We start from the raw sequence: 120,549 nt of genomic DNA, 5'->3' as shown, positions 1-120,549 counted from the left end.
AAAATAAAATAACAAAACACAGGGCATCCCTGGGTGGCTCAGTGGTTTAGCACCACCTTTGGCCCAGGGCTGATCCTGGAGTCCTGGGATCGAGTCCCACGTCGGGCTCCCTGCATGGAGCCTGCTTCTCCCTCTGCCTGTGTCTCTGCCTCTCTCTGTGTCTCTCATGAATAAATAAATAAAATCTTTAAAAAAATAAAATAAAATACAAAACAGAGCTGCTCTCCCACCAGGGAAGACAGGGCCCTACAAAGCTGGGGCTTAGAGCTCAGGAGGGTGGGGTGGGGTCACTCTCTCCTTCTCCCGGTGCCCAGAGCTGCGCTGTCGTGGGACCCAGAGGACGAAGAGGTGCTGATGCCGGCGGCGGAAGCAGGACTGGACCGAGCCAACAAGCTTCCAGAGCTGTCTCGGGGGCCGAATGCATTGGACTTCACTTGGGACTTTCCATCTGGCTGCTGCTGCTAACTGTCCCTAAAGATAGAGGAACAAAACCACCCATCCTGTTGTTGATAAAAATAAAAGTTACTTACAAAGAGAAAAAAATAAAAATAAACACCGAGCCCCTCACAGTCGCTGCCTTTCCTCTTTTGGGCGAGCTCTAGGATGAACTTCCTGGATCTTGGGAGGGCCGCACCTTCTGCACCATCTTGTGGGACACCGCTCAGTGCTTTGAGTTGTTACTGAGATGAATATAAGATCTTATTCATCAATGGCCAGAGGATCAATGGGTCCTCTGAATTGGCTGTATTTGAAAGAAATTTTTATTTTTTTTTAGAGAGCTCTCATCCTAAACAATCATCTTATTGGTACCTTTGGAAAGACCAAATTAAAAATTAGACACAAAGAAATCTAACAACTAGCCTTAGGGACTCCCTTTCAACAAGATGAAAGAACAGAAATGAGAATGAAAATTGAAGTCCCCATCCGACATAACTTCCCCGTCTTAGAATTCGGTCCTGTTTTCTCAGCATATTCCTCTAGCCTCCAGACTCCTCCACGTTCCCCAGGAAATCCCTTAAATATCAGCTGCTTATTTCAGCTTCCTTTTTCCTACAAGATTTACAGAGAACAACCCAGCCTAATCTCTAGGCCCAGGATACACTCATGCAAATGCGAAAACCCAGGAAATAAATTTAACAGAAGCATCCGGGATGGACAATAAGGCTTGTTTTGCTGGACTTTATAATCAGGCTTTGCCAGATTCAGGCCTTCCTAGGCAGGGTCCTTCGTGGGTATATTCTAAACCCCCACCCAAAGAATTCACGTCCGCTGGACAGCAAGACATAGAAATCTGTCGGTTTCCGTCTTAGTTGGAAATTTTGTCCCTCATATAAAAAGGTCAATTCAAAATAGTGTGGCTCAGAGGACACATCTATGCCTAAGCCTAATGATGGAAAAGGTACCCAGTTCTTTGAAGACGTCTTGCAGGAATGAAGACCAAAAAAAAAAAAAAAAAAAAAAAGAGTGAGGATCAACATTTTTTTTTTAAGATTTTATTTATTTATTCATGAAAGACAGAGAGAGGCAGAGGCAGAAGCAGGCTCCGTGCAGGGAGCCCGACGTGGGACTCAATCCTGGGTCTCCAGGATCACGCCCTGGACTGAAGGCGGCTCTAAACCCCTGAGCCCCCCGGGCTGCCCCAACATTTCTTTGTTTTTCCTTTTTTTTTCAATAATAAATTTATTTTTTATTGGTGTTCAATTTACCAACATACAGAATAACACCCAGTGCTCATCCCGTCAAGTGCTCCCCTCAGTGCCCGTCACCCATTCACCCCCACCCCTTGCCCTCCTCCCCTTCCATCACCCCAACATTTCTTTTTTTTTTTTTCCCCAACATTTCTTAATTTACAACTTGACTCTTCAGAAAAACAAAGGCGAAACTCTGAAGAGCAACTCGAAATCCATTCAGAGCCTTTCCTATTTGCCTCCGGACATTTGCACATATTATCAGAACTCAGGACATTGGAAGTCCTTGTCCCGCACTTTAGAAAAAGGTAAGGGGACACCCGGGCAGCCCAGTCGGTTAAGCGTCTGCCTTCGGCTCCCGTCATGATCTCAGGGTCCTGGGATCGAGCCTGCGTCTCCCTCTCCCTCTGCCTGCCCTCCCCCTGCTTGTGCTCCTGCGCGCCCACTCTGTCAAATAAATAAAATCTTTAAAAGAAGAGAAAAGAAAAAGGTAAAAACATTTTAAATAGGAATTACCCTGAAAGTCTGATAATAGAGAAATAGATGCAAAAGTCCCAGGGAAAACTTGGATACTCTTTCTGTCCCTTGAAGATGCAAATCTTACCGGGTCTTTGGAATGTAAACACCCCAGGAGGTCATTAAAACTCTGTCCAGATGGGAGAAAAAAGAAGAAAGAGAGAGAAAGAGGCCTATTAAAAATCCAAACTTTTAAAAATCCAAACCCCGGTGGCAGTGGCGGTGGCGGTGGCGCAGCGGTTTAGTGCCGCCTGCAGCTTGGGGTGTGATCCTGGAGCCCTGGCGTGGGGCTCCCTGCGTAGAGCCTGCTTCTCCCTCTGCCTGTGTCTCTGCCTCTCTCTCTCTCTTTGAATAAATAAATAAATCTTAAAAAAAAAAAATATCCGAACTCCTAGAAGGGCTCTCTTGCCCAAACTCTAGGCCTCCTTAAAATTACTGGTCAAGAAGAAATACAGATCTTAAGACTTCTCCACAAATATTAGCAAGAAAGACTTTTTAAGCAATTTATCTTCACCTATTTACCGGCCAGAGACACAATTACTTGTAAACGCGTGAGTTTCGAGTCGTCCTAGCACATTTTGTATCGTATCCGACAAACGCTCGGGGCTTGATTCGTGGCTAAAGTTATGACATCTCGGTGTCTGTCTGCTCATTATGCCCATGGGTGTACATCAGAAACCTGAGATTTTCCTCCTTCCAGATGGTGCTGCTAGAATTAATGTATAGAGCTCTGTGTAACCGGCTTAAAAATAAGTGCTTATATTAAGTATTTTGAAATCTCAGAAATGTAATAGAAACCAACCCAACTGTTTGCAGGTTGGCATGATCCAGGATAATTTTTGGTAAATAGAAACTAGTTTAAGTTTGTTGGTTCGAGGGACCCCTGGGCGGCTCAGCAGTTGAGCACCTGCCTTTGGCTCAGGGCGTGACCCCGGGGCCCCGGGATCGAGTTCCGCATCGGGCTCCCTGCATGGAGCCTACTTCTCCCTCTGCCTGTGTCTCTGCCTCTCTCTCTGGGTCTCTCATGAATAAATAAATAAAATCTTAAAAAAAAAAGTTTGTTGGTTCAATTAATGCAGACGTGTCTTTAGAGTTGTTGGCATTAAGAATCATACTTTTATCTAGATTTACTGAAAGTCAAATAAGCTCATATCGTCTCTGTTATAAAATTTGTCGCCAAGAGAAATAACTTAAGACGATGGCTCACGGTTTAACATCTCATGAAATCACTGTGGGCGATCGAGGTCCGATCGTGAAGAACAAATGAACCAAAGAGGAGAATGTAAGAGTTTTCCAGTGAATGTTCCAGCGATGACCGTTTTATGGTGCGTCTCCTTAGTTTCTCGAATCTCTTTGATGACTTTTATGAGGCATGGGGATGCATTTTCATGGAAGGAAAGAAAATAATTTTGTCCTAAAGTAAAACTGGTTATTTCTGAATGGGAGAGGGATTGAGCCAAAATAGAAAGTTGGGGAAGGTTGTGAAAAAGGAATGCTTGTGAAGGAATTTTGCGTGTGATCAAGCAGGATGAAATTGAATGAATTTGTTGTAAGGGTTTTAAAAATAAGCTTTAATAGCCATGGTGTACTAATGTAGAACTGGAACCTAATTTTCTTTCATCTGCTCGAGGGAAAAATTTGCTTGGACTATTGGTCTGCTCCTGATAAGAGATTATAAAAGACTTCCTCGGTTTTAAAGTAATCTGTCTAGAAAGTGAAGAATTTGTGTTTTATCAAAATAATTTCTTGTGTTGCTTTTATCAGATCTTCTTTTTTATTTAAAAATTTTATTTATTTATTTGAGAGAGAGAGACAGAGTGTGCACACATGCACGTGCATGCGCTCATGGTAGGGAAGGGGTAGAGGGAGAGGAGGAGCAGGTTCCCTGATGAGCAGGGAGCCCGAAGCCCGGCTCCATCCCAAGACCTGAAGGCAGCGGAGCCACCCGGGAGCCCCGAGATCTTTGATCAATTAAAAAGAAAATTGAGTCTTCTTTATTAAAAGAGCTAAGTTTTACTTACAATTATTTAACTTTCTGTGTTCACCTGCAAGGTCTTTAAATGTCACCATGATTAAATGGATAACGAAGTTGTTTCAATGACCTCTGATCCTGTTTGACCAAGTGTTTAAAAACCTCCCAATGTTTTGATCAACTTTCCAAAAAATTAAATTTGAAGTAAAGTCTTTTGACCTGGGGTCCCCTGGGTGGCTCCATCACTTAAGTGTCTGACTCTTGGGTTCGGCTCAGGTCATGATCTCGGGGTCGTGAGGTCAAGCCCAGGGTGGGCTCCATGCTCAGCACGGAGTCTGCCCGAGATTCTCATTCTCTCTCTCTCCCTCTGTGCATTATGCCCACTCTCTGTCTCTTAAATAAATACAATCTTAAAAAAAAAAAAAAAAAAAAAAAAGTCTTTTGACCTGGAAGTTACTTGGGATTTTCCAGAGGGCCTCCGGAACGTCTCAAAAGATTTGTTCTCTTCCCTTACACGAGGAATCACACTAATTAGGCTTATTTGGTAATTACACGGGGAGCATCGTCAGATGAGTGAGGGGAAGGCTTCGTAGATGATAGACTGTGGGTGAATGTCATTCCTCGGTGTTGTAGAAATTGTATGAAATTCCCCAAACTCGGATAGGCCCTGGTGTAATGTCACCAGTCACGATTCTAGTTTTTATCTTGAAACACTGCGCGTCGCAGAAATAGCCATACCTCCTTGTCCATCGCCCTGTAACGAACTCTAATCGGACCTGTAGCCACGGGCCCGTGGAGGTCTTTCGTCATTCACAGGCAGTTCCTGTTTTACTCTGGGGCTTTCGCAGGCTCGACCCTACAGAAGTATTCACGGGGAGGACTCCGCCAAGGTCTCTAGAACAGGTGTCTGAGAACCCCCGGATCACACCGCTGGCCTGGGCAAGGATTTAGAGACTCCTAACGGAGAAACTAATGTCTTCATGGCTTTTAACAAAAGATCAACAAGAGTCAATTACACCAGATTGAATTAACTGATGAGGATGATTATAATGTTTTATTGCTGTTTTGTTTGGAACAGTGCTGATTTAAAAAAATTTTTTTTTCCCATATTTAAGGAAAGCGTGTTCTCTCGCAAGCTGTCTATGACTCACAGCAACTCGGTAAAACCTGACTTTCAGAACAAAGATGAAACATTTATCTTTTTCTCCCTCCCTGGCCCCTCTAGAATTCAGAAGCTGTTCAAGCGAGTATTTTTATTTTTATGGCAATGTGGCGATTTGCGTAAGTTCACTAAGAATCTGTTCTCCTCGTAACAGGACACAACTGGGAATATCGGTCACGTTACCAAGCCTTTGACTGGAAGGTCATAGTCAAGACAGATGCTCAAAGGCTCAGATATGACCAGACAGCTTGAAGGAACTAAGGCCGACTTTACGGAGCCGATAAAACCCTTTGGAAAAAATCAGCCCGGCACTTCGCTCACAGGGCTTCCCGCAGCCTCACCAGGTCACTTCGAGGCAGGTGCAAGAACCTCGGGATATTTGGGGCCCTTGAGAAGAGGAATTCACCAAAATCCACAGGTATAGGCTTGACCTCTGAGCTTTGAGAGGCTTTTAAAGGCCCGATCCTTACAGCAAGATAAAAAGAGATTCCTTACACAAAGTTGTAGCAAAGCGGTTTAAAACATTCTGTGTGGTCAGTATATATATATTCTCGCCGCGTTCATGTACGTAATCAAGCTGAGGTTATTAAGACTGGACCTATTTTGTAAACAAATTCGTCTTTTGTTATCTCCGAGGAGAATAGAGAGAAATCGCTTGTCTTAGCCACAATCTCTACGGCGCCCTGTGGGTATCTGGCTCCAGGCTGCTCATTGTCCTTGAGGTTTTGTTCTCTGCCTGTAAACTGGACTAGATCCTAAATCTTTTCGTTTCCTCCAGTGTCTGGCTACAACTCTCTAGGCCAATATTTTCAGCTTTTCTCCCATTCTTCTGACCTGGATCATCTAACACTAATGCAGCCTTTTCCCCCGAAGCCACACAAGCTAACCTGACAACTGGATGTGGGCTTCAGAGAAACTGCGACAGCCGCTCGCGTGGGGAAGGTCTTTGCACCTGTTGCTGTGTTTGCCACTCAAAAGAGCCCCAAATACATTCAAACCAGGAAAATCTGTTAGACGGCCATCGCCCGCCCTCACCCTATCTGAAAATCCTTCAAGCCCGAGGTCTAGAAATCTTCTCAACGGGCTACCCTCAAAAACCCAGAAACTGGTTTATAATTTGCCCCAATCTCTAAGCATCGTCCTTCTTTTGTTTCCATAGAGTGGCCTCTTACTAAATAATCGATTACTTGTGCAGTCGGGGCCTCTCGTGGGGAGCCCACCCGCATCACCGCCTCTGGAAGGGACTCACAACTGTTCTCGGGACTAGGGACCGGTTCAGTGCGACACGCAGCAATCGGCTGCTCGGCCACCAACCTGGTTCCTCCCTCCACAGTCATCTACTCAGCTTTTCTTTTCTTTATTTTTTTTTTAAAGATTTAATTTATTTATTCATGAGACACACAGAGAGAGGCAGAGACACAGGCAGACGGAGAAGCAGGCTCCATGCAGGGAGCCCGATGTGGGACTCGATCCCAGGACCCTGGGGTCACACCCTGGGCTGAAGGCAGGCGCTAAACCACTGAGTCGCCCAGGGGTCCCCATCTACTCAGCTTTTAATGAGTAAAAGAAATTTCCAGAGTGGCTTCAGAGGAGGGAACTGGTGGGGCCCAGGGCAGGCCGCCCAAGATACGCCACTTTGGTATAGCAATTATTTCAAATTAAAGTTGTGTAAGAAATAGCCAGTATAGGCAGGACACTCAGACCCTCCTCTGGGCCCTGAAAGCAGGAAATAATCTCCCATGTAAGAGGCACCGTCCCTGCAGCGGGAGAAAGAGAGGCGTCTTTATCCCCAGAGACGGGGATTCTGGGCTGCGAGCACCGCGGAGGCCGACCTGGTTTCTTCCCCTCCAGCATCTACCCCGAGCCCAAACCCCTTGTCTTGTCAGCTCTTCACCGGGTGTTGCTTCCCTGCATCAAAGGGATAAAACCTGGCTCCTTTGGTTCCTTCTCTGAGTCTCCTATTTTTATGAGCTCTCATAGGTACAAAATTTCTTTCCTTCCGGTTCATCTTTTATGTCAATTTGATGGTCAGAGCGGCCTAAGGGTCTGCAAGGGAGGCCTCCTCCGCCCTAGTTGAGGTGACAACTGCTCACCCCACCCTCACCCCCCAAGCCTAATCTGCTGTTTCCTGCCTTTCGCCCACAGGCCCTGCACCTGTTCTGGCTCGCCGCCCGGTTCCCACACTTACTGTGTCCTACTTAGCTCTGGTCTGCCCTGCTTGCCCCCCCCCACCCCCCCGCCACTGGAATATATCGTCTGTTGTGTTCGCGGGTGTAGCACGGGTGCCCACGGCGGCCAGCACCTAGACGCCCCCGGGAAGCGAGTGGTAATTGGATGCGTGGGTACATGTCCTTGAAGCTGAGGACTCGCTAGGCCGCCCTGCGGAGGGGCAACTCCGGGTCTGCAGTTCTGGAAGCTTCCATCCAGGTACATTTCTTTAGCCCGGTCCATCTCTGCAGGGGCGCATGGTGGAGGGGCTGTCGGCAGCAGCAGGGCCAGCGGCAGAGGCTGTGGTTGATGGGGGCAGGGGCCAGCGCTCCGTCTTCCCGGCATTGACCCCCTCCCCATTCCTCTGCCACTGCTACCTGCAGTGCTGCGTCCAAGCAGACGCAGGCTGGTCCCCTCGCCTCCAGCTCCCCCGGGACCGAGCAAGCAGCCTGTCGGGGTCCTTCCTCTCGGCCGTCATCGGGTGCGTTCCAGCTCGGGCGGCCGGGGGGTCAGCCTCCGGCTCGGGGCTGGCTGCCCAGAGGCCCTTGTCCCCGCTGCCTGCCGGGGACGCCGAGGAAGCTTCTCCGCAGAGGCTCAGCGGCCCTGCTGGAGGCACCGAGGCCTCGGTCCGTGCTCCTGCTGGAGGCCAGACCTCCCCCACCTCACCCCCGGGCAGGCAGGACAGGCCCAGCCCACTAGTGATGCCCCTTCTTCACCTTCAGGGACGACGGGCTCAGGCCCCACCTCCCAGGTCCGGGGAGTGCGGGTCGGGGACCCTGGAGCCTTCCTACTCCTGCGCATCCTGGGGGTTCCCGATGGGCTTCAGGCCCACAGACCCAAGGTGAGCCCCGTGGCTCGCAGCCCACTCTCCCCGCTGTCCTGAAGGCCCGGCTGCCCCGGTGCCCAGCCCTGGGCCCCTGAGCCGCCCCGGGGGCGCCGCGATCGCCCCCCGACAGCTTCTCGCTGGTCCTGCCCGGCCCGGTCCGTGGCTCCCTCGGTGGTTTCCCTCGTACCCGTGTCCCCTTGGGGCTCCTGTTCGCCCGGCAGCTTGGTTGCCCAGCTGCAGCGCCTGAGCACGTTGGGCCCCTTCCCGTGGCCCCGGCCCCGCCACCGGCTGCCCCCTGCTCCCGAACTCACCCCCGCCCTCCAGCCGCACTGGCCTTGGCTCTTCCTTGAGTTGGACACGCAAGTTCGTGCATCGGGGCCTCCGCTCCTTGCTCGCCCTCAGCCAGAAATGCCCTGCTCGGGGTCGCCTCCCCAGGGGGCTCTCCTGGGCCACCCCGTGTGGCCAGTCCCCACCCTGTCCTTTCCGCCCATCGCCTCCACCGGGGTTTCTTCCAGGCTTACGCGTCAGGAATACCTGCTGCGCATCAGGCTGTCCGCTCCACGAGGCCGGGGGGGCCGCTCTGCGCTGCGTCCTTTCCAGCACTTGGGGTATCTCCTAACCCAGCGAGGCAGCCATTGGCCACGGGGGGCTTTTTGAATGTAAATCAATGGAAAGAAAAGAGGGAAGCCCGGGGGCTCGGTCACGGTCACAGGGGCCGCACCTCAAGGGCTCAGAAGTGGCCCCAACCTGGTGCCGCAGAGCTAGACCCTCCGTGGGCCCAAGAACACGCGGTGGGGCAGGGCGGCCTCCGACACCACGGGCTCCGCGCCCCACGCAGCTCACCTGCCGAACAAACTCACGCCTGAGCCGTGCTCCTGATGATGCCGTCCTGGCCGTGGGAGGCTCCCCCGTGTGCGGGACGCGGCGGGGCGGCGCCGGGAGGTTTCCACGTACTGACCCGGCCTGGTGACGGCGCAGACGGGGCTCTCGCAATCCCTAACTTACAGGCGAGGAAATGGGCTGAGGGTCTAACGTTTTTTTTTTTTTTTTTTTTATGATAGGCACACAGTGAGAGAGAGAGAGGCAGAGACACAGGCAGAGGGAGAAGCAGGCTCCATGTACCGGGAGCCCGATGTGGGACTCGATCCCGGGTCTCCAGGATCGCACCCTGGGCCAAAGGCAGGAGCCAAACCGCTGCGCCACCCAGGGATCCCTAACGGGTTTTTTTAACGGCTTTTGAGGGCTCTTAATATAGTCCACGACCCCCTCGAATCAGTTGTTTAGTGTATCCGCGGAGTCGTGCGACCCGAACCGCGACCAATTTCGGAGCATCTCCGTCACTCCAGCACGGCTCCCCACGCTGCCAGGATCCCGCTTTCTCTCTCCGGAGTTGCCCACGCCGGACATTCCACATCAGCGGCGTCATGCAGCCCGTGGCCTGGGGGGGCTGGTCTATGCTGTGGGGTAGATTCCGGGTTATTAACTAAGCAAGGGCTGCACGAGGCATTTCCGTGTCTTAGAAAAGATCACTGATAAATCGTCGAAGGCAGTCAGGGAGGCAGGGTCCTGGGTAAGAAGAGAGGCGGGTCCTGAAGAGACGTTTGTAGTCGCGTTCACGGCAGCGCGATCAGCAGGAGCTAAAATGAGGAAGCCCCCCGAAGTCCACGGGTGGGTGAACGGATAGGCAAGCGGTGTCTCGAGATACGCTGGAGGATCTCCCAGCCGAAGGAGGAAGGGCGTCCCGACAGGTGCGGCAGGGTGCATGGACCCCGAGGACATCGTACTGCGACTTGGCAGGGAGCCCGTCTCCAAAGGACCACCGCTGGGTGCTCTGCCTACCCGAGGCACCCGGGGAGTCAAGCTCAGAGACAGGGAGCACAGGGGTGGTGGCCAAGGCCGAGGGAGGATGACAAGGGGAGTCACTTCTTCACCGGGGGCCGAGTTTGAGTCTCGAAGATGGAAAGGGTCTGGAGCTGGATGGCGGCGGAGGTTCCGCGACATTGTGAATGTGTCTCATGCCTCTGTACGCTTGGAAATGGTTAAGATGATGAATTCTACGTCACGTGTGTTGCCACAACAAAAAGAAATTGGGGGAGAAAGAAGAAAGACCCTGGGCCGGGAGTCACGGGTCTTGAGCTCCAGTCCTGATTCCATGTTGCAGTGCGTGACCCTGCACAGGACGGCAGCCTCTCTGGGGAGGCTGACGGGTCTGTCCGAGCCACACGACGACCGAGGGGACGTGCACGCGGTGGCCACTCTCCCCGTAGGCCACGCAGGGGAGCTCCCCGGTGAGCCCCCAGCCTAGGAGGCCGCGGTGAAGGCTGTCGCAGCAGCGGCCGATCGACTCTTGCTGCCATCTGCCCACGGCTGCCCTGGTGCCCCGGGCCGGCTCCTAGGGGACCGTGGAGAAGCCGCCATCAGGAGCGTCGCGAGTGGGTTCCCCCGAGACCCCTATTCAAACTCCAGCTTGCTCCTTACCAGCTGCGGGCCTGACCGCCACGAACCTCAGTCCCCTCGTCTGTACAATGGGACAACACACGCCTGCAAGCACGGGGGCTGCTGAAGGCACGGGGTTAAGACACGCGGCCTGCGCCCAGTAAGTGTGTGATGCGCCTCCTACGTGCTCTCTCGCTAGAAGCTTCTTCCGAATGAAGGGGGCGAGGCTGGAGGACAGACAGGCTCCGATGTCCAGGCTTTTTCCCTCACCGGCTGGCTGTCCTTGGGCTCTGGAGCACCCCCACCCCACCCCATGCTCAGCTCCAAGCTGCCAGGTGGCGTTGGGGACGGGGCACGGGGCTGGGGGGGCAAAGCAGGTGCAAATGCTTGTTTCCTCCCCGCCTGCCAGCAGCACAGTGGTCCCCTCGCTGGACCATCTATCTCAGAGGAAACCTTTGCTGAGATTTATCGTCCTGTTCCTGCTGGGTACGGACTGCGGGGAGGTAAAAAATGTCCTTTTTGAGGCAATAAAACATGAAATGGAACCCAATTTCTCTCCAGGGTAAGAATCATTATGTTTGACAATGGCCGTAAAGTGTGCAGCACTGAGCAAAGGGGGTGGCTGGGGGCCTTGGCGGACGAGGGGGCGGAAGGCACCCCTGCAAGACGGAGCCTGCGCGCAGGCGCCAAAGGGGCCTGGATGGAGCCAGGGACCAGGATGCCACCCCCAGCGCATCCGAGGTCCCCGCCCTGGAGGCTCCCATGTGGATTCTTTTTTTTTTTTTTTAAGATTTTATTTATTCATTCATGAGAGACAGAGAGAGGGAGAGGCAGAGACACAGGCAGAGGGAGAAGCAGGCTCCATGCACTGGGAGCCTGATGTGGGATTCGATCCTGGGTCTCCAGGATCACGCCCTGGGCCAAAGGCAGGTGCTAAACCGCTGAGCCCCCCAGGGATCCCCGCCCCACGTGGATTCTATGCATAGTTTTCGAGGAGCTCTACGGGGCAGGGCGCTGAGAAGTCCACCCAGCTGCTGTGCCGCCACGTTAGGGGGAGAACGAAACTGCGCTCGGTTGAATTGAACTGAGCGTTAAGGAGTCCGGGTCTTGTTCAGGAGGAACCAGGAATCAGCATTGGGTGCGCGTGTGTCCCTACAGTTTTTGAGATACGACCTAAAGCTCTCAGGCCTTGGGCGCCTGGTGGCTCAGCTGATGGGGCGTCTGACTCTCGGTGTCAGCTCCGGCCGTGACCTCAGGTCGTGGGATCGAGCCCCGAGTCGGGCTCCGTGCTCAGTGCAGAGTCTGCTCGAGGTTCTCCGCCTCCCTCTGCCCTGCCTCGGCTTGTGCGTACTCTCTCTCTTTCTCAAATAAATAATCTCAAAAAAAAAAAAAATAAAGCCCTCAAGTCTGAAGTGTCCAACTTCACACATTTTTCCACACGAACATGTCCACGTAGCCACCCTCGGCCCCCTACCGAGACGCGGGACATTGACGGTGCTCCAGGAAGTCGCCTCAGGCCCCTTCCCAACGAAGGCTCCGCTGTCGATGATTTCTCTCCTGGACGTCCCGGAGCCAGAAACACACGGCGTGCGGGTTTCCCCCGGTGGGACTCCCCACGCCCTTGTGTGCTCTGGTGCCGTCTCCCTCGCCACCATTTATCACTCCGTGTTGGATTCCACGTTAGGGACACGTTTACTTCTCCGTGATGATGTTGAAGGACGTCAGGGTGGTCTCCAGTCTGCGGTTTGAGCTGCGGAGCTGCAGTGGACGCCCTTGTACACTCGCGCCTCGCCGTGGACACAGGGAACGGTCGGCGCAGAGGAGTCACAGGGTCAGACTGACTTGTTTTTCCTTCGTCTCTGCTGATGGTTAATGTCGTGGGTCCGGTCGCCTGGGTCATGGGGTGCCCAATATGGGGTCAGATGTTGTGGGCGTGACTGTGAGGGTGTCTCTGATGAGAGCGACACTCAACTGAGTACAGCAAAGTGCCCCCCGCCCCGGATGGTGGGACTGACCTTATCAGGTCAAGGCCTGAATAGAACAAAACCCACTGACTCTCCTGTGATTAAGGCGGCGCCTCCTGCCCGACGCCCCGGAGCTGGAACATCGCTTCTCGCCTTCTGACTTGACCTGAAACGTCCGCTCTCCTGGGCCGTTGAGCCCGCCAGGGTTCACACCGGAGCTACCCTCCGCCCTCGGGGTTGCCAGCTTACTGGCTGCGGATCTGGGGACCTCTCAAGCCTCTAGAATCACGTGAGCCAGTTCCTTACAATAAATCCCTTTTATATTTAATCCCATTCTCCTGGTCCTGTTTCTCTAGAGCATTCTAATACACCCCTCTTAGCTTTTTACTTGGTGGGATGAGCACTGGGTGTGATACCACATATCGGCAAGTCCAACTTAGAGTCAAATGAAAAAAATGTTTAAAAAAGAAAGATTTCGGGATCCCTGGGTGGCGCAGTGGTTTAGCGCCTGCCTTTGGCCCAGGGCGCAGTCCTGGAGCCCCGGGATCGAATCCCACATCAGGCTCCCGGTGCATGGAGCCTGCTTCTCCCTCTGCCTGTGTCTCTGCCTCTCTCTCTCTCTGTGTGACTATCATAAATAAATAAAAATTAATAAAAATAAAAATAAAAATAAAAAAGATTTCAAATGTATCGAAAAGTTAAGATAGTAATACAACTGTGGCAAGTGCACTGCATCAACGACGCTTGCCCCCCGGGTCACCGTCTTTGGACGTGTCTTCCTGGGCTGGCTCTGGGCTTGGCCAACGGGGCAGCAGGACAGTGACGTGAGCAGCAGCTTAGACGCATGCGTTCCTGCTCCTCTTCCTCTCTTGGACTCTTGCCGCTGCCAGGAAGACGGTCCCAGGCCAACCCGGCTGCAGAAAGTGAGGAGCTGGTGGACGAGAGCTGAGCCGCGCAAGCCACGGTCACCTTCGCCCAGCCGGGCCACGGCCCACCCACTAGGTGCTGACAGGTGCCGAAGGAAGGCCAGCCCGCCTCGGTGGAATCGCCGATCGGTGACCCAGGGGCTTGCTAAATAAATAAATAAATAAATAAATAAATAAATAAATAAATTTTTAAAAATGCAGAAGTAGCTGCTGTTTTAAGCTTGGGGATGGCTTCTAAATGCAAACAACAATAAACATTTATCCTTTACCTCGATTTACCTATTATCGACATTTTGCCACGTTTGCTTTATTCTCTGCGTACTTCCGTAACATTGGAACGTTGTCGACACCACGGCACTTCTCCTCCACCTGCCGTGGCTCTGTCTCCACCACGAGGCCGTCCCTGCATGAGCTACCACGGTGGTCACACCGAGTCGCTTGATCCCGCGTAGTGGCAGGTAACAGAGAGCCCCGTTCAAGTTTGCCCCATCAGGGGCGCCGGGGGAGGGGGGGCAGCGGTGGAGCATCTACCTTCAGCCCAGGGTGCAATCTTGGGGTCCCGGGATCGAGTCCCGCATTGGGGTCCACACAGGGAGCCTGCTTCTCCCTCTGCCTGTGTCTCTGCCTCTCTCTGTGTCTCTCATGAAAAAGTAGATAAAACCTTAAAAAAAAATTTTCCCCCAATTACCCAAAAATGCCCTTTGTAGCTGTTCTTTTTTTTTTTTTAATTATTATTTTAGATCCAGGATCTAATTCGGATCAGCCCAGTACACTGCTCACCTCTACTATCCTGTCCCCGTACGCAGAGGTTCACAGGCGCAGCCCAGCCTCCGAGCACGCAAACCGAGGCAGGGCGGGGGCCGCGTCCGGGGTCAGGCCCCAGCGGCGTGACCCTGGATGGTGACCTCACCTTCCTCATCCTTGGGTGGCGCACACACGAGTGTGTTAGTAGCATCCCCTTCACGGGGTGGTTGTGAGCATCTAGTGAGTCACACACAGAGGGGCCTGCACTGGAAGCCGCCGGGCTCTCGGCAATGACGTCGTCGCAGACCCCGAGGCCCCGTGTTTGCCGACCAAACGTGTATTAGTCACGCCTCCCACGAGCTGCCCGAGGGGTGCGCGTGGTTCCACCGCAGCTGGGAAGGCGGGGCTGAGAGTCCGGCTCTGACCATCCCCGCGGAGACCAAGGGGGCTGCACCGTTCTGGGGCACGAGCCCCTCACCCTTGCACTCTCACCTGCTGCGTGGCCTTGGGCGAGTCGCTTGCTCTCTGGTCCCTCCACCTCCCTCCCTCCCTCCCTCCCTCCTTCTCCTTTTTTCTTGCCTCTTTCCAATTGTATTCATGGAAGGTTCTCCCCGTTTCATGTTTTCCTCTACTAACTTGGAAGCTAGAACACCTGCTATTTTTATTCCCTCATGATTACCCTGGAAATGCGTCGCACGTCTCCGGGCTCTAATTGCCAGCCACGAGCTCCGTCTTCGCCTTCCTCCTCCACGAGTCCAGGCATCTCACATGTTTTAACCCTGCTTCCCTGTATTTTGATTCTCTCTTATTTGTTTGTCCTAACCCCACAAATTAAACATTTCCAATTATCAGCGTTTATTTAAATTTACCCTCCGTGTGCCATGTCTTCTGCTCACTGCTCTTTCTCGCCACCTCGGCCGTCCTGCTGGGCTCATTTTCCTTCCTGCCTGAAATCAATGCTTTCAGGACTTTCTGCAGCGAGGCCGCTCCTCGTAAACTCCGACAGTTTTTGTTTGTCTGAAAAATGTCTTTATTTTGGGGATCCCTGGGTGGCCCAGCGGTTTAGCCCTTGCCTTTGGCCCAGGGCGCGATCCTGGAGTCCCGGGATCAAGTCCCACGTTGGGCTCCCGGCATGGAGCCTGCTTCTCCCTCCTCCTGTCTCTCTCTCTCTCTCTCTATCATAAATAAATAAATCTTTTTAAAAAATGTCTTTATTTTGCTCCCGTTCTTAAAAACGAGTTTCAGAGGTTACAGAATCCTTGGGACACATCTTCTCTCGGCTTTTTGAAGGTGTTCCTCGACCGTCTCCTGAACTTCCAGTTTCTCGGAGAGCCCTGACATCAATCTATTTGGTGTTCCTTTTTAGGTAATCTCTCTTTTATCTCTGGCTGCTTTTAAGATTTTCTCTTTGTCTACGATGCTCTGTGGTTTCCCTGTGGTGCGTGGAGGCCGAGATCTCTTTCTATTCATCCTGCTTGGGATTCATCAAGCTTTCTGAATCGGAGGGTTCAGTCTTTCACGGTTCTGCAAGATTCTTAGCTGTTTTCTCCTTAAATTTGGATTTCCATTATTCTAGTATCTCCTGGAACTCTGTTAGATCTTTTCATTTTTATCTCTCATATTTCTTGATGTCTCTTCCCTATTTCTGCTCTCTTTGTCTCTCTCTGCCTCCTGCCTTCCCGGAAAGCTTTTCTTACCTTTTTCCCAGCTTACCTTCATCTTGGCTTCTGTTGCACCCATTCCACGACTTTACTTAATTCTAGATATTTTGTTTGATTCTTTTTCAAATCAGCCTGGTGTTTTCTTGTAATCTCAACCCCCTTTGTCATACCTTTGGTGTCCACGTCAATGGTTTAAATGCATATTTGTTTTATATTCGAGATCTGACAATTCCAACACTTTTGGTCTTTTCAGGTCTCATGTGTGGCTGTTTCTGCTGACTGTTGCTCATAGTTGCTTGTTTCCTTGTGTGTTTTGGCTTTTTTTTTTTTTTTTTTTTAGCACCCATGTTTCTTGGAACTTGTTTTCTGTAGGAATTCTTTTTTTTTTTTAATTTTTATTTATTTATGATAGTCACAGAGAGAGAGAGAGAGAGAGGCAGAGACACAGGCAGAGGGAGAAGCAGGCTCCATGCACCGGGAGCCCGATGTGGGACTCGATCCCGGGTCTCCAGGATCACGCCCTGGGCCAAAGGCAGGCGCCAAACCGCTGCGCCACCCAGGGATCCCTGTAGGAATTCTTTCAGGACTGGGTTCAAGAGGGAATTTCTTTGGAGAAGATCTGTTTACGCTCTTGTCAGGTGCCATTAGGAACTGGTGGGCCAGTTCTCTGTTTGTGGATTTTTAGGCCACGTGAATACGATTTCCGGCCCCAAGCCCAAGTGAGGGTGAGCTTATGGGTGAGAATCTCAACAGAGGGAGATTTTTTTCTCTCTCCATTTCCCCCTCCCCACCAGAGTCACAGCAGGCTTTTCTTAGTTCATGACGGCAGGACCCTACTTTATGCAAGGGCAGCTGATTTGCCTTTGCCCAGGCTTTGGATTGACTAAGTGCCTGCAGGGAGATGCTCACTTCATTCTCTGGAACTGCATTTCTTGTCCTTTCTGACCTCTGAAGATTTGCTTTACTTTCCTGCCAGCCTATCCATGTGCAAGAAAAAAAAAATCTTTTAATTTCTTCATTCAACCATTCCAAGTGTCCTGTGTTGGGAAGATATCTTGAGATTAGAAATCAGTCCTATGGCCCAGTTTTATTTGTTCTTTGTTCATCCCCTTGTTTATGTGACACCTATTTCCTGGAGCACCTGCTAGGGGCCACGTCCTGGGTGAGGCAGAGGGGGCACGGAGATCCGTAAGACACGAAGCCTGTTCTTGGGCGTACACCATGAGGTAAAGAGCCATGAAACACGACTGATGGTATTTGGGGAAATCATTCAAATCCTCCAAATGAACACCCGCTGCCATTTACCGAGCACCTCCGTTATGCCAGGCACCGTGCCAAGGACTCCACACGCATCATTTTATCAGCTTCTCTTGACAGCCCAGAAGGGAGCTGCTGATGGGGATACTGAGGTACAGAGAACTAAAATAGCTTGTCCAAGGTCCCATAGTTGCAAGGTAGTCGAGCCACAATTGGAAACCAGGCTGTGTGGCTTAGGAACGAAGATCTTGACCTCTGTGCTAAGAGATGGTTCCCCACCTTTCTGCCCTCCTGCCTCGAAGGCCTTCCCATCCCCCAATCCTTGCCTCCCCCCTCAACCACCTAGCCCTGCCACGGAACCTGGGCCAGATCCCTGCTGGGCATGACTCCCTCCGAGCCTGTCCTTAGAAAGTCCTCCTCTCTGCCAAGAAGCAGCTCTATGAAAAGGATATGGTGAGGGCAGCCTCATTAATATTCTCTCCTTCTGTCATGTTGGCAGGGAACTGTGAGCCACTGGGGGAGGAGGGCTGTGTACCTGGCAGGAGGAAGGGTCTCAGGGCATCATTGCGAGGGGTTAGCCTAGCAGAAGGTCCTCAGGAAGAGGTGTCCAAAGGATGCAGAGGGACGGCTTGGAATAGATGAAGGGTGGGGGGACCGGGTACCCACCCGCAGGAGGTCAGGAGCAGGGCCACCTCCCGGCTGGGGCTGACTCCTCCGGGCTCCCCCGGGGTGGGGTAGGAGATATTCTTCACAACCAGCCCACCGTGCTCACACCCACAATGGCGTACTTACTCCCCAAGGAAGGGCCTGGACCGTCTCAATTATCTCTCTGTCCACAGCACCCTGAGCCAGAAGCCTGGCTCTGAACTATAAATACCTGGTGAACAGCTCTGCTCCACGCTTACGATCTTTTTAATTACATGTGCTATATCCAAGTAGATGTTCATTATGTAATGCAAGCCCTGAAGAAGCATATGATGGAGAAAAAGTGAGATTCCTTTCTTTATGCCACCCCCTTCCCGTCCCCTCGCAGAGGTAACTAACCGTTGACGGCAGTTTGGTTAGTCTCCTGCCAGATGGCTTTCCAGAACGCACGAATCTACTGTGACAGAGCAGACCCCACACACCCCTGCATGCGTGTGCGTAAGCACGTGCACACACACATCCACTCGCCCCCCTTGCTTTGGCACCCATGGGTCCAGAAGAACCCCCATCCTCCCCCACCTCCCGCTGCGCCCCGACTGCTGCTCTGCTGGGAGGCCCTGGGCTCTCAGGGACTCTGAACACGAAGGTGCACCCCCGTCCCCAGCATCTTGCCAAGAGGAAGGGAATGGGGGGGCACAGGAGGCTGGAGCTGGGGGGTGAGAGAGAAATCCAGAGGCCCAAGAGTGTCTGCGTATCAGCAGAACCTCCCTGAGCTGCCCCCCACCCGGTCCTCCCCACCAGCCCCCCCACCCGACAGGGTCCCGGCCTCGCTTCGCCCGCTCTGATCTGGAACCCTGCACGGAGGTCTCGGCGCGCTCTGAAGGCTTGTCATGTCTGCGTTTAATGAAGTTTAATTATCTTCCAAGATTCAATGAATAATTATAAATCTTTTCAAGATGCAATCACACGGGTTCATGCTTCATTAACGGTGGAAAATCAATTGTAATTCGCGTAATTCCTCTCTTCTGGAGATCAGGTTGTTTGTACACGCTCTCCCCCTTCGCATCCCGCTTTGTCTCCCCCAAGAAGTGCATCGGATGCCTGGAGGTTTCCCCCGGAATTGATGAGCCTTGCTTGGGGCGGGGGTGGCAGGTGGAGGAGGGGAGGGGAGGAGAGAGAGGGACATCCCGGCGGCGGCGGTGGGGTGGGGTGGGGTGGGGTGGGGGGCGCAGACCTGGGTAGTATTTGTAGGAGGCAAGGAGAGCTGAGGAGGGGTGGGGCGAGGACAGGGAGGGCTTCTCGAGGCCACAAGAAAGCAGTGTTTCTGAACATTTTTAGGGGATGGGGTCAGACCCCTTCAAAATCTGATGAATGTGATTGACTGATACGCCTTGAAAATGCATCCAGAGCATCTTGCTGGCAGTTTGGGGTGCTGGGTCCCAGGACGCTTCCCCTCAGGAGGACGCGGCCTCCTCAGTGTCCAGATAACTCAGGAAAGACAGGACGAGGCTGCTTCTTGGTAACTGGGGGTCTTCCTCCGTGTCTGAGATTGAGGGGCCTGCTGGGAGCTGGGGGCCTTCCGAAGCTCATCTCCAACAGGAACTATAACCCGGATTTTTCCAGACCTCAGGGAGCCCCGATTGAGGCCACCGTTGCTGGAGACTCATCTTGGGGCACCTGTGGCCCCAGCTCCTCCGAGCGGCACAGCCTCTCTGCAGCCAACGTCGGCTGTCCGCGGAGCTCTCCGTGGGGTTGCGAGCGTCCCGTGTCACAGCGTCCACCGCGGCAGCCGCACGTGCCCATCTGACCTACGGTCACGGGGACCCGGGTGAGCTCCCCAGTCGTCTCCTCGGCCGCCCCAGCCACAGTTCCGGGCCCGCAGCCTCGCACCCCGACCCGCTCCATCCCCACGGGTGGCTTGAGCGCCTCGCCCGCGCCCTGGGTCCCGGTCGAATCACCGCAGATCTCTTCTCGGGGTTCCTGGGGTCGGAAGCCGCATGGGTCCCACGGGCGGAAATCAAGGTGTGGGCCTGGCCGCGTGCTCACGGCTTTGTCGCCTCTTTCGTGGTCCAGGGGCCACCCACGGTCTCTGGCTCTGGCCGCGGCTGCTGCTCTCTCAGCTCAGCGAGGGCAGGGTCTTCCCTCCTGACTCCCCCTCCCCCCCTTCTAAAGATTTATTCATTCCATTTCGAAAGAGCCAGAGCGAGCGGGAGGGGCAGAGGGAGAGGAGGGAGCATCCCAAGCAGCCCTCACGCGCAGCTGGAGCCCGACTGGGGGCCGATCCCACGACCCCGAGATCACGGCCTGAGCTGACACCAAGAGCCAGGCGCCCCACCGCCCCACCAGCCCGGCCACCGCGTGCCCCGGCTCTTCCCCTTTAAGGATCTCGTGACTAGGATCATCTCCGCAGCCCCAGGCCCTCAACTGTATCACACCTGCCAAGACGCTTTCCCCAGGGAGCATGGACGTCCCCGGGGGGCGGGGTGGGGGGGGCATCGTTCTTTCTCAAGCCCCAAACTGTGGGTTTTCAGGTGGGGACCCCGAGACCCAGAAAGGAGGCTCCTCCGATGAGGCGACACAAGCCTGCGCCTCTGCCTTCATTTGGGACGTTCTCATTTCCCGCCCAGGGTGATGCTCCGCGACTGTTTGTTGACTGAGCGTTTGTGGCCTCGGCCGCCCCGCGAGGCGCCCTGACACCCCCTGTTCAGAGGAGGCCAGTGGGGCTGAGGAGGGAGAGAGGCTCAGGACGCGTCCCCATCCGGACACTCAGTTTCCTGAGAAAAGGCCTCCTGGCAGCGGCGGTGGGGGGGTGGGGGGTGGGGGCGGGGGGGGGCTGAGTCGGGGAGCGGAGCTGGGGGTCCCGCCCGCTGGCCACCTCCCGCTCCGTGTCCCTGTGGACCAGCCCCCGGCAGCAGCTGCCTCAACTTCCAACGATGCAAATGTGATCGTTTCCGGTGCCCACCCCCCCCCCCCCCGCCCCAGGCTCCCGCCCCAGGAATGACCAGCACCTGGCCCTCCCCAGATGCAGGTCCCCAAGACGGGAGGGCCTGCCCGTGCCTGGGGTAGGGCCCTGACCCCACGCTGGGACTCTGCGGGCCGGGGGTGGGTAATGAAGACCAGGATCCCCACCTGCTGGCCTGGGTCCCCTGACGCCCCGGAGCCCTCCCACGGGGACCCCAAGTCCTCCCTGAGAGGCCCCGGGAGACCAGGGGTCGGGGCTCATCTCCCAGCACGCTGCCTACTGGCTGCACCCCTCGGACCCTGGCCCTTCGCCGCGAAGGGGCGCCACCTGCCCGGCAGGGAGGCTGCGAGGCCGACGCAGGACGGGCCCAGGACGCCCTGCTCAGGGCTGCAGCGCAACCGGCAGAGGGATGAGAGCGCCTCCCGTCTGTTCTTCGCTCACGCGTGCCAGGCCCCGTCCTGTGTCGCGTCCGTGACGTCCTCCATCCTTGCATCGGTGCCCTACGCCGGGCGCTGCCCCAGTTTACAGATGGGAAGGCTGAGGCACAGCGAGCAAGTAATTTGTCTAAGGTCACATGGCTGCGGGGCAGCGGAGCCGGGCTGAGAGCCCAATGGTCTGTCTCCAGGGTCTGTGCTCGGAACCGTCGCTGGGCTACACTGACTCTGACCCGGCCTCCCCCCCTTACGTGGGCCTCCCAATGCCCGGCTCCCCCACCCCGCCGCAGGCCCCAGCTGCCCGAGGTCTGTTACCTGCACCCCGGAGACCAGGACCCTCGTTTCTGGGGCCGGGTCGGCTGGTCCCCCAATGGGCTGCCAGGGGGTCACCGGGCCCGAGCACGGCCAGGTCATTGGAGAGCCGCTCCCGCCTAGAGCCGCTGCAAGGGAGTCTGGGAGGTCTGGTTCGGGTCTGGGGCCTGCACCCCACGGAGGCGGAGCCCTGTCCTTGGTTCCACAAAGGACAAAGGATCTCTGCTCCCCACAGGCCCTGGTCCCGCCTGGCGTCCCGCCGCCCCGGCCGCCCCGTCCTCTCCACTCTGTGACGCCCGACGGTCAGCCAACCCCCCGGCCCCGCTGGTCCCATCTGCGAAATGGCAGCGCAGCGCCTTCCTGCAGTTGTGGGGAGACCCGCCCACCCCGGCAGGGCCGGCCCGGGGCCCACGTGTGGGACTCCCCAAGTGTCACCATAGCTGCTGCCCCCCGGCCTAGGCCTCTCCGTCCCCTGCTGGGCACCCCGGGTCCACCGGGCTCGTCCCTGGAACTGGATTAGGTCAAGCGCCTGCCCCAAGCACCTTCCCCTGCGCGGCTTCCTAGCGCCGTGGACGCTGATGGCGTCTGGTGCTTAAGCGGAGGTCAGAACCGCCCGGAACGCGACAACGTGGGGCCGTGACCGAGTCCTGGGGAGGAGGCAAGTGGCCCTGGCTGCGGCACGGGGTCAAACAGGACAAACCCGGTCAAACCCTTTGGCTCCGTTGTTTGCTAAGAAAACACACACAAGACAGAACCACATGAGCCTTCCCGTCTTTTATAAATTTTTTTATTTCTATTCATTTATTCACAAGAGACAGAAAGAGAGAGAGAGAGAGCAGCAGAGACACAGGCAGAGGGAGAAGCAGGCTCCACGCAGAGAGCCCGACGCAGGACTCGATCCCAGGACCCCAGGGTCGCGCCCGGAGCCCAAGGCAGACGCCCCACCGCTGAGTCCCCGGGCGCCCCTATCCTTTCCTCTTAAAGACTCACTTCCTACAGGAAGCCCTCCTCGACCTTCCAAGCTCGTCTCAGGCTTCCGTTTGTTGGTTTTCCGCAGCCGGCAGCACAGCCGCCGCCCTGGAGTGGCTTCAGCTGCGAAGCCGTCACTCACAGCCATTGAAGGGCCAACTCCTGTGAGTAATTTGCCTTTTTAAAAAAAGATCAAGCGGAGCGGATTGAATGTTCCCTCTCTAATAAGGTCGCCGTCACTCGTCCACGCGCTTCCTTGCGGGGAAGAGGCCGGGGCGTCATCCCAGGGAACAGCTGGGCCCTCAGAGCCGACTCGTCACGAGGGTCACAATCGGCCGGGACAGCTGTGGGCGGTCGTGGGGTGTGCGCGCTGCGGTTTTACAGCTGCGTCCGCGGCCTTCTACGCGCTGGATTTCATCAAACTCTGGATGAGCTCGGGGAGGGGGGGAGGGGGGGGCGGGGGGGCTGCTTATGATAAGGGCACGTCGCCGTCTGCAGCACTTTGCACACCGCAGTGCCACGTGCAGAAGTCTCCAGGGACCCGGGCTCCATCCTCCGCCAGCCGGGCAGCAGGTGCCCCGAGTCCCTGTTTGTAGAGGAAACCTGAGGCTCAGAGCCGAAACGGCCCTAAGTCCGCGCAGAAACGTGGCTCGAGGCGGCAGGGCCAGGGTTGGAGCCGAGGTCCGTCGGGCCGGAGCTTGCTCCCCAGAATCCTTGCCCGCCGGGCGCCCGGGGCGCGGGGCTCAGGCGGGGCTGTCCCGGCTCGGGCCGCGGTGTTGGTGTCGGCGTCAGGGGCCCCGGAGGCTCTGCCCCGCGCTCCCTCGCTCGCTCTCAGAACAAATAATGAGGTTCTTGTGGGACCTGCACTCAGCACCCTCGTCCGCCCGCGCTCACCCGCCGGGCGGGCAGCTGCGTCCTTGGTCCCTCGCCCCCTGGCCCCCCTCTGCCCCACTTCCCTCGTCCCCATCCCCGCCCCTTGGTCTCTCTCCCTTTACAGCAAACTCCCTGACATGCCGTCCCCCGAACCCACCCCTTGGGCTCTGGCTCCTCTGCCCCGTCTGGTCCGTCCACCCCGAGGTCACGGTCGTCACCAAGTTCAGTGGTCAGTTCCTCGTCCCTGCGTGCAGCCCCCTTCCCCCGGCCTCCAGGACCCGTCTCCCTCAGAAGAAAAGTCAAGGTTTTGCTGTGACCTGCGACCTCCCCTCTTCCTCTCTGACCACGTCTCCTCCCCCTTGGCCCTCACCTCACCTCTGCCTCCTGGCTGTTTCAAGGCCCCCCATTCCTGCCCCAGGACCTTTGCATTGGCCGCTCCTGCTCCAGGGCCTGTCCTGCTTTCCCAGAAGTCCACACGGCGTATTTCATCCCTTTCAGGTTTTACTAAATGACCCTCTTTTTTTTTTTTTTTTATTTTACTAAATGACCCTCTTGGGTGAAGCCTGCCCCGGCCTCCTCCTGCCGTGTCAACCTCCGCCGTCCGTCCCGTCCGTCTTCCACGCTCTGTGTTTTCTCCGCAGCTCGTGCTGCCGACACCACATACATTTTCTTTACTTGTGACGTGTCGCCCGCTGGCACGACCGCTCCAGGGGAGCAGGGACTGCTGTGCTTTTCTTTTCCAGCTGCCACCCGCCGAGTCTCCGGCACACGGTGCTCAATAAATACTCGTTTGCGCGGAGGAGCGAGCGGGTCCCCAGTCCCGCCCGGTGTGAACGGATCGGGTTCCCCACAGCGACCCCGTCACCCCGGGGTGGATGGTGCGGGGCGCACCGCAGAGACCCCAGCCAGCAGATGGGCTCCGAGTGCGAGGAGGTGCTCCAGGTCCTCAAGGAGAACGTGAAAGAAAGTTGTTGGGCCAACGCGAATTTGTGTTTCCATAAGCCGCCGGAAAAGGTGGTTAAATCTCTGATAACATTTAACTTATCAGTTAAATCACGTGCGTCTATTGAAAGCTCGTATGTGAAGTCGGATGCGCTGGTTTGGGATGTGATTTTCCACCCGGTGCATCTCATGACGTTATTTCCCCCCATCGGGGCAGCAGCAGAGCCTCGGGTGTCGTCGGACGCGGACGATCGTCCCTCCTGGGGCGTCTGGGCTTCGCCACCGTTCGAGTCTCCGTGCGTTGCTGTCCAGCCGCAGACGCTCCGCTCAGCACGAAGCCGTGTCGTGTGTCCCGGCCGGTGGTCTGTCCAGGGAGGACCGTCGGGGCTTGCGGGGGACCCCCCCGTCCCGGGAACAGCAGCCCGGTTGGTCCCCTCCCCATGAAGGGCTCGCGCACAGCCGTGTCCCCACAGCCCCGAGGCCTCGTGCCCAGAACAGTGAGGACGTCAGGTCGGTCTGCGTCCTGCTCTCCAGAACCTGCCCCCACCAGGAGACGGGTCCCAGGGAGGAGATGGGAACCAGGTGCTTTATCTGAACAGGTGCATGTGGCCCAAGGTCAACAGGTGAGAGTTGAGTCCAAAGAGAGGCTTCGCGGGCACCCTGGTGCGCCCAGAGCCAGGCCTGTCCGCACCCTGCCACCCCCCTCAGCACCCTCCCGCCCCACGGGGTCCCAGTAAACACAGGCTCCACGTCCCCAACTCCCCCCGGGGGCCACCGAGCCCCACGCTCTGAACACCACCTCAGGGCTTCAGACGACTCAGCCCCATTTTGGAGTCGGGGAAACTGAGGCTCCCGAGCCTGCTGGCCCCAGCCCTCAGGGGTGACCCGGCCTGCCCACGCTGACCCCCCATTCTGTGACCCCGGCCCACGTCCCTGCCCTCCTGGAGCCCTTGCCTTTGGGACCCAGCTCAAGCCGCAGCCTGCAGAGGCCCACGCTGGGGTCAGGGCGGGGGACACCCTCCCATGCACCCGCCCCCGGGTCCCAGCACGACCTGCACCTTCACGCCGCGAGTGACCAGAGCAGCGGGACGGCGGGCCCGGTGGCCGTGGCTGCTCGTAGGTCGTGACGCTGCCTCACCCGCACCCAAGCTGCCCTGTGCCTGCCCGTGTGCGAGCACTTCCTGGGCGCCCGCCAAGTGCACGGGGCCTTGGGAGCTGACGGGCACCGACTGCCCTCGGCTGTGCCCGCCCCACGGTCGGTCCCTCCGCGCCTCCCGTCAGACCCAGAACCTTCCTGCTCCCCGACGCCCCCTCCTTGGACGGCCCTCCCCGATGGGCCCGGCCTGCGCCTCTGCCTCCTGGGTCTCCACCTGAGGCTTGAGCAGCGGCCAGAGATAGTGGGGTCTGGGGGAGGCGGCCTCTTGGGCTCCTTATCCCGGGATGGCCCCGTGGGGAAGGCGCCGCAGGTGGGAGGCGCAGTGGCTCGCCTGGGATCGCTCGGCAGGTCGGCGGTGGCACCAGGGGACGTGGGGACCTGCCCGCGACCCAGCTCAGCGGAACGGCCCTCAGATCCACGCTCTGGCCGCACTCAGGCCACTGGCGCAGGCTCACGGGGATCCAGGTTGGCTTCAGGGCCCGCGACCCCGCCCTCGGGATTGCATATGTGCACATTTTTCAGGGGGGAGAATTCACAGTTTTTATTGATTCTCAGAGGCCCCCCCACTGCCCGCCCTCCGCCCGCTGCAAACTAAGGCTCGCGGTGCCAGGAGGCCTTAGCTGGACGGCCACCGACGCGGGCGGGCTGGGGTGACCCGGGGCCGCCGCAGTGGGGTGCGTGGGGAAGGCGCCCTCGGGTGACGGCAGCCCCTGGATGGCGCGGCGCCTGCGCACACGTGCCCGCTCCCACCCGCGCCGCCCGGACGCGCCGGCCGCTTCCACGCCGTGTTCCATTTCTCTCCTGCCCGTCAGCCGGGCCTCCCCGGGGCCCGATCTCCGCGGCGGCTTTATGGAAGGTGTCAGCTCCGCGCTCCGCGCTCTGGCCTGATGTAGTTATTAGAGCAGCTACAAGAGGAGACAAAACACTGGGCGGGAGGCGGGGGCTCGGGGTCCCCGAGGCGGCTGCGGGGACGGGAGCGTGTGATCCTCACTCCTCGTGTCCCCGAAGCCGCCGTGCGGCTCCTGCCATCACCTCCGATTTAGACCCGCGTCGTAATTAGGATGCGTATTTGGAAGCAATTAAAAATAAGCTGCCGGCGTGTGGCTGATTTCGCTCGGGATGAGAGGATAACATTCACGTGGGAGCAGGTGGGGAGGCGGCGCCCATGCGAGTCGTCAAGGCCCAGGAGGCTCCCAGCGCCGCCACCGCTCTCTCCCCGAGGGCCGCGGGCCCCTGTGGTCGGCTGGCAGGGTGGGCGGGCTCCGCTGCACGACTCAGCTCTTGGACTGGGGTCCGCACGCCCATGGCCCCCCTATCCTCCTGCCCCCCAAGGGTGGGGTCCCCTGTGCCTGGAGGAGACGCCCCCGGCCGCCCCGGCGGGCACCTGTGGCTCCTGCACCTGCACACGCGGGGACTGGGCCCGTGAGCCCTGGGGTCCCGCGGCCGCTCTCCCTCTGCTGCGGCCGACGCGGAGGACCTCGGCAGCCGACGGAGCTGGTTCGCGCCCCCGCTGCCCTGGCAGCTCCGTGAGCCCAGGCGAGCCTCAGTTTCTCTCTCTGCAATACGGGGACAGCATCCCGCGGTCTTACGGGGCCGAGGTGAGAGTAGGTGGCGAGGAACCAGCTGGTGGCAGGCGTCGGGGGCTGCGGGCACCATCGTGGCACTGTCCCCCCGCCCCGTGGGCTCGTCCACACAGGCCACGCGGCCGCAGCTCCCTGTGTCCGGGCGGCGAGCTCAGAGGGGGCGGGGCTCTGTCCTGGGGCAGTGCACCCCCCCCGTCCCACCCTCACGCAGGTGTCGTGCCCGTCCCGCTACAGCCATGGCCCCTCCCTGCCCCCACCGGCACCCGGGGACCTCGACCCCAGCCCCACGTCCCAGAGCCCTCCCCTGGGTCCTGCTTCCCAGTGGCACCGGGGCGTCTCTACGGCCTCCTCGTTACATCGTTGGGGCCGCGGTGACGGATTACCGTGTCCTCTCTGGGCTCTGCAGGCCACACGCCCAGCCGTCGGGTGAGACCTCGCCGGCCCTTCAGCTCCGCGGCTCATGGCCTCGTGTCTCCATCCTCACAAGGCTGCGCCCCTCCCGTCTCTTATAAGGACACTCGTCATTGGCCTTGGGCCCCCGGCCCCGGATGATCCACACGATCTCCTATCAATACCACTGATTAGCCACACGCAGGCTCCTTTCCCAAGTGAGGTCACCGTCACAGGCCCCGGCGGTGGGAATGTGGACAGGTGGACGCATCCCGGGGGCCCCGCTGGTCCTGCCAGGGCCTCCTGGGGGCTCGGCCCCCTCCCCTCGCCACACCGGCCTGTGCGCTGCCCTCGCCCTTGCCCCGCCCCAGGCCGCAGCCTTCAGTCACCCCCAGGCCCACGGCCTCGCAATGGCCCCGCCCCCCTGTGGAAGGCCCCTCGGGCCGCTGCTCCCTGCCTTGCTTCCTTCACAGCCCTCGTGCTTTCCTCCCGTGTCCCGTCCCTGACTTGTTCGCGTGTGCTCCTCCCCCCGCAGGAGAACGGGCCTCCGCGGCCTGGATGCCTTGGTCTCCCGCAACCGCCAGCACCCCGTGCGTGCTCAGAAGCCGTCCGTGGAATAAGCATGGGCCGGGCTGGGCCGGGAAAGCGAGGCAGCCTCTGGGACGAGGGGGGCCCGGGAGCGGCCTTGCTCTGCTCTCCCGCGGGCGAGCCTCCACGGAGCCCCCGGCACCCTGGCGCTTCTGGGGACCAGCACGGAGTCCCTCCCGTTGGCGGCCCTGGGGCTGCGGGAGGGTCTTCAAGACTGAAGGGGAGTGCGGTGGGGTGGGGGGGCCGCCTTGGTCCTCCCTGCTCGTCCCCAGGTGAGTGACTGCCTCACCCAGGTGAGTTATGGCTCAAAGGTATAATTGTTGAGAGAAATTTGCCCCAAGACAGCGCAGCAGGAGGGCTGGCCGGGGGTCAGGGTCCCCCGCAAGCCTCTGCCCTAGGTGTGAGCTGGGGGGGATGCAGGGCTCAGTCCTGGCATCTCAGCAGCGAGTCCCCGCAAAAACCAGCTGATGTCCTGGGGGCAGAGCCGGCCGCTGACCCCTGGGCCACTCGCCCACTGTGGGGTGGCCGTCGTGTTACGCTGGCCGGCTGTGCGCCCGCTCCGGCAGGAGGTCTGCCGTGGCCTTGAAGCGGGTCCGTGCAGCGGAGGGGCCCCGTGAGCGACCACCCGGCGGCTGAGCCAGGAGAGCAGCCCGAGGGGCGTGTCACCCACTGAGGACCAGCCTGTCACCCAGGAGCGGCCCCTGTCACTGCCTCCTGGCCGGGCTGCCGGCTGCACGGAGCCCCAGGGACCTTTCCCTGCAGCTCGGGATGGGGCGGGGGGGGGCGGGGGGCGGGTGCTGGGGCCTGTTTCAGCCCCGGGGAGCAGGGAGCAGATGGGGGGCAGAGCCGCGGAGCTCCCACAGGCCGCCCTGGACGGCACCCCTCTGCTCCCCGGGCCCACCTCCAGCGTGATGCCGGGGAGACGGGGGCAGCCCCACCCCGTGAAGCCCTGGGCCCCCGGGCCGGAGCCAGAGCATGTGCCCGCCCTGGGGAGCCGCGGGCCCCTCCTTCCTCCTGGGCACCCCCGGGCTCACCGAGGCCCAGACCCATCTGGCTCCTTAGCAGCTGGTGGTCTTCCTCTTGGCAGGTGGGGGCCTGGGCGCTGCGCTTCCCGCCACCCTCGCCCGTCCTGTCCTGCCTTTGAAAGGGGGCCGGGCTCCGTGTCTCCCACTGGCAGGATGTGAGGACCAGCTGCCCGCCCGCCTGCTGCAGCCTGGCAGGCTCCTCAAAGGCATAATTGTCGGGAGAAATTTGCCAGCGGAGTGAAATAAAGGGCCTTGAAGGTATAAAGAGTCAGAGCTGCCGAGGAGAAGCCGTTTTATATAGACTTTCATTCCCTAGATTGGAATGACAACACAGGGTTTTAGCTTTTTTTTTTTCTTTTTCTTTTTTTTTTTTAAGGCGAGCCAAGGCCCTTTTGCCCCTGAGAAGTCCAGTTTGGGTGGAAGAGAGACCAATGGCGGGGTGGAGGGGGCTGGGGAGGCTGTGGCTCCGTCTGCCCGGCGGCCTGAGAGCCCCTCACAGGGACCTGGCCCAGCCCCCCGTCCTGCCGCGGCTGGCCTGTCCCCTCCATCCCTCCCACCCCCAGGCCCAGGCCGGGCCCCCAGCAGGACCCAGGGCCGCATGAGCGGGATCCTCTGCCGTGTGTCCTGCACGTCTTCCCCGTGCACCTCGAGGCCTCTCTCCTTTTGTATAATCTGGTTTCGGGGACACACTCTCGGGAGACTGAGACGGGAGTCCTCCCACGGGGAAGACTGAACGCAGAGCACGACCCAAACAGCCCATAAACCCTCCGCTCCTCGCCGCGGGCCGCGGTTTGCGGTCCCTTCTGTCCCTGTCTTTAGGACCTCGGGCCCGGACGCTCCAGCTCCCGGCGCTGCCCGATGCCACAGCCAACACGGCCCCGACGCCTCGGGAGTCAGGGTGCAGCGGCCCCGGGGCCTCGCCGACTGGGTACGCTCCCCCCCACCCCCCGCATCGCCCGGGAGCCCTGCCCACGCACAGATCTGTCCTCCACCACCCGCACGGCGTCCTCCTGTCCCAGACCCCGGCCTTGTGTAGACGCCCGCGACGCAGGATCCGTTTAATCTGCAGGCCGTCGGTGAGCGTGTCTGCGCGGGGACCGCTTGTCACCGGCGTGTGGCCTCTTAGGACGACCGGCGGCTGGCCGGGGCCGGGCCCAGGCGTGTGAGCTGCCGCCCTCTGTCCCGGCCGTACCCTCGGTCTGGGGTGCGCACCCCCACTTCCTTCCCGGCTTGCGGATCTCGCCCTATGTGTCACCGCCCTGCCGGCCCCTTTGCCTCGTTACCGCCCTACGTTCAATGGCCGGGACGACCTTCACCACCCGAGACACCCCACCCTTCCCACTTGCCTCTATCTCCCTCCGTCTGTCCGGCTGCTGTGTGCCCAGACCTCGCCCGGCAGAGGGCAGGTGCTCAGCAAACACCTATTGACTGAAGGAGCAAACAGGGGTGGGACTCTCACCCCCCAGGAGGCAGCCCATCGCATTGGGGGAAAAACTGCTGTTTGTTAGAACCAAGCAGACGGGGCAGGTAAAGGCTCCGTTTCCTGGGCCGGGGCCAGCTGATAGGCCGCAGCTGCCTGGAGCCCCGGGTTGAGGAAGGGTTGGAGGTCACGTTTGCCCCCCGCGGGAGGAGGGTCATGACCGGCCAGTGATAATCCGCCACGGGCAGAATGGCAGGGACCATGGCCCGTGTGCCCGCATCTGCCTGGAGACCCCTGGACGGAAGGCGGGGCCTCGGTATCCCCTTTGCAGCCCCCCGGCCCCGGCTCGTTCCCGGTGTTGGCCCGACGTCTGTTGGCAGGAACCGCTCAGCGCTGAGGCCCGGCTCCTGAAGAGAGAGGAGGGACATCTAAGCCAAAGGTTTTCCTTTTTTTAAATTTTTTAAAGCCTACTGTGTTCTTTCTTCAAAAGAACATCTTACACGAAGCCCACGATGTATTAGCAGACAAAAGCAGAGCTGCTCCGGCTGAAGCCGGGTTGGAGGCCCAGAGCGTCCCCCCTCCCCGGCCTGCCCGAGCCCCCACCATCAGAGGCAGCCCCGAGAAGGACCCCGAGGGCCCGCAGAACCCAGTCCGAGAAGCCCGGACGAGGAAACCACGATCCAGAGACTGGCCCAGGGTCACCCGGCAACTTTGAAACCTGAGGCCTGGCTATGGGACTCCCGGTTAAATGCTCTTCCTGCCACCTCTCCGGGGTCTCCCGCAGGCCGAGTGCCCTCAGTCCTGGGCTGGGCTTGAGGCCGGCAGCGGGCATTCCCCTCGCCCCTGGGTGACACCCGAGCCGCTCAGTGCAGACCCCACGTGGGAGCCTCCACGTGGGAGCCTCCACCCTCCCTGCACGGCGCCCGCGGCGGCATCTGCTTTGTTTATCTTGCTCCCGGAGCCCCGGGGTGCGGTGTCGGAAAACAGCTCCCTCTCCCCGACTGTGCTTTATTAATTAAAGCATTTCCCCGCTTTGGTAGCAGCTGCTCCGAAAGAGCTCGGCAAATGTTTAATTCATCGTTTCAGAGCTGCCCCCCAGCCGCCGGCACCTCCTTCCTTCAAAGTGCGTTCCCGGGAAACCCTCGGGTGGAGCGTGTCCCCCTGCGTCCCGCCGAGCCACCACCGCGTTGGCTGGGCTGCTCCCCGGCCATGCGGCCCCAGAAACCCGGGAGGACTGAGCAGGGCTGGGTGCGAGCCCAGGTTCTCCTCCTCGGGATGGTTTAAAAGGCCACAATTACAGGAGTATTTAATGATCATCTTCCTTGGCTGTTTAGAGGCAAAAAAAATGAGAGCATTGATTACCCGGGGATGCTGATGGGGGCTGGGGTTCCCCGTGTGTGCGTGGGGGCTGCTGCTGGCGGGGCTGTCTCCAGGAGGGGACCTGGGGAAGCGGCCCCCGATGGGGGCTCCTGCCCCCTTCGCAGCTGTCATCAGTGGAGTACAGGGGCCCGTTCCCCACGGGGGCTCGTCTCCAGTGATGGGGCTACGTGGGGCCAGCGAGGGGCCGGCTGTCTGGCCGGGAGCCCCCAGTCCACCTGTGCTCCCCCGTCCCCAGGAAGGGCTCGTCCTCTCGCCGGAGCCCCAGCCCACCCTGATCTGGAAAAGCGCGGCTTGAGCTTCGTGGTCGGCCGTCTATGGGCGTCTCGGGACCGGGAGACCGGAGCTCCTGCTCCTCCGGCCTGAGCCCCGCGGACCGGGACAGGTCTCCTCGCCGGTTCAGCCCTCCTCCTCCGCCCCCCTTGAGCCGCCGGAGTCCCTGTGGCTCCCCGCACCCCCCTTCCTGTGTGTCCTAGCGCTGTGGCCGGTTCCACCTTCTCTCCAACTAGGTGGTGACGTCATAACGCCAACCAGACTTACCACGGGAGGCGGATGCTGCGCAAACTCGGCAAGTTCAGGGTATCAGGAGCAGACTCCTGGGGCAGGTGTGCCCGGGACCCCGGGGAGGCCCCACCGAGTCGCTGGCCCGGCCCACGGCCCTGCGCTCTGCACCAGGGCTCCCCACCAGCAGGCTGCATCCACACCCCTGCGGGGAGCCCCGGGGTCGCCCAGCCTTCCTCCAAACCCTGGGAAATACTTCCTATACCTCCCAGAAGTGGCCGCAAGGGCAGCCGGGCATCCCTGAGCCCGTGGCTACGGGGCCGCTGCTTAGTCTAGGAGCGCCAGCCCCCGGAGTCCTCACCCGCTCTGGGAGGCGCACACTGACCGGGCTGATGGCACGTGACTGCACTAGGTAGTGAGTCGGGGTTTGCACCCGAGTGCACACCAGCGCACGCCAGCGATGGGGATTGCCCCATTGGGCCTGGCAGGGTGGTGTCACGTCCTCTCCAGGCAAACGGGGGGCAGGGGGCCCAGGGCAGCATTCCCGGGACAGCTCTGGGGGCGGGAACACTGGGTGCAGGTCCCGGGCCTGCCGTCCAACCCCCCGGGCGGCCCTGGGCAAGATACCGAACCTCCCTCTGCCTCAGTTTCCTTGTCTGTAGAGTGAAGGCAATGACTTCCCTCCTATGGTTATCGTGAAGATTCCTCTACTCAAGCGGTAGGTCTTCATCGAGTGTCTAACAGGGTCCCAGCCGCGGTCTGGGGGTGGGACGGAGACGACACACCGAGCGGTCAACAGCACGGCGGGCGCGAGGGGCCAGGGAACCATCAGGACGAGAAGGCTCCGGGGTGGGCGGCAGGGGTGGGGTTGTGTGTGCACGTGCATGTGCGCTCCGTTGAGGGATTTAAGGGGGGTCAGCACAGGCTGCATGGAAGGGGGCTGAGCCCAGGGGCCGAGCAGACGTCCGGGGAAGGAGCGTCTGGGCCTCAGGAGCAGCCAGCGCGAGCCTGAAGGAGCACACCTGCTGCTGGAGGCCGGGGTGGCCGGGGTGGCCGGGGCAGAGGCCAGGGCGTGGGAGACAAGGGCAGGTGGGGAGGGGCCACAGGGTCCCCGTGAGGACCCCGGCTCTACTGCCAGTGGAGGGGGGACAGTGAGGAATCCCGGAGAACGGCTGGGCCCAGCGCCCGGCACACGCGGTGCCCTCTAGACATCAGTGCTGCATATTCCTGTGAACCACTTACTGCTCGTGTAAGGGGGCCTAGGGGGGCCCCGGGGTGACCTTGGAGAAGAGCCCCTCTTGCTCCTGGAAGCAAGCAGCCTAATGGGAGCCGGGCCACTTAGGGGAGATTCTTTCCCTGTCCTTGCAATGGAGACCCGCTCCCCGTCCCGTCTCCCGCAGAGGATAAATGGACTTAGCAAAGTGAGGTCCCTGTACCTTGGACGGAGGGGGATGGAGGGGGATGGAGAGGGATGGAGGGGGATGGAGGGGGATGGAGAGGGATGGAGGGGGATGGAGGGGGATGGAGAGGCAGAGGAGGAGAAGGGGGAAGAGAGGAGGGGGAGGGAGAGGAAGGAGGACGGGTGGAGGAGGAGGGAGGGAGGCAAGGCCGGGAGGGGTCAGAAGGGGAGAGGCGGCAGGGAGAGGGGGGAGGAGGGGGGAGGAGGGGGGGCACCTTCACGGGCTCAGAATGTCATGCAGCCCCCTTGGCGGTGGGATCCCACGTGGCTCCCTCCCTCCGTGGGACTCCGCCAGAGTCTCGAAGATGTGGTTATTTCGGGTGGCAGCGTGATTGGGAGCTCAGAAAGCAGGAAATTGAGTGGTGATTAAGGTTGTAATAAGTTGACAACATCAAATATCATTACCCTTAGAACATGGAAATGATCCGTCTTTACCCGAGATTTGCCATGCAAATACCAATTAGCAGAAAAAGGATTTGCCTTGATAGGGGGTGACTGGTTCTCCTTCCAGGCCCCCCCCACAGCCCCTGAAAGTGGGTGAACAAGCAGGAGGGGCTGTGCTTGAATGTCACCCGCCGAGGAGCTGAGGACCCGCAGCAGCGACGCCTGGTCTCGTGAAGCGGCGTCAGAGACTGGCCTGGACCTCCTCTGCCACGGGCTTCGCCTTTCACGCTGGCCAGAGGCTGCTAGAAGCTTCTCGGACCAGCTCCTGGGGCAGCGGGTCCCCGGGCCGATCCGTGCAGCCTCTGAGGCCTGGGCAAGCCGCACCGTCAGGACCCGCAGGACCCGGTGCCACGGGCTGCCCAGGGGACAGTGCCCAGCAGAGCAGGGAGCGCCCGGGGCTACACCGGGCAGCTTGCGGCCGTGACCCCACGTGACCCCACGTGACCCCAGAGCACCAGCACCGCCACGCCCAGGGCTTGGCTTCGGAGGCTCCGGGGCAGACGCTGTCAGGCCCTGGGCAGGAGCCCCTGCGTGTCCTTCCCTCCAGGTGCTTACCCGCAGCCGGGTGTCCTGGGCTCTGTGGGGGCACCGTCGCTCATGCCGAGATGAACGCGGCGCCTGCCCCGGACCAGCTTCTGGGCTCATCCTCTGGTGGAAGGAACCGGGACACAGACAGCAGAGGAGCCGCAGGGTGAAGCTTCGTAGTCTGTTTGCAGAGACAAACTTGCTTTCTGCTGTGAGAACCAGCCCAGAATCCGGGCGGAGCCTGGAAAGAGGAGTGGGGGAGGGGGGGGAAGAAGAGGAGGGGAGGGGTCCCTGGGGGAGGACCCGCAAAGCTGAGATTCCGAGGTTGGAAAGCGCACGATGTGTTTTAGGGTCAGTGAATCCACCGTCCATCTTGTCCAGCCCTAATCCAGTCGTTCAACCCTCCAAACCGACACCCGACACCCGGCCCATCACCAACCACCTTTCCACACACCACACAATCCACCACACCAGCCCACTCACCCAAGCCACCAACCTACCCAACCCCAAATCCATCAACTCATCACCCAACCTCCCAACCCGTTGTTCAAACCATCCGTCTCAGGTCACCCACCCACCACCCAACCCACCAGCCCCGGTGAAGATCATAAACCCCAGAGCCGATGGCCAGGGCTCTTTAAACCGGGGTGATGTGAGCAGCTATGGGACGTTGTTGGCCCCGTGGGCTGATGCACGTCACAGGCGTGGCCTGGTGTTTGGGATATAATAAGGCGACGGCAGCATTTGCTATTTGGGTTGATGTGATTTATTCCAAAGCCAAAAGGGTCCACTACGCAGGGAGGACGTGGGGTTGAGCTGAGCTGGACAAAGATTAACCTGCAGGGAGATGTAAGTGGCATCAGGAGAGGCATTCCTTCGAGCGGGGTGCCCAGTAGGCCCTGAATCTGGGAGGGGACGCTTGGGGCTCCTCCCGCCACACCGCCCTCCGTACTCCCTCGGAGGAAAACCCACTCAGGAAGCTGGGCACCCGAGTTTGTCGTCGGAGAATTTGTTCTTATTCTGAATCCTCACCTCTGGACTTTGGCTGGTGGGCACAGCCCCAGCAAGCTGGCCCAGACGGGGCTTCAGGGAACAGGCTGCACTGCCGGGGCCCTAGTAGCTCTCTGGAGCCTCCACGGGCCCAATCCCCTCCACCCGCCACCTCAAACCAGCGCCCTGCGGACGGGAGGAAGGCTCCCGAGCTCACTCCAGCCGGGGGTTTCCAGCGGCCTCCGTCCGGCCACCTCTCCAGAAATGCTTTGGATCATCTAAATCCAGGTTGTATTAATTCACCAGATCCCTTCAACTCAAAGGGATTTTTCTCTGCTCTCCCTTCCCTGGCTCCTTGCAGCATCCTGTTGCACCTGAGGGCGGACGGAGGGTGAGCCAGCTTGAGAGCCGCGTCCCTGGGCTGCTGCACGGGGTGGGGTGCCCACCGCTCAGCTCCTGGGCGGGTCAAGGCTGCCCCGGTGGGTTATTAGCCCCTGGCCTCCGGCTGGCGGACCTATTCCAAGGCGCAGTGCAATTTCATGCCCTGTTTCCTCCTTCCTTGGGCCGCAGTTTCTGCTCTATTTGTCCAAAATGAACAGAGATGAAGTGAAATGAGTTGCAGTCCGTCCTCCCCCCTCCCCTCTCTGCTCCCCGGTATAGTCCCCAGCCAGCCCCCGGCCTCCCCCACCGTCTCCTCTGCCCGGGTTTTCCCTCCCGCTCTGCTCCCCGCTCTGTGCCTCACTGCTCCTTGTCCTGTTAGAATCTGCGACTCTTAAGAAAAAAGTAAAAAAAAAAAGAAGAATCTGCGACTCTGCCCCCACCTGACCACTCCTTCATGAGACGGTTCAGCAAACACTCACGACGACGCACCAGCTGCATACCAGAGGTCGTGCCCAGTGTCGTTGCCCGGCTCCCACCCCCCTTCCGCTACGCCGTCCTGCTGGCAGGGAGGCGCCTGGGCCCGCGTAGGGCAGCGAGGGTGCCGGTACCTCCAGGAGCCCATCCGTCCCCGGGAGCAAGGGGGGCTCCCTCCTTAGACCTGAGTGCCAGCTCCCCTGTTTCAGCTCAGTGTGGTGGCAGGATGGCTGACCCTATGGCAGCCCTTAACTGTCGAGGTCACTGCCAGCCGTGTGCCAGTCACTCACGGTGCTAACAACACACTGGGGGCCACCTCTGACCCCCAACCACAGCGTCCCGAGGCACCTTGGGGTTGGCCCAGCCCATCTTCTCTAGGAAATGCAGGCCCATGCGAGCTAAGCCCTGGGCGTGTCCTCCCTGGTCCCCGGGGTGGGCTGGACCAAGGGTTTGGGAGCCAGACCAGGCTGGGCCCCCAGCGTCCTCCGTGTGGAGACCTTCGATGTCTCCAAGGGGCAGACGCTTGAACTGGACGCGGCGGGAGGCTGGGGGAGAGCTGCGTGCTGCCGGGAGGACCAAGTGGGCAGGTGGAGGGACACAGAGGGACAAAAACGGACGCAGAGAGATGGAGACAGTGACACCGAGAGAAGCAGGGAAGCAGTGAGAGACACACAGGAAAAAAGGACTAGAGACAGAGGCAGAAAGAGCAGGGAGGGACCGTGAGAGGGACAGAGGGACGGCTGATCCCCCGAGAGGCAGCCCCAGACCCACCGCCTGGCCGTCGGGCTCCAGCCCCGCCTCTCCTGTTCTTGGGGGTCGGGGGTGCCCTGAAGACTCAATGACAAACCCCCAGTTCGCCTGGTTCACCCAGGTCGGCGGAGGAGGCGCCTTGATGGGAACGTGGGCCCCTGGGCCTGTCCAAGGAACGCAGCACAGCCCTGCTCCCATGGCCCTGCCACCCGGCCCCCCTGCACCCGGCCTGGGGGTCCAGTCCTGTGGCTCCCGACGGCCCCTCTCCCCAGCCCCTGTCCTCCAAGCCCTACAGCGCCCCCAGCCCAGGGGTCCAGTCCTGCAGCTCCTGATGGACACTCCCCCCAGCACCCCTCCCCCTCGGTCCAGGTCGGTCCTCTGGCTCCCAACAGCCCCTCCCCCCGGCCCCCCAGCCCCCCTCCCCCCAGCATCATCCCCCAGCCCCACGACCCCCTCCCCAGCAGCCCCTGCCCCAGCTCCCAGCTCCGGCTCCCGCTCTTAGCTCTGTGATTCCAACCCTCTTCCTTCCACACTTACCCGAATTCTCCTCCAGGAGCTGCGAAGCCAAAACCCCCGCCCCCGAGGGCCCAGACAGGTGAAGCACAGGGGCCGGGAGTGCGGGGGGCGCGGCAGGCCGGGTGAGCGCGGGTCCCCAGAGGAGCTGCTGCCGCTCCGCCCAGCCCGCTGGCCCCTGTGGGATCCTGGGCCCGCGCAGCCGAGGTTCGGCGGTGCCCGAGACACATTATGAATCTGGGTTATGTGCTTGGTTTAGACGTAGTGTAGACCAACATTTAAAAACAGGTACCGGGGCCCCCAGGTGGCTCAGTCGCTTGAGCGTCCGGCTCCTGACTTGCTCAGGGCCCTGAGGTGGAGCCGGTGCCAGGATCCCCTGGAGAGCCTCCCTCCCCTCCCCCGGCTCCTCCCCACTCACATAAATAAATGAATCTTTTTTTAAAGAGTTAAAATAAATAAAAACAGGTACGCGGCCAGCTTGGGCCCTCCGCTTGCCAGTTTGTACCCGTTGTTCTAAACGCCCGGACTCTCAGAGCCCCGGGTCCTCCCGGATGCCCGACTGTCCCCTGTGCACGTTGCCATCCGGGCCGGATGGTCCCCTTCGCTGGGCTGAGGCTGTTTCCAAGCCACTGCCTTCGACAGAGGGGGTAGTAATTACACTCTGACATTAATATTTAAACCACAAACAGAGTTAGTGTGCTAATACCGTCCCCGAAGGCTCCGGACTTGTTTAAGTTTTATCCTTGTGAGACCTAATTATTGTCAGCAATGAATCCTGTAAGGCTGCAGGATCGGGGCGGGGGGAGAGGCGCTGCCAGACCCCTGGGGCCTGCGACTTACGGGGCCGAGGCGCAGGGAGGCCTGAGTCCTGCTGGAAGGTGGGGGCCAGGAGGTCCAGGAGGTCCAGGAGGCCTGCCTTAGGGTCCCGCCCTGCCCACACACCTGCTGGGGGAGGTGGGGAGTCACTTGGCTTCCCCTCTGTAGGGTGGGATCGTAGGGTCATTTCCGGGCTCGGGCTGGAGGGAGGGTCAGGCCGGCATGCGCGGGGCTGGGTGAGTGGTAGCTGCTGACCTTGTTTTATCGCTACAGGGTCCCTCCCGAGGGGCCCATCCTCCGTGCCCAGGACAGGTGCCGGGGCAGAGCCAGTGCCTCAACCCTCCTGCCCGCGATCCCCACTGGGCCCTGCTGTCTCTCCGAGCCTCCCCCTGCCAGGCCCGTCCTCCCGACCCAGAATGCCTCCGCGCTCCCAGCTTCCCTGCAGATCGGTCGCAGGCTGTGAGTTTTCTCAATTTATCTCGGGGGGGAAAAGAAAGGCCCAGGCTGAAGTCCCTCAGACGAATGGCCCAGACACCGGAGGGTGGCTGCATGCGGCCAGGCCTGTCTGGCAGGGGCGCACGGGCTGGACCCCCCGAGGGACGAGAGTCAGAGGGCGTCCGGGGGCGTTCATGTCAGCAGGGAGGACAGGGGGTGCGGACCCCAGCTTGCTCCCCCTCAGAGCCGCGGAGAAACCGCTGGAGACCCAGGGGCCGCTGCATCCTAGCGGGGTTCCCCACCGGGAGTGGCGCGGGCGGGCGGGTGGGCGGCCCCTCGGAACAGTGATGGGAGCCCGTCTCTCAGGATTCAAAATGCACAACCCCCTGGCTCGGCGGCTTCCTCCGAGGTGTGCGTGGAGAGGGGCAGCGGGGCGGCAGGCGGCTCAGGACGGAGTGAGGCCGATGTGCCGCGTGGAGCCAGCCCCGGGGCCGCGGGGGACCGGAGGGCATGCGGGGGCAGGGCGCACGGGCGGTCGCCGAGGGTCTCCAGGGTCTCCTCCTGGAGAGGCCGCCGTGGGAGCCGGGCCGCGCCAGCCGGGCGGGCACTTGCTGGACACTTGCTGCCTCGTGGGAGTGAGTTCACTCCTGCGGGGGCGGGAGACCCGGAGCAGGGCTGTGGTCACAGACGCGCAACAGCGAGAACGTGCTCCGTGTCACCGCGTCACTGCGTCGTGACTTAGACACGCTTAAAATGGTACGTTTTCTGCCACGGATACTTTCCCATGACGAACAGGAGACCGAGGAGGGGCAGGGGCAGAGTCGGGGTGGCTGTGTGTTCACCCTGCGTAGACTGACACCACACACACGTGTTGCTAAATGCGTCTTCTTTTATTTTATTTTAAAGATTTTATTTATTTATTCACGAGACACACAGAGAGAGGCGGAGACACAGGCAGAGGGAGAAGCAGGCTCCATGCAGGGACGCAGGACTCGATCCCGGGACCCCGGGGTCACGGCCTGGGCCGAAGGCAGACGCTTGACGGCGGAGCCTCCCGGACGCCCCACAAAAAGCATTTAAAAAACAGTTGTGCCAACGAGGCTCCTCCTTTTCCCGCACCAGCCACACCCTGCGCGGCCCACGCACCTGCCCCGGGCCCAGGCGACAGACTCAGTGTTACCTCGGGGGGTTGGCACAGGGCTGAGGCTGCGGCTCCTGCGCCCGGGCGGTTGGGGGTCCTCCCTGGGCCTCAGCTCAGCTCCCCGACTGTGCTGCCAGGAGGCCGGTGCAGCCCCGCCCGGGCGGACCTCGGCAGCGGCCTCCACGGCCTGGCTGAGCGGGACGAGGACAGACGGCGGGTGACCCGGGCAGGCCTGGACCTGCCGCCCCGCGTGCCACCGCCGCCCAAGCGCCTCCCTTCTGCGAGCTGCCCGCCGCCTTCGGTCGGAGCCCTCCAGCCCCCGCCAAGCCCCATCTGTCCCCTGCCCCCAGCAGCAGAGCACGGGAGCCCCTCTGCCTTCCGGGAGCGACTCCTTCACCTCCCGGGGGCTCCTCCGGGCGGGTCGAGGCCACGGCGCACACAGCACAGAGTAACGTAGAAGCAGGTGCTGCGTCCGTGGACCAGGAGCTGCTGGGGTGTGAGCTCCCTCCCCTGTGGGGGCCACGGGGGCCCAGGGAGAGGAGCCCGCTGTCCTGGGCGGCCCCGCTCCATAGCCACAATGTTGGGCAGGCCCAGGTCACCCCCCTGGGCCAGGGTGGCTTCTCCTCCCCCAGGACAAACTCGGCTGGCTGGGTGGGGAGGGGTGGGGGGACGGCAGCACCTCACACGTCTTCCCTGCGTCCGGCCCGGGCAGGGAAGGGGAAGGGCATCGTGGGGGCGGCAGACTGAGAAGTCCCATCACCTGGAGGGACGACAGGGCAGGAATCAGACGTGGCACGGGGAGCCCCCGGGGGCCGGAGTCGCTGGCACCTCCTGCTCGGCCTCCAAGTCACTACTCCTCCCGGAGCCTCGTTTCTCCTCTGGAAACCGGTGTGGACCTCGCACCTGCCACTGAGTGTGGGCGCGACGAAGGTGCAAAGCGCCCAGCGGCCCAGCTGCTCGCCCTGGGGGTGCTCAGCAGTGGTGGCTGTCGTTGCCCTGCCTCAAGGCTGCTCCCTGGGGTGAGGGTGGCCCCAGCGCGAACACGGGAAGCCTGAGGTTCGACGAAGGCACATTTGGAGAAAAAGGAAGAGCTGGGTCACGGCTGGCCTGGGGCGAGGGGAGGGCGGCTGGGGCTTGCCTCTGGCCTCGGGAGCAGAATCTGAGAAGTGGGCCAGCAGCCCGTCCCCTGCACTGGGCCTCCCCGCCACACCGCCAGGCTTCCCGCCCCCCGTGCTGGCTCCAGCGGGCCTGCTTCCCAGCATCCGGCCCCTGCTCGACATGCCCGGGAGGGATTTACGTTGGAGCAGGAATTAGTTATGAGAGAGAGAGAGAGAGAGAGAGAGAGGCTGCCCCATGGGCTGCAGTAGGAGCAGGAGCCCGACAGGCCGACAGCCAAGGGCGACATCGGGGGCTCCCTGGGTGCCAGGCTGCCTTTCCTCTCACCTCAACCATGAAAACGGAGAAAACAGAACCGGGTCACGGCACAGACAGGAGCACGGCCGCCTGAGCCCGAGCAAAGCAGCTGCGGGGCGGGGGGAGCCAGCTCTGGGCCGGTCCGACCCGATCCCGCAGCCCCCTCCTCGGAGGTCTCGGGGCTGAGCGACGGCGGGTTCTGGGTGGCGCTGACCCAGTTCCTCATAAACAGGGAGGGGCCGCCCCTGCCCCGCTGGCTCCCCCAACACCTCGACTCTGTCCCACGAACCTGCGAGTTGATCCCAACCTTGGGAAGTGACGGAGGAGCAGGTGTTGGCGCCCGGCCACATGGCTGACTGTCGCTGAGCCCGCTCTGTGCCCCGTGGGGGGGCTCCCTGGATGCGGGGCCCGCAGGCTCCACGAGCCCTGGGCAGCTTGAGTCCACGCAGCAGCCGTGTCGCTTCCCTGGACGGGCCGCCTCTCGGGGAGCCGGTCCCTTCGCCACCGCTTCAGGGACGGGGGCCTGATTCCTGGGGGCCCAGTCTGAGGCCCCCCGGGTGCTGGAGGGCGCGCACCTGCACCGCGGCGGCTTGGACCAGGGCCTGCCCGTCCCGGGGGCTGGCGGAAGCCGGTGCCGTCTTCGGCAGAGTGCGGAAGGGGGGCAGGTGTCCCCGGGCCCCTCCACTCCTGCTCCTGCGTCGGAGCCTCGGGTGTGGTCCCGGCCCACCGTCCCCGCTGCACCGTCAGGCACCTGGGGCTCCAGTCCAGGCCCCAGCCGTGACCTGGGGCAGCGGCTTCCGGCTCTGGCCTCGTCGGTGGGGACCTGCCCCGGACTCAACCAACCGGATGACCTGAGCACCGTGAGAAGAGAGGTGGTCAGAGATGTCCCGGCCCCGTGAGGAGCTGAGCCTCAAGCAGAGGCTGTAGGGAGTGGGAGGGGGCGCCCTGGAGCCTGGGGCCTGAGTGCACACCTGGGGAAGGCCGCCCCAGGCAGCCCGTCCTTCTGGCTGACCCGGGGTGCGTAGGGTGCTGACCCCGCCAACACCGCGTCACCCCCAATCCTCCAGCCTCAGGTGAGCCTGCCTTTTCGGAGCAATCTCGGGGAGGTCAGCGCGGCCAGCACGCTGCTGGGTCAGGGCCGGGGCGGTCTGGGAGGGAGGCGGCGGGGAGTGTGGCCCGGCTCCGGCTTGGCTGCACGTTCCCCGGGCAGGTCCCTTCCGGCCCCGCTGTCCTGCTGCGTCCAGCCTGCAGGAGCCCAGGCGTGCAGCGGGGCCATGCAGCGGGGCCCACAGCTGTCTCGCTCTCTGCTGCGCCCCCTGCCCCTGCTCCCCACGGGGCCCCAGCCTCCCTGCCCTGCCCTAGGCCTCCCCTCCCACCTCCCCGCGCCATCCTGCGCTTCCCGCCCGACCCACCGTCCGTCTGCATCCCTGCACGGGCCCAACAGAGGCCGGGGCCGCCGGCTGTTCAGGACCCCCATGCCCGGGGCGGCGGGGCGGGTGACAGCGGGAGGACTAGACGACCTTACCCAGAGCATCCCGAGCCGCTGCGGAGCTTTAATTTATTTAATCAATTCCGGCCCCCAGGCTGGGGAAGGGAAACGGCAGGATATTAAATCTGTCGCTCGCCCCAATCTGTCATAGGGATGTCAGCGCACATTGATTCTTCTCCTCCCGCCTTTATTAACTCCCTCCTCCGGGGGCGGCCGGTTCTTCCAGTTCAGCCTGGACCCGGCCCGGGAGCAGACTGCAGGTGGAAAGGGGGGGCGGGGGGCAGCACAGGAACCGTTCCGGCGACGATTAAAACGAGATGTTCAGCATTGAGACAGGAGGCCGAGAGGGTGGTTCGTGGTGCAGAAGCTCCCGGGAGAGCGGAGAGCGGGGAGCTGCCCCGGGCAGGTCGGCCAGTTAGGGGGGCGGGGCGGGGACCCAGGACTCCGGGCTCCCTGCGTGACAGCTGGGTAGCGATGGCATTGCTTGCTCGTTAGGGACGGCGTTAGGCCCCCGTGACCGCCGTTTAACACGCCCCGGACACATGGCACATGCATGACCCCACAGTCCCGGAGCTCAGGGGCGCCCTCGGGGCCGGCGGCCTTCCATCCTTCCTCGCGCGAGGCCGGCCACAGCTGCTCAAGGCTTCCTCCCGCCGCGTGGCGTTGACGCTGACGCCCCTGCTTCCCTCCGTTACTACAAAGGACCCTTGGGACGGGACTGGGCTCACACGGGGACCCGGGTGCATCGCCCCACCTCAAGGTCACCGATGTGTGACCCTAACCTGCCCCCAGCCTTGGCCCTGGGAGCAAAGCGAAGGGTCCATGGTTTACAGGTTGGGGGGGGCATGGGCGGACCCCAGGCTCTGGGAGGCACTTTCTGCTCTAAATAATTGAGCATCGGGCCCCCTCCGTCTTCCCAGCCCACTCTCCCATCATATGATTTATTTGCTCATAAAATTGAAGGCCTTCTTCTCTGGCACCATTTTCTATTCGGCTTAGACAAATATTTAGCAGCCAGACCTGACCTTAATTTCCTTAAATATCAGAGGCCCCGGAAGATGGAGAGCCTGCCCAGTGGCCGAGGACGCGGTGAGTCCGGGGCGGGGACAGTGGCTGGGATGCTTCCCCGGTGGCGCTGCCTCCGCCCGGGACCCAGCGGGTCTGCGGCCTGTCCCCCGGCGCCGGGTCCCCCCACGGCCGAGGCTGCGGGAAGAGGCAAGACGCGCACATGGCGGGGCTCCGGGGGCTCCCACACCTGCCGGAGCTGGCATCCCGGACGGGGTCTCTGTGCTGGGGTGACGGGCCGAGCTCCCCCGCGGGGCGAGGGCTGGGCTGTACCAGGGAAGAGGGGGCGCAGGGGCAGCCACGGGGTCAGGGGCCTTAGCGGGGCTGCCGGGCCGGACGCTCGCATTTGTTCCTTTCCCGCAGCTCGACTCGGGGACTCATTCATTGATTCGTAGAGAAACGGTTCCCGTGTTAGGCCTGGGGATCCCGAGTCAAAGCCCAGGGCTACCTTCCTGGGGGGCAGTGAGGGGAGGTGCAGGGAGTTTTGGAGGTGGGTGGGGGAGGAGGGAGCCCCTGTCACCGTCGCGGAGGGTGGGGGGATGGCCAAGAGCACTGGGGCCCCTTCTGGGGAGCTGACCTCAGGCTAGGAGCCCTTGAACGGTGAGGGAGACGCAGACGGGGCCTCTGGCCTCTCCTTTCATGGGGTTCCCACTCCAGGGCACAGAGGCTGGAGCCTGTCCCCCAGCCGCCCACACCAGGACCCCGGGCCTGCCCTGTGCTCCTGTGGGCCCCGTCCCCAGGCTGAGCGCTCCCCAGCTCTCTGCTCCTGCAGGCCCGCTTCCTCCAGGAAGCCTCCCCGGGCTGGGTGACGTGTCCCTCCACAGACCACCCCACCCGCACTGCCGGGTGCTCCAGCTGCGGTGCCCTGGTCCGGGGCAGGGTCGGGGCCCGCCACATGTCAGCTGTGCCTCCCTGAGCCTCGAATCTCTTCCTCCGTAGGGTGGTTTCCAAGGTGGGCAGACTCACAGCTCCTGCCTCGTGTCCTTAGCCCCGAGTCAGCGGCCGCAGGAAGCCGAGGTCTCGGGGCAGCTCGGGGTACACAGTGGTGCTCAATAAGCTCCGGCTACCTTTGGTGCCCTGGGCTCCCCAGGCGCGGCCTCGTCTGTGCAGTGACCCCAGGTCCAAATCAAGTCACATCCACAGGTGCCAGGGGTTGGGGCCTCAGCGCATCTTCCTGGGGGACACAGTTCAAACCCCAAGGGCCCCCGAGCCCCGCGGTCTGCACCCCCATCTCTCGTCGCTGCCGGTCACTCAGCCCTGATGCGCGGCCATCGCGGGCCCGTGCGGCTCCCTAGAGGTGCCAGGCGTTCTCTTTCCTCTGGGCCTCCGTGCGCTGCTCCTCCTGCCGGATGCCCGGCTTGTGTCTCCCTGTCCCTCCGCCCCCCCCATGACTGTCACCTCCCGGGAGCCTCCAGCGACCCTGTGCTCCGGGCTCCCTTGGAGCCCCCAGGCTTGTCACTGGGCAGGGGTGGGGGGCTTCCTCCGCGTGCCCCTCCCCGTCAGCCTCCTCGCCTGTGGGTCACAGGCCTGGGTAAGTGACTCACTGGGGGAAGAATGTGGTGTGTCCAGCAGCTCCTGAGCCCCGGCTGGGGGAGCAGGCGCGGCCCCACACTACTCTCCCACGAGGCAGGACTCTCAGTATCCCCACTTTGCAGATGAGCAAACTGAGCTCAGGGTGGCCCACGGCCTGACGACGGGCGGGTCACAGGGGCGGGGCTTTGGATCCTGCAGCCCGAGGAGGACCCTGAGCCGTGGCGGGAGGATCACGCACTCTCGGTCCCAGGAGAGGCCCAGCCTCGGTGAGGTGGAGCCAGGCGCACGGACGCGTCCTGGGGCTGAGGACGCGGCACTGTCCTCGCACCTCGCCGCACGGGGGCCCTCGGTGTCCTCGCCCAGACTCTGGGGGCCCTGGGCGCAGGCGAGGGCGGTGGCTCCCCCGTCTCTCCCCTCCACTGACCGAGCCCGGGTCGGAACCGCGGGGCTTTTGTGTCCTCAGCACCTCAGAGCAGCCGTCCAGGGAGCCTCAGGGAGAAGCGGCGGACAGGTGCCCTGGCTCACCGCGGGCAGCCGGGGAGCTCGGCTTTGGGGTCAGACTGACTGATGCCAGGTATCCCCCGGGCGGCCCTGGCCCGGGCACCGGAGCCCCCGGGCTCTGCTCCGGTGTGTGCAGGGGGAAGCCGTGGAGACAAGGAGGGCGACCATGACGCCCCCGGCTTCTCCTGGGTGCCCCGCACCGTCCTCCGGTCCCTGGCATTCAGCTCACGTACTTAAATTCTCACCGTTTTTCTTTTAAGGAACGAAGCAAAACGCAGATAAACAGCCGTTTAGAATCATGACTCCATAATCCGGGAATTCTCCTTCCGGTGCAATCTGTTCAGCAATTACTCTGCGAGGCGGAGGGAGAGCCTCCCGGTAACAACCGCGCCGATCCCCGGGGGCAGGCGGCAGCCTGGCTCCTCCAGATGGGCCTTTCCTCCCCGAACATCCGCACATCCGCGTGTGGCCCGTCCCGGTGAGCGGCAGAGGAGGGGTCTCCGCCTGCCGAGGCAGGTGCGGGGCGCGGGGGGAGGGCAGCCCAGCGGGGCCGACATACCCGTTCGCCGCCCTTAGGACAGTCCCGGCGCGGCCTTCCTGGCTCCCCGGGGGCAGTAAGCTGCCTGCGGCCAGCGCCCCATGGCCCTGCCATCGGCTCCTGGCTGGAGGCCAGTGGGAGCGCCGCCGCCTGCCCGCGCCTCCCGCTTCACCAGGAGGGAGTCAGGCCAGACAGGCTGTGCAGCGCACGCTGGCAGCTCCCGGGCCCGCACCTGTCGGCCCCGAGCGCCCGGCAGCACTGACCCTGAGGCCCGGAGGACGGGCCGTGGGGAGGTGGCCAAGACGCTGGCACGGGGAACTGCAAGGGGTGCCATTAGCAGCAGCGCCGGGGCCCTGAGGACATCCTGCCCCTGACGCTGGGAACCGGGCACCTCATTCAATCCCATTTGTCCCGAACATTCGTCCCTACCAGGCCCAGGGCCTGGCGTGGGGGATCCTGACGGGTTCCTCATCTCCAGAAGCCACGGTCCGCAGGGGGGAGGCCGACTGCCGTGGAGACGCATCTTGCAGGCAGGACGCGCCCCCTTCTCCAGGCAACTTCCGCCGTCCCTGCCTGGAGGCAAAGGGACTTCACGGGGAAGGTCACGTTTGCAGCCTCAGTGGCTGCGTTAGGATCAGTGCGGAGGCGTTCATCAGGGAGTGGGGGTGGCTGTGCAGAGCATGGCGGTTGGAAGGGCCTGGAGGAGGGGACAGGCCACCCGCCCCCTTGACACGTCTTTCTGGCCCATGAGGACGCACCTGCTTCTCCATCTCTCAGAGCCTGAGGAGGACAAGGGGAAAGCGCGCTGGGTTCCCGGATCCCGGGCCGCACCTGCCACTGACACCGCGGAGAAGCCTGGGAGCTGGGCCAGCGCCTGGGATGCTAAAGAGGCTTAAATTCTGATGCTGACCCCGGACACCACCACCACCGGGGAGGGCCGCACTGGCTGGGGGGTGGGGATGGGGGTGGGGGGTGCTAGGGGAGTGCGGGTCCGTCTGGGTGCTGTGGCCGACGGGCAGTGACTGCCGGGGGCGCTACGGAGGGTGACGGCCCCCATGTGGCCCACGCCTCCCTCATCTGCACGCATGAAGCCCAAAGAGGGCGAGTCCCCCACCCGAGGACACCCGGAGCCGGGACAGGGGCCAGGGCCCCTCTCCTAACCCTGAGCCTGCCCCAGAAGCACCGGGGAGGCCATTAGAACGCAGATGCCGGACCCCATCACCAGGGTTTCTGATTCAGATGTTCACATTCTTAATAAGCTCCGGGGTGACGCTGCTCCACTGGGGCCTCGGAGAACCGCTGTTCTACGCCAGCCTGCTGGGCTGAGAAAGGAGGGTGAGGCCATTTCTGAAAGATGGGGACTGGCCAGGCCCTCCTGAGCCACCAGGGCTGTGGGGCGGGCCTGAGGGGTCAAGTTTCAGGATGTACCCTACAAGGTTAAAGGGGCGGCCGTCAGCCTCGGCCGGGAGAGGGGGATCACCTCTTGGGCCCGAAAGGGTTCTGGCTTGAAAAGGGATGATGAGGGCAGCCGGGGGGGCTCAGTGGTTTAGCACCACCTTCAGCCCAGGGCGTGACCCCAGGGTCCCAGAATCGAGTCCTGCACCGGGCTCCCTGCATGGAGCCTGCTTCTCCCTCTGCCTGCGTCTCTCTCTCTCTCTCTCTCTCTCTCTGTGTGTGTGTCTCTCATGAATAAATAAATAAAATCTTTGAAAAGAAAAGGGATGATGACCGCGTGATGTGAAGGAGGTGTTAACGGATGCTGCGGTGGTGACGGTTTTGCAAGAGGGGAGTGCGTCAAGTGATGGCTTGCACACCTTGCACTCACACGGTGTCACAGGTCAGTTACGGCTCGAGAGGGTCCTGCTGCCCCGGCCACAGCCCAGACCAATGCAATCAGAGTCTCCGGGACAGATCCAGGCGCCAGGGTTTTCCAAACCTCCCGGGGTGGTTCTAGTGCGCGGTGCGCGGCCAGCCTTGGGAGGCGGTGGGGAGCCCTGCTGGCATCGCAGACTCACATTCAGTAGGTGCGAGGTGGGATTTCTTTAAACGAATGCCCAGGTGTTGCCGATGCTGCTGGTCCACAGGCTGCGCTTTGAGAAGCAAGGTCCGGAGGCGAGAGAGAGCCTGCTGCTATCGTTTCTGAGGCTGGTCCATCCCGAGGGCTCATCCTCCTCTTTGCAAACCGTCCCTCCCCGCACCAGCAGGCCAGCCTGGCTGCACTGCCTCCATCCTCTCTGCAGCCCTGGCTGGGGGGACCCGGGCCAGTCCAGAGCCCTGCGGCCCCCCAGCTGCTTGGTCAGGCAGGAGCCAAGAGCCGCAGCCTCCAGGCTGGAAGCTGACGCCCGCCTTCCTCCCAATGCATCCCTTGCCCCCCACTGCCTTTTTGCCCGTGATTGCTCGTCGTCAGTTGCCCGTAAGGCGTTTCAGCCAATCTGTGCATTGATTGGGCACCTTCTGTGTGCAGGGGCGATGATAATTTGCTCTATGCCCTTCAGCGAGTGTCTTACCCACCCCCACCGAGTAGCCTGTGGATCAGGACCTCGTTTTAGTCACCGTAATGTTCTGAGAACTTAGTACAGTGCCCGGCGAGTAGACTGTGCTCAACCAGTATTTGTTTATTGAGCCTGAGGGGTGAATGGCGTCGGGGACCTCAGAGCCTTGGCGTCTTTGCCTATAGGATGGGAGTGCAAGGGCCCATTTCATAGAAGTGTAGTGAGGCTTACCGCCATCGAAGGAGCCTCTGGCTTCCAAGTGGACAGGCTGACACCGATATGTAGAAGGAGCAAGTCCTGGGGAAAATGGAACTAGGACCCCAAGTTAGTATACTCAGGAACCTCCAAGCAGGGCAAAGAGCTGTTTGCCTTGTGAAGAAGAGTGGCCAGGGGAGGAAGCTGGATCCAGGAGCTGCGGCCAGGTGGGCGGCCCTGTGGGCTGGAAGGGAACACGGCCAATGGCAGCCCCGGTCCTGGCAGAGAGAAGTGGCCCAGCAGCCAGTTCAGCCATTGGCACCTTTGGAAGATTGTCTCAGCAGGTGGGGAAGCCAGAGCGAGGTGTGAGCTTCCAGTCCCTTTCCTGAAATATCTGCTCGGGAAGGTCAGCCAGCAAGAGCGGGCCCTGATGCCAGGATGGAGGGTGGCACACGGGCTGGGCCCCTGGCTCGGAGCAATCCCGTTTGGGGTAGGCGTTTCCGCTGGCCGAATGCAGCTCTTTTTTTTTATTTTTTCCTCAATTTTATTTATTTATTCATGAGAGACTCAGAGAGAGAGGGAGAGAGAGGCAGAGACACAGGCAGAGGGAGGAGCAGGCTCCAGGCAGGGAGCCCGACGTGGGACTCGATCCCAGGACCTCCGTGGTCACACCCTGGGCTGAAGGCAGCGCTAAACCGCTGTGCCCCCCGGGCTGCCCTGAATGCAGCTCTTCTAAGGGATGTCCTCACCGTCCGCCTCTCCCTCTAGACGGTGATGCTGTTGGCAGCAGCCTCTCCCAGCAACGAGGCTTGTACCGCTCCAGGCCGGCTCAGACCCTGTGCCCCCCCCCCCCCCACCCGGTGAAAGGACAAGAGGTGCCATGCCGAGATGCAACCGTGAAGAGCCGTGGCTGAGACGAGGAAGCTGGGGTTGTGCGCCTCGATGCTCAAGGCTCACCCAGGCCATCAAGGTCTAGTGCTTGGACCTGGAGGAGCTCCCGGTACGGGGTGGATGCACCTGCAGGGGTGGGGGTGCAGAACGGCCCCTTGGGTCCTCCGTGCTCCCCGCCCAGAGCTTTGAGGCCCTCGCCGTGTTCCTTTCAGCCAGGCTTAGTCTCCAAGGACTGACTCCCTGAGCGTCGGTAAATCTATTCCTCTGTTTTCTTTAAGATTTGTCTGTGTATTTGAGAGAGAGCACAAGAGTGCACAAGCGGGAGGGACAGAGGGAGAGCGAACACCAGGCAGATGCGAGCGTGGTGTGGGGCTGGGTCTTACAACACCGAGGTCACAACCTGAGCCAAAAGGAGTCGGGTCCCCGACCAGCTGCACCCAACAAATTTATTGTTCCAGACACCCTTGGCTTTAGCGGCCCCAGATTGCACGGTTATAGGATTCCAAGGGTATTTAATCAGGACTCCTTCAGTTACAAGTGACAGAAAAGCTGTTCTACTCCATCTCATGGCTGAAAAGTCGCGAACGAGGACGTGGGCGTAGCCCGGCCGCGGAGCTTAAGTCGAGCCTCTCTTCGCCCGTCAGTCGGGTGAGGCTGGCACACCTCATTCTGGTGTCAGTGGGCGCCGTGATGGCTGCTAGCGACACAAAGCCTAGAGCCTCTCAGATTCAAGTCCTGCAGGACAAACGGGGTCTCTTCCCGGCTTCCTCTAACTCCTCACGTCATGTCCAGAAGTTCGACAAAAGCCTGAATTCTCATTGACCTGGATTTGCCTTGTGTCTGTCCCTGATTCAACCTCTGCAGCCCAGGAGACAATGGGATGCTCTGCTTGGCTTCGGCCGGGGTCCTATGTGCAGGCCGCCCGCCGGTTCTCCATTGGACACTGGTGGGCTGCTATCAAAAACTGGTCAACTGGGATCCCTGGGTGGCGCAGCGGTTTGGCGCCTGCCTTTGGCCCGGGGCACGATCCTGGAGACCCGGGATCGAATCCCACGTCGGGTTCCCTGCAGGGAGCCTGCTTCTCCCTCTGCTTGTGTCTCTGCCTCTCTCTCTCTCTGTGTGACTATCATAAGTAAATAAAAATTAAAAAAAAAAGATTAAAAAACTGGTCAACTGATGAAGACAGATAAAGATTGCTAAAAAAGTGTCCCCACATCAAGGTTCTGAAGCCCTGGAGGTGGGAGGTCCTACGAGAACTTGACCGAGAGCTTTGAGGGGTCCCCAGAGCTCACCATTCAGATTCGGGACAATGTGTAGTGCTGGAAGATGGGGTGAAGCTCGGCCTCTCCCACTCTCCACCCTTCCAAAATGACACAGATCATGTGCCTCCTTCCTCTTCCTCTACCTGCAACCCTTCGGCCTGAATGTTCTCTTCACATTTCTTTGCCGTCGTCACTTTGCCTTCGGCATGGCTAGGTTTCAGATGGGGAAGGTGGAAAGTCAGCTGCAAGCTCTGCGGGTAAGTGGCTGCAGGGGAGGGAGCTGAAGAGACCCACGGAGCGGCTTGGGGTGTCAGCGATCAATCGGGATCTGTAAGAGGGAAGGCGGAGGCATCAACGTGGCACAGAAGCCTGAATTATTGGTCCTAATTCTGCAGCCTCCCAGCACAGCCTGGCCGTGGCTGCGTGTGGGCTGGGTCTCCTTCGCCACCACGTGACTGGCTTGGCCGGGGCCTTGCTCTCCTCAATGGGGTCGTAGCAACGCAACGAGAGAAGAGCCTTGAGATGTGTTTATGCGGCTGCCCTTGGGTTCTTGTGTTTCTGCCACAAAAGGAACCTAATGAGGGGTTCCTCATGGGACGCGTGGAGCAGACATGAGCTGAGCCGCGGCCTGAAGCAGGGTTCTCCAGTCAGGTTTGGACCTGTGGGCAAAACACACATGTTAGGGACGCCCGGGGGGCTCAGCAGCTGGGCATCTCACATACCCCGGGGTCCTGGGATCGAGTCCTGCATCGGGCTCCCTGCAGGGAGCCTGCTTCTCCCTCTGCCTGTGTCTCTGCCTCTCTCCCTCTCTCTGTCTTATGAATAAATAAAAATCTTTAAAAAAATACACACGTTAACGTTAAATGCTGCTGAGACTCTGAAGTGCTTGTTACACAGCACTAGGAGGGCGATAGCTGACTAATAAAGGTAGCAAGGCGGATTGGAGGCTCTGGGTGACAGAGAGTGCGTGTGTGCATCAGCCCAGCTGTACAACTGGGAGTTTGGGGGGCCCCACAGGATCGGGAGTAGGGCGCCCCGGTTCCGTAGCTCTCCCATGAAGTGCCACGTGACCATGGGAGGGTAACATCTGAGCCCGGCGCTCGGCCTCCGTAACCAGGGCTTCAGGAGCTCCGGGCTCTGCTCCTGCTTAGGGTCCGCCCGTGTGTGCCCCCGGCCTCTGCCCGGGAAGTGCCCCCACCCCCGCAGAGACGTCGTGCACCCTCACACCTTGTGTGCCCTCACGCAACAGACTCCATATAGAAAACAAGTCAGACTGTGACGAATGCAGAAATAGATGTGTGAAATTGTTCCGGGAGCAAAGAAGAGAGAGAGCTGACGACTCTGGGGGAAGAGTGGGTGGAGGGTTGGGGGGAGGCTCCACCGTGGAAGGGATGCAGGGCCTCCGGGATGAGTAATACTTCAGCTGGGGGAGAAGAAGCTAAAGAAGCTCTCGGGCAGATGGAGTGACGTGAGAAGGCTGGGAGGGCGTCTGAGCGACACGGGCTCTCGAGACGGGAGCGGAGTTGGGGCTCCGGGGGCGCGGAGGGGCCGCGGTGACAGGGTCGGCCGTGCTGGGTCGGGCGTTGTCCTGGGGCAGCGGGGAGGGCGGCACCACGGAGCACCCGGGGCAGCAGAGCCCCCAGCGGGGAACAGAAGGGGTCCTGGGGGGCTCTCCTGGCTTCCCCGCCCACGGGGGGCAGACAAGGCTGGATTCAGGGCCCCGGCAGGCTCAGCGGGTTGGGGAAGGCGGGCAGCCCGGGAATCTGCCCCTTAAACAGGAGCCTCTGAGATAAATGGGAACGACCAGAGGAAGCAAGAGGGCGGCGGGTCAGCTCATCGGGGTCACGGCGTCGGAGGCTGACTGAGCCTCCAGGCCCCGTCTCCTCTTCCCGCCCAGACGTGGGGCTGCAGCGAAACCCGGAAGGCTGGGAATCATCCAGAGCTGAGTTCAAATCCTGCTCTGCCGCTGACTAGTTATATGACCTCGGGCCAGGGACCGAACCTCTGCCGGTTGCTCCTTTTGTAAAACGAGGACAGTAACGTCTACCTTCCGAGGTTGCTGTGGACGTGACATATTCACGGTGAGCACCCACGAGGCTCAGCCCGACCGGGCGCTTCCTGCACGCCCCTAACTAACTCCTCGTCTCTTACAGATGAGGACGGTGAAGCGCAGGGGGTCAGCTGAGTCCCGCCGGGGCACACAGCCAGCAAGTGCCAGAGCCGGGGTGTGAACACAGGCTCCAGGACGCCTGCTCAGAACCCACACGTTCCATACAAGATGACGCGAGCGCCTCACACATCGCATGCGACACGCAGAGAAACGCCAGCTGGGACCGTCCTGCCCGAATCTTACCAACGAGATACTTGGGAGAACGATTCTGGGGGACGAGCACCGGGGGGGCCGCCCCGGACGAGAGGGAGCGTGTTCTCTGATTCTCTTGACCCACCGTGAGAGGGAGACGGCCCCGGTCCGCGGGCTGCGTGGCGCACAGCTACGGGCACTGCCTTGTTGTTGCTCTCGGCCGCGCCTCCCGCTGAGCGCCGGCTCTGGCTCCGGTGTGCGGGGAGGAGGCCGAGACTCCGAGAACTCAGGCAGCGCGCCCCCCTCACCTGGCACGGCTGTGAGCGGACTCGGGGCTCTGGCCGCAGCCCCCACGCTCCGCAGGCCCTAGTATCCGCGGACCGACGTGGCCGGGGTCACGGGCGCCTGGGCGGCTCAGCGGGTGAAGCGTCCGACTTCCGATCTCAGCTCGGGTCATGACCTCGAGGTGGTGGGATCGAGCTCCACGCTGGGCTCACACGCTGGGCGTGGGGGCTGCTTGGGTTCTCTCTCTCTCAAAAAAAAATAAAAAATAAAAAGCTTTGGAAGGACCGTGATCACAGACCCAGCAGAACGAAGGATGGGAGAGGGTGAGCCTTGCATCCTGACGTCCCTGAGCCACGTTGTCCTTATCTGTAGCAGAGAGAGGGCTATTCTCCAAGGGCCTGTGGCGAAGAGTGAAGAGGAGGGTGCAGAAGAAGTGCCTGGTACGGGGCTTGTCACACAGCGAGTGCTCAGCAAACATCGACTGTGCTCATTATCAGGGGACGAGTAAGTGTAAAGGAGGGACGATGAGGAGGTGGAGGTGGTGGGGGGGGAAGACGGGAGGGAAGAGACGTGGGGGAGGAGGAGCAGTGGGGCTGGCAGGGCGGAGGGGGACAGGCGCCAGCCCGGCTCCCCAAGCTCGGCCCGCCAGGCTACCCGCCCAGGCTGCGCCCCCAGGGCCGTCGGGCGGTTCACGCCGCCCTGCTGCAGCCTGAGGCACCCCCGCCCCACGGGGCCCTGGGTGCCGGCGAGAACGGCTGTCCCCGACGCGCCCAGCTGCAGAACGAGGACTCAGGGGGCCGGGAAGGACACGGAAGCCTCGGAGCCACGGCCCCAGCGACTGTGCTGTCGGGAGGCAGCCACCGCTGTGGTCGCCGGCCCCGGGCCTTAACCTCCTCCCGGGTGAGAGCGCGGAGTCGGCCGCGTCGGGTGTCGGGGGGATGGCAGTCGTGCAGCCAGCGGCCCCTGCGTCCAGGCCTGGGGGCCAGGGGTGACGCCGCCCCCCAGGGCCCGGGGACTGTCCTGCCACGTCGCAGGATGGCCCTGCTCGTCTCCGCGGGGGAATGGCATCAGACACGGCCACTCTCAGATTGGAACGGGGACCGCCTTGGCCTGCGCCCTTGGAGGGCGGGGGGCTCCGAGGGAGGCGGTGACTCCCCCTGGGGAGAGCGCGGAGCTTCGCTTGGTTGTGTTTGTGACCCGGGAAGAGACCCAGGCGGCGCCGTGGAGGGCTCGGGGTGGGCGCCCCACGGGGACCTAGCTCGTGCCGGGCAGCAGAGTGCGACACATTAATGTGCCACCTCTGACGCCAGGCACATCTCCGTCACAGACTCTTCTGTGACCTCAACCACGTCCCTCACCTCTCCGACCCTCAGTTTCTCCATCTGAAAAATGGGAACGATTAACGTGGTAACGAATCCCACTGCCGGGAGCCGAGCCTCAATCTCCTCACCTGGGAATGAGGATGGTGCAGGCCCGTCCCCCGGGCGGGTGTGAGTTTAGAGGAAGTAACGCGTCCGCGGGGCCTGGCACCCGACACACGGCAGCCGTTCATTATCAATGATGCTAAAGCTGCCGGTAGCCTCCCTCGCTGCCTGCAAGGTGCCCGAACGCCCGAGCGCTGCTGGTCCCTCCGCAGCCCCTCATTCCAGCCCAAGGCCCCGACCACAGAGCCCTCTGGCCGGGCCTCGCCCCCTCCGCCCCACGCCGGGTGTCCCGGAGCAGGGCCGTGCGCTTCTCCAGCTGGGGGGAAGCCAGAGGAGCTCTTTCCTGCCGTCACGGCTGCGGCCCAGATGGAGGCTGGCGGGCAAGGTTAACGCTGGCTCGGCTCCCGGCACCAGTGGGCCAGCCAGGCCGACCGAGGCAAGGGGAGGCGCCGGCCAACTTGTGCCAGGAAGCTGAGGCCAGAGGGACATGGGGTCAGGGTGGGGCAGCGGGGGGCACCTGGAGCTGGAATGCCACGCCGAGTCATGAACGCTGTCGCGCGGACAGGTGCAGCGGGAGCCGTACGTGCTCCCGGGGGAGGCTCGAGGCAGGCCCTCCGCGTGACTTCTCTCCGACTCTCCCGCGGGCCCGCTGCGCACTCAGAGCCCCGCCGCCTCCACCCCCGAGGGTGACGGAGCTTTTCTTGAACGGCAGCATCGTCGCACCGTCTCTGAGGACCCAGAGGCCACGTCCGTGTCCCCCTCCCTCTGCCCTCACCTCCGCCACGGCCCAGGAGCTCGGAGGCTGGCATCTGCCGCCGTTCGTGGTCCTGAGACGCCCCATGGGGTAGGGCCGAGCTGGGGCCTCGGACCCGGCCTCCCCGAGTCCGTCTGCCCCAGGTGACGACCTTCATGCCCCGTCCTGATAAAAGCGAGGGCTTTCTTTTACTGATGCGGAACCAACAGATGTGCGTGTCCAGGCTTAACGATTTACGTAACCGGCTTCACATTCTCCTGGCAGTTCCAGTACATTCACCCGGCTGCCGTGCGCCCCTGAGTAATCGCGGAGTCTCCCCACGACCCCCTCCCCATCCTGCACCCAGGCCCTCTGCTCACACTCTCCTAAAAGATGGGCTAGAGGGGCCCTCGGGCTCAGCAGCCCCGTGCCCCTAGTAGGCGGGTTGGAGCAAGAGGCCGGAGCGCCAGGGGCACCGGGACCGCGGTGTGAGGCACAGCAAGGCCCGCTCAGCTCCAGGTCCCCCGATTCCCCGTGTGCCTCATTTCCGTTGCCTCCCACTTCTCGCCTGCCGGGGGACGGGCGCCTGCGGGCAGCAGGGAACCTGCGGCCAGGCTCTGTCCATATAGAACAAAACAGCTGCCGTTTACTTGCAGCTCACCCCGTGCCCCCCCCCTGCCCCGGCCCCGGGTTGCCTCGTGCCCCTGCACGGCCTTTCCCTGAACCTCCCTCCACTGACGCGTGCGACCACCGCACCCCGTCTGCAGATAAGGACATGAGCTCAGAGTCATGAAAGGGTTTTCCCAAAGCAGCCACGGAGCTAGTCTGTGACTGAAGGGATTCAAACCGGAACTTCGGGGACGTTCCCCAGTTCCCCATCTCTCCCTTGCGGGTCCTGACAGCACGACCCTCGGGAGCCTATTTAAAACCTTCAGCCTGGAGGGTGAGCGCTCTCCTGCACCGTGGGGGGGGAGCCCTAGTCTTTGGCCAAGGCCACCCCGTCCAGACCTTGGGAGGGTCTTGCTCTTCCCTGGCAGCGCTTTGGCCCCTTAGGGTCCAGCCCTTGAGTGACTTCTGCCCTTGAAGACCCCAGGAAAACCTGGTCCTGTCCAGACGCTGGAGCCAGAGCAAAGGCCCCCGGAAACACGAACGGGGAGTAGGGTGGCCTGTGCTGCTGGGGGAGGATTACGCAGCAAAGCGAATATTGATAAAACTGTAATTGGCTTTTTTCTTTCTTTGTTTTTTTTTTTTTTTCTTCCGAGCCTGGTGTCTGCAGGCCAGGCACTGGGGCTAATTGTTGCAGGCAATTAATAACTTGGATTGTATTCACTCTGGCGCAGGCTGCTTGCTTCCTTGGAGGAGGCAGGCGAGGCTGGGCGAGGATGCTGGGTCTGGCTGCTTGCAGAATTCTGGAGGCAAGAGGAAGGTTTGCCATCTGCCCAGCCTCCCCCAGGCCCTGTCTTGCAGCGCCCTTTCCCCAGTCTGGCCCTATCGCCCTCCTCCAGACCTTTTTCTCTTCTCTTGAATTACTGGCCCTTCCACCCTGTGCCCCCCACCTCCTGAGCGGAGCTCCAGGGAGAACAAGGCAAGATGGTGCCTTGGGACAAGTTCAGGGCTGGGTCCAACCCAACTCTTCCACGGACTTCCTACGTGACCTTCAGCCGGAAATCCATTCGCCATGAACCTGGGCAAGTTTCCTGAGCTCTTTTGCATCCGTTATATCAAATGAAGTGCAGTCAACCCTGAGAGCCACGGAAAGAGGGACTGACCATTCGACCTATCTCTATGATCATCCGATTGTTGCCTATAAATCTGCGCTCCGCCTCAGCCGGAAAGATCACCGCAGGCATCTTATAGGCACAGTTCATTACACTCTCATTTTGCAGATGAGGAAACTGAGTCTCGGAGAAATAGCGACTAACCCCAGGTCACGCAGTTGGTAAAAGACGCCTGCATCTAGAGCGCCAGGGGTTTCCTGGAGACGTGGGGGCCAGGAGTCCCGAAGCCAGTGTGTTAGCAGATTGAAGACACAATCACCTTTAAATGTAATTATTCTGTTCCCCGAGGCTGTTACAATGGAGCAACTGTCTTAATCTACCATGTTTTTCAGGAAAAACACCTCCAAGCCTCCCCTCCCCACGTGCCCTTCCCCTGAGCTGCTCAACCATCTGGCGGGAGGACTTGGTTTGCACGCAGTTCGTCTCAGCAGGGGTGGGGCAAAGAAGTGAGAAGTGTCACGGTGGCCTCCAGCAACACACCTCCAGGCCACCTCTTGCTCAGCAGCTCGTCCTCATCCTCATCACCATCATCATCATCTTCACTACCACCTGGTGTTTATTTAGAGCTTCGTTTACGCCGTCCGCCGTGCTGAATGCTGTTTGTGCACCGAGATTTGCTCACTTAACAAACTCCTCATTTATAGCCGCCCCTCTGAGAGACGCACTTCTTCCATCCCCATTTGATAGACCAAATAACCGAGCTCAGCAAGGTGAAGTGACTTCCCCAAGGTCACACAGTCAGTAAGGGGTGGAACAGAAATACGGCTTTACAGCGAGTGATGGGCTCAGAGGCCCTGCCTCAGACACGGTTGAAGGGAAATCAAAACAGAAATAAAGGGATGGGAACGAAGGACAAAGCGGCCTTTATAGCTCAAACCCCTTACAAGAGAAGCTTTTCAATTAGTCGTGAAGACAGAGTATAAGGGAAGCCGCGTATCGTCGCCAAGAGGCATTTAAATCAGACCCAGGAAGAACTTCCAGCAGACAGCGCTGGAGCAGGGCTGCGGGGGGCAGCATCCGTTCGCCGCCGCCTTCCTGTTGGGCAGATCTCGGGGCAAAGGAGGCTTCGGGGAGGTGCCCCGAGGTTGGGCAGGGATCTCTGAGCCCAGCATCCCCGGGCGCTGTAAACGCACATCCTGCAGGCGGAGTGGGGACTGGAGGGAAGGAAGCCTGAGGGTGAGGCCCTGCCAGGAGGCTGCCCGTGACTCTCCGCACCCGCGCCGGCTCCGCTGCCATCACCAGCTCCACTTTATGGCAGGCATATTTCAAAGGCCCGGTTCCATTTGCATTTTTAAAACTCTGCTGATGGCCCGGGAAAATTGCATCCTTTCAGTGCTCTTGGGCACCACGCTGCCTACCTCCTCCCCCACTCTGCGGGCCTCTGCCTCTGCGTCCCCGGTACCCAGAAGTCCCCCGACAGGGGCACGGCAAGCCCATCCCCCACTAGGGATCATCTGGAGACCCCACGGCAGGGAGGCCTTGGAGAGCTGTGGCTAGCTACACGACATGGGCTAGGACCCCAATCCGCTAGTAATAGTTCCCGGGGGAGTGGGGGCCGCGTCCTCAGGACGGCCCAGCACCATGGCACGTGCCAACGGCATCCCCTGCGGATCGGTCAGACTGAAAGGAACAGTGCGGGAAGCTTGTAGAACTTTGAGGAGGCTTTTGGAAGCAGCCATCGCACCGGCTGAGAAGAGGAAGCCGTTCACCCAGCAAAGGAAACCCTTTGCTCTCAGCTGGGCCTGGGAACGCATTTTGTATCTTCTCCCCTATTGCTCCCTTAAAAGCAATCTTTTCCCTGTTCCCTAACCCTACACCCCCCTCTGCCCCGCCGTGGCTCCACGTTTTCTGGCTTCCCTCTGGGATGTAGCAGGAGACACCGGACACATGCAGGGTGGTGCTAGGTCTGTCCCTTTGCACTCCTCTATCAGATTCAGCCACTGCTGTTGGGGACAGCAATGCACATACCCCCCTGCCAAGTCTCAGGAGAGGCCTCTGGTCTCTGTCTGTCTCCCCTTGCAGCTCAGGGTGGCATCCTTCTAGTTAGGAGCTGCCTCCAGCCCTAAAGGTCGTCAAGGCCCCATGAAGCCACTAGGAGTCTCCTAACAGGCTTGACTGGCCTGCCAACGCCTCTGCTGAGGGTCCTGAGCACACGGGGCGCAGGTGCCTGGGCAGGGACACTGGTTCTTCTGCATAGATGAGCCCTCAAGGCATCCTGGGTGACACACACGGATGTGTCCGGTGGGCAGTGGGTGGGAGGCTACAGCTTCCAGGGGCCGCCGGCCGCAGAGCAGGAACGGCAGGTGGGCCACCCAGTGGGAGCTCCACTTAGAGGTGCCCTCGCCTCAGTTTCCCTGTGTTAAAGGGAATGACTGGGAAGCTGGCCTGGCTGTGTAGCCCCTGGTGCTTCATCTGAGCCCTCTGGGGCCGAGTCCCTGTGCAGGCCAGGAACCTGCTGCAGGCCACCCATGGGCCCCTTCCCTCTTCCCTGCTCTCCCCTGCACGTGCTCCAGATGCCGGGAAGCTCTTGCCACCCAGCAGCGGTCTGGGCCCCACCGTGCGCCGTGGCCTTGCAGCTGGCCCGGCCTCTGGGGCGACCCTCGGGCCCTCCCCCCGCCGGGGCCGCCGAAGCCAGTGTGCCGCAGCCCCGGTGGGGAGGAGTGGCCTGGGCCTGGGCTCTGTGTCCTCGTGGCCTCGCGGGCAGGGGTCTGGTGGGTGGCATGTGTGGCTGGAGGGCTGGAGGGCTGGAGGGCTGGAGGGCTAGAGGGCTGGAGGGCTGCGGGGATGGAGGGCTGGAGGGCTGGGGGCATGGAGGGCTGGAGGGCTGGGGGATGGAGGGGTGGAGGGCTGGAGGGCTGGGGGATGGAGGGGTGGAGGGCTGAGGGGATGGAGGGCTAGAGGGCTGGAGGGCTGCGGGGATGGAGGGCTGGAGGGCTGGGGGGATGGAGGGCTGGAGGGCTAGAGGGCTGGGGGGATGGAGGGCTGGAGGGCTGGGGGATGGAGGGGTGGAGGGCTGGAGGGCTAGAGGGCTGGGGGGATGGAGGGCTGGAGGGCTGAGGGGATGGAGGGCTAGAGGGCTGGAGGGCTGGGGGATGGAGGGGTGGAGGGCTGGAGGGCTAGAGGGCTGGGGAGATGGAGGGCTGGAGGGCTGAGGGGATGGAGGGCTAGAGGGCTGGAGGGCTGCGGGGATGGAGGGCTGGAGGGCTGGGGGGATGGAGGGCTGGAGGGCTAGAGGGTTGGGGGGATGGAGGGCTGGAGGGCTGCGGGGATGGGGGGCTGGAGGGCTGGGGGCATGGAGGGCTGGAGGGCTGGGGGATGGAGGGGTGGAGGGCTGGAGGGCTGGGGGATGGAGGGGTGGAGGGCTGAGGGGATGGAGGGCTAGAGGGCTGGAGGGCTGCGGGGATGGAGGGCTGGAGGGCTGCGGGGCTGGAGGGCTGGAGGGCTGTGGGGATGGAGGGCTGGAGGGCTGGAGGGCTGCGGGGATGGAGGGCTGGGGGATGGAGGGGTGGAGGGCTGGGGGAATGGAGGGCTGGAGGGCTGGAGGGCTGGAGGGCTAGAGGGCTGGAGGGCTGCGGGGATGGAGGGCTGGGGGATGGAGGGGTGGAGGGCTGGAGGGCTAGAGGGCTGGGGGGATGGAGGGCTGGAGGGCTGGAGGGCTGCGGGGATGGAGGGCTGGGGGATGGAGGGGTGGAGGGCTGGAGGGCTAGAGGGCTGGGGGAATGGAGGGCTGGAGGGCTGGAGGGCTGGAGGGCTAGAGGGCTGGAGGGCTGCGGGGATGGAGGGCTGGGGGGCTGGGGCGAGGACGCGGCGGGGCAGGAGCGCGGCGGGGCGGGCGGGTGCAGGGCGCGCGTCCGCCCGCAGGGGGCGCTGGTTCCCGCGGGCTCCGGGCCGGGCTGTACCACTCGGCTCCGCGGGGGGGGGCGGCGGCGGCGGCGGCGCGGGGCGGCGGGTCCCGGGGGCGGCGGGGCGCGGGCGGGGCGCGGGCGGGGCGCGGGCGTCGTCGGCCCGGGGCGGGCGGCCGGGCGGCGCGGGGGCGGGGGCGGCCGGCGCGGGGGGCGGCGGCGCGGCTCGGAGGCCTGCCCGGCCCCCCCCGGCCCCGTGGTAGCGCCGGGACCCAAACAAAGGCGGCGGCGGATAAAAGGCGGCGGCGGCGGCGGCGGCGGCGGCGCTCGGGCTGCGCTGGGACCGGGACCCGCTCGGCCGCGCGGTGCTGGGGGGGGCGGCCCCGCCTCCTGCCGCCGGGAGGGCGCGAGGGCGCGGGGTCCCGCGGGGCGCTGTCCTCCGGGCCCCCCGCCGGCCGAGGTGAGTGCGCCCCGGGTCGCGGCTGCGGGGCCGGGAGCGGGGCCGGGACTCGGGGGCTGCGGGGCCGGGGCTCGGGCTCGGGCTCGGGGCTGCGCGGTCCACGCCGGGCGGGCGCTCGGGGCCGGGGAGGCTCGACCTGCGGCGGCCGCCCGTGCTCGCGGGCACAGCGGATCCCCTGGAAGTTGAGCGTCGGTCCCGGGGGCGCGGGCCACTCGGAGGGACAGGCCGGCGGCCTCCTCCCGTCGGAGCCCCGGAGAGCGGCCGCCGCGCGGCAGGGGCGGGGCGGGGCGGGGGCCCGGCGGGGGAAGGCGGGGGAAGGCGGGTCCTGCGCACGCGGGGGACCGCCCGGGGCGAGGGGCGCGGGGCCCGGGAGCCGACCGCGCCGCCGGGAGAACTTTTCCCAACTCCCCGGGGAGACCCGCGGCGGCGGGACGGGCCTGGAGACGCCTCTCGGTCCCCCGCGGCCCCGCAGACCCCACCCCGCGCGCCCCCTGCACCCCGTGCACCCCCGCCCCCCCGCGCACCCCCTGCACCCCCTGCACCCCCTGCACCCCCTGCACCCCGCGCACACCCGCGCACACCCGCGCGCAGCCCCCAGGCCCCTCACCGTCCGCCGGTGCACGTGGGCCAGCTCGGGGCTCCCACGCGCACCAGCGTCCGCGGGCAGCTCCCTCCAGGTCCTGGCCCCTCCGGGCATCTCTCCTGGCCAGAGGCCGAGCCCCTCCCCGGGCGCCCACGGGGCTGCCCGGGACCCAGAGCCGCTCAGCTCCCCGCACGGCGCGCACCTCCTTGGGGACCGGGACACGGAGACGCAGGCCCCCCCCCTCCCATGCGGACCTGAGCTGGCATCTGCCGAATGGAGGAGGAGGCTGTGGCCCCGTGGGAGCCGCGGGCAGAAGCCTGGCCCCCCGGGAACCTGGATTCTAGGCGCAGAGTCCATTGGGCTTAGCTCACCACCCCGAGCGAGCGAGCGAGCGAGCGGCTCCCCTTCCTCAGTCCTTACTCCAGACAAATCTCCTGCAACCAGGCTACACGCCCCTCTCTCTGCATCATCCTGCGCTTGCCCTCTCTTTGTTCCCCGCTCTGTTCTTCTCCCCCATGTGTATCTCCCTCCCTCCCCCCTTTTTTGGTCTTTCCCAGTTCGTCCTTCCCAGCTACCCTCAGTCTCTCTCACCAACTTTCCTTCAGCCTGGATGTGACCCAGCGCATCTTTGCTCCAACATGGACACGGTGACCCTTAGGGGGAGCCGACCCCATCCTCCAGGCGGCTTCCTTGCCTCTCCTCCCCTCTCTCTGAGAGTCTGACCCCACCCCTCCCTGCCCAGGGCCGCAGCAGCTTCCAGCCCCTCCCAGGGCACCTGTCTAGGGCCTGGTGCCCTAGAGCCCAGCAGCCTCTCCAAGGGGCCCGGATTCCTGTGTTCTGGGATCACAGCGAGCCCCCCACCCCATGGGGACTTTGAAGGACCTGGTACCCAGGTTCTGGCATCCCCTTTGAAACCTCTTCTGCTTTTGCCCTTAAAAATCCAAAACTGCGATGGAAGCAGAGGCGTCCCAGTGTGATGTGGTGCAAGGAGCCCTGGAGCAGAAGTAGGGACACCTGCATTCCAGTCTCGGCTTGGCCAGTCTCCCAGTGTGTCCTCGGTCAAGTTACCTCCCTTCCCTGAGCTTCAGGCTCCCCATCTGTGCAAGGACAGGGCTGGCTGACTGACCTTCAAGGGTGTCTGTTTGGCCCTAATAATGTGGAACATTAACCCATTGTGGATAGGTTTGAAAAATCAGGGTTCTAACCTCAGAGGTTATAGCACCTTCCCCGCCTGCTCAAAGCACCCCGCACCGGTGAATTCATCCCGTCCCCCGAACGAGGGATGTTCAGGCCATTTCCTTCATAGGACCAGAGACGTCGAGTAGTTTTCTTGAGGTCACGTTGCTGAAGCGCATTCGCCAGTGAGGCAGACGCTGATTCTACTGTGGGTGCATCTGCGTGAACCACTGATTCCGCCGGTGGGTGCTCGGTGGATGAATGAATGAGTGAGTGAGTGGGTAGAAGGAACTTGAACCTGGATCTCCTGACCCTCAGAGCCTTGGAATGATGGGTTAAGCACATTCCTCTGGTCTCCCCAGCTCCCCTTCACTCGTCCGGTCACGTGAAGGCAGCTGGAGTTGTCTGAGGGAAGGTCCCTCCTCCTGAGTTGAGGTCACTCCGGGCTGGTTGTAAATGGCCACAGAGATGGGACTAGCTGAGAGCAGCGTGAGAGGCCTGCCCGGTGGGTAGGGTCTTGGCAAGCAGCCCCAAATCCCGAAGACTGGACCAAGTCAGCTGTCCGTGGGCAGCTGGCCAAGATCCGAGGCCAGGAGGGAAGACAGTCGCCGCTGCCATTTGACTGAGTGGCCACTTCTTACAGCCCCACGAGCTGAGTTCTGCAGAATCGCCTTTACGGATGAGCACAGTGAGATGCCGAAAGAGGAGGTGGCAGCCTTCCGGGCCACGGACAGTCATAAAAATAGGCACCCCAAGACGGCGGTGGTGGTTGAGGCTGACATTATCGTGTTGCCAAGGATGCCAGCATTATTAGGATTGGAAGCTCAGTGATTAGCCTCTTTTTTTTCATTTTATTTTCCTTTTCTTTGAAATTATTGCCCCACCTGAACCTGTTGTGCTCCTCCCCCCTCCCAGATATGGAGAGACCGAGGGCTGGACCGGGGAGGCAAGCTGTCTGGTTGTTAGTGGGTCCCAGCTGAGAGAGAGCTTGTCATTTTAAATCCTCCTCCCCCTGTCCACCCGCCCTCACCAGAGCCCGTCTTCTGCCAGAGGAGCCGGGAGCGGTGTCAAAGTCTGTCAAAACACCCTTCCAAGCTGGGTTCCAATTGCAAAGCCCAGGGAAAATAAATAAAGAGGGCAGTGTCGGCCCGAAATAGAAACATGCACCAACTCACAAATATGCATGTTTTCTCAAAGTCGCATTTCACGGGCAGACGGCGCGGCTCACACTCCAGCTGCTCGACAAAGGCCAGGGGCGTGGATGCTGCGGGACGGCCGGGAAGGTGGCCCTGCCTGGCCACGGGGACGCCGGCGCCCACTGCTGCTCCGCAGCAGCCGGAAGGCAGGCCCCGGGCGGGAGGGTGCCGCTGGCCTGCGTCCGTGTGGTCGCCGAAGCTCCTTGGAAACGGGCACCGTCCAAGGCTCCGGGCCTCAGGTCCCCTGCCTCCCGACGGGAGCAGCTAGCACCGGCGGTGCCGACCCTGAGGCCGCCAGGGGTTGGGTCCCCACCGGGTATTTACAGACGCGATTTCGCTCAGCCCTGCGACCACCTCATGGAGCAGGGATCGTCATTCCCGTTTAATATACGGGAAACCAAGGTTCAGAGAAGCGACGAGGCTTGACCAAGGCCACACACCCAGAGGAGACCAAGTTGGGGACAGACTGTGATCAAATAAACCGGAAGCCCCCGTTCCGCCCGGTACTGTTTCGAGTGTCCACTCACTCATCCGCCCACTCGTGGAGTGAATAGTCTTAGTCAAGAAACCGTTTACACCACAGTTTGCAAAAGCGTGTGGACTCGTCTGCTGGCCCCACCCAGGGTGACGGGTGACGGGCGCTGCTGTGGCCTGGGTTCAACCCTGGCCGTCCCTCAGGGCCCGGAGCTGGGCACCTGAGGTCGCTGGGCTGGGCTGCGGCTGGGGGTTTGGCCTCCGCGTCTTGCACTGTGTCCCCGACCACGGGAGCCCACAGCTGTCGCCTGTGCACGGGCTCGGGTGGGAGCCCCCGCAGAAGCGTGGATAGGAGAGGTCGGGGCTTCAAGGGGCGGATGGGGAGTTACTTGGAGGGGCCGAGCTGCCCGGCGTCGCCAGGAGCCAGGCCACTGAGTGTGCAGGCGGCGTCCGGGGGCCCCGTGGGGGAGCTGAGCCCCCTGCGTGGGGGTGCAATGCCACTGGCTCTCGGGGCGCTGCATCCCGTGCCCCCACCGCGAGCCTGGCCCTGCTGACCTGCCCACGTCCCCGCCTACGCATCATCACACAAACCACAAGTCGAGCAAATACAGAACATGTGTCATGTGCCGGGCACCGCTAGATGCTTTACGCCCATTAATTGACGTGAACCCCACAACAACCCAGAGGCGGGTGTTCTTATTCCACCTCGCGGCTGAAGGGACCGAGGCGGGAGACGTTGGCTCACCTCCCCAGGGTCGCACAGCTGGCTAGGAGGTAGGTGGAGCCCACACAGCCCCGTTAGCAGCTTTGTTCTGGGGACAAGGAAGGAGAAAATCTGGAACCAAAGCCAGAGGGAGGAGGAGCTGCTGGGCAGCAGCAGGCTGCTTCTGTTAAACCTCCGGGCCTTGTCACGCTCGCGGGCATCGGCGCCAGCAGGAGCTGCCACTCTGCCAAAGCCTGGAAGGAAGGAGCCGGGTGCGGGATCCCGGGACCGTCCCCGGGGGCCTTGACCACAGCGTCGGGTCTCCCTGGACTCGGGGGAGAACCCACTGGGCATGTGGAACCCTGGAGCACGCCTTTGATCTGGCATCCTGCTTCCCTCCTTTGTTCTTCCCCCTGAGGGAACCGGACCCGGAACCTGGGAAAATCAGAAAAAGCCGTCACATGGCGGATCTAGGGTCATGCCGTGTGCCTTGAACTTGACCCCTGGGAATGAGGAAGTGGTGGGGGCGAGGGGGGAAGGAGGGGCTTGGGTTCAGATGCCGGTGGCCGGATCTAGGTCTCTTATAGGGGATGCTCCTTGGAACCAGGGATGGGGTCCTGGGAGACAGTGTCCAGAGGCCTAAGCCTCCTCTGCCGGAAGAAGTCTTCTCAATCCCCCACCCCACAGTCGGCCCGGGCAGCCCCATTGCATGCCAGGCACCGGCTGCAGAAGCAGAAAAGCCTGTGTGTGTCCCTGTATTGCTCGCCAGAGTCTCCCATCCCCTCCCGGCATCTCCTGCCTGGAGCAGAGGTGACGGACGAAAGTGATGGACGAAAGTGACGGCTTCTCTAGGTCCCCTGACAGAAGTAGAAGGGGGACCCAGGTGTCCTCTGGGGCTCAGAGCACATGGTCAAGCAAGCAGGCGTTCTAAGGGTCAGGGGAGCACACTTGGGTGCTCTTCCCAGTTTGAGGTCTTGGCGGCGGGGTGGGGGGGGTGGTAGGGAAGGCTCATCCCCACCCGACCGTCTGCCCGAGGCACCCCACACACGTGCTGGCACCTGGACAACGCGTCCTTTGCCAAACCTTGCTGATGGAGGAGTCGTGAATGCCAGCTGGAAGCCGCTCCTACCTTGGAGGAGAGCGTGGTGATCTTGTCTCTGGGGGAGGCCGCTTCAGTGGGGCTGAGATGGGCAAAGCGTTTGGCGGACGGGTGCTCCTGGGATGTTGGGGTGGGGGGGCTGTGTCCCTGTCCTGCCTCCTTCTGGCCTTGGCACCGTCCCGAAGGATCTCTCGTGTTTTAGCTGGGAGAGCTCTGCAGGGCGACCACCCCGGTGGTGACGCTTCTACTAACAGCCGACGTATTCGGTGTTTACTACCTGCCAGGCACTAGGCTTGGAGCCTTATGGGGCATTACAGTTTCACCCTCACACCTGCCCTACGAGGGCGTCGCTATCATTATTCCATTTTAAGGATCAGCAGTGTGAAAGGCAGAGAGGAGAAGCAGCTTGCTGGTGAGCCGTGGAACGTGGGCCAGCTGGCCTCAGGGGCCGTAATCACAGCCACCATATGACGACCGGGTTGATCCGAGTCTCTGGGGATTGCAGCCGGAGTCCCTTAGGATCCTTCGGTAATCTGAGTAACGTGTCGTATGGGGCTGTGTCCCGGTTGGCAGGGCAGCACGGCTTGACCACTTGCTTCTTGACTGCCAGGCAGCCAAGTGGATCGTGTTGGGGTGTCCAGATGTGAGCAACATCTGGCAGGCTGGCAGGACTTGTCTGGCTTTCCTCCAGATGTTTCCCCTTTTCATCCCGTGTAGACACAGCTGGGACTTGGGTCCCCCTGGACATGCCTGCGTGTGTGAAATCCCTGGTTGAAAGGCGTTTGCTGGTTTTAGAGCATCATCCTGTGACTTCCCAAAGGCAGGGGGGTGGTTTCAGTCCCCGTCCGCCCTCCGGGCCCGAGACACATTAGGCGCTAACCTGGAAAGAAGCCAGGCTTTGGGACAGCAGCCGGAGAAGAGCCCCCTGGCCCGTCTGCAACCGGGGGAGCAGGAAGGAAGCTGCCTGGTGAGGGTTCCAGAGCCTCCTGGAGGAGAGGAGTTCAGGGTGCCGGCCACGTCACAGCACATCTTTATGGCAACTAGCAAGCGCCGAGGAGCGAGTGCGCTAAGACGATGAATGAATGGATTCGCGGGCGAGTGAGTGAATGGCGAATGCAGCGTTGCTAAGTGGACGTCGATGGCCAGGGCCTTGATTGGACAGAGCCTGGCCCCAAGTACTGGCAAAGGGAAGGGACCTGACCGTGCCCCCTGGGCGCCCTTGACCCTTGCCCTCCCGCTGCACACCCCACCCCACCCCGCTCTGCAGGACCCTCTGGTCACTGAGCAACTCTGGCCCCTGGCCATCGGGACCGGGGGCTGCAAAGCTGCTGGAGGTGGCCGCCCCAGCACCTGGGACGTGCAGCGCTCCCCACCTTCCCAGTTGCTCCCCGAGCCCTAGGCCGCCCCGCTTTCTTGCTTCTGTGTCCTGGCCCTTTGGGGATTTTCCCAAACGACAGCTGGGAGGTGTGTCTGAAAGCTCCCGGAGTCCAGCCCTCCCGTTTGACAAAGTGCAAACTGAGACCCAGGAAGGAGGGCTTAGCCCGAGATCGCAGGCAAATAGGAGCCAGAGCCCCGTTATCGTGGAAGGATTTGGGGGACGCTGCCCCACAGAGCAGGGCAGGGGTGGGCAGAAAGGGGCTGAGGTTCTTGAGCCCCGGAAACTTCACTGGGGTCTCTCCTGGCCTCCGGGGCTGGGAGCAGCGGTGAGTTCCTGGGGCGCCGACTCTCCCAAGCCTCCCAGGGGAAAGGCAGCAGAGCGGAGGGGTGAGGTCCGCTCCTCGCCGGGCCCTGGCCCTGACTGCCCGGCTCCCACCCTCAAGTCCTGCGTCTCTGGGCAGGTGTGTCGTCGCGGAGCGTGGGCCGAGCCCGCGTGCCCGCCCGTGTGTGCAGGGGTGCGGCCCCCCCCCACAGCCCGGTGCCCCCCTGGACGCCCCAGCTGACACACGCTCGTCCATCCATAGCGCCCCGTCCCCCTTCCCTGCAGGGCGGCCGCAAGCCCGGGGGGAGACGGGGAGGCCGCGGGTCAGGAAGGAGGGCCCCGCAGCTCGCAGCGTTTCAAACACGGAGGACTCCGAGGAAATGTGGTGCGGTGACGAGAGTGGCAAGCTGATCAGAGATCTGGTTCAAATAATCCCTTCGCTTCTTTTAGCCTCCGTTTTCTTGTTTGCAAATTAGAAATAATCCCTAAGATTTGAAAACCCCATGGAAATGACGGACAGGCTGTAAGTTGCTGCAGAGACGCGAGATCGTTCGGTCCCCCCGGAGGGCAGGGGCAGGGGGTGGCTCTGGCCTGGGACACGGGGGCCTGGGGACGCGAGGGCATCTCCTTGCTGGGTGCTCTCATCCGGCTCTCACCCTTGGCCCCCGGCGAGCCCCGCAGCAGGGGCTGGGGCAGCCCCAAGGGCTCAGAGGGGACAGTGGCCCTGAGCTTTCTCCCTTTTTTCCAGGCAGTCAGGCTGGGGCACAGCCTTCCCAGTCGCAGTGGCCTCTCTGGCCTTGAGCCCTTTGCATTATGTGCTTTGTGTCGTTCAGCTTCCAGTTTTCCTCCAAGCTTATCTGCTGTGCCGTGAGGTCAAGAAGGCTCTTACTATGTCCCTGCACCCACAGATGTGGTCTGGGCGTGCTGCGGGGAGGGTTAGGGCCTCCAAAGCCACCCCCAGACCTAAGGACCCTAAGCACATTGCTTAGCTGGTGTCATTGCAGGCCCCTCCCTGCATGTCCCCGAGCCCCCAGTTACACAACAGCTCCCAAATGGGGTGAAAGGGAGCCCTTTCCCCGTCCTTTGTCTCCTTGTCTCGGGCAGAGGCTGAGAATCCGAAGGGAGAAGGTTTGAGGGCGTCTCGCCCCAGAGAGGGGAGCACCGTTCAGGGGTATTAAGTGACTTGCTCTGAGTCACACAGCAGGTTGGCGGTGGCCGGGGGTGGTGCATCCCTACGCCCAGCCCCGGGGGCCGCTGCTTCTGCCCCAGATGGGGACCCCCTGCTTCCGCCTCCTTCCTCGTGCTGAGCTCTGAGCCGCGGGGACAGCCGGCTGCAGCCGGGGATGGCAGGGAAATTGTTTTACATTTTTGTTAATCAGGCCTCAGAGGAAGAGAAGGACCCCAAGCTCATCATCCACGAAGGAATCCAATTTGGCTTTTATGGCCTTGGTTATTGGTCGTATTTTGTGGGGATCTTTTTATTTTTCATTAACCCAGTGGTCTGGGGGCTGAGGAGCCGACTGGCTGCGGGGCCCAGGGGGTCCTCCGGGCTCACGCTGAAGTCCAGACAGCGGCCAGGACGTGGGAGACGGTGGGAGGGGGACAGGTTGGCCGAGGCATGTAGTGAGGGATTTCAGGAACCTTCTGGCCCTTCAGGCAAGGGGCGCCTGGGGCCTGGCTGTATTTTATGGGCTCTGTGTTACCGGTTTTATTAAGCTTTCGTTGCCTTTTCTTTAGAGATGCTGAGGCTGCTTGGGGGGCTCGGGGAGCAGGACTCGTGGGTCTGGGATATGGGGCCTGAGCTCCGAGACAGCGAGGGGGGGTGGGGGGAGGGCAAGAGGGGGCCACCCGGGGCGGCTTTCCTCCGGCCAGTGGAGCACAGAGGCTCTGGGCTCTGACATCGGCTGCAGGGGCCCGACCCCAGCCCCACCCTCCCGGAGCTGAAGCTAGATCCGCGGTGGCCTAGTGCCCGGTGCCTGGTGCCACAAAGCACCAACCCCTCCCGCACGGCAAGCCCTAGGCCTTCAGGCGTCTTTCGCTGCTCGTTGAAGAGCAGGTTGGCCGATGTGGGCAGCCCGCGTCCCTCTCTCTGACTGACGTCCCGTGCCGGGCCCGGATGCCATCACTCCTTCGCTCCCCGCGGCTGGAGGAGTGAGCCCTGGCCAGAGATCCGGGAGGCCGAGTCCATCCCGGGACCGGGGAGGGGTGCGGCAAGCCTGCAGGGGGGCAGGTGTGGGCCCTGGGGTGGGGGAGGCCGCAGCCTAGAGCCCCCGCTGGGAGAAGTCACTGGGGACTGGGGAGGGTGACCGGGCGGCAGGGTCTTTCAGAGAATCCTGGGCCGCTTGCAACAGAATCAGCTGCGGAGCAGGTGTGACCGCAGATTCCTGGGGCTCCCCCTTGTCCCCCGCCGCCCCCCCAGAGTCTGATTGACCGGATCTGGTGGTTTTAACGAGTGCACCTGCCGATGGACCCGTCGTGGAGGTGAAGGCCAAGGTGGTAGAGAATACGCGTGGGCTGTGGCCAGCCTAGGGCCCTGCCCGTGTCAGGGGCAGGTTTGGGGGTCTCCGGGCCTCTGAAGTTCATCGTGATCGTACCTGCAGCCGTGACTCAGCAAGCATGGTGTCACCATTGCCATTTTACAGAGGAGGACACCGCAACTCCAGGCCCCGCCGGTGGCAGAGCCGCGGTTTGAAGCCAGGTTTCTCCGACTGCAAAGTCCGTGCTTAGCCCCCCAGCCCCCGGGCCCGGCCCTGTGTCTCGGTACCCCACATCCTTCAGCGCGGGGCACGAGAACCCGGGGCGGGGAGCCGGCCGGGCCCTGGCGCGCGCCGGTACTGGAGTCCCCGGTGATGTATTGACCAGAGCAAAGCTTGTTTGCCGGATGTGTACTGCGCCGCCGGGCTGCCGAGCCGGGGCCTAGTTTCCTCACCAGCTGTCAGCCCGGGGAGGCCAGCTGTCCTTCACGCGCTCCGTCCCCGCAGCCCGCAGCCCGCAGCCCGCCCCGCTCTGCAAAACCAGGACTCCCCGGGGCTGGGGCAGGGAGGATGGGAGATTTGGGGTCTTCTGGCTGAGGGAGGGGCTCGGACGAGCCCCAGGAGCCACCTAACCACACCCCTCCCTCCGCGGGTTTGGAGGGCATTGCTCATCTCATTGGAGATGCTGGGTAAGGCTCCGGGGTTTTGGAGAGAAGACTGTAGGAAGCCCCCGCGTCCCTAACACGGCTCTTGGGCTGAGAGGGGGTGACTGGTGTCAGAGGGGCCTGGGGGCCGGGGGGGGGGCAGGCACCTGGCCGGGGCACCTGGGGGGTGGCGGTCTCTCAGATGATGGGACATTGGGACTCAGGAGGGCCCTCCCCTCCCTTCCCCACCGCGGATGAGCTGCCTTCGCCAAAGGACCAGACCCAGGGGCAGGGAGCAGACGACACAGGTCCCCTCCTTGGCGCCGGGGGAAGCGGGACTGGATCTCGTTTCCAACTTGCACCCAAATCTCCCAGCCGAAGGGTAGGGGAACCCGAGCCCCCGAGACGCCCCCAAGGACTGGCTGCCCCGGGGAGGCAAGACGCCCCGAGCCGGGAAGAAAAAGCTGATTAGCTCCTAATTGCCATTAAGTTATATATACATATACGTATTTCAAGTCGAATCTGCATGTCTAATGTGATCTTTTTTATTACATTTTAATAGTCTGGCTGGGATAAGGGGATGAACAAGGAAGGCTTCTGTCGCCCACGATGGGGAGGAGGGACACGGTCACCGGGGCTGCAGGCGGAGCCATGGGCTGGAGGGCAGTGGGGGGGGCGCTTGGAGGATCTTGGCGGCGCCGTCGCCTCCCATCAAAGCCCCACTCCGTCCGCCTGGCCTGGACTTGAAGAACGCTTCTTTCCCTAGACCTTAAAAATTGCTTTCCTGTTTGGCTTTTTTGGGGGCACCTGTGTGGTTTGTCCTGGGGACTGCCACCCGCCCCCCGAATTGGGCGATGGAGCGGATGGAGCCGCAGTCCTGGCTCTGCCCCTGAAATAAGAGCTGCAGAACGTCCCCTCCCTTGGCCGGGCCTCGGTTTCCCTAGCTGGAGGATGAAATAGTGGGGCTGGCTGTGCCCTGGGGTCCCCCCTCTGTTCGTCTCGGGGGACCCGGGTTTTCCAGAGCCAGTCACTCACTGGGCGTTTGCCGGTCCTTCTGCTGTCTCGCCAGGGTCTGTCCTGCTGCGGCTCGGCCTCCCTCTCCTCGTGTTCTCTCCTTAGTGGACGCAACCCTCCTCCCAGGCCCGCGATAGGATCTCCTCCTCAAAGAGTTGAAGGCTGTTGGCAAAATCCCGTCCACACACATACGTACACATTCTATTTTTAAACAACAATTCTCGTTCTAAAAGTAAGGCTGCACCTAGGTGTTTGCGGAAAAATTGGAAATCAAGAAGTATAAAAAAGAAAATAGAAATCACCCGTAATCCTCCCAGATGGAGATAAACCAGTGTAAATGGTTGTTTGTTTGTTTTTTAATACATATACATGTGGATTTTTTGTTGTTGTTGTTATAGGATTGAGATCATGCTTCAAATGTGGCTTTGGGTTGCCCGCGCGCCGTCCTTAAAGCTGAGCCAGGCTCCTCCTTCCCAGGCCCCGAGGGGCTGCTGTTCCGCGGCAGGCGGCTGCCCGCTGGCTTTTCCCAGGAGAAGGGAGAGCTTGTTTTTGTTTCGTGGACGGGTGTCCAGCTTGGCTCCTGGGCTCCCGGAGGCCCAGAGTTGATCTCTGGCCACGTCTGTGAGTGTGAGTGTGTGTGCGTGTGTGTGTGACAGAGGCAGAGCGGGGCAGGCGGACGGCGTAGTTGTTAGAAGCACCCCCGGGCCCACCCTACTGGGAGGCCGGGGACCCCAATGGAAATCGGCTCATGACGGGCGCCGTGGACGTGTCCTTTCCACGGAGCAGCTGGAGCTCCTCGCGAAGATAATCAATTCCCGCGGCTTGAGAAAGGAGAATCCATGTGCAGTTTGCTGCCCCAGCTGGGGAGGGCCCGGGAGGTGGGTGGTTGCCCACTGAGGCGTCGCTGTCAGCCCCCACCCGGGGGCCGGCCTCCCTGGGCGCCGGAGGGCCTCAGACCTCACCCACCCTCGTTGGCCTGCAGACCGGGGCTCCTGTCTGCTCTCTGGGGGGGGGATGGCCCCACCAGGAGGACCCGGGTCTTCACCACCCCAATCCTGGAGGATGGAGACAGGGCCCGGGACGGGAGGGACATGCCCAGGGCCACACAGGACGTTGGGGGGCTGAGCCAGGCCAAGCCCTTTGCCCACTGGTCTGGTGTCACTTCTCACGTGGCAGCTTCTCTTTTCAGGGGGGACTGAGAAGGTGGGGTGGGGCCGGGAGGGAGCATGATAGACACGGAATGCACCCCATCCACTTCCTGCATGTCCATTTCGTGCCCTTTAAGATCCTCCCCGTCCCCACCCCGGGCACAAATAGCCCGACTCCCAGCCATGTGGTCGTATTGTTTGGCGACTCTCCTCCGTCCAGGAGGAAGTTCTCTCCAACGTCTAGCTCAGATTCTCCCGAGATTCCTTTGCCTTCCTCCATGCGACATGTGCTAAGCGCCCGTCACCCTGCCCCACCAGGTACTTTAGGCCACAGGAACCCAGCAGCGAACCTAACAGCGAAGTCCCTGCTCTCGCGGAGCCCAGGCCCACCCAGCTGGGGGGCTCTCACCGGGAGGCAGAATGGCTGTGCCCAATTTTCTGGTCGCTTAAATCCAGCAAATGTCGTCTGCGGGGCCTGGGGTCACAGGTAGGGGACAGGGCTCCATCGCAAGTGTTTCAGGGACCGTTCCTGTGTAAGCAGTCACCCCCAAACTTCGTGAGGAATGGCAACCAGTGCATTATGCTCGTGGAGCTGTGGGCCAGGGGTCCAGGACGGGGTGGCTTGGCTCTCCTGGCACCTGGGTCTCAGCTGGGAAGGCCTGAGGGCTCGGGTGACTCCTCGACCGGAGGGGTCTTTGCTCACACGTCCGGTGGTTGCCGCTGTCGGCAGAAGCTCCTGCCGTGGTGTCTCGGCTTCCTCCCAGCACAGCAGCAGGGTTCCAAGGACAAAGTGTCCCAAGGCAGCCAGGGGGAAGCTGCCTCCTGTCCCTTGGCCTCATCTCGGAGCACCCTTGCTGCTGCGGTCACAACACCCCACCCCGGCCCCCAGACACAAGGGGACGGAGGGCAGACGTCACCGCTGGATGGGGAAGCCCAGTCATCCCGTGAGAAGAGCACACGAGATGAGGGATGCTGCTGTGATCACGGCGGCAAGTGCAATGGGCCACGTGGGTCTCACAGGAGGTGGCCGGGGGCTGGGGTCACCCCCTGTGGACGTCATCCAGCCCCCTCTGTGAGGGGTACCGTGAGCCCCATTCTGCAGGTGGGACAGCTGAGGCTCATAAGCCTGCTGTAAGCCACACAGCTGGGGTCGGCAGCCAGCTCTGCCTCCACGGCCACAGACCACAGACCCGGACGCCTGGGGAAGAGTGGCTGAGAGGATCCCACACCACTCAGAGAGTGCGGCTGTGACCCAGAATCCTGGCCTCGGATCCCCCCACTCATACATCAACACATTGTAAACTGTACACCCCGAAAAGCTGGAGACAGGGCACATGGACCCCAGAAAAAAGGCGAAAGTGGCGTCGGCATCCTCCTCCCCAGGCTGGGAGTGGGGCCGCGGTTCCCACCTGTCCCACCTGCACAGGACCCCCTCGTGCCGCCCTCTGGATGCGGGGTGAGGCCGAGCTCAGGAGTTTCTGCGGGTGCAGACTGGGCCCCGCAGCATCCCCGTGGCAGGCGTGCTTGGGGCAGGCAAGTGCACTTTGGCTGTCCCATCACAGGCATCTTGCATATTCGGGGAGCAGTCCCCGCCCCCTCGGGGCCTCTCTCCCTTTCACGTCTTCTGCTTTGCCCTCCTTGTTCCCCCACCCACCCACCCGCCTGCCCCACTCTGTGCCTCTGTCCCTTTGCTTTCCTATTTGCATCGCTGTCTGCCCACCGCCACCCAATTCCACCCTCCCCGCTGGCTCCTCTTTCCAACGGTCTCTGTCTCTCATCTCCCCTTTCCTGTCTCTCTGTCTCTGCTTCCCTCCTTCCCCTCACCCTCTCTTCCTCACTTTCTTTGGGCTGTCGGCAGCCCCCTCTCTTCCTGGACAGACCGTCTAATTGAAATGGAGCACTCTAGAGAATGTTAATAGGAAAGGCAGCATTAATTAGCCAGCTCTGGCATAATTAGCTTCCTCTTCTCAATGCCTGGCGTCTAACTGGATAATGAGTCTCTCTCCGTCCAAACAGAGGACAGGAGGGACAAGGGGGACAGGCCATGCCCGGGGATGCTGGAAGGCCTCCTGCCTTCGGGCCACCCTGCTGGAGTCCTCAGGCTGCCCAGCCTGCCCTCTCCTGCCAGGCCCTCCTGCTGCTTGTGCCCAAGTCTTGGGGAGACAGATGCCCGGCCCCTGCTCATGCCCAAAGGTCTGATGTTGCTGGAGCTGAATGTTAAGTGGCCCGAGCCTGACAAACAGTGGCTGCAGCTGCGGCGTCCCAAAGAGGGGGTGGGGAGCCATCGAGAGTTCTTGAGGAGAGCTGTGACAGGCAGCCAGCTCGGGCACAGCCCCATGGGCCCTGGCTGAGCACGTTACAGCTCCCAGAGGGGAGCAAAGAAATCTGTGTAAGTGACAGATAATAACATGCTACACAGACTGCAGAGCGCTTCCCCCTCTGACCCCCGCCGTCGTGGGAGGCGGGAAGGGCCACCTCTATTGTATACACAAAGACTCTGAGGTTCGGAGAACATGCCGGCGTCCACACTACCGAGACCCAAACTCGGCTCCATCTGACTCCAAAGATCCTGTTCTTTCCCCTCTACCCTGGTAACTTCCGCAAGGTACTTCGGCGTTGATTCAATAAGAGAGGTTACGGTGGAGTGACAGACGCCTCACGTTGGCCCGGAGTTCTAAAATCCGAGCGTGAAGCCAGAGTTGGGACATCCTGCGTGGCCCACGATTTCCGTCATACGTGACGTCCCCTTCTGTGGAGAGGACGTGTGTCTTCCGTTTGCACCTGGGCTGTGATTGCTCCCTTTTCTGTGACCTTGAAAGCCAAGACCTAGCTGCGGGAGGTGATGGGCAAATAAACATTTTTTTTTTCTTTGTCTCGTGCCCCAGAGATTAAGTGCAGTGGAGGTGAATGTGTGCTGGATGCAATTCCGTGGTAGTGTTTGTGGGCGGTGGGTACCGGGGCGGGCACCATCCTCTCCCTCCCTGCAGCCTGCTGACCCCCTCTCCCTCTCCTGTAGGCTATGGACCCGGAGGATGACCCCTTGCTGCAAGACGTGTGGCTAGAAGAGGAGCAGGAGGAGGAGGAGGCGGCGGGCGAGGCCTCCGGGAGGGCCCCGCGGGCAGGGCCGCGCGCCGAGCCCGCGGGGCAGTGTTGCTGGCGGCGCTGGGCCTGGCCTTCTGGGCCGCCGGCCTCGGGCTTCTGGAGCACCCTGGGCTGGGCCTTCACCAACCCGTGCTGCGCGGGGCTGGTGCTCTTCCTGGGCTGCAGCATCCCCATGGCGCTGTCGGCCTTCATGTTCCTCTACTACCCGCCGCTGGACATCGACATCTCCTACAACGCCTTCGAGATCCGCAACCACGAGGCCTCCCAGCGCTTCGACGCCCTGGCGCTGGCGCTCAAGTCCCAGTTCGGGTCCTGGGGGCGCAACCGGCGCGACCTGGCCGACTTCACCTCCGAGACGCTGCAGCGCCTCATCTCGGAGCAGCTGCAGCTGCTGCACCTGGGCAACCGCTCTCGGCCGGCGACCGGGTCCCCGCGCGCTGCCCCCGGGGGCGACCCCCGCCACGAGCCACCTGCCGGGCGCGGGGGGCGTGTTCGGCGCGAGGCCCCGCCCCCGCGGGACCAGGCAGCCAACCAGGGCGAAGGCCCGCTGAATCGGCGGCCCGAGGGGGGGCGGTGCCGACGCAGCGCCCCGCCCCCCGCCGCGGCCGCGGCCAATCAGAGCCGGGCCCGCCGAGGGGCCTCGCGCTGGGACTACTCGCGCTCGTACGTGAGCGCCAACACGCAGACGCATGCGCACTGGCGCATCGAGCTCATCTTCCTGGCGCGCGGCGACGCGGAGCGCAACATCTTCACGAGCGAGCGGCTGGTCACCATCCACGAGGTTGAGCGCAAGATCATGGACCACCCGGGCTTCCGCGAGTTCTGCTGGAAGCCCCACGAGGTGCTCAAGGACCTGCCGCTGGGCTCCTACTCCTACTGCTCCCCGCCCAGCTCGCTCATGACCTACTTCTTCCCCACCGAGAGAGGCGGCAAGATCTACTACGACGGCATGGGCCAGGACCTGGCGGACATCCGCGGTGAGCGGGGGCGGGGCCTGGCGGGGGCGGGGCCTGGGTGGGCGGGGCCTGGGGGCCCCCTGGAGGCCGGGAGGAGGGCCAGGACCTGGCGGACATCCGCGGTGAGCGGGGGCGGGGCCTGCGGGGGGCGGGGCCTGGGTGGGCGGGGCCTGGGTGGGCGGGGCCTGCGGGCCCCCTGGAGGCCGGGAGGAGGGCCAGGACCTGGCGGACATCCGCGGGGGGCGGGGCCTGCAGGGAGCGGGGCCTCCTGGAGGCTGGTAAGAGGTGAAACCTGGCCTGGATCTCACCGCTGGAGGATGCGGTGGGACTGGGCTGTGCGGGCCGAGCCAGGAGGTGACCTGACCCGGAGGTGGTAGGTCCAAGGGCTGGGGCGAGAGGGGCTCCGGGGGGACAGGAGGGAGGTCTGGGCGCACACCCGGGTTGGGGGCGGTGGGGGTTAGAGAAAGCATGGAGTGGGGGCTCGGGCGTGAGGCTGGTTAGCGGGAAGCCCGGGTGCGGTGACGGATGGGGCATCGCTCAGAGAAGATGCGGCCGACTGGGGTGGAGGGGGACCAGCGTGGGGTTGGGTCGAGGCAGTTTGGAAGATGAGACTTGAAGGAGGCTAGAGAATGGGTGCAGGGCGGGGTGCGGGGGCTTGGGTGTGACTCCTAAGGGACCCGTGGACAGGGTTCTAGGCAGAGGGGGACCGGAACGGGAAGGTGGAGCTTTAGGACTGCAACGACTGAGCCTTGGAATTAGGTGAAGCTCGCATGCAAATAAAACGTGAATTTATCAGGAGCTGCCTGAGCAGGTCTGGGGGCTGCTGCCTCCCGGGCAGTGAGTTCTTTAAACCCTCACCCTGTCCCATTAGGGACAGTTGGAGGCAGCCTGAGGAGGAGTTTCCTCCATCGTGAGAAAGGAGTCGGGCAGGGTGACGTTGATGGAGGGCTGGGGGAAGCTGCCCCTCTGAGCTCCTGGGGCCCCCACCCCTGCAGGCTCCCTGGAGCTGGCCATGACTCACCCCGAGTTCTACTGGTATGTGGACGAGGGCCTCTCCGCAGAAAACCTCAAGAGCTCCCTCCTGCGCAGCGAGATCCTGTTTGGAGCACCCCTGCCCAACTACTACTCGGTGGACGATCGCTGGGAGGAGCAGCGGGCCAAGTTTCAGAGCTTTGTGGTCACCTATGTGGCCATGCTGGCCAAGCAGTCTACTAGGTAGGAGGTCCAGCTGCACCCCGTGTGTGTTTGCCCCTGTGCATACCAGGAAGGGGCTGTGCTAGGGTAAGAGATTATCTTCCAGGTGCTGCTTTCTCCTAAACCCCAGATCACCTACCCTCAAACTTCTCCCTAGGAAATCTTTCTGCCTGAATCAGGGGCAGAGCCAGACGCGTCCTCACCGTCACCATGACAGCTGAAAGGCTCCATTTCTTGATCAGTGCTAGTGGATAGTGAACATGACCATTTTGGCGGAGGCAGGAAATCCTATAGCTCTTGCCCCTGCAGGTGTGGGGGTGTTGATGATTTTTCTCCTGAGACGGTGCTACAGGGTTTTCTGGAAAGAGTATTGCCCAGGGAGTATTGGCCTCTCTGCCTCTACTACCCAGGGAGATAGTTGGCAAGTCAGTCTACTTCTCTGGGCTACTTGTAAAATGGGGATGGTGAGTCCTGTTACCCTTCTGGAGGCATCAGGAGGAGCTGAGCCAAGAGATGTGAAGGTGCTCCCAGGCCATGGGCACCTCGGTTGTCCTCCAAACCTTGGGGTGTGTGTCTAACAATACAACTAGCCCCTTCCTCACCCAGAAAGGGTGAGATCATTTGTCCGTCCTGATGGACAGTAACTGGAGTGACTCTCAGTCCCCTGCCCTGAGGAGGCCAGACCCAGGAGGAATCATTCTGCTTGGAATGCCCTTGCCCCTTCCATCACTCATCCATTACACTGACAATTACCGTGAAATCAGAGCCAACAGTGATGCAGGTACAAGCCCCTCGTACACAGCGTCTCATGTAATCTTCACACCGACCCAGTGAGGTAGATGCTACTATGGTTACCTCCGTTTTACAGCTGAGGAAATTGAGGCACAGCACAATTCAGTCAGTTGTCTGAAATGATAAAAGCTCGTAAATGGTGGAACGGCATTAAAATCCCGGCAATTAAAATCCGGCATTAAAAGCGGTGGCTCAGTGAGTTAAGCATCCAGCTCTTGATTTCAGCTCAGGTTATGATCTCAGGGCTGTGAGATGGAGCCCCACGTTGGGCTCCGGGCTGGATGTGGAGGCTGCTGAAGATTCTTTCCCTCTCCCCACTTACATGCCGCCATGCATGTGCTCTCTCTCTCTAGCTCTCGAAAGAAAGAAAGAGAAAGAAAGAAAGAAAGAAAGAAAGAAAGAAAGAAAGAAAGAAAGAAAAGAAAAGAAAAGAAAAGAAAAGAAAAGAAAAGAAAAGAAAAAATCCAAGCTTTCTAATCTGAAGCCCTTTACCCTTTGGGTTTTTATGCCAGTCACGGTGCTAGGAGCCTCCTCCCAGCCATGTCTCTTTGCCAAAGAAACCCGTGTTCATCCACTAAGATGCAGCCTGGGCAGTTTTTCCCTGAAGCTGGATCAAAGGGCTGCTGTACCCCCTCCCACTGTGCCCTTCCTTCTCCCTCAGGAGGCAGGAGAGAGCATACGTGGAGTTAGATGTGTCTGGGGTCACATCCCAGCGACTCCACTTAGGTGTGGGAGTTTCAGCGAGCTCTTTCACCTCTGAGCTGCAGTTCACTGTAGCCCTTGGTTGTCTGTTTTTGAGTCGTTTAATTCCTTGTCGCTCAAAGGGCAGTCCTCAGATCAGCAGCATCAGCGTCTCCTGGGGGCGTGTTATCGATGCAGAATTTCACGGCCTTTCCTTGACCTGCAGGATTCCCTGGTGACTTGTTTGCACGTGAACGTTTGAGGACGGTCTAGTTGCATTATGTTTCAGTAGAGTGTGAGTTTGTGGGGGCCTGGATTGTTCCTGGCTCACTTCTGTAGGCCTAGCCCCTAGTACAGTGCCAGGAAGCCCTTAGTAGGGATTTGTCTTGGGAATGAGTGAGTGGATGGATGGATGGGTGGATGAATAAATGGAGGTGTTCCTGAGAGAGGTACTTGGCTGGATTGGGAAGCTGGGAGGGGCTGGCTACAGGAGGATCTTTAGGGTTTCAGGTACCGACAATTCCCTCTGCATGATATGTTCAGCTGCTGAGTCAAAAATCTTTGCCTGGGGACACCTGGGTGGCTCAGTGGTTGAGTGTCCGCCTTTGGCTCAAGGTGTGATCCCGGGGTACCGGGATTGAGTCCCACCTCTGGCTCCTCACAGGGAGCTTCTCCCTCTGTCTGTGTCTCTGCCTCTTTCTGTGTCTCTCATGAGCAAATAAATAAAATCTTTTTAAAAAACCCTCTTCCTGGGTAGAAAAACCTCTCTTCCCCTTCCCATCCCCCTAGAGCTTCATAGGTGTGGTGACAAGCCGAGTCCCTATAGAGCTTACTTTAGTATCTTCTCGTGGAATAATCAGATCTTTTTATTACTCTGTTATTGGTTACCCAAGAGACGGCAACATCACCTTGACTTACTACAGAATAATACAAATGATCACTTTTACTACTTCCCTGACAATACTAGAATCTTAGAACATGTTCACTGTGTTTATATCCCTTCAGCCATTTGCATTTTGTTGCATGCATTTTAATTCTATATACATTTAAACCCCGTAAGACATTACATTATTATTTTACTGAGTCAGTACTCATTTATATTTACTCACATATTTACTTTTCCGGTTGCTCTTCATTAGTTTCTACAACTTCATGTTTCCCTCTGGAATCATTTTGCTTGTATCTGAAGAACTCTCTTTAGCATTTTTTTTTTAGCATAGGTTTGCTGGTGATAAATTGTGTTGCTTTGCTTACAAAACATCTTTATTTTATTTTCATTTCTGAAGCATATTTCTGCTGTTATAAAATTATTAATGGGCAGTTCTTTTAATGCTTTAAAGCTGTTAATCCATTGTGTTCTGACTTCCATCATTTTTGTGGAAAAGTCATCTGTAAATATTTTCATTGCCCCTTTGAAAATTTGTCTTTTTTTTCCCTCTGGCTGCATTTAAGATTTCTTTTTGACTTTGATTTCACCAAGACTGGTGAAACGATGATTTATGTTGGTGGTGTTTTCTTTGTGTTTGTTGTGCTTTGGGTGCATCGAACTTTGTGAATCTGTAGATTGATAACTTTCATCGGTTTTAGGAGTTTCCTGGCTATTCCCTATTCAAATATTGCTTCTACCTTTTAGGATTCTTTTTTAGGATTCTAATTACACAAATGTTAGATCTTTTCAGAGTCCCATGTGTCTTCAGTGTTCTTTCCAATATTTTTTAAAATTTATTTTTATTGGAGTTCAGTTTGCCAACATATAGCATAACACCCAGCGCTCATCCCGTCAAGTGTCCCCCTCAGTGCCCGTCACCCAGCCACCCCATCCCCCCACCCACCTCCCCTTCCACTACCCCTTGTTCATTTCCCAGAGTGAGGAGTCTCTCATGTTCTGTCTCCCTCTCTGATATTTCCCACTCATTTTCTCTCCTTTTCCCTTTATTCCCTTTCACTATTTTTTATATTTCCCAAATGAATGAGACCATATAATGTTTGTCGTTCTCTGATTGGCTTATTTCACTCAGCATCATACCCTCCAGTTCCATCCACGTCTAAGCAAATGGTGGGTATTTGTCATTTCTAATGGCTGAGGAATATTCCATCGTATACATAGACCACAGCTTCTTTATCCATTCATCTTTCGATGGACACTGAGTCTCTTTCTACAGTTTGGCTATTAAAATTTCTTTTCTATGTTCTGGTATATGTTACTTTCCATACTTCATTGCTTTCTGTTTTAGATATTCCAGTTCACTGTTCTAGTTCAGTCTTCTATTATATCTAAGCTACCAATTAATATCTATTGAGACTTTAATGTTGATGTTATGCTTTTCTGTGGAAAATTTCCATTTGATTCTTTGTTACTGATCTAAATTCATCATTTTATTTATTTTATCCATATTATCCTTTCTGTCTTTAAACATATTATCATTATTTTAAAGTTCTTATCAGCTGACTTTCAATATAGGGATAACCTGAGGATTTGTTTCTGTAGTCTGTTCTTTCCCTTGGTTTTTGGTCATGGGGTCCTGCCTATGAGTATGCCTGGTAACTTTTATTGAGTGATGAACATTGTATATAAAAAACAAAGAGGTCCAGATTATGTTATTTCCTGCACAGAAAGTTTATCCTTCCCTCCACTAGGCAGACAGAGTCGTGACTTCACCTTAGATAGCCGACCATTTCACTGAGTCAGAGCTGTCTTGCAATCCTGCAAAGTCTCAATCTACCTTGTGTTTGCCCTTGGTTCTCTAGAATTTTCAACTGGGATCCCAGTGTATTCTGTAGAACTCTTTCTCCTGACAGGTTACAAACTCTAATATTTGTTTCTCAAAACTAAAAAAACAAAAACTCCATGCCACTTTTTCAGAGGCTTTCTGCTTAGGATTTTAGCCTAATGCTTCATGTATTTCCAGTACTCAGTACAAGTGCTCAAGGGGAAACTGACTACACACTCTGCTGGTCTACAAGTTTCTGCCCCAAACTGCTAATTCCTCTGACTCCTAGTCTTGAGTTGCAGCCTTCTGTCTGTGTGCAGAATCAGCAGATGCCTCCAGGAGAAAAACAGCTATGGAAGGGCAACTTACCTTTCCTGGGTTCTCTTTCTGGAGTTCCTCTACTTCTCATTACTTTAGGAACTCTCTACTGTCATCAAATAGATAATTTCTGGATTTTATCTGACTTTTTATAGTTCTTGGCAGAAATACTTATCTTCCATGAGCTATTCCTTTACATCAGAGAGTAAAAATGTGGGCTTGTGTGTTTTTATAGCCAGCAACTAAGATAGGAGCTAGAATTTTTAAGACATTCTATAAATACAGTATTAATTAATTAATTAATTAATTAACAGTTGCTTGAACTTTCAGTGTTATATAATGAATGATCAATTAACGTATTTAGTTAAACAAAGTAGATAATCCAAAGATCTTTTCTACTTGACTTTTAAATGTTCCATTTGGTTTTTAAAACAGCTTTATTGAGACATAATTGACATAAACCAACTGCACATATGTAAAGTTTACAGTGTCGTTAATTTTGACGCACGTATACAGCATGAAACCTTAACCATAATCAAGATAGTGAACATATCCATCACCCCCAAAAGTTTCCTGTGTACCCAACCTGCCTCTTTTTGTCTCTCCACCCCCACCCCAGGCACCACTTTCTGTTTTCTATCACCATATACTGGTTTTTGTTTTCTAGAATTTTATATCCTTGGCATCATATGGTATGCACCCATTTGGTTGACCTCTTTCAGCCTAATTACTTTGAGTTGTATCCACATTGTTTGATGTATCAATAGTTTATTATTTTTAGATGTTGAGAGTAATCCAGGGTATGGAGATACCACATATTTTTTTAAAGCTATCTAATTGTTCCAGCATCATCTCTTGAAAAGATTATCCCTTCAACAAAGATTGCCTTTGCACCTAGGACAAAAATCTATTGTCTATATATATGTGAGTTTATTTCTGGATTCTCTGTTCTGTTCCACCAATCTATTTATTTGCACACTTAAAAAATATACACACGCACAGAGCTATTTCAAATTTTTAAAAATCCAATTAAAAACTATACATAGGGTTATTGAAGTTATCTATTTGCTCTCACATGAGTTTTGGTATTTTTGAGTCTTTCACGAAATTTGTCCATTTCATTTAAATTGTCAGATTTCTTAGCATAAGGTAGTTCATAATATTCCTTTACTATCTTTTTAAAAAGATTTTATTTATTTATTTGACAGAGAGCACAAGCAGGGGGAGTGGCAGGCAGAGAGAGAGGGAGAAGCAGTCTCCCCTCTCCTGGCAAGGAGCCAGATGTGGACTTGATCCCAGAACTCTGGGATCATGACCTGAGCTGAAAGCAGATGTTTAAACAACTGAGCCACTCAGGAGCCCTCTAATTATCTTCTAAATATCTGTAGAAACTGTAGTGATGTCACCTCATTCATGTTTATTTTCTCTCCTTTTTCATGATCGGTCTGGCTAGAGGTTTTGTCAGTTTTACTCAAAGAACTAGCTTTAGGTTTTCTTTGATTTTTTTCTATTGGTTTGGTTTTGTTTTTCAGTAACTTTTTCTCTGTTCTTCATTATTTCCTTTTGTCTGCTTGTTTTACATGTAATTTTCTCTCATTCTACTTTTTTGAAGTAGAAGCTGAGGTCATTAATTTGCATTCTTTCTTCTTTTCCAATATAGGCTTTTATTGCTATAAAAATCTCAGTTCTGTTTTAGCACATCCCACAAATTTTCATATATCACGTGCTCATGTTCATTCAATTCAAAATATTTTCTTTTTTAAAAAAGATTTTATTTATTTATTTGACACCGAGACAGCACAAACAGGTGGAGTGGCAGGTAGAGGAAGAAGCAGTCTCCCCACTGAGCAAGGAGCCAGATGTGGACTTGATCCCAGAACTCTGGGATCATGACCTGAGCCAAAGGCAGACACCTAACCAACTGAGCCACCCAGCCACCCCTCAAAATACTTTCTATTTTCTCTTCTGATATCTTTTTTTGACCCATGTGTTATTGAAAAGTATGTTATTTAGTTTCCAAATACTTGGTAATTTTCCAGATACCGTTTTGTGGCTGATTTTTAAGTTAATTCTTTTGTGGTCACAAAACATACTTTGTATGGCTTCAGTCATTTTAAATGTATTGAGTCTTCTTTTATGGTCCAGATTTTGGTCTGTCTTGCTAAATGTTCCCTTGTACCCTTTAGAAGAATACATATTCTGCTATTGTTGGGTGGGGTGTTCAATAAATATCAATTAGGTCAAATTGGTTGATTGTGTTGTCTGGATGACTTGAACCCTTTATCATTTTGAAATTGTCTTCTTTATCCCTAGGAATATTCTCTGAAATTTACTTCATTTGTTATTAGCATAACCATTCCCACTTTCTTTTGATTTGAGTTAGCAGGGAACATCTTTTTCTATCCTTTTGGTTTTAACCTATTTATGTCTATATTTAAGGTGGGTTTCAGAGGAGCATGTGACTCTTGATCTTAAGGTCGTGAGTTTGAGCCCCACATTGGGTGTAGGGATTCCTTAAATAAATATTTTCAAAAATAATAAAATATGCTTATTGTAGGCAGCTAGGTCTTGGGTGTTTTTGTTTTTTTTTTAAGCTAGCCTGGTTGTCTCTGTTTTTTAATTGGGGTGTTTAAACCATTTTAGGTAATGCAATTATTAATACGGTTAGACTTCATAAGTCTTATTTTATTCTACTTGTCATACATGCTTTGTTCCTCTTTTCCTCTCTTTTGCCTTTTTTTGGACTAATTCAATATTTTTCATTATTATATTTTATTTCCTTTCTTAGCCTTTTAGCCATGATTTTTTATTTATTTTAGTGCTTGCTTTAGGCCTCACAGTATGCAACCTTAGATTATCACAGCAAACCTTCAGATTATTTTATACCACTTCATATATATTGTGATACCCTTACAGTGGTATACTACCTTTTTTTCCTCCTGGCTTTTATGTTATTGTTATCATGTGTTTTATTTTCATACATACTGTAAATACCAGACTATGTTATTATTAATTTTTGCTTAAATGGTCAATTATCTGATAAAAAAGACTTAAATAAGTCTTTTTATTTTATAAGACTTAATAAGAAAGTTTTATATATTTGTTCATGCCTTGCTATTTCTAGTCCTTTTTCTTCCTTTGTATAGATTTATGTTTCCATCTGTTATCCTTCTCTTTGTACCCGAAGGACTTCCTTTAACATCTCTCTCTTTTTTTAAGATTTTTAAAATTTATTCATGAGAGACACAGGGAGAGGCAGAGACACAGAGGGAGAAGCAGACTCCATGCGGGGAGCCCAATGTGAGATTTGATTCCTGGATATGGGATCACGCCCTGAGCCAAAGGCAGATAGATGCTCAACTACTGAGCCACCCAGGCATCCCTTATTTTTTTTTTTTATGATTTTATTTATTTATTCATGAGAGAGAGACAGAGGGAGAATCCTTTAACATCTCTTGTAGTGGAGAGGTACAGGAGATGAGTTCCGTCTGTTTTCATGAAGTTGAAAAAGTCTTCATTTTGCCTTTGCTTTTAAAATATAGTTTTGCTGGGTATAGAATTCTGGGTCAACTGTTGTCCCAGTAGGTGATTATTGCTCCATTGTCTGCTCACTTACACTGTTGCTGATGAGAAGTCATCCTTATTTTGTTCTTCTGTGTGTGATGCATCTTTTTCCTCAGGCTGCTTTTAAGACTTTCTTTTGGGGGCACCTGGGTGGCTCAGTCAGCTAAGTGTCTGCCTTTGGCTCAGGTCATGATCCTGGAGTCATTGGGCTCCCTGCTCAGGGGGGAGCCTGCTTCTCCCTCTGCCCCTCACCTTGTTTGTGTTCTGTCTCTCAAATAAATAAAATATTTTTTAAAAAAAAACCTTTCTTTTGGTCACTGGTTTTGAGCAATTTGATTATGTACATTATTATCCTTTCATTCATGGGTTATTTTTGTGCTTGGAGTTAGTTGCTCAGACTTCTTGAATCAGCAGGTTTATAGTTTTCATCAACTTTGAGGAAGTTGGGGGATCCCTGGGTGGCGCAGCGGTTTGGCGCCTGCCTTTGGCCCAGGGCGCGATCCTGGAGACCCGGGATCGAATCCCACATCGGGCTCCCGGTGCATGGAGCCTGCTTCTCCCTCTGCCTGTGTCTCTGCCTCTCTCTCTCTCTCTCTCTGTGACTATCATAAATAAATAAAAAATTAAAAAAAAACTTTGAGGAAGTTGGGGAGCCCAATAACCCATATATTAGGCTGCACTGGGGTCCAGCAACTCTCAAGGGGGTAAGTCAGGATAACCATAGGACCCATTTTGCTTCTCATCTCTTGGGGATTATCATCCTATGTTGTCTCATGTCTTATTTTATGTATTTTCTCTTTTTTTTGTTAGTTTCATGAGGAGGCTAAATCTAGATTTCACCCCATCACTTTATCTTGGCCAGAAGCAGGTGTCACTCCTGTTTGTATTTTAAAACTCAATGTGACCAGCCAGTAATGTTTTTGTTATTATTAAGAATAGTTGATGTGACCTGCATACTGAATATCCGTGTAAAACTGCATGTTTGGAAGCTGGCTTGAATTCAGGATTTTGTAGAGAATACTGAGAATTGAGAGATGATGTAGGATTTGACTATAATTGATTATTATCTGTGTCAAGCAGGGTCTCAGCCTTGGCCATACATTTGACTCACCTGGGAGATTTTTAAACACTGATGACTCAGCCCCACCACAGAAATTCTGGTTTAATTTGTCTAGAGTACAGCCTGGACATCAGGATTTTTGGAAGCCCCCAGGTGACTCAATGTAGAACCAAGGTAAAGAGCCACTGTGGAGGTGGATTGTGGTCCTCCAGGTGTCAACAGCTGTCCGCAACACACTTACGTCTTTCCTCTCTACCCCCCAGCAAAGTCCAGGTTCTGTACGGGGGGACGGACCTCTTTGATTACGAGGTACGCAGAACCTTCAACAATGACATGCTCCTGGCCTTCATCAGCAGCAGCTGCATCGCGGCCCTCGTCTACATCCTCACCTCCTGCTCAGGTAGGCCTCCTCAGAAGGCCCAGCAGGAGCCCGCCCCCTTTTTTCCTCCCCACGCTCTTCTGTCCCACCAAAGCCTGCCTTCTCCAGAATGCCAGAAATCGTCTTGAATCTGCTATGTCAGCGCCGGTAGGTTGGGGTGCTCAGAAGTCACCTTCCAACCCCAGGCAGGTGGACTGAGGTCCAGACACAGCTCGGGCCATACCCAAAGGCCCCCGCTCCCGGGACCTCATGTAGTTAACCTTTTTCTCTTTGACCATCTTTTCCTTGCCAAAAATTTTGTTTTGGGGAGTCTGGAGTATCGGAGCCTCTTTTATGGATTATTCTGTAGCCTGTTTCACAGTCCCAGGTCAGCTGCCCATTTGTCCCTCAGTTCACTTTAACATCTCACCTTCCCATGTACCCTGGTTACTTCTTACTGTGTATACAGTAGGCACTCTCTGTTGCCCAAGTGAATGACAGATTAGTAATACCTCCAAAAATGGAAAAGACATTCATTCATCCCTGTAACAAATTGGGCACCAACTGTGTGTCAGATGCTCCGAGGCACCAGAGATCCAGTGGTGCACATGGCAGACACACTTACTACCTACCCCCAGGGAGCCTCTAGTCTACGGGGTGATGGATGTTAAATATATAGTAAGTCCCTATTGGCAACCAAGGCAAGTTGTACTACGAAGCTGAGGGCCCGTGAACCACCCACTCGACGGCTTCCTCTGGCACGCTGGCCTCCTGCCTGGCCCCTGCTCCCCGCGCATGAGAACTGTTCAGGGCATACCAGGGTGGTGAAGGGCACTCTGTGGGGACAGCAGGCGTGAGGCAGGACCCCGCTCTGGGTCCTCCCACTCTACCCCGTGTGCCTCTCGCCCTGCCCAGTGTTCCTGTCCTTCTTCGGGATCGCCAGCATTGGCCTCAGCTGTCTGGTGGCGCTCTTTCTGTACCACGTGGTCTTTGGTATCCAGTACCTGGGCATCCTCAATGGGGTGGCTGCCTTTGTGATAGTGGGCATCGGTGAGTTGCCTCTGTGGCAGGGTGCGAAGGGTGGGAAGGAGGCGAAGATTGGGAATAAGGGGCCTCGTCCTGGGGACAGGGTAGGGCCGGGGAGCATGGATGGTGGGGTGTGGACTCTTGGTGGGTGGAGCCCAGAGTCGGATGGGTCTTTCAAAACTCCAGCCTGACCTGTCAGGCGGCCGCTCAGGGTTGGTGTGGGCCCATCGTGGAGGCAGCAAAATGGTCCTGAGCCTGCCCCTGCTGGCCTGGGGCTCCCACCCTTAGGTGTGGACGACGTCTTTGTGTTCATCAACACCTACCGCCAGGCCACCCACCTGGAAGACCCACAGCTGCGGATGATCCACACCATCCAGACGGCGGGCAAGGCCACCTTCTTCACCTCCCTGACCACAGCTGCCGCCTATGCAGCTAATGTTTTCTCCCAGGTGAGAGACTGCCTTTGTCCGCGGCCCAGCCTCCCCCTCCTCCCGTGGGCCCCGGGCTCCGCTCCTCCCACGCACCCCTTCTCTTGCAGCCAGTACAGCCGTTGCCTCAAGGCACTTGCCATGTCCCGAGACTCCGTTCTTGCTACTGGTTGCCATTCCCAGAGCTTGACAAATGTGAAAATCACAAGGATACAAATAGTGTTTATTACTGATGCTCATTAATAGCATCCAACCTCCGCCCGGAAGGGTGTGTGGCAGTTTCCAAAGCTCGTCCACGTTTAGTTTTCAAGACATAGGACAAAGGTACAACCACATCCCTGTTTTCCTAACACAGAAACTGAGGCCCAGAGAGGCAAAGTGACACAGCCGGTAAGTGGTGAGCCTGACCTAGGCCCCTGACCCCCGGCTGGGGCTCTTTCCACCTGCCAGCTTCACCCTGCGTCGTCATCCCTGTCACCAGCCCCATGCTCCATCAGGCCCCTGAGTGGGCTCGGGAGAAGGATCTGAGTTGGGGCCAGGTCCTTGGTGCCAGGAGAACCCGAGAGGCAGTGACCCCGGCCCCGCATCCCTGAGTCTTTGAAACATTTAGTGACTTGGGTCGGGTATCCCGTCTAGAAACCCCTAGATGCTTTGGGATTATCCAGGCCTTGCTAGAGAACTGCGTGCAGAAAACAGGCCGGGCTGGGTGCTAGGTCCACTTTGTGACTGGCCGGGTGTGGCCCGGGACCTCAGCCTCACTCGCCTCGCGTGTGGATTATTCAGGGACTGAAATGAACTGATCGTCAATGTTTTCCACCAACGGTGAAGGCCTGTGTGCCGGGGGTACAGCTTCCCTCTGGCCGCCACATCCCCGCGTGGGTCCCTGGGACACCCTGGAGCACGCCTGCTGCTCCCCGGCCCTGGGCCACATGTGGGCCTTCTCTCCCTACCCTCCCTGACGCACGGCCTCACGGGCTGCCTCCCTCGGACACCCTCACTGTGTGAGGGCCGTTAGCGCACGTGCCCCGTGCCAGGCACCGCCGTGGGTATGGACCGGAGCCTCCGCCCCAGAGCTGGGGCTCCCCATGTCCTCCTGGGCTTCCTCACCCCCTCATCCTGCGAGCGGTCTGGGGTCCTGAGTGCCTGTGGCTGCAGAGTCCCAGGCTCCCGCCCCGGGCCTGCCCGCGCCACACCCCACCCACACCCCCTCCACCTCTCCGTTGCCAGATCCCGGCCGTCCACGACTTTGGCCTGTTCATGTCCCTCATCGTGTCCTGCTGCTGGCTGGCCGTGCTCTTCACCATGCCGGCCGCCCTGGGCATCTGGAGCCTCTACGTGGCGCCGCTGGAGACTGCCTGCCAGACCAGGTGCGCGGTGGCCGCGCCCTCCGCTCACGGAGCCTGCATAACGGGCCCTCCGGGGCCACCCAGATCACCACCGCGCGTCGAAAAGTTCGGTGACCCTTTACTGAGCACCTTCTGTGTGCCCAGCTCTGTGCAGGCCCCTACTGCGGGGACGAGGGCGGGAAGAGCGCCCGGCCCGGTGGTCACCAGCTGGGAGTTCCTGCCCCGTGCCTGGCAGTGGGCAGCGCGGTCTGCGGCCTTAGTCCCCGGGGCCCTTGGAGCGGGGTTCCCTTGCTTTGCCCATTTCACCGATGATGACACAAGGGCCGGGGCGGGCGACATTCTCAGGGTCACCCGTTCAGTAGGCAGCAAAGAGGACATTTGAACCCCGTGCTGTGACCGGGCCCCGGGCAGCCGCCACGTCAGGTGCGTCTCGTATTCTCGCCCTGGTGGAGAAATCCTCTTCAGACACAGCGAGCTGTGTGCGGAGCTGAATGTGTCGCCCACGGTTGCTGCCGGAGGCCCAGGCGTTGGGGTCTTGGGGTCTTGGGGGCCGGGGAAGGAGGGTGGCCACACAAAGTCAGGCCTGGGCGGCTGGCTGGGGTTGGGTGCCGGGAGGACCGGGGCTCTGGCTGGGGGCAGGGCACACCACACAGGGGATCCTCTTCCTGGGTCATGGCTGCCATCACCCTTGTCTCCCGGAGGAGTGGCACCCATGGTCCGGGGGGAGATGGCACGTGCAGGAAACGAGGCAGCAGGCTCCTGGAGTCTGTGGCGAAGGCCCCCAGGAGGTGTCTCAGCCGGTGGTGGCCGGGCCTTGCCCTACCGTCCCTGCACGCCCGGGCCCTCGGGGCTCACCCCTCCGCCCCACTCTCCCCACAGCTGCCACCACAAGTGTGGGCGCAAGAGCTCCCTGCACTTCCCCGGGGATGTGTTCGCTACTGCCCAGCGGGCCGGGGGCAGCCCTGCCCAGGGCCCCCTGCCCTACCTGGACGATGACATCCCCTTGCTGAACGTCGAGGAGGAGCCCGGTGAGTCCTGGTGCAGGCCTGCCCTGCGGGCCCTGGTGACACCCGGCCCACGTCTGCCGGGGCGTCACTTTGGACGAGGTGGTGTGAGGACAGGCGGGTCCTGAGGGCCTCGGGGATCCCCACCGAGCGCTTGGGCTGTCCTAGAGAGGGCGGGGCCCGGGGTGCACCTTGCCCTGGCTCTGGGCCAGCCTCTGATGGGCCGCGGCTCTGCCCTGGCAGTGTCGCTGGAGCTGGGGGACGTGTCCCTGGTGTCTGTGCCCCCCGAGAGCCTCCAGCCAGCCCCCGACCGGGGCAGCCGGGGCCAGCTCATCGCCCAGCTGCAGGAGCTGCTGCACCACTGGGCCCTGTGGTCCGCCGTCAAGAGCCGCTGGGTGATCGTAGGTAAGTGGGCTCTCCACCCTCCTTCCTCTCTGATCTGGGCTTTTCTCTAGCGCCCGAGGTGGGGGGACAGACCCCCCAAGGGACACAGAGGCGCTGGGAGCCCAGCCCCCTCCTGCAAATGACCCTTGGTTGGCGCCCGGCTCCCTGGGCCTCACCCCCCATGCGGAATGGAGCTGGGCCCGCAGAGCTGCTGTTTCTGGAGCCTCCCGTGCCCAGGCCCCACCCGGGCGGTGGAGCAGAGCACTTAACGCCTTCGCCCTGAGTCAGAGCCGCTCGGCCAGGTTGGAATCCTGGTTCTCCCATGTACCGGCCGGGCGACCGTGGCTGCGTCAGTCGGAGCCTCGCCTCCTTCCCGCTACTGGGGATAAGAGCAGCGTCTGCACTAGGGCGGTGGGAGGGCAGGCCCGTGCAGGCGCGGAGCTCGGTGCGGCGCGTGGCATGCAGCGGGGGCTCAGCAAACACTGAGTGCTGTTCCCGTAATCGCCGGCGGTGTCTGAGGCCGTGGATCAGCTGCACGTGCCGGCTCCTGGTAAACTGCTCAGCGTCCAAGACTGTGAGCTCATAGCTTATAGTCTGACCCCCACGTGACGCAGGTAGCGGCCAGCCCTGACCCCCACCCGGATGGCCAGTCCCTGACAGGCTTCACCGCGGGCCGGCTCCCTGGGGACCCCGCCCCCCCGTGAAGGGAGCATCTCTGATCCAGGGCCGTGAATGCCACCGGGCCCGGCCCCGCCTGGTGTGCATCCTCTCCTGGCAGGGCTCTTCGTCTCCGTCCTCATCCTGTCCCTGGTGTTTGCCAGCCGGCTCCGCCCCGCCAGCCGGGCCCCCTTGCTCTTCCGGCCTGATACCAACATCCAGGTGCTGCTGGATCTCAAGTACAACCTGAGCGCGGAGGGCATATCCTGCATCACCTGTTCAGGTGAGAGTTCAGTCGGGGGGTCCCCTGGGGCTCCCGCTCCCTTTGGAGTTCAGGCCTCAAAAACCGTGGGCCTGTGAGAGATGCGAGGTCCAGGCTCCCTGTCACTGTGCAACTCAGCACATCCCTGTGCCTCTGAGCCTCAGTGTTTTCCCATTTCCTGAAACGGGTATTTACCGGGTGCTTGGGAAACCATAGTGGGCAGGACAGGCTTCCCGAGCTCGGGGAGTGCATTTGCCTGCCAGGGGCGAGCCAGGGTTGTAAGAGAAGAACGGGGAGCCTGGGGAGCTCAGCATCACTGAAGGCTTCCTGGAGGAGGCTGCATCTAAGCTGAGACTCAAGGAAAGGGAAGGAGCTAGCCAGGCTGAGAGAGAAGAGAAGAGGGCTAGGCAGAGGGAAGCACCCAGGAGGACAGGAGGACAGGCTGGGGCCAAGTTTGAGAGTTGGTCGCAGGCGCTGAGGCCAGCCAGGTGGACCCGGCCGGAAGGGAGCGCTGGAGTGAGCACTCTGCGTGTTACTCTGTTTGCCAGGGGGAGCCAGTGGGGGTGCTGAGCGGACAAGGGCCGTGACCGAGTCTCCAGGCGCTGTGTGGGGGCGGGCGGGAGACCAGGTGGGAGGCAGTGGAGTCGGGAGGTGCTAGGAGGTGGAATCCGGAGGGTCCGATGATGGAGTGGGCATCGGGGATGAGCGAGGAGGTGAGTGGTCTGGTGCAGGCCCTCAGGACACGGGCGCCCGAGGCCTGGGCTGGGGCCCGGGAGGTTGGCCCCAGGTCACTCCGCGTGGCCAGGTCAGTGAGAACCCGCAGGAGCTGCTGGGCCAGCGCTCAGGCTCTTAGGAGAAGGTCCGCTGGCGCTGTGATTGCCTCCGCTTAATTAGGGCGGCGTTCACGTTATCCTGGCCTCCCCTCGCTAAGGGCCTTAGCCCACGCGTGATAATCGGCCACAGCTCAGAGAGGAGCCCGAAGGCCCCTCCTGAACCGGAGCCAGCCCCGGCCGCAGCCCCGGCTCCCCTCCCACCCCCTGGGCACACGCCCCAAACTCCATCATCACCCCTGCTGTGAGGCCACCTGCCACCCCTCAGGGCCCACTGTCGAAAAGCCACTCCCCTGACTCAGCTGGGGCCGAAGCTCCTGGAGGCGTCTGGAGGAGAGCCAGGGCGCCCCCCAAGTTCGGCCCCAGCCCCTCGGGGCTCTTGCTCTCAGGGACCTGATGGTGTAGTGAAAAGGGCTTTCAGGGCCAAGGCTGGACCCAGATGAGGCTGTGCCTCTCGCTCCCTGGGTAGGGCACAGGACCTCCCCGACCTCTGCTTTCTCCTGTCACCGGGGTTATACCTCTAGGAGTATTGTGACGATTGCATCTCCGAAGGTGTAAAACTTCTCTCATTAAATGACAACAAAAGAAAACAGAAGATTCATCCCCAGTGATTGAGGCAAAAGAGGACAGTGTCCTGTGGTCTCCACTGGCTGCTGAGGTTCCGTCTCTGACCGTTCCACTCACCGAGCGTTTATCAGGAGCTCAGTGCATGAGATGCAGCCTCCCGTTCGGCCTTCCTGCCGCCCTGTTGGTTTGGTGTCGCCCGGTTGCCGGAGGAGGTCTTGGGGCACGGCAGGGACGAGGAGGGAAGGTGTCAGAGTGTCCCTGGACGGAGCTGACAGGTCCTTCTGCCTTAAGATTCCTGCAAATTCAGTATTTGGCATTGTTTTCCGTGGCATCCAGTGTCGCAGACCCCTGTCACCCTCCCCAAGCCAAGGGACCCATGTCCCGTGTCCCTAGGGTTGCCGTCTCTCTCAATCTCTGCCCTCCCCTGCCACTGTCCCTAACGGGATGTGGGGGCAGGTCTGTTCCAGGAGAAGCCCCACAGCCTGCAGAACAACATCCGCACGTCCCTGGAGAAGAAGAAGCGGGGCTCAGGGGTCCCCTGGGCCAGCCGGACTGAGGCCACCCCACAGGGTTAGTGGGGAGTGTGGTCTGGCTGGGGGGGGGGCTTCGGGAGATCTCACCCCCTGCCGGGGTGTCGGGGCCCCGTGGGGAGAGCACGGTCTGTTCATGCTCTGGTTCCCCTGTGAGAACGAGAGTCTGTTCTTGGGGGTCACTGAGAAGGGGTTGGGTTGGGGGGTGAACTCGAGGCGCTGCCCACTATCCCCCAGCTCCGAACGCTGGCATCCCCTCCTGCCGCCGTCCCAGCCAGGCCTCCGGCACCCAGGATCCCGCCATGTGTGCCAGACCCATCCCGAGCCCCCGGGGCCGGCTCCTCCCTGCCCAGGGCCCCCTCAGAGGTGGGATGCTGGGGCACATGCAGGAATTAGCCCCCGTGGGGAGTCGTGCGTGTCCCGGTCACCCCACCAGCCCTCTGTGCCTGCCATCGTCCTTCAGCTGGCAGCTCCAGCCCCCCCTTCACCTTGCTTCCCTCTCGGGCGGCAGCACCACTGCCCTAGCCCTGCGGCAGCTCTTCACCTCCACGCGGCCCGTCCCTGCCAAGCCCCCCAGCTCGCTGCGTCCCCACGTCCACCCCACACCCCCGGTCAGCGCCGCAGGCTCTGTCTGCAAGAGGAACTGAGGGGGGCCGCGCTGGGTCGGGGGAGGCCGGCCCGGTGACCGTGCAGCGCCCCCCCACTTGTCTCCCAGACTCCCCAGGCACCGTGTATGTCTCCAAGATGAAGAGTAGAGGCCACCCGGCCGTGTACAGGTTCTCCCTCAACGCCAGCCTGCCCGCCCCGTGGCAGATCGTGTCCCCCGGGGACGGGGAGGTGCCCTCCTTCCAGGTGAGCGGGGCTGCCGTGCCGGGCACCGCCGGGTCGGGCATGGGGCTGACCACGTGGAGTGGGGAGGCAGGGTCTGTGAGGACGGAGCAGCTGGAGGCACGTGACCACCCCCCAGCCGGGTCTGTGGCCCCTGCAGAGGGGCCAGCAGGGGCTTCCAGGCAGCCAGACCTGGGTTCGAGTCCTGCTGCCATTTGTAATCTGTGTCTGGGCAGATCCTTCACCTCTCTGAGCCTCCCTGTCGTCCTCTGTGAGGCGGGGTACAGCCGGGGGGGCCTGTGGGGGACGAAGCACACGGGACACGGGAAGTGCTCCAGCCCCCAGAGGACAGCCTCCCAGGGCCGGCCGGCCTCCCGTGTCGCCCTCAGGAATCGTCCATTTCTTTGACAAGTTGCGCCGTCCAGGGGCACAGTTAGCTTGTTGAGGGGTCACGTTTCCCTTTGAGTGATGACACGGCTGAGGCCGCCCCACGGTTCCGGCCTAGAAAGCTGCCCCTGCAACGTGCACAGAGCCGGCCCCTCAGGAAGCCCCAGCAGACGTCTACCCCCCCACACTGATCCTCTCGCCCCAGCCCTTCACGGGCCCAGGCCGCGGCCCCCCGGCTGCTGCGGGCTCAGGGCCCCGCTCCGCCCCGGCCCAGGACGTGCTCAGCGGAGGCTCAGACAGGAGGAGCATCTGCCCGGTGTGCGGACTCGAACCCAGGCCTCCGAGCCCCTGCCCCCGGCCGCTGGGAGGGGCGGGGCCTGCGGGGCGGCCGAGCCCCGGAGTCACTGTCTTGTCTCTGTTGATCCACTGCGTAGGTGTATAGAGCGCCTTTGGGTAACTTCACCAAGAAGCTGACCGCTTGTATGTCTACAGTAGGGCTGCTCCAGCCGGCGAGCCCCTCCCGCAGGTGGATGGTGACGACCCTGGCCTGCGACGCCAAGCGGGGCTGGAAGTTCGACTTCAGCTTCTACGCGGCCGCCAAGGAGCAGCAGCACACCAGGTAGTGGCCTCCGCCGGCCCGCGGGACCGGGGCACCTCGGGCACCTTGGGCACCTCGGGCACCTCGGGCACCTCGGGCCGGGCACGTCCTCGCCCGCCCGCCTTCAGCCGGTTCTGGTCCGGGCCCGCCTCCCGCAGCTCCGCTGCTCGTCCGAGCCCGGCAGCTCCCGTCCCAGGCCTGCGCCCCCCGCGCCCTGCCTGCCAGGCTCTTCCCTGGCTCCGGGGGCACGACGTCCCCCTGGGAGAGCCAGTCCCTGCCCGAGCCCCGTCCCGGGGAGAAGCACGCGGCCCCCCGCGGCCTTACCCCTTCCCGGCCCCCACGGCCTGGAATCGCTCGGCCGCGGGGTTATAAGGCGTCTCCTCAGGCGCAGCGGGGACCTGCCCGTCCCCCGGCTGTGTCCCCAGCACCCGGCGCAGGGTCGGCCCCCAGGTCTCAGTGAGCACTCGCCGGACGAGGGGCTGCGGCCGCGCTGCACCTCCTCTCCGGGCGCCGTCCTCACGCTCTGTACATGGTTAATTCAGCGCGTATTTGACTAACGTGCCCTCGCCCCTGACGCAGGACCGAGGACTCCGGAGCGGCCGCGTCTGTGTTTACCTGCATGCGCAGCTCCTGGTGCTCCTCCCAGGAAGACGGGCTCCGAGTAGCCGGGCGCCCCGTGTTCTGGCCAGGGCCCCGCATTCGTGTGTCCCTTGAGGCCGATCCCATGGTTCCTGGAACAAACCTGGGGTGCCGACGTGTGCGGGCGCCCTGCTGGTGCCGGGGATACGGGGGTGACCAGGACAGATGTGGCTCCGGCCCTCAGGCGGCTGGCGGGGGACAGCGGCTAGCCGGTCATCCACAGCATCCTTGCAAACGATGGCGCGGGCCCCGCTCCACAAGGAGGGGCGCTGTGGCCGTGGGCCCTGCGCTGCTGACACGCGGGGCTCGGGTCCCCGACAGAGCGCGGCCTCGGGGTGCCGGGCACCCACATAGCCCCGAAGCCACGTGGGGAGAGGTGGCTGCAACGGCTCACTCGCTGGGCCCTCCCGGCCCGGGTACCTCGGCTCAGGGGCTGGGGGTCCCCCTGCCTGTGCTCCCGGAGCCCAGGGCTCGGCTCACTCTGTGCACACACAGCAGCCGGGATCAGGTTGCCCGCACGAGCTTAGAACCTTCTAGAAAGAACCTGGGGCCACATCAGGTCCAGGGGCGAACAAGCCAACCATAGAGCCCCTGCTTCCCACGGAACCTTGAGGCTCAGCCCCGGCTGAGGTTCAGGCGGGCGTGCTCCCGAGCGGGGACGCGAGGCGGCCGGGGGCCCTCTGGGGACACTCGCACCCCCTGGGGGCGGCCTGGAGGCTCCTGGTCTCCACCCTTCATGCCACGGGGAGGCCGTCGAGCAGGCTGTGTGGTGCGTCCCGGTTGTGGTGAGACCACGGGGACCCGCCAACCCCCACCCGGTGCAGCCCCCCTCACCCTCCCGCCCTGGCACATGGGGGGCGTGCGTGCCTTCCCGCCTCAGCCAGGCCCCTTTGCCTCCGCAGGAAGGTGTACTTCGCTCAGTCCCACAAGCCTCCCTTCCACGGGCGCGTGTGCGCGGCCCCTCCCGGCTGCCTGCTCAGCTCCAGCCCCGACGGCCCCACCAAAGGCTTCTTCTATGTGCCCAGTGAGAAAGGTACGTGCAGGGAGGCTGCCGCGGGGCCTGGGAGGCCGGGCCCGGCCCCACACGGATGCGACTCCCCCGCAGCGCCCAAGGCCCGCCTCTCGGCCACCTTCGGCTTCAACCCCTGCGTGAACACGGGCTGCGGGAAGCCAGCCGTGCGGCCGCTGGTGGACACGGGGGCCATGGTCTTCGTGGTCTTCGGCATCATCGGCATCAACCGCACGCGGCAGGTGGACAACCATGTCATCGGAGACCCGGTACGTGGGCCCACGTCGGGCAGCTCCAAGGGGCTGGGGCACAGCCGCCGGGAGGCCACCAGCCCAGCGCCCCACATGCCCTCTGGCTCCTTGCACAGCTCACGAGGCCCAGACGCGGCCACCGCGGGTCCTGGGGACGGCCTTCGGGGTTGAGCTCAGGATCACCCAGGACTCTGGGTACATTTTGGGCCTGAGTCGGTTGCCCCTTGTGTTGAGGGGCTGGAACGGAGCCGAGGGAGATGCAAGTGTGTAAACTGCCCCCCCCCCACACCCTCGCTCCCCCTCCCCCCCCCCGCGCCCACAGCCCCCGCTGCATTGGGTTGCTGCACGGTGCCCTGGGCTGGCCTCTTGAGTATCTGGAGGCGGAGAAACTGAGGAGCTGCTGGGTCCGTGGGGCTCGGGGTGGGGCCGAGCCCGTGCGGTCAGAGCTCCTGCCCCGAGCAGTCGGTCTGGCTGGGTGTACGGGGTGTACGGGGTTCACACCCAGGGTAACTCGGGAGCCGGGTGGTTGGAGATCCGTGTGCTCAGTCCTGACCGGGAGCCCCCAGGTGTTCAGAGGAGGGTGGGAAGGCGGGAGCAGACGCAGCAGGTGAGGGAGCTTGGGGGTTTGGCCGGGCAGAGCCAAGAGACGGCAGGAAGCCCTGGTGAGAGGTGAGTCAGTCTGTTGAGCCTCTGACTCTTGATTTCAGCTCAGGCCATGGTCCCAGGGCCCTGGGATCGAGCCCCACGTCGGGCTCCGCGCTCAGCGGGGCCTGCTTGTCCCCCTCCCTCCCCACTCCTCCCTGCTCGCTCACTCTCTCTCTCAAATAAATCTTTACAAATAAAAAAATGAGTGTGACTCAAAGCATGGGTGAGCCCAGGGGCCCCGTGGCGGGTGGGCGGCGATGGGAGCAGAAGGTGCTGGTGGAGCAGGACAGAGCAGGCCCGGGCAGGGGTGGCGGGGAGCTCTGGGGTTCTTCCCGGGGGTGGGCCCAGGACCGCGTTCCCGACTCACTGAGCCGCCTGCGCCCGCTTGTGTCTCCTCGGGAAAGGGCAGCGTCATCTATGACAGCGGCTTTGATCTCTTCAAAGAACTGGGGCACCTGTGTCGCCTGTGCAAGGCCATCGCGGAGAACTCGGAGCTGGTGAAGCCGGGCGGGGCCCAGTGCCTGCCCTCAGGTGCGTCCGAGGGAGGACAGCCTGGGAGGCCGTGCTGCTCCGAGGGCGCACAGCGGGAGGGCACGCACGCCTGGCCTGGGTCCTGTGGGCGCGTCTGCCGGTCTGTCCACACCGGGTGAGGGCGTGTGAGGCCTCTGGAGCCGTGTTGTGCATCAGCACGAATTGGTGCCGAGGTGCACGTGTGCGGGGACGAGCGCCGGGTGTGTGGGCACAGCTGCAGGAGCCAGGGCAGGGCTTGGCACAGGTGACCTGGCGCGGTCACGCCCGGTGCCCTTGTCCACCCGATGGCGACCGACTGTGGAGGTTTCCTCTCAGCGCCGCCGCAGGCCACGGTCCAGGCTGGGAGGTAGGGCAGGGCCGTGCTCTGCGGGGTCCCGGGCCCGACCTGTCTGCCCCTCTCCCCGCAGGCTACAGCACCTCCTCCTTCCTGCAGATGCTGCACCCCGAGTGCAGGGAGCTGCCCGAGCCCAACCTGCTCCCGGGGCAGCTGTCCCACGGCGCGGTGGGCGTCAAGGAGGGCCGGGTGCAGTGGATCTCCATGGCCTTTGAGTCGGTGAGCTCGCGGTGGCCCCCGGGCCCAGTGCTCGCCTCGCGTGTGTCCCGAGGCCCAGCCCCTGGCCCAGATCACAGGGGTTGCTCTTGGGGGGCGGATACTGCAGCCAAGAGGTGGGGGGACTCCCCGCAGGTCACAGCTTGTGCGTGTCGGCGTCAAGCGTCACACCAGGCAGCTGACCACAGCGCTGCCCTTTCTTCCACGGAGGCTGTTCCCACCAGCCTGGGGTCTGTTCTGTGGCCTCCGGGCTGGGACGCTGCTGCGCTGCTGGGAGTCCCGGACGCTCCCCTCTGCCCCTCGGGGGTCCGGGTGCTGGGCCTCCCCCAGGAAAGCTCGGGAGCCAGAACCAGCCGTGCACGCACCTCACGACTTCCTCTGTCATGCCGAGGCTCCCTGGACCCTGCCCAAGGGGGGAGGCCCCCGTGCACACCCGCACACGTGCACACCCGCACGCACACACGAGGGCCAGCGCACCTGACCTGGGCGTCTGCGGGCCCCGTGGTCCCGAGCCTGCACCTGCCGCCGCGTGCGGAGACCCGGGCCCGGTCGGGCTCTGATCCTGTGTGCTCCGCGTCTCCCTGGCAAATCCCTCTTCCCCGCCGGCCTCAGGCTCCTCCCTGAGGAAGGGGCTCCGCGATCCCCGGGAAGCAGCTGTGCCGTCCCGTAAAGACGCGGGAGTGACAACCAGCTCAGTCTCTGGCCTCCAGCCCTGCTCTCCTTCCCACCGCAGACGCACCAGGCCAGAGTCAGGAGGCCCCCAGAGCCTCTCCGGGTCCCCCTCTAGGGAGCCCCAGGCCAACGGGCGGGTTTTTTAATTGGGCAAAATCCGCGTGACAGAATTGACCGTCTTAACGTTTCTGAAGCGCAGCTCGGTGGTGCTGAGTGTACTTACGTCGCCCGCTGGCCCCGCGCCGCCCGCCCCAGGCCTGCGCCATGCGGATACTGGGTGCTCCTGAACGGGCCGCCCCGGGTCCCTGCCGGCTCGTTTCCCCCAGCGTGGCCGCCTCCCGTGTCACAACCCCCGTCCTCTGGAGGGCTGAAGCCCTGGGCGGTTCAGGGAGGGCGGAGCCCTTCAGGTGCATCCACGCAGCGGGATGTCCCTTCCACGCCGACCCCACGGACGCTCACACACACCCGTGCCCACGGACGCCCTGGAGCCTGGGCCGCACTTGGGGAGCCCAGAAGTGGGCGTGTGAGCGCCCGGGGCAGGCCCTAGAGTGGCGGAGGTCCCGGTCTCCCCCACACCCCCGAAGGCCCCCGTGGGGCTGGAGACCGGCCGGCCGCTGGGCGGAGGCCGCAGCTCCCAGGGAGGCCCCGAGCCCGGCGGAGCCCAGCACATCTGGGGCTCCAGGAAGCCTTCCTGGGCGAGCTGGAACCCGGGAGCTGGCCGTGCGGGCGGGGCGCCGTGTGGGCCCGGGCGGGAGCCGAGCGCTTGGGGGCTCCGGGAGCGGCCGCTGGGCCTGTTGGAAAGGGACGGGCGCTGTGGTTGCGCCAGGACCTGCTGCCCGTGTGTGGCTCACACGTGCTCCCGGGGGCTGCTGGGAGGTGGCCGGGGGCCCAGCCGTCACCTGGCAGGGGGAGTGGGCGCTGCCCCCTCTCACCGGCTCGTGTGCCCCCCAGACCACGTACAAGGGCAAGTCCTCCTTCCAGACGTACTCGGACTATCTGCGCTGGGAGAGCTTCCTCCAGCAGCAGCTGCAGACGTTCCCCGAGGGCTCGGCCCTGCGCCGAGGCTTCCAGACGTGTGAGCACTGGAAGCAGATCTTCATGGAGATCATAGGCAAGAGGCAGCCCAGCCCCCCGCTCCCCCGCGTCCCCAGGCCTGGAGGAGCGGGTGCTGGCAGGGTGGGTGGAGAGGTGGCCCGCGTCGTGCCTGCCTTCCTGGCGAGGGCCTGCCCTGGAGGCCCGCGGGTGGGTCCTCGTACGGCCCAGGGAGCGGGCCAGCTGCTGTGACCGCCCACCCGTGGAAGCCCGGCTGAGGCTCCTCTGCCCTTGCCTTCCAGGGGTGCAGAGCGCCCTGTACGGCCTGGCCCTGTCCTTGCTCATCTGTGTGGCCGCGGTGGCCGTGTTCACCACCCACGTGCTGCTCCTGCTGCCCGTGCTCCTGAGTATCCTGGGTATGTGGGGGGGCGGGGGGCAGGCATCAGGCTTGGGGCCAGGAGGGGCGGGGGCCGCAGGCCAGCAGGCTCCTCTCCACCCTTGGCTGTCCATATCCTCAGTGAAGGTTTCCCAGCCCCCCCCCCCCCCCCCGCAGAAGGACCCTCTGTAACAGACGCTCACAGGACCTGCCCCCCAGTCTGTGCTCCCGGAAGAGACCCGGGTGTCGCCGGGTGGCCGCTCCTGGCCCAGTGACCTGCTGCTGCACCTGCCCTCCCCTGGAGCCTGGCCCTCCTGGTCCCTCCTGTCACCAGAGGCGGGGGCCCCACCATAGGTGTCGCCCGTTCCGCGGGGCCCTCTGGGCTCGCCCGCCGCCCTCCAGGACTGTGTGGGTGAGGCCGGGTGCAAGCCGCCTGCCCGTCCCTGCCCTGCCCCTGCAGGCATCGTCTGCCTCGTGGTGACCATCATGTACTGGAGCGGCTGGGAGATGGGCGCCGTCGAGGCCATCTCCCTGTCCATCCTCGTCGGCTCCTCCGTGGACTACTGCGTCCATCTGGTTGAGGGCTACCTGCTGGCTGGAGAGAACCTGCCCCCCCACCAGGCCGAGGTGAGCGCCCTGCCGGCCGTGCCCAGCACACGCCCTGTCCCCGGTGCCGCGAAGGGGCCCCTGAGCCGGCGGGACGGCCCCGGGCTGAGGTCTTCACGCCTCATCTCCGTGCCCAGGGCAGCGCGGTGGGCCGTGGGCGCCTCCCTCCCCGCCTGTGTCTCTAGTGGGCGTGCGGGTGCGGGCGATGGCCACGGCCTCCCTGCTTCCCTGCGTCCGAGTCTCCCCCGGCCCTGCCCCGGGCCCCACCGCCCCTCCGGACCTCGGGCGCTCAGTGCCAGCACCAGCGCTGGGTCTCGTATGTGTTTTTCCTAATCGGCGCGAAAACATTCACGAACATACTTTAAACCAGCTCTGTTTTTAGCTGCTTTTGGTCAAGAGAAGGAAATCCGCGCCAGTCAGGGCCGTTTACGAGGACCTGCTGCGCACGCCGGCCGCAGCCTGGGGGTCCCCACGTCACGGGGACCGTGCTGCCATCACGGCCCCGTCTATGGCAGCAAACCTGGGCGTCCGGGAGCGCGCCGGCCCCAGGCAGGGAGGGCCTGCTGGCGCGTCAGGGCCTCGGCCCCAGCCTTGTCTTCACCTCGCACGCAGGACGCCCACTCGCAGCGCCAGTGGCGGACGCTGGAGGCCGTGCGGCACGTGGGGGTGGCCATCGTGTCCAGCGCCCTCACCACGGTCATCGCCACGGTGCCGCTCTTCTTCTGCATCATCGCCCCGTTTGCCAAGTTCGGCAAGATCGTGGCGCTCAACACAGGCGTGTCCATCCTCTACACGCTCACGGTCAGCACGGCCCTGCTCGGCGTCATGGCACCCGGCTCCTTCACCCGGACCAGGACTTCCTTCCTCAAGGCCCTGGGCGCCGTGCTCCTGGCGGGGGCCCTGGGCCTGGCCGCCTGCCTCGCGCTGCTCCGGAGCGGCTACAAGATCCCGCTGCCCGCCGGGGCCTCCCTATAGCCCCGGCGCCGGGCCCCGCCTGGCGCTCCTTTGGTCCGGCGGGTGTGGGACGAGGCGGCTGTCCCGGCCCGGCTCCATCTGTCCGGGCCCGGGCTGGGCAGGCCGCGTCGCTCCGTGCGGGGCCCGTGGGAAGCCAGCCACCACCCCATCCGACGGCGGGAGAGCCGGCGCCCTCCGTGCAGGGTGCCCCGGGGGCGACCCTCGTAGTGCCTCAGCGCTGCCCGCAGCTCTCCCGTGGGGCGTCACGGGGCCCCCGTCCTACAGACGTGAACACTGAGGCACTGGGCGGCGGGTGGACTGACGCGTGGCTGGGCTGCCTCCGTGCCTCCCTCGGGGAATTTGCAGGAAGAGCACAGCGGTCCGAGGGTGGGGGTCTCGCAGCCCCCCGCCTCCCCGCCCCCTGCTCCCTGGCGCCAGCGCTGGCTGGTCCTGTGTCCCTCCCAGGCCTCCCGGTCCTGGGTGCGCCCCAGCCACCAGGGGCTGCTCCTCCCGGGGTCTGCAGGGCCTGGCGCAGCTTCCTACTGACCCGAGTCCCCGTCTCCCCCCTCGACTCCAGGGGTGGGCTTGGGGGAGGCGGCCCCGGGGGTTGCTGGCTGCGCCGCAGGGGTTCCCGTGGCAGTGACACTGCCGGCCGCTGCCACTAACACGAGCACTGCAAGCACCGCTGGCTCCACCGCGTTCTTCACGTTGTAGTAGCTACGGGGTCGCCGGTGCTCGGCCGGGACCTGGCACGAGGGGTGGGGCTGGGCCTGGACGGAGATGGAGGTGGGTACAGGGTGCCCCCAGGGACCCCGGTCCCAGAGCCCCTGCCTGCCCAGGCAAGGTTGGGGGCCTCGGGGAGGGGGTGGCGGTGCGGCTCAGTAGATGCACCTTCTTAAGGGGCTCGTCTGGCTCATTACCTCGGGCATTTTTTAAAAAAGATTGTATTTATTAGAGAGGGGGCGGGCGTGGGGGGACGCAGGCTCCCTGGGAGCAGGGACTCGACCCCAGGACCCTGGGATCATGGCCTGAGCGAAAGGCGGACACCTGTGAGCACCTCTGGTGTGCCAGGTACTGTGCCCCCCATGGGGTGGACGTTGCCCCCTGGGCATGAGGAGGCCGGACACAGGCTGGGCTGGAACCTTGGAGCCCTGAGGGTGGGACGGACGTCACGGGTGTCCTCCAGGCCAGCTCGCCTGGTCGTCTGTAAATACTAACTGGGGGGCTGGGTCTGCAAGGAGAGGTGCCGCCTGGGACCAGGTGGGATCTCCGTACGTGTAGAGGGAGCAGCACACCTTTGGACTCGGCGGCTCGGAAGCCAGACCCCGAGCAATTCATGGCACCGGTTACCGTACCCCACGTCCTCCTCGGGATCTGGAGCCGCCTGGCGGGGCTTAAACAACAGACGGACGCTCAGTTGTGGAGGCTGGAGGCTCAGAATCAGGGTGGGCAGGGTGGCTCCTGGAGCTTCTGCGGGAGTCGGTTCCAGGCCTTTCTCCCAGCTGCCCGGGTCGGGGAGGCCTTGGTGTTTCCTGGCTCGCGGACACGTCAGTCCCGGCTCTGCCTCCGTCGTCACGCGCCCACCGTCCCTTCCCAAGGACACGGTGGTGTCGCATCAGGGCCCACCCCAGAGACGCCACCTGCAGAGACCCTATCTCCAAGTAGGCGGCCGGTCCCAGGCACCAGGGTTAGGACTTCGGTTCATCTTGGGGGGACACGTTTCACCCCAGGACAGGCAGGGCCCGGCACGCCTCTGCTGCCCCGTCCACCACCCGGAGTGCGTGCTGGCGCTCCCGTCGTACGGATGGGGAAGCCGAGGCCCTGAGACGGACGGGCTGGGTCACACAGCCGGTGGCGGTGGGGCCAGACGGGACCGCAGCCAGTCCGCCCCAGGGCTGCGCTCAAGCACTAAGGGTCACAGCCTCTGGGAGGACAGGAGCAAGGCCTGGTGGCGGGATGCTCAGGTTGGTGGTCAAGTCCAGAGGCCCCGGGATGGACGCTCGTCACCCTGAACGCTTGCCCGGTGGCCTTCAGTGAAGCCCAAGCCCCCCAAGGCCCAGCAGGGAGCACGGAGGCCCGGGGACAGGTCGCGCGTGGGGTGCACAGCCCCAGGGGGCTGCTCAGGGGTGCGGGCCAGCGTCCCTTCTGGTGGTTGCCGCTGTGGGAGGAACAGGCCGGCTTCTGGGGGGGGTTCGGGTGGGAGCGGGGCCGGGAGGCGGCTGGCAAGGTGACCAGACCCCCAGGACGTGCTCGAGCAACCCCGTCGTCACCTGGCTGCTCACCTGGCCCAGCGCGGAGGCGGAGTCGGTGCAGATGGTTTGCCTGCAGCCCGGTGATGCCCGTCTGTAGAGAGACCCTCACGTAGCCCTGTTGCCTCTGAAGAACCATCCTCTCCCTCCCTCTTGGCCTCTGCTTTTTTCAGAGTGTCGTGGGGGCCTCAGTGTCCCCATTGCCCCGGGCACGGGCTGCCCACTGGGTAACCCTGGTGACCCTCGGGCTGCCCCGGGAGCCGGTCCGCAACCTACAGATGAGCACCTGGGCCCGGGTGGGGGGGGCGGGTAGGGGAAGGCAGATGCGGGCAGCACCCTGCCCCCCCCACGCTCGCCCTCTGCGGGGACGTCTCAACTCCAGGCCTTCATTTCCTCACAGGAACTGACCTGTCCCGGTCCCTCGGGCCCTGCACCTGTCCAGCCCCCGGCCAGTCAGGCTCTGCCCCCTCCGTCCCGGGGCGGGGGGAGGGTGTGGGCAACTCCCCGGGGCCACATGCTGGGCCATCCAGTTGCCGATAAACAAGTGCCCCTCTCGTGTCCGGGAGTGGCTCGCAGGGCCCCGGGGGTGTCAGCCCCTTGCGAAGAACCTTGACCTCCCTTTGCTGCTGACGCACAGCTCGGGGGTCCGTGCACTTTGGCTGAGCGTCCACGAGACGCCCTTGCTCAGCTCGGGGTGCCGGGGAGCGCCTGTCACCTGCAGAAGTTCCCTGAGCCGCTGCTTCTCCCCCTCCTCCCCTGGAGGCCGGGACATCCCGATGAAGGCCGCTTGTCTGGGGGCGCCTGCGCGTCCTGGTCCTTTCCCTGCGTTCCTGGGCACTCCCGCAGCATTCCTGGGCAGGCCCCGCGTCTGACTCCAGGGCCCCCGACCCACTGCCCTCAGTGGCCGTCCCCCACCTGCGTGCCGCCCCGAGGGAAGGGAGCTCCGGGCCCAGAGCTGAGAGTCCAGCACCCGAGGGCGAGCCCCAGCCCTGCCCGGGCGGCCTTGAGCAAGCCCTGGACGGCAATTCAGCCTGGGGACGGGGCAGGGCACAGAGTGATGCCCAGAGCCCTGACCCCCACTGCTACGCCGGTGGGACGGGAGTCTCCTGAAGTCAAGGAGGCCCCCGCGTCCGTGCCCTCCCGCGGCGGCCGTGCCCTGCCGGTCTTGTTCTCGTCACTGTTCACGTAGCAGGATGCCCGCCGGAGCTCCACGGCGCGGGGACTTCCTGCGCACCTGCCGTGGGCTGGGCACGGGGATGCAGGAAGGCAGACACCCACCCCGACCTCGTGGACCTTACCTCGTGCCGGGAAAGGAGCTTTGGTAAAAGAACCAGAGGGCGGTGAGGGATACGGGCCCGAAGCTATGGGGCGGGGCTGGCGGAGGGGTCCCTGCGGAGCCTGAGGACCACTGTCCTCGCCTCTGGGGAGCTGGTCCACCACACACAGGCCGCCTGGGGCCGAAGGACCGCCTCCCAGGCCGCTGTTAGGCCGTAAAACAAGGGCTTTGTTGGACTTCAGAGGGGATGAAGCCAGAGCCTCCCTGGGGCAGCAGACTCGGAAAGGGGCAACCTGCTGGCCCAGGATGGCACCCGGCTCAGAGTGACACGCAACCCGCCAGGTGAACCAAAGGAGCAGCGCCCATGAGGCAGCCCCGGCCACTGCCGAGAAAGACGCGCTGAAGAACAGTGTCCTCTGCCTCCTGGGGCGCCCAGCGGAGTTCAGGTGCCGGTCACACCCGCTCAGCGGGCTAAACGCCATTGTCGTTGGCATTCAAGGCCCCACGGAGGCCTGTGAAATTCTAGCCGCTCCGAACGGATGTGCAATATGAGGCCAGCCTCTGGGGGCCGAGGGTCCACCCTCCACCGCGTCTTGGGGGGCTCAGGCCTAGTCTTTGCGCCACCCCGTCCTTCAAGGCTCCGCAGAGGGGTGCCCGGGGAGCCTCTTCTGGTTCCCCCATCCTCTGTGCAGACTTGACCGTCTCCTCCTCCTCTGTCCTTCATACACGCCCATCCTTCCCTCTTCTGGTCGCCGTGCCTCGATTTTTATTTTGAGGATCTTCCCCCATCCCAGACCTGTGGGCAGAAGCTGGCCACTGTCCCCCGCGCACACTGCCCCGATTACCCCCTTACGTTACCCCCCCTTGTAACCCAGGGTCGCCCAATCAGTGCATGCTGCCCGCGGGCCACAGTGCTCTGTTGAGGGCCGGACACCCCGCCCAAGTCAGTCCAATGAGTGTCTTCCTGGGAACTTACTGGGACTCTGGCAAAGATAGACTCTCTTTTGACCATTATTTCCACATCGTGGGAGGAAAGCCGAGCCTACCCAGGAGTGAGGCCAAAACAGAGGAGAGCAGACCTCAGGATAGAAGTCAAATTTCTGGTAACATTGCTTAAGCCCCTGGATCCAGCCATGCCTGAAGCTGAACACACCTAGATAGCTTTTTTATGCCAATCTCCTTTCCCTTAAGCCACTTTGAGGGAGGCTCTCTTTCACTTTGAATCAAGAGTCCTAACCAGTCTCCCCCAAAGGCTTCAGGCGTTTATCATTTACGGGTTTAAGCCCAGCTCTTACGGGTGACATTCAAAGCCTGCCGGGACTGCCTCAAGGCCCCTCAGGTCACCTCCCGGGTCCTCCAGCCTCCCAGACTGCTCACCTGCCCCAGGCTTTCTCCACTGGGCGGGTGCTTGGGGCCCCCGCTCTTCTCCCCACTAACACCCGTCAAACTACGACCTGTGGCCCAAGGTTCCGCTCAGACGCTACCTTCTCCGTGAAGCCTCCCTCTTCTCTCGCGGCTGTGGGAGCACCGAGTCCGTGCGACCCTGATTTGCGCCTGCATCTGCCTTTCTGGCGGGCAGGAGGCCCCTGAGGCAGGACAACGCCGTGCCCGACCCCCGACCCCCGACGGCCCAAGGAAGCTGGACTCTATCCCAGCCCAATGGGAATGTGATGAAGGGTTTTCTCTTTTAAAACAAGAGAACATTTTAAGTTTATCCAATTGGTAAAAATCGAAGCATCTGATGACACCCTCCGTCGGCAGAGCTATGGGGGAACCCGACTAACTGTGAAAATCACGCCGCGTGGTCCTTTGGACTCGGCAGGCCCGCTTCTGAGAATTTATCCCGCAGATAAACTTGCGCTGGTCAAGTGTAGACGTTACAGAAGCTGAGCCGGTGTCGCCAAGGCCTGGGACCCCTAACTGTCCCTCAGCACGGGGACCGGTGGGATGCGCTGGCCCCTCCCGACACCAGGACACGCCAGCTGTAGGAGAGCGAGGGAGCTACGTGCCCGTGAAACCTTCGCACAGGGCACCCACCACTGCAAAGCGTGTGCAAGACCTGCTAGCTCGTGTGTCTAAAAATTAAAAAAAAAAAAAAAAAAAAAAAGAAGCAGTGGGGGCGAGAGGACAGATACTCATTTCTGCTTGTTCAGCATTAGGAAGCCCTGAGGGAAGCATGGGACGAGCCCGAACACCGCTACCTGCGGGTATGGGCCGACCCCGCAGACGGCCGGCAACAGCTGAAGGAAGACTTTTTCTAATAAATCTTTTCACATTCTTGGATTTTTTGACCGCAGGAAATGCAGTACCTGCATCTTTCTTTTTCTTTTTTCTTTTTCTTTTTTTTTTTTTTAAGCAGAGGAGAGCTGTAGGTTTCATTTGCTCCTTAGAGAGCTCACTCGGGCTGCAGGGCAGAGGGGGGCCTGGAGGAGGGGGAGCGAGTCAGGGAGAGCAGTGAGCAAGAAGGGGAGGGAGCCCCCCCTCCCAGAAGAGGCGCCGCCGAATCTGGGCACCGCTGGGAGCTGGCCGGGCAGCAGCTGCTCCCTGCCCCGTCGCTGAGCAGGAACAAGGGACAATCACCCACTCTGGAGCCAGTTGCATCAGAGCCTTTGGAGTGATGGGGAGTGTGGCGCTGCCTGGCGCCCATCCCTCCCCCTCCCCCGGAGTCGGGCAGGCAGGGGCTGCTTGGGACAGGCAGCCCGGGGTGATGGAGAAACCCGGGCGGCCCCCGCGACTGCTTTGGTGCGGAGCCTAGAACCCGGGGTTTTGTGTCCTCCTTCCGCCTCCATTAACTGTGTGAATTTGAGCAAGTCATTTGCTCTATCTCCGCCTGTTTGCTCATCCCTTAAATAGAATAACCCGCGTGCATGGTTGTCGCATTTTGAACGAGGTAAGATAATGCCGAGGGCTTGGCCACATCGAGACCCGCTGAACCATCGTCACGACCACCGTCATTGTTACAAAGCAGGTTTCAACCAACTCAGGGCAGCATTGATGTGCTTAGAGTTGCAAAGCACCTCAGTAAACAGGAGCCATTTGCTCCTCAATTAGCTTTTCTTCAACTCTGGGGGGAATGTGTTTCCTTGGGCCACCGATGCTGGGTCTAGCTTTGTGACTCTAAATTGTCTGTTGGGATGCTGGCAGGAGTAGAGCAAGCCAAGACCTGAAATATGGGAGCCTGCGGGGACTTGACGGCTCCTCCGAGGGAAAGCCATGCCCAGGGAGCCCGCTGGTTCCCAGAGGCCGAGAGCTGTGGCACAGACTTGACCCCAGCTGGAGCCCGGAGCCAAGAGAAGCTGGTCCTTGCACAGATCTCATGACGCCCAGCGGACCCTAGTGATCGAAGCCACCAAGTTTAGGTAGTTTTTGGTTGGCTGGTTAGATTTGTTTTTGGGTTTTTTTGCAGCTTTATTGCGACAATAGCTGATGGAAGCACCAACCATGACTTGCACAATAAAGTTGAAGGTCCTTCAAGGTCTTTTAGCATCTCATTGACAATTTCCCCATTTTTATCTCACGCCACTGCCTCCATTTTGTACCTCAGGCCTCAGCCGAACCAAGTTTCATCCAGTCCTGGTGCACGTGGTGCCGTGGCTCACCCCCAGCTCCGCAGACCGTCCCCCCTGCCTCGAGCACTCCTCCCCTACTGCACCTTCACCGCAACTCTCTACCCCTCAGGACTCAGCTCCCGCCAGGACGCCTTCAGGGGTGCCCCAAGTCTGGGCTGGTTGTCCTGCGATGTGACCCCATAGCCCTTTGGATTGCTTCTGCCCTGTATTTTCAGTGACCTTCTACTTGTCTCTCTCTCCCCACGAGGTCATAGTCCATGAAGGCAAAGACTGAACATCCCCAGCTCCTGGCATAAATACACTCACGGTAAATATGTGTTGACCGAATGAATTCCCTGTGCCTTGAAGCCTCCGTCTGCCCACCTGTAGAATGGGAACTGTCTTGTCAGAACTGGGCCAGAGCGCTGCCCTTGCGTTGCTTCGCTGCAGGAGGAGGAATGAACAGGTGCCTGTTGCTCTCCACCCACTCCATCCCTCGTTGCCGTCACCTCCTCCCCGGCTCTTGTCAGAAGGACCCGAGGTGAAGGATGTGGCTTCTCAGCAGACCGGGGAGCCTTTGTTCTGCACAGACCACCTGACGGAGGTGCTGCTTGTACCTACCTGGCTTGCGTGGGGAGGGAAGGGCCTCTGCCCAGGCTGCCCCCGGGCGCCCCGCTCTGCCCGCCACAGTGCCCTCCGGGCGCATCTGCCTTGGCTTGGCGAACACAACTCTGCAGGGCGGGCGGAGAGGGAGGACTGGGGGCAGCTGACGTGTAACTGGGTCCCTCCCACATGCCTTGAAGTCGATTCATCCCTACCACCCTCCCCGAAAGGAGGATTGTATCCCCCATTTTTCAAAGAAGAAAGTGAATCACCCACCTTCTCCAGTGGTGGGATTCTAACCCAAGCTGGCTGACCCCAAGGTCAGTTCTTCCTGCATGCAATGGCCTCCGCAGCCGGCGACGATCTGCCGTGCCTTGGTGGTGCCGGCAGCGTCGACAGGAACAGAGAGCATCGATGACACTCTTACAATAAAAAGAGAGATGCGCTAAAGTGTGTACAGCACTCTGCGGTTCCCGAGCTGCCGTCTCATCAGTGTCTCACGACTTTGCCAAGCAGACCGACCAGCGCCCCAGTTTACGGAGGAGAAGCATGAGGCTCGGGAGGTGAAGTGATTTCTTCCAAGATCCCACAGTAAATGAAGTTGAGGCAAGACTCTCCCCGCCTTGTCCCCTGGATCGCTGAATTCCAAGGGTCCCACTCGGGGACTCTGGGCCGCAGGGGGTCCTTGAGGCATCTGATACCTTGGGACACATCCTTTCCCCGTGGTCAGACCATCAGGCTGCCTGGGATCCAACCCGTGGAAGCCACATGAGCTGAGTCCCGACATACCAGTCTCTACTGCTGCCTACCAAACCACTTCAAACACCAGTGGCTTAAAACAACGGCCATGTATTTAGCTCATGAGTCTGTAAGCTAATTAAATTAAGCTGGGCTCATCTGGGTGGTTGTTCTGATCCTAGATGCTCCCTCCTGCGTCTGCAGTCAGCTGTGGGTTAGCTGAGTGGTTTTGCTTTGGGGGCTCGGCTGACCGTCAGGCCGGAGGAACAGGGGTCACGGGACGATGTGTCACTCACCAGGCTTACTCACAAGGCGGTGTCGTGGTTCCCAGGGAATGAGTGGGAGTGCACGAGGCCTCTTACTATGGCTCGAATTGTGTTCGACCCTCCTGTTACAGGTTGAATCCCAGATGATGGATTATCAAGGTTTTAGAAAAAGAGAGGAAGCACGGGTGGAGGGGAGAGAAAGGACACATACATTTGCCAATACCAAAATGCAATTTATAAAATGAAAATCTGGTGTGACATTCAACTAAATTAACAATTTATAGATAATTTACTAGGCTTATACCATTAAGCAAATGCATTTTAAATTGATTTCAAATTAGTGGGCTAATGATTTCCCCCAGGTCCAGCCTCTGCCAGCCCCCCAGTGTAGTGTTTTTAATAAGAGGTAGGTGTGCAATAACAGCCTCTTTATTCCATAATTGAAGCCATAATTGAACTTGAGGTCATATCCAAGGGCCCTATTGATCTACATAGAGAGGGAAAGTGCTGACAGTGACCATCTTCAGGCCGGGGTGGGCAGGGGGGACCAGGAGAGAATCCTGCAGCTGTGAGATCACTTTTTGTATGACCCGCAGGTAGCCCTGATGGCTGATGAAGAAGTTAAATAACCTTGAGACAGGCAGAACTCCTAATCCCAGTCCTGCAGGGACTCCCTAAAGACATGTCGAGGACCTATGCGACCCTCCAAGATTCCCAGGGCCCCACGGTAAACACCGCACCCTCTTTTGTCCCACCATTGCCTGCCTGACCCCCAACTCCCTAGGCCAGAGGGATCCAAGTCAAGGTACACCACAAATGTGTTCTACTAACTTTCCTCATCCTAAGTTTCAAGTCCTTTAAGTCTCAGGCCAAGAGCTTCTCCAACCTCAACGCAGAAAGGCAGGGTGGAACGTCTTTGGGTTTTGTTGGCATAGCCCTGATTGCTTCCATTTCATAAAGTACAAACCATTATCCATCTCTATTGTTACCTCTAAAGGGGCTATAAGAACCCTTAGCTCCATCTCAGGAGAACACTGGAGTCTCGTTTTATTTTTTACCAGCCATTTGGGCTGTTCAGAACCCAGACATCTTTTCTCCAAAGGGCATGCCAAACAAAAGGAAGTGAGAGGGGAAGCAGAGAGGGAAAACAAGAGGTCCAGAGGAAAGGAGTGAGGGAGAAGGACAGAGAACCAGTGTTTTTAAGAGGGGAGCATAGAACAACTGAGAGAGATTTTACAAGGAAGTAGACGTGTAATGGGAAATCTCATGACCCCAAGGCCAGGGAGTATAGCTAGGGAGGGGAGGCAGACTGTGAGCACTGGGTCTTCTAATGAACGGATCAGTGTTTAAGACGATCTGTAAAATACTCCATGTGTGCCCTTGAGATTGTTGAGCTGTCAATAATACAGTCCAAATTTGAATCCTAAAATTATTTAAACATTGTAAACTAGCAGTCGACACAATGCTCCCAAATCTCATAAAATCTGGAGAAAAGACAAGAATGGGAAAGAACAAAGGAGAAGGAGCTTGATATTTTCCCTGCTACCTAACCCCATCTCATTCTTGGGGCATAAGATTCCTTGCAGATTTTTAACTGAGCTCCCAAGAGTCCTCCATTGCACTGGGAGATAAATTCCACGTTCTCAGCTCTTCTTGAACAGATTCTTCTCTCAGACATGTAACTGGGGCGTGGAGGAAGAAGGAGAAGGTTATTCAATCGAGGCTCTGCGTCATCTCGTTCACATTCCATCACAGGAGTCAGTCATGGCGATAACCAAAGACAGGAAAGGTTCTGAGAGAAGAATGTCTCTGGTTTCTAGGAAGAGACTAGTGGGGAATAGTCATTGAATCAATATTGATCAATAAAATGTCCCAGGAAAATCTAAAGCCACATTATTGAAACAGAGTTTTTCCCTAGAACATCTTCTCTGTTGATCAAAAGAATGAAGAAAGGCAAAATCAGAAAGGAGAAATTCATTTTTTAAAAATGACTGTGAATTGACGCAACCCCCTTTAGAAACATATCTGTATACTATGATCCGCAATTTCACTCCTGGGTATAAACCCAACATAAATGAGTGCTTTGTCCATCAAAAGGCACGCACAGGAATGTTCACAGCTTTATTCATAACAGCCTCAAACTGGGAACAACTCAAATGTCCATCAACAGTAGAATGGATCAATAGACTGTGGTTTATTTACACAAAAGAGTATTATACAGAAATAAAAAAAAAAGAATGAACTACTTCTATGCAGTGACATAGATGAATCTCAAGACACAATGTTGAATGGAAGAAGCCAGACACAGAAGAGCAGATACATTTATGTGAAGTTCAAGAACAAGAACGACTCATCTATGATGACATGTCAGAAAAGGGGTGGGAAGCAACACAAAGAGGTGGTGCTAAAAGTGTTCTGCATTTTTATCTGGATGGTGGTTACACACGCACACACACTTTTACTTAAGATGCGTGTATTTTATACAAGTCACTCCTCAAGATGACTAGCAGATATTTTTAAATGGTCACTCCACTCCATCAGTCCAAAATTTGAACCATCATCTGTCAATCACTTCTTGAGGGCCGTGAAATTCACAGAGCTTGAGCTTTATCTTCCATCTTGAGGGAAACGGGAAACACACCTGCCCATTGCGCAAATGAGGATAATGAGGCATGGGGATCTTCAGGCAGAGGCACCACTGCAGGCCATGCAGTGTAAGGCTCGACTGACAGGTGTCATGGTGAACGCAGACTGTGAACCACGACCTGTGGCACCTCTGTCCTTCCTCGTGGCATTATTGATGTGGCTCACAATGCCTGAGGCTGGACGTGCCCCGTGGAGCTGCCAAAAGTTCTCATCATCCCATAGCCCTGCCACTCTCCCTAGAGCAGAATAGGATGGCTGTCGCAGCAGCTCCTGGATTAACTTCAAGAGATGCCAAATTAGAATTGAATTACAGACCAGCCTGGTGGTCTCCAACAGCTGCCATTACGGTGACCCAACCCTGGCGGGGCTTGGTGACCACGTGCCCCGGGGGGCTCGCAGAGGCTGTTTCAGCACCTCCGACAGAGGTGGCCCGCCCGGGAGGCCCGGGTGCCCAGCGGAGCCTATTATTTCAGCACCAGGGACAGCGACCCATGCATCAAATGGCTTCAGACGTTGACTGGTCTGCGGACTGTGCGGTCGACTGGTTTGCAGTCTTCCCACAGCTGCCTATTTACACACACCGCGACTGCTTCCAGCTTCCTATAACAAATTAAATTCTGACAGCGTTAAAAATGTATGTGTGATGGGAAGATTGGTTTGGAAAACACTCAACACTTACTTACCTCCCTTCCACCTCCACCTCCTTCCTCCAATCCAGGTGCTTCCCGAGGGACCCGCACTACAGGGAATGCCCAGGTAAATAGGGTTTCTCATATATAGAATTGTCAGTGGAGCACACGGGTAGAAGAACAGAACCCCTGGGACCCAACTTATTTTCCCTTTGAAACCTAGATGCGAAAGAACACCTTCCTCTCTGAGAGAGTGAAAAGCAAGGTCATTTAGAAATCTTTCCTTTAGGGACACCTGGGTGGTTCAGTGGTTGAGCATCTGCCTTCAGCCCAAGTCGTGATCCTGGAATCCCAGGATCGAGTCCTGCATCGGGCTCCCTGCATGGAGCCTCCTCCCTCTTCCTGTCTCTTCCTCTCTCTCTCTGTCTCTCATGAATAAATAAATAAAATCTTTTTAAAAAAAAGATATCTTTCCTTTACATGTGCACTATCAATTAATTAATCCATTCATTTAATATTTATTGAGAGCCTAGTGTGTGCCAGGCCTGTGCTAAGCGCTGGAGAGAGAGTGGTGAGCCAAATAAATTCTCTGCTCTCATGAGCGCACAGTCTAGTGGGAGGAGAAGACCAGTAAACACATAAATATATCAATAACGAGGATAATTTCAGTTCTACTGTAAGTTCTGTAAAGAAAACAAGTAGAGAAATGGGCTGTGTGGTGACAGGGTGAGGACTACTCTCCCTAGGAGAGTCAAGGAAGGCTGCTCTCAAGAGATGATGTATGACTTGTGTTTTGAACAATGGGAAGGAGCCAGACTTGGGAAGAGCTGTCAGAAGTGGGTTCCAGGAAAAGGGCTGAGCTGGAAACAAACGTGACATGTTCAAAGGGTGGCAAGGAGTCCAGTGCCAATGGCGTATAGTGCATGAAGGGAAGACACGGAGGAAATAAGGTTGGAGAAGTGGAAGGAACCCGACCTCGTGGACCTTGTGAGTCATACGAGACGTTCGGATCCTAAGCAGGGGAGGGATCTGATTCATGTTCCAAGCAGCCTGCCTTTTTGGCTGCTTTGGGGAGAATGGACTGGGGGAGTGGGAGGGGAAGCTAGCAGACCAAGTTAGGCTGCTGCAATGGCCCACTGAGAGACGGTGGTGATGATAATCCCTTCTCATCTCCCACCACTCGGAATTTTATCTCCAAAATGAAGAATGCACTTCTCTGAGCCATCCACGCTCCCTTTCTCCAGTCCCTCTTGTAACCAGTGCCACACACGGGTTATTGTGAGATATTATGAGGGAACATGCACAGGTCACAATGGTTTATTTACCATTGAAAGAATGAATAAATAGTGGCTTTAGAGACACCCGTCTCATCCAGAAATAGGATCTGTTGCCTCTTTGATGCCAGTTTTTCTCACTCTTTCAATTCCTGGGCTACCACTTGGGGAGGAAGGACATGCAGAGCACTTAATCCACTCCTCATGGTCCATCATCTGAGAAATAGCCCCCTCCAGCCGGTGGGAATTGTAGGCTCATGCTGATGGGATGTCAAGGGGGGAGACTATACACTATCAGTTATGCAATGAACAACAGCATCAACATATATGATATTTAGAGCATTAATGTAAAAGGGATATTACTTCCCAAACCAACCAGAAGACCCAGGAAGACCACCATGCATAGTGTACAAGCCCATGCTCTACCCAACTAGGCTTGCCAGCCATGGGTACCTTGGGAATTTGCGTCTAATACGACCACCAGGAAGGGAGCAAACTGAGCAACGAGGGAACAGACAAAGATCACTTGACTTAGCATCGGGGCCTCTGGCATTTGATCTCATCTCATTCACTAACTCACTTGAGGATGTCAGGCGGATCCTTTCCTTTCCCTGGGCCTCATTTTTCTCAACTGTGAAATGAGGGGTTTGAATTTCATTACTTTCCAGCTCAGGAAGTCTTTAGAGCCGCAATGGCCCTAGGACCGTAATTTCCCACATTCTTTGGTATCTCTTCTTGTACTCCCCAAATCCCAAAAAAGTATGGGAAGCATGTAATATCATGTCTATCGTTCAGGATGGAAAACTGAGGCCTCGAGGTCACACGTACTATTCACAAATTTTACCAAGTGAATGAGAGAGGACTTAGATGCAATTACAACTCACTCGGGTAAATCCTAACTCTTCCAGGAGCAGCTGACAGCAGTGCATTCTGCGAGGCTTCCTCACCTCACCCTGGATAGCCCCTTCCCCTTTCCCAGCCCCTTCAAGCCCCTGCGGGCCCCTGGCTGCCCTGCAACATCTCTGGTCATCCCCAGGACACTTCAGGCTTGAGGCCATGGGCAAATTCCATCATGACCAGGCCCTTCCACTGGGCTCATAATTGGAATGTGTCAGCTCATTAGCATGGGGAGAGAGGACAGCGCCGGGGGCTTTATTCGCCCATCCTGATTTAGGAGGTGTTCCCTTTGCAGCGCCTGGGCCTTGGAGGAATCTGCGCCCCGCCTGCTTGTGCCTGTGTTTGTTGTGGAAATTACCACTCACCCGTACATATAAATCTGCAAGAGAGCCTCTTGTCATTTCTAATAGTTCCACAGGCAGTGAGAGGAGGCTGGGCAGAGCCGAGGGAGGCTATGTGGGAGGCGAGGGACCTCCATCTTTGTGCTCACATCACAGGAATCTCGACCACCCAGAGCTCATGTAACAGGTTCCAGTCGTCCAGAGCTTGCAGTGTGCCCAGGACTGTGCTCAGGGATTCCCATGTGTGTCATCCCGTTTGAACTTCCCATAACCCTTGGGGTCCCTGGGTGGCGCAGCGGTTTGGTGCCTGCCTTTGGCCCAGGGCGCGATCCTGGAGACCCGGGATCGAATCCCAC

General features: G+C 60.1%; 1 protein-coding gene and 2 long non-coding RNA genes across 6 annotated transcripts; 2 read left to right on the top strand and 1 right to left on the bottom strand.

The window, feature by feature from the left end:
• Positions 1-43,533: 43,533 nt before the first annotated feature.
• On the bottom strand, positions 43,534-63,711 carry LOC140634447 (uncharacterized). Its single transcript, XR_012031941.1, has 2 exons — positions 63,506-63,711; positions 43,534-52,503 (listed from the first exon to the last, which is right to left on the bottom strand). It is a non-coding gene; the product is annotated as an uncharacterized lncRNA (long non-coding RNA).
• Positions 53,212-54,955, top strand: LOC140633079 (uncharacterized). The gene is made up of 3 exons (XR_012030714.1): positions 53,212-53,312; positions 53,742-53,925; positions 53,998-54,955. It is a non-coding gene; the product is annotated as an uncharacterized lncRNA (long non-coding RNA).
• DISP3 (dispatched RND transporter family member 3) lies at positions 62,588-112,725 on the top strand. 4 transcript variants are annotated; one of them, XM_072828403.1, is made up of 21 exons: positions 62,588-62,668; positions 77,895-78,957; positions 79,932-80,151; positions 89,520-89,656; positions 90,530-90,664; positions 90,929-91,089; positions 92,296-92,435; positions 93,294-93,442; positions 93,662-93,823; positions 94,581-94,742; positions 96,575-96,688; positions 97,364-97,500; positions 98,298-98,482; positions 100,003-100,133; positions 100,206-100,378; positions 101,410-101,536; positions 101,944-102,089; positions 103,740-103,869; positions 104,093-104,206; positions 104,627-104,793; positions 105,385-112,725. In XM_072828403.1, the coding sequence occupies exons 2-21, from the start codon at positions 77,898-77,900 to the stop codon at positions 105,745-105,747; spliced, it is 4,113 nt and encodes a 1,370-aa protein (XP_072684504.1). In that variant the 5' UTR covers positions 62,588-62,668; positions 77,895-77,897; the 3' UTR covers positions 105,748-112,725. The 4 variants fall into 4 exon arrangements, with proteins under 4 accessions (XP_072684504.1, XP_072684503.1, XP_072684505.1 ...); XM_072828402.1 differs by having other exon boundaries at positions 103,710-103,869; XM_072828404.1 differs by lacking the exon at positions 97,364-97,500 and having other exon boundaries at positions 98,356-98,482; positions 103,710-103,869.
• The last annotated feature ends 7,824 nt before the right edge of the window (positions 112,726-120,549 follow it).

The sequence above is a fragment of the Canis lupus genome, chromosome 5, assembly GCF_048164855.1.
Source record: "Canis lupus baileyi chromosome 5, mCanLup2.hap1, whole genome shotgun sequence".
Taxonomy (NCBI): domain Eukaryota; kingdom Metazoa; phylum Chordata; class Mammalia; order Carnivora; family Canidae; genus Canis; species Canis lupus.
Note: the sequence above shows the minus strand (reverse complement) of the source record. Positions and strands in the feature narration are given on the sequence as shown.

Bases quoted from the DNA above. Each gene is read 5' to 3' on its own strand.
- DISP3 (XM_072828402.1), top strand. From the start codon at position 77,898: ATGGACCCGGAGGATGACCCCTTGCTGCAAGACGTGTGGCTAGAAGAG. The intron at 80,152-89,519 runs GTAGGAGGTCCA...TCTACCCCCCAG, and splicing joins CTGGCCAAGCAGTCTACTAG to CAAAGTCCAGGTTCTGTACG. The intron at 93,824-94,580 runs GTAAGTGGGCTC...CTCTCCTGGCAG, and splicing joins GAGCCGCTGGGTGATCGTAG to GGCTCTTCGTCTCCGTCCTC.